Raw genomic sequence first — 144,179 nt, 5'->3', positions numbered from 1 at the left:
TAGCCTTATGTGATACTCATAGACCTAGGTTTCTGGATGTTATCTGTCCTCAGTGTGAGACAATCACCAGCTAGTGACGAAACTCCCTTGCAAATGCTATATATGGACACAGCCTGTGTGTCATTAGCCAGCTGGAAAAGATGTTTTCCTGAGGCTAAAACAACAGTAACATCGTCCTTTACAGGACTGCCATGTTATGTTGGCATATAAACATTACTATCTAGTACTGTTACTGTATTCCTCTCGCTCAGAGATTTAAAAAATATTAATTGTATTTTGTATTTTATCCTTTATTTATAATTATTTTTATTTCATGCTTTAGTTATAATTATGTCAATTTATTTTTTAAAATATTTTTCAGTATATCCCAGAACATTGTGTTTTTGCAACCAATACATCTGCTCTCCCTATTGCACAGATTGCAAAAGCAAGCAAAAGGCCTGAAATGGTATGTGGTGCTTTATTTTCTTTGAATAGAGGAAGGGGAAAAGTACATGAAAAGTAAGATTTAATTCATTGAAAGAACTGTAAATTGTTACAAAGCTGTTCTTTAGGAAAAGACATTAAATCTTAATCAAATATTTGGTTGTTAATTTTCTGTTCAGAGTTTGGTAAAAATTATTAGATCACATAAATATGGAGCTGCTTGTTGTGAACAAAAAAAAAATACTACAAATATCAGGAGTTGAGATTCTGGTGAGGTAGACTATTATATGAAATTCTTTTTTTTGCTAGATTATGTTGGCAATATAGAGTAGACTCTTTCATAAGTATTGTTTTCAGAATGACATACGATGATAGATACAACATTGTTTTGCACATTAAAAGCTATGTTTATTATCTTGTGTTATGAGCAGGGGGACATACTTCATTCATATTCAAATATGTTTATCATTTTTACATGCATAGCATTTAATTATGTATTTTACTTTAAAATAATGTAACTTTTTATCTCATGGTGTATAATAGAATTATACTAATTTTGAATTCAGTATAATCCTCAAAGGAGACTAAGAATGTTCACAATAGATAATATAATATGCTGTGTAGAGGGATGAATAATTACTCTCTGTAATTATATTTTATTTAAAAGGTAATTGGAATGCACTACTTCTCACCTGTTGATAAGATGCAGCTTTTGGAGATCATTACACATGAAGGAACCTGTAATGAAGCAATAGGTAAATGAGGTTTGTTTCTAATAGTAAGAGAGTTACATATATATATATATATATATATATATATATATATATATATATATATATATATATATATATATACTCTCCCCAGACACAACAGAATATGCTTCAACACACGAATCACAAAGAATCTTGCAAACCAAATCCAAAACCGAAATTATATATATATATATATATATAATTTCGGTTTGGGATTTGGTTTGCAAGATTCTTTGTGATTCGTGTGTATATATATATATATATAATTTCGGTTTTGGATTCGTGTGTATATATATATATATATATATATATATTTCGGTTTTGGATTTGGTTTGCAAGATTTTGTGATTCGTGTGTTGAAGCATATTCTGTTGTGTCTGGGGAGAGTCATTCTCCTTTGGTACCTCATAATTTAACACACTCACCTTAAAATTTCCACTTATTTCTTTTTTATTTGTCTAAAATTTTCGTTGCATCTTGCAACCTTTTCATTAGTTTTGTCTCTGTCCATTATTTACACTGCGTTCCTTTTTGTTTGTTTGTGCGCATGTGTGTGGATCAGTGTGTGTGCCTATACATGCATGCATTTATATATGTATGCATGTGTGTGTGTGTGTGCATATGTATATATTTATTTATGTATGTACATTTGTATGTATGTATTCTGCATATTCATGTTTTGCATGTCTGTGTTTGTGTTTTTATGTATGTGTGTGTGTGTGTGTGTGTGTGTGTGTGTGTGTATATGGTCATATGTTTCAGTCTTCATTTGCATATGTGTGCTTGTCTGTTCATATAACCTAAGTACCTAACCGTCTGTATGTTGATCTATTTACTTTCATATCCATATGCTTACATACATGTGCATATGCATATATATATATATACACCCTCATACATACATACATCTATCTACTACATAACAGCCCACTAACTATTCTACTCTACCTGTGTAAACTGTGGGTTTAGGGGTATGATATCTACTATGTATATTTCCTATTTAGTATTGGGGAAGTTTCATTTATAAGGACGTACTCCCGTCTTTGTCTGAGTGTTGGGTCCTTTGGGTGCTTGATAAGATGCGAATGTCAAGTTGACCCAGGGTGCTTTCATGTTGGTAGAGTATGGAGGACTGTTTTTTTGCTATCATATTGTCTCAAATGTTCATTTAGTTGTTCCGCAATGCTCCTAGATGTCTCCCTTATGTGTGTCATGTTCATGTCTTTACAAGCACCTTCTATGCATCTTATGCTGTAAACTACATTTCTAGTTATACAGTTAATGCCAGGGCTAACCCTACATGCCATGCAGTTATCATTGATGCATTTTAGTATTCTCAAAGGGGTATGTCCTACATAGTTGTGTCTGACGGAGTTCCCTGGCCCCTATTGCATGTGCAATCATTTCTTTCACCTGATTGTTGTTCTCAGGATTTTGGGTGGGTGCAGTCCAGCCACTCCAGTGCTCTGTGGTGCTTTTTTTCACTGCTGAGGTGATGGTGAGTAGTCTTCCCCTCTGTGACCTGGTGGGGCAGAATCTACTGAGATCACGGTCATCTAATTAGTCACTGTCGTAGCTTAGTCTGAGGAGGAGGCCCAGTTCCCTTGTGTTGACCTTACGGAACTCCACTTCACTCTCACAGATTACCTGAATGCATTTCTCTACAACAATAACAACAATAGGTACAACACAAGCATTACCACCACCACCAGCAACAACAACAACAAAGCCAGTAACTATAACAACAACCACAACGATAATAATACTCTACACTCTGTCTTCTATAACCTTAACTACAAATCTTATGACATGACAAGGATCTACCCCACAAACTTCCCCTTTAACAAAAGGGTATGTATCCCACCCCAAATTGACAGTGAAACAGAAGCAAAGATCTCCTTAGCTAGAAATAAACACCAACATATCTTAGACCGATACAACAAATCCACTAAAAAACATAGTGAGGAGGGGACCCATCAACTCAGTCCATCTGTTGACAAAGGCCTACAAAAACTGAAATAGCGAATTAGGAACAGAGAATTAGTGCGCCTCCCTACGGACAAGTCTGGCAGACTGTCAATAGATAGCTCACAGAACTATGTCCAAACCATGCAACAACACAAGAGTAGCATGAGAGAAGTTGCACCACAGGAACATGAAAGAGTGGAAAAAACCCTCAATGCACACATGGGAATGTGGTGCAACATACTCCAATCTATGAAAAGGACAGCATACAATTTCCAGGCATCCAACGATGATGTTCCTACACTATACAGGTTACGCAAAGACCACAAACCCTACATAAACCCTATCATGGGACCCCCAGCCAGACCAGTTTGTGGAGCGAACATCTCCAGCAACTATAGACTGGTTTACTTCCTCTCACAGGTATTACGACCTCTCATAGAGACGTCTCCAGATGTCTGTGTGACATGGGATCTCCTCAGTAAAATCAGTACTTGCAACCACTCCAACGACCTCACAGGTTGTGTAGTGGGTAGTATGGATGTGGTTTCACTCTACCCATCTATAGACATAGATTTTGCTGTGGAGAAATGCATTCAGGTAATCTGTGAGAGTGAAGTAGAGGGAACTGGGCCTCCTCCTCAGACTAAGCTACGACAGTGACTATTTAGATGACCATGATCTCAGTAAATTCTTCCCCACCAGGTCACAGAGGAGAAGACCACCAACTTCAGCAGTGAGAAAAAGCACTACAGAGCCCTGGAGTGGCTGGACCACACCCATCCAAAACCCTGAGAACAACAATCAGGTGAAAGAAATGATTGCACATGCAATAGGGGCTAGTGTAAAAACCGCCTTGAAGAACCACATGGTAAAGTTTAAAAAAAAAACTATACATGCAGGTTCAAGGTGCAGCCATCAGTGTCGGTGTAGCTGGAGATGTGGCCAGCCTCTTCAAGACCTGGTGGGACAGAAAACCTTTTACACTTTCGATCAGCTGTCAGAAGATGTGGCACTCACTGAGCCAAGTTCATTGTGCAGAATATTCTCGACTCTTTCATGGGATATGCTAATAGCAGTGGCTATTTGATTTATAGTCAATTGCGTGTCATCCATCACCATGTGGTGAACTTGATCAATGCTTTCCTCAGTGGTAGCAGTTGCAGGATGTCCTAAATTCAGCTGCCCACTTTTGCACTGTTAGTAATGTTGCAGCATCATCCCCTAATGTAACAATCATATCAGCACGAATGTCATTAGGGACAAAAACCTTTTTCTTCAGGTACTTGATAACACTACAATGCCAAATTTTGTCCATTTTCAAGAGAAGTCTCACTACTGGTTTCTTTTGAAGTCTTCTTTGAACAGTCAGATGTCAGTTTACTTGGAAAGAAACAATACATAGTCAGCATATGAACTTTTCAGCCCACTCTCATTCATATATATATATACATGTGTGTGTGTGTGTGTGAACAGTCACATATACTCTGCTTATCCCCTAGTTAGGTTTGCTTACTTTCAGTTCCCTCTTGATTTTATGTGGAAAGAACATAACTTCTATCTTTGTAATTTTTAGTTTCACCACTACAGCCACACATTAAATAATGTTATCTATTTCTGAGATATTGCTTATAAATAGGATTCCTCTGCTCATCTATCAATCCTTAAATATAAAGTATACATTGAAATTGTGTCGATCATCTCATTCTCTATCTGGTATTATTATTCTTAAAGGTAAGAAATATTAGCTAATTTGTACTATGTAATTAATTCTTTAAAATATCTCGGTTGCATAATGGTAATTTATGCCTTTATAAAAAAAGAACTTAAAAAGCATTATTATGTATTTTAGCACGTGCTGTCAGTGTGGGATTGAAACAAGGCAAACTTGTGATTACAGTAAAAGATGGACCTGGTTTTTATACAACCCGTATCCTAGCACCAATGCTTGCTGAGTGTGTACGTCTCTTACAGGTAATTTCTTCATTTTAGATTGACCATTAACTGTCATTGTTTTAAACTAGTAGCATAGTAATACATGAAATTATTATTATTACATATAACCTTAAGAGCCCTCCAGTTCCTCTATTAGATATAGGAAATATATGAATAATAAGCCAAGAAAATACTTACCTACATTGCCTTATGAGTAAATATCATGTGCAACACACACACACATTCACACCAAACATTCTTATATATGACGAGTAACAACATCTAGGCTGTATGTCCTAGCAAACCAACTCTGTGAACAAAGTACAGTTTCTGGTTGTTATAATCTTCATCAATCCTTCTCTGCAATCAATAGAGACTAATCACTTAGTAATGTATAACTAATTATTAAATGTCAAGCAAACATCTTTATTTTTTGCATGTTGTTCCCTTACTTGTATACAATTTTGAACCATATATGAAGTGACATCAAAATGTTCCCAAACTAGTTCTGTAGCACACCAACAGATGGCAGCATACAGTTGCATGCACAGTGAGAGCTAGCAGTGACCTTCATCACGCAGTGTGCTGAGTGACATTGCTGTGTTTACTTCTCAAGTTGTGGAATTTGTGCTTTTATGATCACATCTATGCTGTAGTCTGCTAATTTTGTCATGGTCAGAAACAAAGAGCCAATGTGAAATTTTGTGCTGAAATTTGGAAGTCTGCTACAGAGACATTGAGCATGTTTTGGTAAGCTTGCAGTGATGAGGCAATAGGTTGTACGCAATGTTTCAAGTGGTGTGAGTGCTTCAAAAGCCGAAGAACGTCTCTGGAACACCTGCCATAAGCGTTGTACCTGGTAATGTGGTATTGTGCATCAAGAATTTGTCCCCCAGGGCCAGGCCATCAATTGAGAGTTCTATTGCAATGTTTGGAAGCATTTGAGAGAGGACATTCAGTGAAAGCGACTGGATCTGTGGAGTGTGAAGAATTGGATTCTTTACAACAATGCACCCTGTCACTGAGCTCTCCTCACTCGTAAGTTTCTCACCAAAAACAACATGGTACAGCTTCTGTGTCCGCCTTATTCACCAGATTTAGCACTTGTGGACTTCCATCACCTCCTCAAGCTGAAAATGCAACTCAGAGGTTGCTGTTTTAACACCATTTCCAAGATCCAGAGAGAATCACAGGAGCTCCTTGACTCATTTACAGAAAACTACTTCCAGGCTGGATTCCAAAAGAATGCTGGGACTGTGTATTGCTGCACAAGGTGACTGTTTTAAAAGAGTTGATGTTAAAACTTAGGTAAATAAGTTTTTTTTTTATTAAACATAACTAGCTGGCGAACTTTTTGATACCACCTCATATATATATATATATATATATATATATATATGTGTGTGTGTGTGTGTATGTATATATATGTGTGTGTGTGTGTGTGTGTATATATATGTATATATATACATACATGCATACACCTTGTTTAAGTCATTAAACTACTGCGATGCTGGGGCACCACCTTGAAGAATTTTAGTTAGATGAATCAACCCTAGAAGTTATATTTTAAAGTCTGGTACTTTTTCTATTGATTGCTTTTGCCAAACTGCCTAGTTATAGGGATGTAAATACAACATCAGTTGTCAAGCATAGGTGGGGAATAAACACAGACACAAAGACACACACACACACATGGCAGATTTCTTTCAGTTTCTGTCTTCCAAGTCCATTCATAACACTTTGGTCTGCCTATGGCTATTGTAGAAAACAACTTGCCCAAGATGTCATGCAGTGGGACACGTACATATTTATTTCTTACATTTTCTTAACCTCACTATCCATCCCTCTTTCAGGAAGGAGTAACACCCAAACAGCTGGACAAACTCACCAAAAAGTTTGGTTTTCCAGTTGGCCTTGCAACTCTAGTTGATGAAGTTGGCATTGATGTTGCTGCCCATGTTGCTGAGGATCTTGGTAAAGCTTTTGGGTCACGCTTTGGTGGTGGAAATGTTGAGTTACTCAAAGAAATGGTTTCTAGAGGAGCTTTAGGTAAATTTTTTATTTCTGCTGTCTCACTTTTTGTATTTCTCATTTTTTTTTAGACTTGACTTTTGTTTCTCCATGCTGCCATAGTTTTAGAATAATCTGCCAACTTGGAGTTTTATATGTATTCGCAGAATTATGTTTGACAGCCATGTCTCTTTCCTACAATCAATCTCTACTTGAGTCTGTTTAATGTTTTCCAACAAATTGGGAGGATTAGAGGAACTTTTCTTATTAGTACAAACATTGAAATTATACAGCATGATGTATAATGTTGATGAAATTATATAGTGTGGTGTGTAATGGGGCCACTTGACAGAATCATTATGCATTTCACTCTTTCAGAGTCAATAAATAAAATACTAGTCTTGCACTGAAATCAGTTCCTTTTTCTCACTTTGACTTTATTTTGGAAAAAGTTCATCATCATCGTTTAATGTCTGCCTTCCATGCTAGCATGCATTGGACGGTTTGACAGGATCTCCTATGTCTATTTTGGCATGGTTTTTATGGCTGGGTGCCCTTCCTGACACCAACCACCCTGTACAGTGGACTGAGTGCTTTTTATGTGTCACTAGCACAGGCGAGGTCAGTTTTGGCATGGTTTTTACAGCTTGATGCCCTTCCAAATGCCAACCACTTTACAGTGTGGACAGGATGCTTTTTACATAGGTTGTCTGTGATAAAACCTGGAGAGGCAAAGACTTCACCAGATGTAAAAATGCCCAAATCTTGCTATATGTTATGTTGGTGCTCCAGTGACTCCATGAAAGAGCTGAACACCTAAGGCAAGCATGTTGCATATGCCTCATCTGCCTAATATTGCATATATCTTTTTCCTCTTGTGATGTTAATGTCACAGTTCAGACATTCATCCATCATTTGGCATTAGTATCTCCAGTATCTTTAATGTTTCCTGAGAGATGAGATGGAGGAATTCTCAAGCATCTTATTGGTTGCTAACAACAAGCCAAATAGGGCAACATACATTAATCCCTATGCTAGAATCTATAACACTTTGGAATGTGATCCTAGTGGTTGAGAGCCATGGGAATTGTGATAAAAATTGTCTTTTAATTGAACACACTTCTTTAGCTCATATCTCTGTGAAGCTGGGTGGTTGGACTGAACCTGATCCAGACTTTGCTTTGATTTTATTTATTCATTCATTCATTTATTTAGTACTTCAAGACATAAAGTGGCAGCAGTAAGGTCAATCAGTAACTGTACAACAATAGTTGTATTATTAAATTATTAATAGTAGCAATAGTTGTAAAAGTTATAAAAACATTGGAACTTTGAACACTATAAACAGTGTCTTTGATAATGAGCAAAATCCAAGAAACAATTTGAAACCTGACCAATAATATAAATTATGTCAGAAAAATTAAAAAATGCTGAAGTTGAAACAAGGAAGCTCCTAAAGTTTAAAACAGACCAAGTCTCTTATCACAGTTGTTTACCTTCTGTATAAATGCAAGTTTATGTGGTTATGTATGTCTGTTTAGCCTCAAAAGACTCTAAAATGGTGCACCCTTGAGAAAAATGAATTTGATTTTTGAAATCTGCATCCCAAAGAGAATGTTGTCTGTAAATAATAATAAAAAAATATAACCTGCCATGAGAAATGACTCAACTTTTAGATTGATAAATCTGCTCTCTGTCACCATCAGGCTGTTTCTCTTTTATGCCTTTCCTTCTCTCTATTTATTTACCTCAATCTCTGTCTCTCTCTTTCTCTGTTTACTTTCATTTTATGATACACTGCTATTATGCACAAAATGTTAGCTGACAAATCATGTTTTCTTATTGGATAAAAATTATTATACTTTAAACCTGTGTAATATTTTACTAAAATATTTCTGGAATAAATGAATCTCATAATTGGATTCAGCATGAAAAAGTACATCAATATACCAAATTTGAAAATTTTCACTTAATTTTAAAATTTCTAAATCTGTGACAGTAACAGAAAAGATCTCTCTCTCTCTTTCATTTTTCACTTTTTTCATCTATATCTATATATATTTGCTACACTCTCTGCTGACTTTGTGTGTGAGTAAGTGAGTGACTGAGAGAGGAATTTTATTAGAGTAACAAAGTGATTTCAAAAAGGTATGTAAAAGATAATTTATTTTAATAGCATACTTTTCTGTTAGTAAAAGTGTTTTTCCTTATACACACAAGCAGAGACTCACTTGATATGGAGTGGATGTTAAAAATTTTAATTGCAGAATTATTTTTTGGTGCTGCTTAAATCCCAGCAATGGATCACCCTTGGGTTAAACAAAACTGTCACTTTTACATCATAATTCCATAAAATGTGTTTATGGAGATAAAAATATTGAAAAAAATTAATACATGTCAGAGTGGCAAAGAAACAAGGAAGGTACCAAATGGACATGGGATATACTAGAAACAAAAGCTAAATCTCCCTTAAATCACGCACCTTTGCATCTGAAAATTATTTTGAAATTATAAACAGAAACAAATTGCAGATTTAATTTTTTAAACCGAATCATCTTTAATATTTTGACAAATCAAAAGCAACCACAATGTGGATGTAACCCCTATTTATAAAAACAAAATGCGTTGGGCTAATAGATTACTCTTTATTACTATTGCAGGTCGGAAGACTGGTAAAGGTTGTTTCCTTTATGAAAAGAAATCAAAAGATAAAACAGAAAACCCTGAAGTGGCTGAGATAATCAGCAAATTTTCTCTTGAACCCAAAGTTGTGTAAGTTACAAGCTACACTGTTTTGTTTTCAATATTTATCATTCTTTCAAGGTAGTGGTAGTGAGCTGGCAGAATTGTTAGCACACTGGGTGAAATGCTTAGTCACATTTTGTCCATCTTTACTTTCTGAGTTCAAATTCCACTGAAGTCAACTTTGCCCTTCATCACTTTCAGGGTCAATAAAATAAGTACCTGTTGAGCACTGGAGTTGATGTAATTGATTTACCCCCTCCCCCAAAATTACTGGCTTTGTGCCAAAATTTGAAATCAATTTTTATTATTCTTTCACTGTGTCGGCCATTCTCGGGCTCTGCTTTCAAGAGTTTTAGCTGAACATATTGAACCTAGTACTTATTGTATTGTTACATTTTAGTTTTGATGAAGATACACAGCTTGACATCAGTTTACATAACATAAACTCTCTCTCTCTCTCTCTCTCTCTCTCTCTCACATACACACACACACACAGAGATTATTTCTTTCTGATTTAATGTTGCATATGGATGCAGGTTCATGGCTGAGTGATTAAGAATTCTGCTTCTTACCAGGTTCAGTGTCATTGCATGATATTTTAGGCAATTATCTTTAACCTTGTTTAAACCTTGGATTGACCAAAGAATAGTAAGTGAAACTGGGTTTCCCAGAAACTGTATGGTAGCCCATCAGATGGACTGTATCTGTAAATCAAAGATACATCTTTGTCACATTTGTGTCTAATCAATTATGCTTCAGCCATTTCATATGCAAATTCAATAAGTAGGTCATTCAATTTCTGTTTGCCATGGACTTCTTGTCAATGTTCACATCAGATTTGAAAACTGACAGGAGAGTCCATCACAAGCCATCATGTTGTTTTGTTACACCAGCATGTGGTGTCCATTGTATATCCATATATTTCTTTTCCTCTATCAATCAGGCAGACTATTTCAGACACCTTTCACACCCGAAATCCTGGTTCTCTTTCAATCTGCTACAGCTTAGCTTTTATATGCACTGACTACAAAATATTATTGACAGCTAAACTATTCCATTTCTATATGTTTGGCAGATTCATGTATTTTAGACTCTTCTGCCATATGTCTCTTGCTTCTGTTACTATCTGTATTGCTGTGTATCTAGCTCACTATTTAACTTTATTGCTACTTAGCCTTTCCCTATATTACCATCGCTTTCTACTCAGTAATACATTCTTACAAATAATTTCCACACAAGCCACTAGAAAAATTGTGTAAGTTATATCTATTTCTTATTTTATGTATGTATATTTTTTAACATTTGGGAAAATATGTCTTTATATTTACAAATCTTATCACTTTCTTTGTTGTATGCTTGTCTTTGATCTTATCTACATCGTTTTATATATATATATATATTTGTTATATGTTTGTCATTAATCTTATCTAGATGAAGATTTCTTTTCTAGATTTGCATATTAATTACTATTAAATGCAACATTGATAACATTTCCATTTTATTTTTCAGAAATACTGATGAGGTTATACAATATCGTCTATTTTCTCGATTTGTCAATGAAGCCATATTGTGTCTTCAAGAAGGCATCTTAGCTAATCCTGTAAGTAAATTTCTCGTTTAATCCTTTCTTAGTCATTCATGGATACCATCCCCGCCTTTATTATACGTATCTATTTTAATAAATCTTTCCTTTTATTTTATTCTTTTGTTTTTGCCTTTAATATTTTACTGCTACAGTTCTGATAGTTGGGCTGACATGAACAGCAGTATTTACCAATATACTGAAATAATTTTAGAAAAGTCAACTTTTTTGAAAGTGTTGCTAGTCTGTGTAGTTCTTAATTCATCAGGAAGATCTCGAAACACTTTTGGCGGTAAAAAGAGACAGATTTTATGATACATTTGTATAGAATTAATCTTGTGCATATTAATCTAGCATATTTGGTTAGGATGTCAGTTGAGATTGTTCTAAAGCTGCTGTTACAGTGTGGAAATAAACTTCACAGTAATTTGTGGAAGAAAGTAGCAACCACCAACAGAATCTTGGTTGCCACATATGTATCTGCCATCCACTTTCCAGATATCCAAAAGGCATTTGATATTATTATTATGAGTATGCAATAAATTTGATGTATGGCTGCACATGCTATTTGTTCATGTTACAAAAAATATATTCAAGAAGAAATAGTGTATATGTTTAAGAACATATACACTATTGTGTATATGTTACTTTTTTGGGGACTTCACCTCTGAACATATACACTATTGTGTATATGTTACTTTTTTGGGGACTTCACCTCTGAACATATACACTATTGTGTATATGTTACTTTTTTGGGGACTTCACCTCTGAACATATACACTATTGTGTATATGTTACTTTTTTGGGGACTTCACCTCTGAAAATTCTTACTCTTATGTTTTCTTCCAGTCATCAATATTGAACACTACTATTATTAGAGTCCCAACAATCATGATTTTCATTATCATTAGTGTCACTTCCATATTGCCATGAAGCTGCAGATTGGCCGTATCTAATTATAACTGCTGCCCTCTTAATATCTTAATACATGCAGCTCTAAAATGTCAGTGCTAGTTCCATTGATACGTTTGGTAGTGTTTCTCACTATACCAAGTAATTTTGGTTGGAAATTTTACAATTTAATTTGTTCTTTTCAATCAAAGAGCATTTATTGTGGCATCAGCACTAAAGAACTTCTGTCAAATGAAGTAGTTATTGTTTTTACTCAAACTTCAGTAGTCTACAAGACAACCCTTTCATGTTGAGTCTGTTAAATCGTTTGTGACAATATGATTTTTTTGGCAAAACTTTCAATGTTCCCAATGTTTTATATATTATCATTAAACAGCTAGAAGGAGATATCGGTGCTGTCTTTGGACTGGGCTTCCCACCATTTTTAGGCGGTGAGTTATATCTATGTATACACACACATTTTTTAATTCCCCATCATTTTTTCTCTTTTTGATACTATACTGTCTGAGACTGCTCCTGGTCCTATCATACAAACTTCCTGCTTAAAATGATTTAAATGATAACCTTCCATAATAACTTCATATTAGTTTATGTTCTAAACAACAGCTTAACCCTTTGGATCCTTTTGACAAGCCTTACAGAGGGCATGCACTTTTAAAAAAAAAAAAAATTAAAAACAATAAAGTAATTACTTTACATATATAAAACTATGTATATTCTTGTAGGAAATTGAATGAACTAATACAATTTTCTTTGTTATTCAACTTTTTGGCCAATAGATTAGACCTGGTGTCTCCTAAGGGTTAATAAGGACAAAGTTATTTTTATTAAATTCTTCATTATTTTCAAAATTAATTGAAACACAAGCAGTGCATTTCAATAGAAGTTTGATATCAAAAAGGTTTTTAAAAAATCTAACCATTTCTAAATGGAAGTGTATATTAACATGTTTTTTTTTAATGGAAAGTTTATTGTAATATTATTTGAATTGTATTATGTCTTATGTGTATGATGTATTCTATAATTATTCTAGATTTCTATAAGTTTATTCAATAAAATGTCCCTGAAATATTCTGTTATTCTGTTTAATGAAATCTTTAATGATAATTTAACAAAACATTTTCCTTAATAATTTTGTTAGACAATTCTTCTGCAATATTTTCTTTGATTAAACCATTCTCAGTAAAACAATTCAATATCTCCTAATATAATAATGAGCGTAGTGTTTTTATATATTTGTGTGTGTGTGTGTTTGTATATATATATATATATATATATATATATATATATATATATATATATATATCTGTAAAATGATATGTGACAGTTATTCGGTAGCCAAGATAAAACTCTGAGCTTCAGATGCCGAGGTGGAAATCCACAACACCATCTCTTCGGGTGCAGGAGGGAGTAGGAGAAAGAGTATATAAGTGAGGGGAGAGGAGAGAAAATAGTAATTCAGTGAAGGAGAAGTAGTGAGAGTAATAGTCCTGATTGAGAGGGAGTGAGAGAAAGTAATAGCAATGAGAGAGAAGAAGTGGCAAAGAGCACATCATGTATCTTATGTTTTTCTCCGTCACAACATATGAACGAGAAAGGAAGGAGTGATAGATGAATAATGAAAGAAGTGGGTGCTGGCAAACCCAGAGTGGGATGATGGAAGTTCTATAGTGAAAAAAAATCAAACAGCATTTCAACTCTGTGTGAGTATATATGTGTATGTGTACAAGAGAAGTATTTGAATGGTTGTATCTGTGATCATTATGTACCTTATTTTGGTACATAATAATTTTGGTATTTCCTTTAAAGATCTTAACTGGTGTAATATTTAGTTCTACATAATGATATTTTGTTTAATGTTTCTGTTCTTTGTAATATGATTGTAATACTCTTTCATAAAACACTCTTCCATATATATTGTTGATTTTGTAGGTCCTTTTCGGTATGTGGATCTTCATGGAGCAAAGCAGTTAGTGGACAGAATGTCTGTATTTGAAAGTCACTATGGAGAACACTTCGCTCCTTGTCAACTACTGAAGGATCATGCAAATGACAGCAGTAAATTATTTCATAAAAAGTGATTAAAAAGTAATGTGATTAAACAACTAATATCAGAGTAATAAAGAATGTTGAACATTTCTTTTATTTACACTAAATGCAATATTGGTTTCCAATTTTGTTTAAAAAGAATGTAGCATAAATTATTGCTAAAAATACAAGAATTTAAGAAAACTATATTTGTAAAATAAAAATTATAATTTACTACATATTGTAATCTTAATATTTTTGAAACCTACATTTTTTATGTTGCTTTATGTCCACTTTTACCATACAAGCAAAGGTAAATAGATTTCGTAATTGTCAGCTTTTGCTTATTGTTGCTAAATGCTTTACACATGAAGCAATGAAACCTATTGTGGTTTAGGTACGTCATGGCAAACCTAGTATTATGGATTATCTCCATTAGTGTGATTGTCATTACCATTGCAGTCATCATTTTTATTTCAGCATCCATTTTCTGTGATACTCATCTTGGGATGAGTGGGTCTAGAATACATACATCTTTGATACTCAGTAGTTTCATGTGTAATTAAATTAACTTCTCTCAAGTCTTCTAATGGTCTACCTTTATCATGATGAATTTTAACTACCTCAAAGAGTTCCCTTGATTATATTCAAGGAGGTACCCAAAAGTAACCAGAAACATTCCACCCATTCCTCTGCAAGAAGTATGTCCATGCCACCTACTCTGTCACTGTTACCTTTCTAGAGACATTAGAGCAAAGAAACAGGCCTGGAAGAGTGGGGGCAGCAAGGAACTGTATCAGATACCCAGAAGGGAAGCTAGGAGACAGGTATATCTAGCCAAGGGAGAAGTAGAAACGAAGAAGTTTGTCTATGTTCAGCGTCGTGAGGACCAAATAAATGAAGTATTTCGGATTGCTAGGCAGTGTGTGAGAGAAAATTGTGATGTCATAGGAGAAAAATATGTTTGCATGGATGATAGTGCACTTGCTTTTAATGATTCTGCAAAAAAAGAGGCTTGGAGATGCCATTATGAAAGACTGCTGAATGTGGAAAATGAATGGGAGGAGGGAAACCTGCCAAATGTTGACCCAATTGAGGAACCAGCTACCCAAATCGACAGTACCCTGGTAGATAAAGCAATTAAGGATATGAAGACAGGGAAAGCCCCTGACCCATGAGGAATCACCACTGAGATGCTTAAAATATCTTGCAGTGTGGGTTATGGTCCAGTTACTCGTATTGTAAATCAGGTGGTTCATGAAAGAATCATACCCAATGACTGGTGTAGCAGAACCAATAGTCAGCTGCTACAACTGCCTTAGATAGAAATAATTACAGAAGTATCAAATTGTTAGATCAGGTAATGAAGTTATGGAGAGTTAGAGTCAGAGAGAGGTTAGTCTAGACGAGATGCAGTTTATGCCAAGCAAAAGCACCACTGATGCTATATTTCTCGCAAGGCAACTGCAAGAGAAATATCTAGCCAAAGATAAACCTCTGTACTTGGTTTTTGTTGACTTGGAGAAAGCTTTTGACAAGGGAGAGAGAAGGTATGTTTTTTTTTTTGTTTTTGCTTATTTGCATATATGTTTATGTAACAGTCTGCTATGTAGAAAATGATGTATAATGACAGTGGTCGAAGTTATAGACCCAATTTTTTTTTATTCAACTGTTACATGTGCCTTCTCGACTGCTACTGTGCAGCCTTAGTTTCTACTTGGTCTATTTTCATCATTATGGCATCATGCAAGGGACTGATAGAGTAATGTCTGTTGATGTGATGATGATGAAATACTAAGAGAAAGACGGGAGAGTTATAAAGTGAGGAGTTATCCTCATGAGAAAAGAGTTGCATGCAAAGGAAAAAAAGTTAAGAGTCTATAGATGTGCACAGAAACTGGGTGCAAGCATGCATATAGTTCTCTTGGTTGGGTAGCTGTCCTAAATGTTGCATTTATGTATGGCAACTGTTTCCCTAGTGGATCTGTGCATCGGGTTGCAGTACATTGTCTGCCACGTGGAATGTAATTGGTGTGTGTCCATTGAGTCGGTGACTTCATTCTTTTCGTGTTGTGTGACAATGGAACTGAAAACTATGAGTCGTGAAAGTTTGTGTCCTGTAATTGTTTTCAAGAGGTCATGCGATGCTGAAGCAGTAAGTCTTTGAAGTCAGGCTCACCAAATGTAATGGATAAGGTAACGGAGACTGCAATTCTGTGGCTCGGGAGTCCGCAATTGTGGCAGGGTTATTGTGTTCGAATCATGTTGTGAGTAACCAGCTGTATCGTTGTGGTTGATGTATTCTAATAACGTCAGTCTGTCACCAAGTGTCGGAGCCGTCTAGCCGTGTACCATGTGGCGCTTAATAACAAAAACTTTGCTCGTTGATTGTAGTCGACAGCGAGATGTGTTCTCTCTTGTCATTCTGTCAGTAGAGTGAGAAAGAGTAGGTAATGCTCGATGCTGACAATAGAGAATGTGAAGGTGGCATTGTCACTTCTTCATTTTGGCCGACTAGAAAAAGAGGTATATCATCGTGATAGCTATTGTCTTCGTGTGGTGTCCTTGTAGACCCGGAAAAGTTTAAAGTCAAATGGAAAACACATCAGTTGACTTAGCAAAGCCATGTGATGAAAGTAACTCAAAGAACAATGCAGTTTATTCATTAGTGGAAATTTACCGATTTAGGTTCGAATTTAATCTATGTTCAAATGAAGTCACTACATATGTATAAATAGCTAGAGTTCGTTCTAACCATTTCTCTTATTTCTGTAAAATGCACATCTGTTTTGAAAATTGTGGAAGCAAATTTCAGAGAAGGAAATGGAAATATTAATTGTGCATGGTAACAATTTGTTTCTTGTTTGTTTTTTAATTTGGTTCAGACTCTCGATGTAATGGTTACAAATTCAAAAGCCATTGAAAAAATAAAAGACAAATAAAAACTTTAAACAGACCAAATTTGGCTTGCACGGGTTATTTCTGTGTGTATAAGACAATTTTGTAAAGGTATTTACAATTGCTGAGTCACTATCAGAACTGGAGGAGAAGTTTCAGGTGTGGAAACAAGGATTAGAATCGAAGGGCCTTAGAGTCAATCTAGCTAAAACCAAAGTCGTAATCAGTAGGAAGGTAGACAAATCACAAACGCCTTCAGGTAGATGGCCCTGCTCGATCTGTAGAAAAGGTGTAGGTAGAAACTCTATAAGATGCACCAAGTGTAAGCTATGGACACATAAGAGGTGCAGCAATGTCAAAGGACGGCTAACTAGGAAGAAGGTTTTTGTATGTGGCAGATGCTCAGGAACAATAAACACTGAAAATGCTCTGAGACCAACTTCCGTCACTTTCCAGGGAGAAAAACTAGAAATAGTTGATAGCTTCCGTTACCTAGGTAACCAAGTCAGCAGCAGGGGTGGGTGTGTTGAAAGTGTAACTGCTAGAGTAAGAATAGCTTGGGCAAAGTTCAGAGAGCTCTTACCTCTGCTGGTGACAAAAGGCCTCTCGCACAGAGTAAAAGGCAGACTATATGATGCGTGTGTACGAACAGCCATGCTATATGGCAGTGAAACATGGGCCGTGACTGCTGAGGATATGCGTAAGCTCGCAAGAAATGAAGCCAGTATGCTCCGATGGATGTGTAATGTCAGTACTCATACTCGACAGAGTGTAAGTACCTTGAGAGAAAAGCTGGACCTAAGAAGCATCAGTTGTGGTGTGCAAGAGAGACGTTTGCGCTGGTATGGGCATGTGGCAAGAATGGATGAAGATAGTTGTGTGAAAAAGTGCCACACCCTAGCGGTTGAGGGAACCTGTGGAAGAGGCAGACCCAGGAAAACCTGGGACGAGGTGGTGAAGCACGACCTTCGAACTTTAGGTCTCACTGAGGAAATGACTAGAGACCTCGACCTCTGGAAGTATGCTGTGCGCGAGAAGACCTGGCAGGACAAGTGAGACCATAACCCGTGGCCTTCTACACGGGATATAGCTAGTCCACTTATGCATACCTTCCCTTCTTGGGACACAAAACTCTACTTGTGAAGACCTGTTGAGGCAAGTGAGGATCAGAATCGAAATCGATCAATGGAAATTGCAGCTGAGTTACCAGTTCCGGTGGCACGTAAGAGAACCATCCGTTCGTGACCGTTGCCAGCGCCGCACCGACTGGCCTCGTGCCGGTGGAACGTAAAAAGCACCATCCGTTCGTGTCCGTTGCCAGCCTCGCCCGGCCCCCATGCCGGTGGCACGTAAAAACACCATCCGCTCGTGTCCGTTGCTAGCTTCGCCTGGCCCCCGTGCCGGTGGCACGTAAAAGCACCATCCATTCGTGGCCGTTTGCCAGCTCCGGGTGGCACGTAAAAAGCACCCACTACACTCCCGGAGTGGTTGGCGTTAGGAAGGGCATCCAGCCGTAGAAACACTGCCAGATCAGACTGGGCCTGATGCAGCCTTCTGGCTTCACAGACCCCAGTTGAACCGTCCAACCCATGCTAGCATGGAAAGCGGACGCTAAATGGTGATGATGATGATGATGATGATTTTAAAATTCCGAAAATCGTACAAGTTACAAGATCTGAAATGCGCATAGAGAAAAGAAAGAAATGCAAATAACTAAGATGCAAAAAAAGAAATTAATAATAAAAATAAAATCATACAGATTCCCATGAATTTGAGGCTAAATTAAACAACAGAACACACTTTATGAACTTCATAAAACACATTTTTGAAATCATACTTTCTAATACATTTTATGAAGGTCATAAAAGTATTACTGCTGTTGTAACGTCGCCAACAAAATTCATGCAAATATGTTGAAAACAAATTATCGGACGTTCCATGCATCATCCGATAATTTGATTTCACGTGACTCCACATCCCTTCCACAGTGTTTGTGTGGATTTAGGCATTGTTGGGATACTGTGACACTGTAGTTCACAGTCAAATGGTTGGGTAGGCTATTATATTCTCTCCGGGAATCTGTGATAATCTTAGTTCCTGGCAAAACATGGCGGGTAATAATAGGCAGCAATGTTGCTGACTTCTGTTTTCCACAGGAACTAAGACACATCCCAGACTTTCCCGTTCAACCATTCCAAAAACCCAATGACCTTCTTGATAACTACCACGATGATGTTTCCTGTGCATGAACATGGATTCGTCGATCTCTACAACATCTTCTCCAAGTTGCACAGGGTGGTCAAAACACCACATAGCACAAACATCGCTGAAGTAATTGTACCAGTTGACAATCGCCTCTGATCCAATTCCAACTTCACTCATCACAACACTCTGTTTACATTCAATTTTTGCCCAGTAATACATCGACTGAAGGAGACGAGTCAATGGCAGGTGTGAACCCGAGAAAAACGAGTCTTGCCTAATGCTACGAAATTGCCTGCCAACAGTACACCTCCACATTTTCCCATCGGATACTGTATTGCGTGATGCAAGGTACATCCACTCATTACAGCATTCCGACGAATTGTGGATCAATTTCACAGATGCCAGGAGTTGGTTTGTTGAATCTGCGTTACTCGTTATGACAATAATGTCTCGCAGATTGTGAGATCTTTGAGTTATGTCATCAACGGAAAGGACAGATTCAATAATCCTATATCGTCCAGCCCAGCCATAGGGGAATCTAATGGAAGAGTATATGATGTAATTGTCTTAACAGGAATTGAGAAAATGTACAGGAGAGTCTGTTGCCAGATATTTATGTGTGCTTGTGTGTCTGTGTATGTATGTGTGTGCTTGTGAATCTGTGTTTGTGTGTACAGGCGTGTGTGTGTGCAAAATTTTGTCTGTTTGTGTCTGTGTGTGTGGGTGTGAGTCTGTTTATGTGTACAGGCGTGTGTGCGCAAAACGAAGATAAAATGAAAGATTTTAAGTTCCAAATGTCTCTGCATCCAAGAATTACAGGCCTGTATTTATATAATACATTTCAAAACAAATAATATAAACGAAACAAAAAAATTAATAAAAACGTATCTATGAATCTGATCATAAAATCGCCAACAAACATAAAACAAATAAACCGAGAGAAAGAAAAAAGTTAGCAACAGGAACAAAATTGTATCACTCACACACACGGACGGAACACCAACTTCTAAAGAACTTCCCCGACCCAATCGCGCGCTCTCTGTCTCGCTTTTTGAAAAATACCCCCCCCCCCACATATATATTAAAAATTTTTTTACGGAAAGTGACGATCTTCTTCATATGTAAACAAAAGCACGTGCTCCAGTTTGACAGTAACGGTACTTATACCGTAATTTATCCTAAAAGAATATGTTACATAAATAAATAAATGATTTATTTCGATCTTGTTATATCATTGAAAAAAGTCAAACTAATTCTTCTCTAAACAAAGCGATATTGAAATTCAATCGGGGAAAAATCTTAGGAAAGACATTACAAGCCGGCATAAAAAAAAAAAATTTCGTCAGCTGCCAAACAAACAGATAATAAATTCGAAAAAGAAACGTGTTAATAAAATCCATCGAAAATGAACTCTCCCGAAGAACCTGAAGGCATGAAAAGGAGTTGATCCACACTGAACGCTAAAATGATTTTAAAATAGCGCTATCGTTTTTCAAAATTTCTCACAGTAGTCAAAAGGATAATCGCTAACAAAAAGCTAATTATATTCTTATCTGAATCCTTGAAGTTTTCTAACTATTCACCTTTAATATTTATAATATTAAGGGTTTTAGTACAATGGATCGGAATAAGCTTCAATCTCAGATTTCTTTTCTTCAAGATGTAACTTTATCCCTTCAGTTCTTACTTCCGTTCATCGGACTGAGTACTTTACGCGATTGGGAAATCTTGTCCCTTTTCGGATGCCGTAAATCCAATGTTCCGTTAATCCCAGACTCGGAAAATGTACGCCTCGCACAATTTCCTTTATTTCCGTGCCGAGAGATGTGCAAAAATATTGAATATGTGGATAATCTTTTAAAAGATATTCAGACTTGCTTAAAGCAAACGATTATTTGGGCAGCAATTTTTGTTCTTATGTGTTCTATATATTGCTATCTGAGCAAGATTTGTAAATTAGAAAAGCGAGTAAACTTATTGAACATCTGGTTAAAGACATCAACGACTGGCTTCTGCTTACAAGTATTTTATTATAGATATAGTTTTAAATCATTTCTAAAGTTTGTCAGTTTTGTATCTCGTTCTCTTTTGTTATTCGGCAAATGGACAAAATCAGTTATTGGTGGGCAACTGTACAACGATATTATTGATTACATCCCTATGATTATTGATAAAGTTATTGTCTTGATTGCAATATTAATAACCACAGCAACTTTAGTGTTATTAAAAAATGTATGGAAAAGAAGGCAAGTACGGTGGAAAAGATCAATTCGCAAAAATTCGATGAAAGCTGAAACCAAAAATATTTCCCTCTTCGATATTTCGGCTGCCTCGTTAGACTGTGATGTTTTAAATTTAAAGAATCAAATGATATTAGCAGGTCAGCGACAGAGTTCGGTAAATTCAAAAGGACAACCGAAATTATTGGCAAATATATTTGCGACAGTATTTATGGATTTCATTTACAGTCAAGTAATGTTATTGTGTAGAAGTGTGGCCCGAAAACATGATCTTAACGACAGTGAATCTATGCTTTTACGCTGGACGTGTTTCAGTATCACAAATACTTTGTATGAAGCTAAGGGAAATCTTTCTCAAAGTAGTCACAAGATCGATACTCTTTTGAAACTTGGATCAATGCTAAACTGCAATAGTAAAACGTTTAGATTGTTGGGAAATTCGAAGGGGATAAATTCGGTGGATGTTGGTGAACAGGACATCTTTTTTAATATTTTCTTTGAAGAAGACCACATCATATTGAGAAGCAAAGTATTTGATATTCCTTCAATCACTTGTTCTGACGACCGTCTAACACTGAATCATTCGCGTCATTTCCCACTTCCACAGCGATTACAAAGACGACTAACAGATTATAAAGTAATGTCATTTTATGGCTCTGCACAAAGAATTAATGAAGCAATAAAAGACTTTGAAAAGAAAGCAGTTCAGTTTCTCAAGGGTCCTTTTATAATCGAGGATAAACCAAACAAACGGTCTGAGCTACAAAAGATCACTATAACTAAATTCAGTGAAGTAGCTACTTTATTGAAACGTCCATTAGCACAGAACAACACTGAAAACATTTTGGAATGGAAACCTGTTCAAGCTGATGTAAAAGAAAGTTTTCTGCAAAATAGGAATAGCAAACACTTGTTAAACAACATTACCTACCTTCTTCAAGGTGAGCACGAAAGAGAAAGCAGAAAACAAGTTTCTCGAGTTAATCTGAAGAAAAAACCTGACTTTAGGGAGTCTTTCTCCGATTTAAGAGCAAAAATTGAGCACATGAGAAATAAGTAATTGAATATTTTTGTTGGATAGTAAATTAATTGTAACTACACGGATCATTTCTTATTCATTGTCTTTTTAGTAGCTGTTGTATAGGTCCAAATAATTAAGATTATTGTTTGAAATGAGGATGGAGTAAAGCAAAACGTTTTCGAGAAAGATTTTATTTTTGTTTTACTTTACATCACATTATGTTTGGGGTTATGGATATTGCAGCTATTTCTATGTGTAAGCTTTTGTCTTGGCTTGAGTCGAAGTATATGTGGTTTTGTAAATGTTTTCTGATGTTTTGGATGTGTAGTTGTAGAAACTAAGCCTGGGGTTGCTGCAGCCACAAATTGTACTTTTCACATACCCAGGTGGTTTTTGAGTTTTAGTATTATTTTGTTGTCTTAGGGAGGCTGTGTACAACTGTAATGATTCAAAGTGTGCTGTTGTGCGGTTTTTGTTTGTTGTCAAAAGATTTTGTATACCCCAAATTGACAACGCCAGTTCATGCCGAAATATGCAAATATGAATGTCCTGGGTCACAAAAATTACATTTTTTTGTGAATATTCTAGGTCCTTGTAGAACATAGTTATACAATTTGTTGTTTACATACATAGCTATAAAAATATATTAAATTTATCAAGATAAACATGTTGCAAAAATAAGTACTTTTGTGAACTGTGTTCCAAATAACCTTGCCTTTTAAATGGATTTAAAACTGTGTGAGCAAAGGAAAGAACCTCTACATCAGTAGTTCCCAAACTTTTTTCAGGCCATATTCCTAGCACACCACCCACACAACGTAAATATATAGACCACTTTCTGCAGCAAATTCAAAACAACTGTATTTCACAAATAAAACTTAAACCTAATTTACCTATTAATATTTTTTTACATTTATTACCCCATTATCATCCCACTTTTCTTCAACGCCCCACTGGATCTATCTACCACCCCCAAGGAGGCAGTACTGCTCTACATGATCGCTCAACCTACAAAAATTAACTACTAAATCTTCCAAATTTTAACTGACGATATCTTGAAAACGGATGAATATACTGCACAAAGTAATCATGTCCATAATATGCCATTAAAGTAAATAAGATTCTCAGAGCTTGAAGTTTGGTTTACAGAAATGTATGAAGTTGATGCACACGGTTTCGTCTGCCGTTACGTTGTGAGTTCAAATTCCGCCGAGGTTGACTTTACCTTTCATCCTTTCGGGGTCGATAAATTAAGTACCAGTTACACACTGGGGTCAATGTAATCAACTTAATACCTATGTCTGTCCTTGTTTGTCCCCTCTATGTTTAGCCCCTTGTGGGTAATAAAGAAATAGGTATTCATCTTGACCAAGGGTGAGGAAACTTTCTACACAAGAGAAAAAAAAGAGGTCTATGGGCGGATCACAAGTTCTAATTCTTATATCTGTGTAGATCTTGTATATATTAGGTTGTCCCAAAAGTTCGTAAACACTTGCGAAAATTGAATTTTTACTCGCCAAGTACTAACAAAAACAACAAAAATTATTCCTCAAAATAAAGACCATTATTTTCCAAGACTTTCTACGAACTTTTGGGACAACCTTATATCTATGTATAATTTGATATACATTAATATAACATGTAATCATCTTCATTAACACCGCCACTGAATTTAGGGCATTTATATTACTTAAGAGGTTTCTATATTTTTCAGCTAGAGTGTAGTTGGGTCTCAAGGGGGTGGTACAAACCCAGCAGTATGTGTTTTATAGTGATAGTGAGAACAAAATTTCTATTCAAATGGCAATTACCCAACAAGTTTCTGTTCAAGTCTAACCATTTTAAGTCGTGGAAATGCAACCTATGTCGCAACCAGGCAGACGAATATTGTATAGATTTTATAATTGAAAAATTTACTCCAAGTATATCAGCCTGTGGGCAAAATAAAATGGGCTTGCGTGCAGGGATTTCCCTACCCCTGACCAAGACCTTTTGTAGGAAATATGTAGCTGAGGAGGATTGAAATACAGCAGAGATGAAAACAGAATCATATCGAATAGTGTATGCTTGAGGTGTATAGTTAGAGTATTCATGGGAGCAGTTACTATTGTAGAAAGAGAGAATAAAGCTGATGTATTTTCATGTTTTCAAGAAAATTCCTAGAATTAGTGATGCAGTCATAGGATGGTTTTATAAGATTTTCATGGTGTTGGAGTATTTTCTTGATGTGGTGGTTGTGTTTTGTTACTGCTGAATATAATGTTACATTTAATTGTTCATTGTGTTTGATTCCTTTTTGCTTTTGTTTCCAGCGTTCAGCACATTTCTTCCTCGAGTTTGATATTTGAAAGGTACCCTAATTGCTAAAAAGCATTTCAGATATGATTATCCTGTCTTTTTGTTTTTAGGATTAGACTGGATTGCATTATCTAATGTTTCCTGTTCTTATATAAGATTTTGATTACCATTTCTAGCAAGTGAAATGGCTACTAAGGGCTTTAACTGATATACAGGACTTTGTCAGTTGCAAATGGAAATCGAAACCAGATATTGAGTGTTACAATCTTGTCTCTTTCAACAGCAAGAAAACACAAATGCTACTCATATCAAACATCAGACCCTTCCACTTTAATCATGAGCAGCATGCAACTATGACCATCACAATTGCTTCAAATGCTGGGCCTCACTATAACTGGAGATCTCTCTTGGCAAAAGTACATCCTTAACATAGCTGGAACCACCAGGGAAAACTTTCACATTTGGGATGGTGTCACTGTTGTATGATCCACTGGATGTGTAATGTCAGTGGGCATACATGACAGAATGTAAGTTTCCTGAGAGAAAAGTTGGGCATAAGGAACATCAAATGTGGTGTGCAAGAAATGACTGCGCTGGTATGGTCATGTGTTACATATGAATGAGGACAGCTGTGTGAAGAAGTGCCACTCCCTAACTGTGGAAAAAGTAGACTCAGGAAGACACAAGATGAGGTGGTGCAGCATGACCTTCGAACATTGGGTCTCACAGAGGCAATGACAGGAGACTGAGGCCTTTGGAGATAAGCTGTGATTGAGAAGACCCGGTAACTAAAGTGAGATCGAATGCCTGGCCAAGTTAAGAGTACCGCTGATGCGCCATGTGATATGATATGCTTGAGAAGACCTGTTGAGTCAAGTAAAACCAATATCGTAGCTGTGACCAGTGCCCCCTGACTGACTCCTGTGTCGGTGGCACGTAAAAAGCACCATCTGAACGTGGCCAATGCCAGTACCCCATGACTGGCTCTTGTGCCGGTGGCATGTAATAAGCTTCATCTGAACGTGGCTGAGGTCAGTACCCACTGACTGGCACGTAAAAAGCACCCACTACACTCTCAGAGTGGTTGGCGTTAGGAAGGGCATCCAGCTGTAGAAACCTTGCCAAATCAGATTGGAGCCTGGTGCAGCTGCTGGTTCTCCAGACCTCAGTCAAACCGTCCAACCCATGGAAAATGGACGTTAAACGATGACGATGATGATGAAGGTAAATGTGTTTAGGCATTTCTGAGACTTGGGAAGTATTATAATGATTGTTAAATGAATTTTATGAAAATATGAAGATCTGTTACTAATTAAAGAATGTTGCAAGCATGGGTTTATATTTTGATGTAGCTCTTAATGGTGAATTGGGTGAAATGTTAGGAAGGGAAATTATATTATACATGTATGTTTGTGAAAGTATGTGTATGTATAACTGTGTAATTAAGTATGTATATAACAGATTGTAATGATGTCAATAAAAACAGTAAAGGAGAAAGTACTAAAATATAGAAGAAAACAAAACAAAACAATAAACCATTACAGCAAATTATCAATTGTTTTTATTTCTGTTTTGGAAGTTGGATGTATTTAAACTTCTTTGGGTTGATGCCATAAGCTTTGAGACGGGCATTAGACAATGTTACATTTAATTGTTCATTGTGTTTGATTCCTTTTTGTTTTTGCTGCCAGCGTTCAGCACGTTTCTTCCTCTTAAGTTTGGTATTTGACAATTCAGAAATCTTTGCAGTACTTCCTTCTTTTTCAGCTTTATTTTTAGAACCTTTTGAACTTTTGGTTTTGGTTAAAGCCCCTGCTATTGATGAAGTGTTATCTTTAGATTGCAACTTCTTTTTGGATTTATTTACTGCATTTTCTTCGCTTTCAGCACTTGCCAAGTTTTGTTCTGGTGAGGCCTCATCAATTGGCATCTTTCGCTTCTTAGAGTTTTTCTGTTGCTTACTGTTTACTGAAGGAATCTCATCATTAGACTTGTGGTCAGATTTTATGTTGTGTGGCTTCTTTTCTACTTTCTCTTCCTTTTCTTCTTTATTATTTGATGTTTTATTTGAGGACTCACTGTAATTAGATATTGCAGTAAAGTAATTAATCTCAAATTAGATTTGACTAAATCATAAAAATCTAGTTACTTTTCTGTTATGAACAGACAAAAATTCTAAGAACTGGTTTAAAAAAGTGAAAAAACAAGAAATAAAGCTAGATGAATCACAATAGTTTAGAATAATTGTTTTATATATATATATACATATATATATATATATATATATATAACTTATAAAATAAGGGCAAAAGAAAAATTCTAATGCTAAATATGCCGAAAATAGACAAAATTGTCAAAAACCATTATAATTTATGCATCTCGAAATAAGCTCAAGGAAATTTCTAAATAAAATTTTTTCGAAAAAATTTTTTATCAATAGCCAGCATATTAAAAAATACCTTTAAAGGTTAAATTTATAAATTTAACCTTTAACCCTTTCATTACTATATTTCTGACCAAATTACACCCCTTATGTGTTTCAATTAATTTCTAACGTAATCATAAATTTAGTCTGGTTTCATTAAACAACTATAACTTTTTTATTTATCGATATATTAATCTGATTTTTGGAAGATAATTTAATGAAATATTCTCAACCAATTCTATACTATAATTTTTGTCACAAAGTGACTCTATTTGCAGGTAGATACAGGTAAATTCCACAAAATATAACATTATTAAAATTTTGTTCAAACATCGCTATAGAAAATGGGTTATTAGCTAATATTCAATTGGGTATACAACAAAATTTTACGATAGAATTTGTTATTCTGGGTAACTTTCTGATACCCATAATAATATTTACGGCAAAATAGTCTTAATTTCATTTAAGGTTATGGGAAACCACTAACTATCGTTTCTTTCGCTTTATTTATGTTTAGCGTAACGGTTCGTTTTCGCCGTAATGATTTCAAATAGGCTCATTCGAAAAAGTAAAAAGAAATAGTTTAAGGCTTTACTCCTCTGGGAAAGTCTGTGGCTTGGTGCAGTTTCTTCAGAAAAATCACCGAAAGAAACAGTTTTTAAATTTTCACTCCATTCAGGTGCCAATTCGTTTTCTTTATCGCTGTCGGAGATCTCAGATTCACTGTTTTCACTTTCGGAAAATGAAACATCAGATTCATTATCAAATACCATGTGTTTTTTTTTTCAGTCATAGAGTTAGATTTATGAAGGTCTTCAGTAGAAAATCCTTCGAATTCTGACTCGCTGCTTGATATAATGAAATTCGTATCCATTTTTTGTCAGAATTACAAATTTTGAAAACACAATAGGAACAAATTTCGGAAAAAAATCTCCCAAAATTCACGGAATTAAAATTACACTTCGATTATTGTACAAAACTGTAGTTGAACTGTTTACGAAGTATAATACGTGTTTTTACGAATGTACTGAAGAGATTTGCTCTGATATTCTCATTTAAATATGAATAGGTAAATTCGGGCGGCTTTGGGCGGTTTGGTTTCATAAACCAAAATTTTTTTCGGGCGGTTTGGTAACGAAAGGGTTAAAGGTATTTTTTAATATGCTGGCCATTGATAAAATTTTTTTTAGAAAAAATTTTTATCCTACATTAGATATATATATACATACACAAACACACACACACATTTTTAGCTAACATTATAAAACTCTCTTTTGAGGAATTACCTTTGAGTGTAAAAAGTCGTTAAGATATTCTTTTTGCGATTTTTTTGTCTACTCCGTTTTGAATACATTTTTCTGGTGACAAACTCTTCGTCCTCAGTCCTACAAAAAGTAGAAATATGAAGCTATTGATACTGATTTTCTATGAGAAAGAAGAGTTAAGACCTTTTGAATTTTTTTCTAAAAAGCATTAGAAATGAACAAGGAACTGAAACTGCATTGTGAACTTGATTTGCTGGGAACATACCTGTTATTACTAGGCTTTTATCTCCAAAGGTAGCAAAATACAATTTATGAGCATTCAGTCAAATTAAATACCAGTCATGATATTTAGTTTAGTAATCTTACAATGATGAGAACAAAATTGGTTCTGGCAAAGTTTTAATTTGAAATTTAATTTAGTAAACTAGAAAGAATTAAATATTCAGCTTTGCTTTACAAACAGCACTGCAATATCATTACTGCTCCATTAAGTGACACATAATCTTTGTAAATATGAAGAACATTTGATGCTCTCTCAACAGCAATAGAGAGCTATTTTCTTGCTTTTTATTTACCACTGTCATTGAAGCAAGAGAAGCAGCACTCATGGTATTTGCTGGATCTCCCAGACTTGTGAGATCAGTGCAGTTGATATTCAGTTTAAACTTCTGAAGTAAAAACGAGGACTGTGAAAAATATTTAGTACAGTGTTTGGTGGGGTGAGTCACAATATGAATGACAAAAGAAGTGTTCAGCCTAGCGGTGTTGTATGCAACAATTTTGTTCTGGAGAGCAGAAACTTGTCACAGAAGCAGTAGAAAAGTTAGGAAGAAGAAACAAGCTCAAGGATACAGTGTTGGTAAATATAACTTAGACAATTGGCCTTCTTTTGGATATGGTCTTGGATACCTGTGTGAGTAGCACTGCCCAGGTATCTGTGGGTTGTACCAGAGCTTCATAGTAGGTCAGTAATAGGTCAGTGCAGAAATATTTTTTGGTTCTGAAGGAGGAGCCTAGCCTTTGGAGTGCAGTTTTGTCAATACTATATACATGATGGTATCACTGTTTTTACAACTTTCCAGTAGAATAAAGAGTTTTGCATTTGGCTCAGAATAAAAACTGGAAAATTCCAGTTTGATTTGTACAAATGTTTTACATGTACTCAATGAAAATTATTAGTATGACTGCTTTTTGATCAAATATAATGGTTTTGTTTGCAATTGCTTATTTGTAACTACTGTATAATACTTTGTACAAAATTAACATCAGACAACACTATACATACATACAGAAAAAGTAACTGAAAGAGTACAGTAATGCTGCTGTATGAAGTGGAGTTTTCAATATTTAGGTTGGAAGTCCTTCAGGGTTGAGATGGGAAAAACAGAAACACCGAGGAGTTTAACATCCTCAATGTTTAAGCAACTGACAGTATACATTAGGAATGCAAAACAAGTGAAGGTGCATGCATAGACAGAAAATAGTAGGGGAGAGAAGAGGAAGATAAGCTGGAGGGAAAAGTAAGAAGAGAGTTAAAGGACAAAACTAGAATCACTAAATTAGGAAGAGGTGAAGGAATAGAAGGAGAAATGTTCATTTGAATTCATAGGTGCCAGATTCAAATTTGAATATGAAACATTGTTCCTTTTGTTTCTTTAAGCAGAGACACCAGACATGAATAAGAGTAATGGAATGGGCCCATTGGACAGAAGCAGGTGATGATGGGTTGGGTTAGACTGATTTATCAATGTAATGGCACCACAAAATTTGCAAATAATGCAATATATGAGGTTGGTAGACATGCAGCAGAAGTCTTTGTGTAATGCGGTACTATGATTTAGGGCTGATGATGGTTGTCGTTGATGTAAGGAAAGGTGCTGCATTAAAAAGTAACTGGTTCTAAGAGATTGCTAAGGTTCCTGTCTTTCTTGAAGGCAAAAAGTGGTGTAGGAAGACTGGAGAAGAATTGGGGCCAGAAGGTAGGATTTTGAAGTTGCAAATAAGAGTGCATTTCAATGAGAATGAATGAGTGGAAGTTGAGGGAGAGTGGAATACTGTCTGTAGGTTTCTTAAAAAAGGTAGGAGAGCAGTGACATAGTCACTGCCCTGGGCAGAGTGCAGGGTTCACAAATAATTGAGGAAATACTGCATTCTCTCATGTTGAGAGATGAAATCCAAATTGATGATGCAAAATCAATGAGGACTGGGAAAATGGTATTGAAAATTTAGTATGCTTAGGATGATAGTAGAAATAAGAGTGGGGGTTATTAGATTTGTAGTGGCTGAAGATGGACATTATTGATAGTAATGGAAATGTTAAGAAAGCTAACTACAGCATTACATGTGGTAGAAGTGGAACCCACCCTTCTATCTACTACTGAAACACACGTCCTGCAACTTCCAAATCCTACTTTCTGACTCCACAACAACTCCAATCTTACACCAGTTCTCTTTGCATTCAAGAAAGAGAAGAACCAGGGTAATCTCTTAGAAGCCAGCCATATACAACTAGGCACCTTTTAATTTACTCTCAGGAGATGAAATAATGGTCATCAACATCAACACTACTCTATCCAAAGTCACAGTATCACACTGCACAAAACTTCTGCTGCACACCAACCAACAGAATGACTGCAAACTATGTGGTGCCTTTTACATTGATGACACAAATTGTCACCTTGCCATTCACTTTTGTGAACACATTCGTAGTCATCTGCAATGTGTCCCAGAACCAGGCCAACCCATTGCTATCCACTTCAACATAACAAGATCACTCTATTACCCACTCATTGTTGTCTGGCTTCTCTGCACACCATATAAGGAAGTGGAAAGAACAATGCTTCATGTATACATTTGAAACCAGGGCACCAATGGGTTTAAACAAGTTTTTCCTTCTATTCTATCACCACTCCTAATACAGTAATCTTGATTATATCTTTTAGCTATCCTTCCACTTTAATTTTCCTCTTCACTTGCAGTCTATTTATTTCTCTTTCTTTCCTCCTCTTTTGTCTAGTTTCTCTCTCCTCCTACAACTTGTCTACACTTGTTTTATGTTTCCTGTTAGTTACTACAAATCACTTAAAACAGAACAGAAGATGCAAAACTCTTCTCCTTCTCCCACCGCCATCCCTTATCATTTTAATCATGAAGAAGGGCCTTGACTGAAATACCTTTGCTCCCTATAGCAATATTACTTTACTCTTTCTGTTACCTTTTCCAAACAATACAAGTCTTGCTGATGTAGACCACTACAAGTCTCCTTAGATAACACAGTTGATGACGGAAAAAGATATCATTCTTCTCTTATCAGCTGTTAATTGATGATCAAAGCAATTTTGGTACATTATCAACAGGGTTGTTCATTTCTAGTATCAGTATCTTTATAAGAAATACTACCAGAGAATTGTGCTATAAGGACAGGACATTATAAAAGAATGGAAAGATGAGACAGAATGACAAGAAATATTTGAAGGTATAGGTACAGCAAATATCACTGGTAAAGAAACTAAAGTTACTGGCTGAGATTTACAGAACATCTCAGTAGAAGATAAAAAAAAAAAGCTGTTGTAGTTCAATAAACAGAAACTGGCATAATTATTTACTTATATTGCACCACTTTGCTGAGCGGGCACCAGGAATTAAGTTCTTTATCCGTTGAATGCAGGATCTGTAAAGAGAGAAAGGTAAATGTATTTTTTCGTTTGCAGTCATGTTTAGTAGAGGGAGAGTAAAAGTATTATAATCAGTTGCTGGAGTATCAGTGATAACAGCAAATATTTGTTATAAGAGAGAGAGATTTGAAAACAATATGTTTATTTTAATTGCAAGTTCTCACACACGCTTACCAGTTTTGTTTTAGAAAAAATATTTTTAAACAAAAGAAATTAGCTAAATATTTAATTTCATGTATATATATCATCATCATTAAACGTCCGCTTTTCATGCTGGCATGGGTTGGACGGTTTGACTGAGGACTGGTGAGCCAGATGGCTGCATCAGGCTCCAATCTGATCTGGCTGAGTTTCTACAGCTGGATGCCCTTCCTAATGCTAGATGCCCATCCTAACGCTGGATGCCCTTCCTAAAAGCACCTACTACACTCCGAGAGTACATATATATATATAAATATCATCATCGTTTAATGTCCGTTTTCCATACTGGCATGGGTTGGACGGTTTCACTGGGGACTGGCAAGCCAGTAGGCTGTGCCAGGCTCCAATCTGATTTGGCAAGGTTTCTACAGCTGGATGCCAACCACTCAGAGTGTAGTGGGTGCTTTTTACATACCAACTGCACAGGAGCCAGTTGGGGGGGGGGGAGAACTGGCATCAACCACATTTGGATGGTGCTTTTTACATGCCACTGGCACAGGGAGCCAGTCAGGTGGCACTGGCGTCGACCTCACTCGAATGTTGTTTTTCATATACCACTGGCACAAGGCGATGCTGGTAACGATCACACACAAATGGTGCTTTTTACGTGCCAATGGCACAGGAGCCAGTTAGCAGCCTTGGCAACGATCACACTTGGATGGTGCTCTTAGCACCCCACTAGCACAGATACCAGTCATGCGGTGCTGTATTGAATTTGATTTTGATTTCACTTGCCTCAACAGGTCTTCACAAGCAGAGTTTAGTGTCCAATGAAGGAAAGGTATGCATAAGTGGGCCATGGTTATGGTATCACTTGGCTTGCTGGGTCTTCTCAAACACAGTATATTTCAAAGGTCTCGGTCACTAGTCATTGCCTTGGTGAGGCCTAATGTTCAAATGTCGTGCTTCATCACCTCATTCCAGGTCTTCCTCGGTCTACCTCTTCCACAGGTTCTCTCAACCGCTAAGGTGTGACAATTTTTCACACAGCTACCCTATTCCATTCTCACATGACCATGCCAGTGCAGCTGTCTCTCCTGCACACCACATCTCATGCATTTTAGGTTCAACTTTTCTCTCAAGGCACTTACACTCTGTCGAGCATGCACACTGACATTACACACTGTTCCTTGCAAGCTTACACATGTCCTCAGCAGTCACGACCCATGTTTCACTGCCATGTAGCATGGCTGTTCGTACACATGCATCATACAGTCTACCTTTTACTTTGAGCGAGAGACCCTTTGTCCCCAGCAGAGGTAGGAGCTCTCTGAACTTTGCCCAGGCTTTTCTTATTCTAGCAGCTTCATTTTCAGAGCACCCACCCCTGCTACTGACTTGGTCACCTAGGTAACGGAAGCTATTAACTACTTCTAGTTTTTCTCCCTGGAATGTGGCAGTTGTTCTCTGCACATTTTCAGTGTTTATTGCTTCTGAGCATCTACCACATACAAAAACTATCTTCCCAGTTAGCCTTCCTTTGATATTGCTGCACCTCTTACGTGTCCATAGCTTACACTTGGTGCATCTTATAGAGTTTCTACCTACGCCTTTTCTACAGATCGAGCAGGACCATCTACCTGAAGGCGTTTGTGATTTGTCTACCTTCCTACTTATTAGGACTTTGGTTTTAGCTAGGTTGACTCTAAGGCCCTTCGATTCTAATCCTTGCTTCCACACCTGAAACTTCTCCTCCAGTTCTGATAGTGACTCAGCAATTAGAGCAAGGTCATAAGCATAGAGGAGCTCCTTGGGGCATCCTGTCTTGAATTCCTCTGTTATTGCCTGGAAGACTATGATAAATAGGAGGGGGCTGAGGACTGAGTCTTGGTGAACCCCTACCTCTACCCAGAATTCTTCACTGTACTCGTCAACCCTCACCTTACTGACAGTGTCCCTGTACATGGCTCACACAGCTCTCACTAACCATTCTTCTATCCCTAGTTTCCTCATTGACCACCAGATAAGGGATCTCCATGTCAACAAAAGCCAGGTACAGAGGTTTATCTTTGGCTAGATATTTCTCCTGTAGCTGTCTTACTAGAAATATAGCATCAGTGGTGCTTTTCCCTGTTACGAACCCAAACTGCATCTTATCTAACTGACTCTCTCCCTAATTAGTTGGGCTATGACCCTCTCCATGACCTTCATTACCTGATCTAACAACTTGATACCTGTGTAATTACTTGTATCTAAGGCGTCACCTTTACCTTTGTAGCAGTTGACTATTATGCTGCTACACCAGTCATTGGGTATGACTCCTTCATGTATCACCTAGTTAAATATAAGGGTGACTAGGCTATAGCCGCCGCCGCCAGATACTTTGAGCATCTCTGCAGTAATTCCCGATGGGCTAGGAGCTTTCCCTGTCTTCATACTCTTAATTGCTTTATCTACCAAGGTACTGCAGATAGCTGATCCCTCTGTTCTCTTTCTCCCATTCATTCTCTTTATTGAGCAACCTTTCTGCACAGATCACCCTAACTCTGCCTCTCTCTCTCTCTTTCGATTTACCACTTGATTCGCCAACACTTCTCCCCTCTTCCACCACCACCCTATATAAACTAGCACACGCACTCGGATTCCCCTACTCGATTTTCAATATCTCCACCAAAAAAATACAAATTTCAGAAGATGCTCAGATACGAAATTTTGTCTTTTTAACCTTGTTCATCTACTCCTCTATTTCTGCATAGATCATAAACCCCTTATTAGTTCTTTTCATTATTTTATCTATTTCATTATCATGTAAACACACAAAAATGATTTCAAAGGGATATGTAATCCTGGCAGTTACCATTTTCCTCTTAAATTGGTTTCATATGCTGGCTAACTACAGTGAATGTTGGTGACACAAGAGTTAGCAATCAGCTGCTAGACTAGTGATTTTCCTCGCTTGGTAAATCTGATTGTCCTAGTGAAGACTGCACAGTTGCTGCAGAGTAAGTAATAATATTAATAATAATAATGGTCAAGTGACTGGAGATTAACGGCATGCAGTTGATCCAGTTGAAATATGCATAGATCCACAAAAGAATGCCGCAAAATAACTGCTAAATAAAAATGATATAGAAAATCCCTGTTCTTCTGATGCTGCTGATTGTTATTATTATTATTATTATTATTATTATATATATATATATACTTTGATACTTTGATAGGTTTCGGCCATTATTGGCCCAGGCCATGTCTAACTTAATAGCACCAATAATTTACAAGATAAGGGCAAAAGAAAAATTCTAATGCCAAATATGCCAAAAAAAAAGACAAAAATTGTCAAACACCATTATAATTTATGTAAGCACTGTAATTTGCTTGAAGCATTGCAATGTGTAAATACAATAAGAGCAATGCTAGGCAAAATATGTAAGGTTAATAAATAAAACAAAGACTAAATCTTGTAATACCTTACATATGATGTTTAATGCTTCTATTACATTTCAGAAAATTTCCCTTTATCAAATACAAGATAGAAGATAATCCAAGAGTTATTAGCTTTTATTTTACACCATCGCTTGGTAAAGTTATGGTGTTTCTGTAATCTGCATAATTATTTTTTAATTATGTAGTTACTTCTTTTCATCTCAAATGAAAATAAGTTTCCTCATATCCATTTTGTGTAGTAGTGTAAGGAAATGACTCTAGCTTTATACATATATTTCAACAAATCATAAAAGAATAATACAATTAATTGAAAGAACAAATGCAAAACCTCATCTGTATCAAGTCCAAAATCATTAGTTGCAACAGAACGGTACTGGAAGCGGCAGGGCAAGTCATCTATCAGATCTTCATAATCCAGTTTATAATATTCATCAAAATATTCTTCAAATGTCATTTCATCTGAAACAAAATTAAAGTGGGAGGAATTGATTAATTTCTCTAATAGTAATAGCAAATGTGAAGCACTGCTCATGGACATACAGTGGACGACTAGTCAAACCCATGCCAGCATGGACAATGAACATTAAATGATGATTATATATATATATATATATATATAAATATATATATATTCACATACTTCATTTTTGTATATGGTTTGCAAGATTCTTTATGTGAATTCGTGTGTTGAAGCATAATTTTTTTTGTGTGTGAGGAGAGTCATTATGTTTTAATGCCTTATTATTAACACACTCACTGGTTTGATTTCCACTCATTTACTTATTTATTTTTTCCTAAAATTTTCGTTGCTTCTTGCAACCTCTTCAATAGTTGTTAACAACTATTGAAGAGGTTGCAAGAAGCAATGAAAATTTCAGAGAGAAAAAAAAAGTACATGAGTGGAAGAAATCGAATTGGTATGTGTGTGTGTGTATATATATATATATATATATATATATATATTCACATACTTCATTTTTGTATATGGTTTGCAAGATTCTTTATGTGAATTCGTGTGTTGAAGCATAATTTTTTTTGTGTGTGAGGAGAGTCATTATGTTTTAATGCCTTATTATTAACACACTCACTGGTTTGATTTCCACTCATTTACTTATTTATTTTTTCCTAAAATTTTCGTTGCTTCTTGCAACCTCTTCAATAGTTGTTAACAACTATTGAAGAGGTTGCAAGAAGCAATGAAAATTTCAGAGAGAAAAAAAAAGTACATGAGTGGAAGAAATCGAATTGGTATGTGTGTGTGTGTATATATATATATATATATAGGGTGTGGTAAATAAACTGTCATCTAAATTAGGCAAAAATGAAGATAACACTGACATCTCATTTTAATAGATATATTTACCAAAATTACATAAAAATATCTTGAAGTACTAAAGAGTAAATTTATTCAATAAGATCCCCATTGGTTTCAACCACGGCCACCAGAAGATTTTGGAATCTTCTGGATGTTTTCCTTATTTAAGTTGGTGAATGCTGCCATAATCCTTGCCTTCAGTTCATCTTTGATGTTACAAGGAGTTTTGTTGGTGTCTAGCTCAACTGCATCCCACACATAATAATCAAGGGAGTTGCAGTCTGGGGAGTTAGGTGGCCAGATGTTAGGGGTGATGTAGTTTCAGAAATTGTCTGACAGCCATGGTGCAGTGTCCTTGACCCAGGGCAGCACTACATCCTCCAGGCACATGATGTAGGCCTCCGTGTTGAGTCTGAAGCTGTGTGGGAAGATAAATGGAGGCATAACATTGCCATCACTAGTGACCATTCCAAACACCATGATGTTGGCAGGCGGTTTAATTTTTATCACTCTTGGTACATGTCCTCGTATTGACACGAAAACACTCTGAAATGTTCATATTGGAGCTTCCAGCATGAATGCCAAGCAGTACAACATGTTGTTTCCAAATTTCTGGCCGAGTGAATTGTCATGGTGCTGTTTTTATCACAGACAGTGCCCAACTGACCCTACTATACTGCGTAGTTGACAAAATAAAAAACAATGGATTTAAGACATAAGTTGGGAAGGATTCCCAACAATTCAATTTCTCTAGTTGACTTCAGGACCACCCCCCCACCAACAGGGCCCTTAACTCCCACATTTTAGAGCTCCATGTGCTCCATTTTTCAGGAGCAAGAGCCTTTGAATGGAGTTTGGAGTCTGGGCGTGGGGATGAGTGTGTTATGATTGGAATTTTTGTTGGGCTATGTAAAGAGAAAGAGCCCTCATTGGGGTTCTTAATCTCCAATTTTGAGGAAATATGAGTTGTGGGTGTTCTAATTTATTGGAGAAAGTATAAAGGAGAGGTCTAGCTCTTCAACACTGGGTGTCTCTGCTAGCATTATATACATATTGAAAGTATTGTTTCACATTGCAGTACAGATGTTGTTTCACTTTTGACACGTAGTGCTGAGATAGTGTAGGAGGTGGGAGATTGCTCTGTGATCGCATTGGGCAGGAGGTTGAAAATTTATTTGGCCCATGACACTGCATGGACCTTTAAGTGAGGTGTGTGTGGGATTTGAATGAAATCAGTTGAGTGGTTCTCGAGAGTTGGTGATGCACAGACAGACAGACACATTCTCAATTTTATATGTAAAAAGCGGGTTTTTAACTGCATCTCGGTACGTGTTTATCTCTTATTATAAAAGGCAGATTTTATTTGCCTCCCTTTGGGAGTTATAGAAATCTACAATATAGGATTTCTTCAATTACAATTTACCTAGCATTTTTAAGAGTAGAATGCATCGGGTCATGCCAGGTCCAGTTTTTAAAATTTAAACTCCAATTAAGCAAAATTTACAGAAAACTCACATTCTGGTGTGTGTGTCAAATGCTTTTCTTAGTCTGGTTTACACCACACGCAAACGCACACACACAGTGTGCAACGAATAAAATGAAAGTAAATAGCGACAGAGTGATTTGAGGAAGACTAAACTGAAAGTATTTAAACCACTACTCAAAAAATTAAAAAACACAGCAAACAGAAACAAATAAATACATAACGATTTACTCCTCACACAATTTCTTCAATTAGAATTTACCTAAGATTTTTCAAAGTACTCCATTCGCTCATGCCATAATATATTTCTTTCAATTTCACCCCCAATTAAGACAAAATTCGAGAAAACTCAATATTTTAACATTTCACTCCGAAAGCATTGATGTACATGTGTGAGTGTGTGTGTGTGTTTGATGGGCTGTGCGACACAGAAAGTGTGGTGTGTAAGTGAAGTGCTTTTGTTAGTGTGTGTAAAGAGACAGACAGAGTGAAAGACAGAAATAACTGAAGTTTTCACTATGATATCATCACGTGCGAAAAAATTCGAAGGGTTTTGAACAATTGAGATACAGATGTCACGCCTGTATTGAAACCATTGCTAAGCTGCCGTAATTGCTTAATTAAGACTTTGTTTAAATTGAAAGGGGCAAATATGTGACGAGGTTGAAAAAAATACCCCAGAAAAAAAAATGTACTGCTGGTATTTATATAATTCACTACTATTTTGCTACAATGTCATGAAAAAGAAAAAATTTAGGTATGTAAATCGAATTCGCCACCCCCTTTTCCCCGTTCGCGTTTGTGTAAAAAAAATTATTATTTAAGTTTTAAAAATTATTTACTTTGTTCAAAAAATATTAATATTAATTAATTTTCAAGAATTATTTAATTTTATTCTGTAAAATAGTAATTAATTCATTTATCTGTAAATCCGCGAGGTTGTTACTCAGGCACCTTCAACTAACACTATCTCCTCCGAGACCCTGCGGCGCAAGTTGACCAAAATTGAGAGTATGGTAGAAGAAGGGTTGCTCTTCCTTCCGTAGAACATAAAATTCAAATCGGACCATGTTAACACCAAAAATTATTTACATCAAAAAGATGCTTTTTTCTATGAAAATCCCTATTTTTTACGATTTTTTCACTGCTGTGTCGCCACTTTTCGGTGTATTTCGACCAGAAAAATGTTCACAAAATTTTTACTTTTCAAAATTACAATTCCAGCGGGTCGAAACAAACCCGAGCAACGCCGGGCGATACTGCTAGTTCAGAATAAAAATTCAGTAAACATGTTGTACCAAGATGCAATTCAAAAAAGCCTGCCTTTTACATAGTGTATAAAGGTTGAACATTTCTATATGCTATGCTGGATACATTGGGTGTTCATCAGGTATGTTGATTTTTGTTCATTTGTTATAATCTTGAATTATGCTCGCACTGATGATTAAAAAGTGCATTTCTGCACTAATTATGAAATCATATGATTTGCAGCTGAATTCTGTTTTTAAAAGGCTTGCTTTGAGAGTTGCATTCCCTTGCATTCGATACGATGTGTTTATTTATTTTGGTAGTTTTGACTTTAAGACTCCCTTCTAGGGTGTGGCATTTATGTATAGCAATGCCCTCTATGTAATATAAATAAATATATTTAAGAGAAAATTTGAAGGTTTTTTTTCTCTTATGAGGTTTTTCACGCTAACTACTTGATAAATTCTTATAAAGATTTTATCCTATTTTAAAATTATATATATATATACTAGCACTATGACCTGGCGTTGCCGGGTCATAGTGCTAGTGCATGCATATACAGCTGCATGCGTGCGCACATACACGCGAGTACTATCCAAATCTCCGACCAATCACATACAGCTAGCTGGCATTCAATTGGCGTATCAAGTTTCAAGCATTTTGATTGGGCTTTGGATAGAAAATTCACAAAAAAGTCACTTCTATTGATTTTTTAATGGCTTTGCGGGGTGACTGGGGAAATGTAAAGATGTGCACGACCACCCTTGGATGGTTTTAAATGACCATATAAACTGCGAGCCCTCTAACTGAAAAATTGTGGATTTGTATAAAGGACACACACGCAGACATTTTGCCGTTTATATATATACTAGCAGAATTGCCCGGCGTTGCTCGGGGCTGAATTGCTTGAAAGTACTGTTAATGATTGCACTGAATTATGATGATTATTCAGGCAAATATTGATATAAGTTTACGGTGGGAGATAAGGACTTAACGATCAAACGTGTGCCATTGCATTGTTTTGGGGGAACCAAATTTCTGATGAGCATTATAGGGGCACCAACTTTAAGTTTGAGAATGTGTGGTGGTAGTCCGGGGTGCTCAAAGGAATTGAGTACCTCTATTGGATAGTTGATGATGTCGTCTGGGTCAGGAGTTGTATCGATAGACTGATATACATAGACTTCCCCAGGAATGAGTTTTAGCATTTCATCATTAATATGGTGAACAGTTTTATTCCTCGGGACCAGTATAGCCTTTTGGCCAATCCAATCCATATTCTGATAATTAGCTTGTAGATCTGGGAACACTGCATCTCTGAGATCAGAAGGCGTCTTAACAATGGTACAAATGGAATCGATGGCAATATTACCATTTTCATCCCCTGGTATTTTGCCTTCGCCAAGTGCAAGGAGGGTGTGAGGAAATGCTGCTGACGCATATTGGTGTGAAGTTTGAGAGTTACTTCCCTTTATTAAAAAAAATATGCATTAAAATGGAAAAAATGATGGTAAATTATTTGTAAAATCGTAGACTCATCGTAGACACGTGCTAATACCCAGAAGGACTCGATATGAATCACGACTACAAGATACCCGGTTTTGGTTAAACTGCATCGCAAAATGTGGGAGTAGTTAGGAATCGAAATTGGAGTAGAGAGACACACAACCTTTCTTTTATATATAAAGATTTTCGTCCTAAAAAACTTTGTATGGATTGAATGGTTACCTCTATGGAAATATATACACGCACATTATACATACGTGTGTATAGATGAATATATAAATACATTTAAATATCTATATACACTTTTGGGCGATCTTTCTGCTACTTGGAGATAACTTTAGATCTTATTTTCGTCCTAAAAAACTTTGTATGGAGTGAATGGTTACCTCTATGGAAATATATACACACACGTTATACATACATGTGTGCATAGATGAATATATAAATACATTTATATATCTATATACACTTTTGGGCGATCTTTCTGCTACTTGGAGATAACTTTAGATCTTATTTTCGTCCTAAAAAACTTTGTGCGGAGTGAATGGTTACGTCTATGGAAATATATACACATACATTATACATACATCTGTGTATAGATGAATATATAAATACATTTAAATATCTATATACACTTTTGGGTGATCTTTCTGCTACTTGGATATACTTTAGATCTTATATTCGTCCTAAAAAACTTTGTATGAATTGAAAAAGAAAATGAATTGAAATTTTTAAGAAAGGAATTTGTTTACATACATGTGTGAAATGGCAAATGTTTGTGCAGTTGTCCGAAATGGAACCAGGGTAAATGTGTGGAACTGATGTATTATAATGAATAGTCCTTGTGAATATTAATTTGATTAATATGAACTGAAAACCAGTGGTGTAGCATATAAGACCATAGGTGATCTTCTAGCCAAAAGGATGACCAGTCTGACTGGCTCATCCCTGTCACACACACACACACACACACACGCACACACACACACTCACACACACACACACTCACACACACACACACATTAGCTTAAAATTTTATTTATATATTTGCGTGTCTATGTGTGTAAAGAGGAAGTGGGAGTAATAGGCAGAGTAAAGGCTTTGAAGAGAAAGAGTGAAATGGTAAAATATTTAGTTTTCTCGAATTTTTTCTTAAATGGGGGTGAAATTGAAAGAAATTTTGTATGCCATGACCGAATGGAAGTACTTTGAAAATTCATAGGTAAACTCTAATTGAAGAAATTGTGTGAGGAGTAAATTGTTATGTATTTATTTGTTTCTGTTTGCTGTGTTTTTTTTTTGAGTAGTGGTTTAAGGTACACTTGCAAAGAGAAAGTTGGAGAAATTATGGTGATAGCATGAGTGAAGCAGTTCATCCGTTTTATATAAATACTTTCACTTTAATCGTTGCACACTTGCAAAGAGAAAGGAGGAGAAATTAGGGTGATAGCATGAGTGAAGCAGTTTGCTCCGTTTTTGTGTGTGTGTGTGTGTGTGTGTGTGTGTGTGTGTGCGTGTGCTGTAGCCCACACTAAGAAAAGCACTTCACTTACACACCACAATGTGAGTTTTCTCGAAATTTTGCTTAATTGGGGTGAAATTTGAAAAACTACACCTGGCACGACCCGATGTATTCTACTCTTAAAAATGCTAGGTAAATTGTAATTGAAGAAATCCTATATTGTAGATTTCTATAAGAGACAAAGGGAGGCAGATAAAATCTGCCTTTTATAATAAGAGATAAATATCATCATCATCATCGTTTAATGTCCGTTTTCCATGCTGGCATGGGTTGGATGGTTTGACTGAGGACTGGCAAGCCAGTAGGCTGTGCCAGGCTCCAATCTGATTTGGCAAGGTTTCTACAGCTGGATGCCGATCCTAATGCCAACCACTCTGAGAATGTAGTGGGTGCTTTTTACATGCCAACTGCACAGGAGCCAGATGGTGGTGGGGGGAAGAAAACTAGCATCGACTACATTCGGATGGTGCTTTTTACATGCCACTGGCATGGGGAGCCAGTCAGGTGGCACTAGCACCGACCCACGCTTGAATGGTGCTTATTATGTGCCACCTTATTATATATATATATATATTTAATTAGGGGATGTGTTAACCTCATGAAGGGATGGTTTCATCCAAGGAAATACTGGTTCAATACTTAATATTTTATAGGAATGTATTTCCTTAAAATAATTGGTGTATATAAAAACATATAGTTTATATCCATTTAAAAGAAAAGGAAATGGAGATTATGAGGTTAATAATTGTTAATATATAGTTTCATATATAGGTGCAGGCATGGCTGTGTAGTAAGAAGCTTGCTTCCAACTAAATGGTTCTGGGTTCAGTCCCACTGTGTGACACTTTGAGCAAGTGTCTTTTACAATAACCTTGGGCCAACCAAAGACTTGTTTGTGGATTTGGTAGATGGAAACAGAAAGAAGCTTGTTATGTATATGTGTGTGTTTGTGTTTGCCCCCTGCTACTGCATGACAATCAGTGTTGGTGTGTTTATGTCCCTGTAACTTAGTAGTTCAGCAAACGAGACCAACAGAATAAATACCAAGCTTATAAAAGATAATAAGATCAATGTTTAATTAGTAATTAACAGATTTTATATAGCAAGATGAAATTGAGGAAAACACTATTGAATTTAAGCTCCACAACAGGCATGGCTGTGTACTTAATAAGTTTGCTTCCCAACCATGTTTTTGTGTTCAGTCCTACTGCATTACATCTTGGGTAAGCGTCTTCATAGAAGACGCTTACGCAAGATGTAAAACCTGTCATACATGTGTATGTTTGAGTATCCCTGACTTGACAGCACATCATCATCATCATCATCGTTTAACGTCCGCTTTCTATGCTAGCAAGCATGGGTTGGATGAATGACTGAGGGCTGGCGAACCAGATGGCTGCGCCAGGCTTCATCATTTGTTTCCATCATTCTGAGCAAATATATCTTTGTAGGAGAAATACTGCCTTGCTTGGAAACAGGTAATGATTTTGTTACAAGAAGGACATAGAAAAATCTACCTCAGTTAACGGTTTGGCTGATGACAGCATGGGATCACGGACATTAAAAATAATGATGGTGATAATGTTTCTGAATGTTTTACTTTTCTATAAACAATCAAAAAGTTGCTTTATATGTTTAAAGGTGACTTTTAAGATTTCATAAAATTCAAGAGTTGAATCTAGCCACGTGAATATGTTGGAGATTGAATTTTCACTTTAATGAAGAGTTGTTACTGACTCTCTTCATAACTTAACATTTGATTAGGTACTTATTTTAATAATTTATTTATTATTTACATGAATGTATATTTTAAGGATTAAAGGAAAGATGTAGCAAAATGAATAGGTATAAGAATATTTGAGTAAATCCTTCAAGAAATCATATTTAATAACAAACATGATATAAACCAATGTAAGTACCTAATATAAGATTCTTGTAAATAACAAGTCACACCAATGCCAACCTATTTAGACCTGCATAGCTATCCTCACTAACAGCCAAGTGCTCTTAATAATCAACAACTTTAATGAAGAGATATAAATAAAACAAATTTAAACTTACCTGGATTAAATTTAGGTTTCTCTTGCTTCTGTTTCTTTTTCATCTCTCTCTTCCTCTTTTTAGATTTGTGTTGTGTAGGATCATAATCTGCATCCATCTGAAAAGTAGGCAATAGATTCTTTACACACACTGACTTTAATTATCTGGCAGATATTGATGATCTAAGATCACTGCTCCTCCTACACAATTATTGTTAATTTGATTACATAATACTGAATTTGTGATTAGTCTTTATCCAGAATGACACTCAGAATCTCAGAGTTGCTAGTGTGCAAATTTGTAGTTTTAAACATCAGTCTAATATTATAAAAGAGAAGCTGATCTCCATTTGTCTGTCCACAACAACATCTGTGTAGGGAGAGGGAAGAAGGTGAGAGGAGATAAATATGTTGTCACCTTAATAACTAAAACGTTTTGATTAAAAACACAGGAATTTTAAGAGCAAGTCTGTCAACAAAATACAACACAGACTTTATTACGATTGCAAGAACCAGCTTGAAAAGTCAAAAGTTTAAAATAAAGTTCCCTTGGACATTAAAACTAATCTCCAGACATGAGTATCCTCTTAAGAAGTAAGGTTTCACATCAATTTGGTTCACTGCTTTGATATACCCTCCATCTATTTTCTCTGCGACAATAACAATAGGATTTGATCCATGAACTTGCTAACTGCATGCCACCCCTATCAATTTGATGCTACTGCCTCTCCTTGATCATAAAGAAAATACTTTGCTTAATCCTTCACCAAAACTGCATGCTGCTTAAAAATTTGTTAATGGCAACAGAAGCAGTATTGGTTCAGAGTAGCATACTGTATATCTAACTTAACATAAATATAGAGTATAAAACTACGTCTTGAGAAAACATCTCATATAGATGTATAGAGCTAAAAAGCAAAGAAGTGATCAATATGTGTTGCCTTCTTTGTTTTCTCTTTAGTTTCAGCTCAGAGCTGTGGCCATGCTGATGCACCACTGTTTAAATTTCATCCATGCTCAAAAGCTAACAAGGAAGGATTCAAATTGATTAAATACATTAAACTTAATACAAGATAAGACTTCTCTCCAGGTTAATGAACAAATATACCAAAACTGAACGCATCATAACACACCTAACTATGTCATAATGAACTCTGAGACAACAAAGATAAACTATAATTAAGTGCTTAGTTCATCCTTGTTGTCATAATTGCCATCAGTATCATTATTTTACATCTGTTTTTCCTTGCTTTGGTTTGCCACTTTTTGTAGTCTTACGTCTGTCCTAGTTCATTCTTTTCTCTTGCACACTAAGATTAATTACACACCAAGAATTGAATGCTAAATGCATTTTTTAACCAGCATAACACACACCAGTTGCCATAAGGCATTTTTCTAGCACTAATTATCTGAGTGCAACAATATTTTAGCTGTTGTAAGGCAGCAAGCTGGCAGAAACATTAGTATGCTGGGTGAAATGCTTAACGATATTTCGTCTGTCTTTATGTTCTGAGTTCAAATTTCACCAAGGTTGACTTTGCCTTTCATTCTTTCGAGCTGTTGCAAAGGGATTTGAGTTTAAGAGTTCAATACTATCTGTGTAGAAGTGATTTTGTATATTCTATTAAAGTTACTCACAGCAAGTGAACAAAGTTGTAATTGAAACAAGGTCATCAAATATTAACTGTCAGGAAAATTATAAAGAAAGAAAATTAAAATAAGCATACATTAAAATCAGGGTCTTCAAAATGTAAATTGTCTGTCTGGTAGCTACATCCTGGTTCTTCATTTATGTCACCATTTTTGTCAACTGAAAAATAATATTAAAATCATCAAGTTAAAAGATGGTTTTAGAATGAATCAATAACAAAGTTCAAAGTTATGTTTTCTCTTTTATCTTTTACTTGTTTCAGCCACTTGACCACAACCATGCTGGGGGCACCACCTTGAAGGGTTTTACTTGAACAAATTGGCTCTAAGGCTTATCTTCTTAAGCCTAGTATTATTTTATCAGTCACTTCTGCTGAATATCATGGGAATGTAAACACACCAACACCAGATGTCAAGCGGTGGTAAGGGGACAAACACAGGCACAATGACATGCACGCACACACACACACACACACACACAGATATGACAGGCTTCTTTCAGTTGCTGTGTACCAAATCCACTCACAAGACTTTGGTCAGCCCAAGGCTATAGTTGAAGACATTTACCAAAGGTGCCACACAATGGGACTGAACCTGGAACCATGTAGTTGAGAAGCAAGCTTCTTACCACACACCCACACCTGTGCCAGGACTCTTATCAGCCTGCTCAACTTTGTAACCTAGCTACAGTTTTGGAATATTTGTGTCTAGTCTATAATGAGGTGGCTATATTACAATAAAGTAGCTTTAATAGGATTATAACATTTCAGCAAGATTCCTTCATTTCATTTTTTAGGAGTTAAGCTTTATTGCTTAATAGCCATTGATAGTAGCAGCAGAATTAGTTGCTGCTGTGTAGCCCTTGGCCAGCTCTGAGTTGCTTAGAGTATATAGGTAGTTAGCCAAAGATCCTACAGATCTACTGTTTCAGATATATGATGCCTTCACTACCTAGCTGAGTAATCCATTACAAGGCAGTGTTTAATATATAGTGCAACAATCTAAAATAATTGTACTGTCTCCACTGTCTAATCTATTTTTGTATGCCTGTTGTTGTTGTTTCGCCTCAGGTCAATGCTGACCAACAGGAGCTTTCAAGCCAGGGGACTGCACTAAGCTCCACTGTCAGTTTTGACATGGTTTTTACAGCTGGATACCCTTCCTACACCAACCATGTTAGGGATACATAGCACTTCATTAGCTCGTGTTCTTCTCTTTTTAAAGACAGTAGGGTGTGATTTGTGGGGGAGATTTGGTTCCTATTTCTTCTTTTTAGCAGGTCAAGTGACCACATGTAGTTGCCCTCGTTGGCTTGTCTTTAATAGATTGCTCTAGATTCTGGTGGGGGGCGGGGTGGGGGTGGAGACACAGCATAAGCCATAGTACAGGAATGCTGTTTGAACAAAGAATTTACATTACATGTTGACTAAGATGCAGTAGTTAACCACTGACCAATGGAGCAAATGAATGTTGAACTAGAAATAATACTGATGATCATGAAAACTAAATGAAGGCCCCCTACCCAACTCAACTTTCTGCTATCAGTAGAAATGAAATGGCTGAGTGAATACAGGAATTGGACTAATAACTTGCAGATTGTCAGTTCAAATTAGTTGCTGATATTTTGCTACATTTCAGACTAGAATATATTCTACACTGCTTCACTTTACATAATTTCAAAGAAGGACTATCAGATTATATGAAAAATTTTCAACACACCACTATATTCATCTTCCCAGTCATCATCAGAAAACTCAGGTTTTTCAGTATCTTCAATGCCTTTTGAATAATAGTTTTCACCAAATGCATCCTGTCAAATTAAATGCAGAAAATCAGATGTACTTGAATGATAACTTTAAGATAAAGCTAGAAAAATTTTAGATCTAAATTCAGTATCATTTCAACCTCATTTTGTCATTATTTATCTCTGCCAGATAATTAATTCCTCTTATTCTAAAACAAAACAGTTTATCTGTTAGTATCCAGATTATGCATCAGACTTTGTTTCTAGCCAATAGTGTATGATACATATTGAAACTGGATGTGTCAAACATTTTAAATTTATAGATGCAAAATCAACTTGAGCCAATCATTTTTAAGCAAATGGTATGATATTTTTAAAGTAAAGAAATGTGAATTAGACACAAAAAGTATTGAAGCATATTATTAACAACTCTAGATATACATATCATTAATGACATAAGAAAAGTCTTAATACAAACCTATTTCTCTAAGTTCTACAGGTTTTAAGGTTTATATATAAATGTAAAAAAAAAATAAAGAAATGGATGGTATTAACAGTACTGATTAACTTTTGTCAGAGCCAGGTACTGGCTCTAATATGGACCCATGAGATTCACAAGAGAATTTGTTTTTTCAATAACTGAATAAACCAAATGAGACAGCATTCTTCACAATTCTCTCAAAGCTTTCCTAATCCAATAGTGTATCAAACGTTATTCAATTTCATCATTAAATTACCTTCATTAGTTGGTCATGCTGCTCTGGATTAAAATCTTCATCCCAATCTACACCGTTAGCTCCTAAATTATCATTGCCAGACACTTCTTTCAGCTTGGCAATTTTTTCAAGAATTTCTTTCCTTTTTTGTTTCTTCAACCCCTTCAGCTTTTCTTGCTTTATTTCCTTCTCCTAAAATAAAAATTTAAGAAAATTAAACACAAACATACACATAGAAGGACTTCAAGATAAGTTCAAAGTTAATAATATTAATTGAAGCATTTTCTACATAAATAATAATATTTTGACAACAACAACAACAATTACAAATTTTTGGCACAAGGCCAGCAATTTTCAAGGGGAGGGGGTTAGTTGATTACACTGAATCTCCTATCTGACCAATGCTTTATTTTATTGACCTTGAAAGAATGAAAGGCATTTGAATTCTGAATGTAAAGTTGGAAGAAATACCACTAAGCACCGCATCTGAAAGCTAACAATTCTTTCTACTCTAGGCATAAGGCCTGAAATTTTGGGGGAGGGGTGGGGGCAGTCGATTAGATCGACCCCAGTACACAACTGGTACTTAATTTATCAATCCTGAAAGGATGAAAGGCAAAGTCGACCTTGGTGGAATTTGAACTCAGAACGTAAAGACAGACGAAATACTGCTAAGCATTTTGCTTGGCATGCTAACATTTCTGCCAGCTCGCTGCCTTCTGAAAGCTAACAATTCTGCCAGCTTATAACTGCTACTGTTGCACTCTACTGGTACTGCTGCTGTGACAACAACAACAACAACACTATTACTAGGAAAGTTTATGTCCCCAGTTTTGCAACAACTATTAATAATCAAAATAAAGCCTATCAATTTTTTTTATCTCTTTGTGATCTTTTCTCCACATGCTACAAGAGGAGAAATTGTAACCAGACAAGTTATCAAGGAATTGGTCTACTAACTGGTGGGTTATTGGTTCATATCTCTGCTGTTGTAGCTTCTGTACTGTGTCTCTGGCTCAGAGAGTTCATTCTGAGTTAATTTTGAATTGGTAGTGTAGATATATATCACGGAAGGTAGAATGAGGATGAAAATAGGTAGCAAAGGAGAGTACAATCATTTCTTCACAATAATAGAGAAGATAGGCTCAGTCCCTGAAGTTGTAAACAGGTATCGTGGGAGGATAATACGATCAATCCCAATCAGTAACCATCATAGTTAAAAAAGTTTTGCTTTGGTGTTGGAGATGGCAACAGTAAGATGTGCTTTATCTGCAGGATTGCCATGACTCAGTGTTGATATGAGGACAGCCATGTACTGGATAGTCTGTATATTCTAACACTGAAGTAATTTTTTTATTGTTGTTTAACATAAAATTAAAATATGGAAAATGAGTAGAAGTTAGATAGTAAAGAGAAAATTATATTTCACTGATAGGAAAAACAAAACTCATAAAAGGCACTTAATTTTTTCAATATTTAAAAAAAAAAATCTCAGCTCTATGATATTTTCTCCTATTTTGGTAAATAGATGTAAGATTTACATATCATATCAAGTAGTATTTTTATGGCTATTTGTAACTGACTATCATGTAATTATATCTACAAATACATCTGTCATATGTTAGCCAATATTAGCCACAATATTTATAGCTGGAAATTCATTGTTGGTCTATGTTTGGTTATGTGAATATATTTTACACCTTGCTAGAAGAAATGATTACAATAAAATGTGTTTTCAGACAAACTGAAATATTTACAATGAAATTTCAATTTATCTTTGCTGCATCATAAAGACAGTATCTTAATAACTCAGTTTCTGCAACATGACAACAATGACAGTTACATTAATAATAACGATAATGAAAGTTGCTATGAGAATGATAACATTGACAATAATTAATGATAGAAGCAATGCCACAGTTGATGATAATAACAACAGAATACCTTTTTCTTTCTCTCCAAAGTTGCTTTTCGTTTCTCAGCTCTTGCATTGTTTCCTATTCGCACAGAATCAAGTATCTTTCTTGGATGACATTTTATCTGATAGTGAAACAAAAAAATAGCATTATATCTCAAGCTGACATTACTAATGTTAATACTAGACATCTGCTAAATGAACTAAGTAAATCACCGATGAGAAAATGATAAATATTGATGTTAAGTTATTTAGAGGTGAGCCAGTGTTTATCTTACAGCAATTAACTTCTTTATTTCATTATGAAAAGCAGGAATTAGGACACTGATGTCTAAAGATTGAAGATTTAACTTGTTTTCTCTACAGTTTAAAAGAAGTTCTTCCAATTCCACAGGGAGTGTTTGGTTTGGAGCCATGTAATACTGTTAGAGGCTTTCTATCATCTTTGAAGAATTCTTCTACCAACCTTTCTTTAACCTGTGTGACTGTAAATAGGAATCCTACAAATAAAGCCACATTTGATGTTTTTGCTTTGCTTGTAAACTATATAGGAAACTCCTCTCATACACACTCTGGTTGAAGTTATCAGAGTTAAAATTCAGTTTAAATTATTGAAGATATGGATAGGGGAGGTAGTTGCAGCTGTTGTGAGGAAGTAGTACAGGAACTTAAGTACATGATTCTATAAAATGAGACAATTTAGAATTGTAATGGGTGAAGAACCCAAAACTTCCAGAAACCAGTTTTAGTGAGGCGGGTGAGTCTTTTTGAGAACCTCATATTGCCAGAGATCCCAGTTTTTTGTTAACTCATCCATCATTATCAGAATCCTGAGATCAGTTTTCACTACTTCACTGCATGTCTTCCTCTTCTGTAACTTCTGTAACTACTATTTGTTACAGTTGTGGTTCCTGTGTAAGAATGGAGATCTTTCCAAGAAATATAAAAACTGGTTTGTGGGCATGGCACAGTAAAATGCTGCTAAGAAATATATATAAAATAAAGTAACAGCAAAAGAAAATTAAGAAGTTGTGTTTAAATATATTAATAGTAAAAAAGACCTATAGTAACTTACAAACTTTCTGTCTGGCTCTTCATACCGAAAATTATATTCTCTTTCAAAATTATCTTGTTTGGTGAGTAGTTCTTCATCTTCTGAAAACTCCTCGTCTTTGATAATATCTTTATATGAAGGAATCCTATAAAACAAAGAGAAATCCCTACATAAATCAACATGCCATTGGCTGCTTTTCTTTCAAACTTCATACTGTACACATGCAAAGCTCACATCTTGCTCATTATTTATTCTAATACCTCAAGACAATATCTTAGCATTGATATATAAAATAATATCTTACTAATTGACTAACTCATGTGTGTAGACCTTTATGAATTTCTTTTAAATGAACAGAGAGAAAATCTGGATGCTCTTCTTGTTGACAATCTTTTCCTGTTTTACAAGAGAACTTTTATTCCACTACTTTGAGAGAGCAGACCTGCAATTCCTAAAGACAACAATGTTGTCTTTAGGAATGTAAACACGGTGATATTGTTTCTTGTTCAGACAAGCTCACGAAAGAAGTAGAAACAACAACTTTAACTCAAACACAAGTATATATATAAATATGCTTGTGTGTGTGTATGTAGGCATGTGTATGCTCACATGCATGCATGTATGAAGCATTACTAAGTAGTAAAACAGACAGGACCCAGCTATCATGCTCAATACCATCCATACTCGATTTAAGACAAGGCTGGATCTCATCAAGGACAATACTGGAGGAGATGTAATATCAAAGATACAGAAAATAGTTCATGTTTCCCAAGATTGTTTTGTCAAGCTGAATTAATAACTCTAGTCAGTTTGGTAGATGATCTGAGCCTTCCTGGAGTTAATGGTTAGTCTAGGTCTTCTGTATGGTTGAAAGTGATCAAATGGTTATCAGTGAAGTATTTACAGATGTCCTGTTTTTGAATTTAACATGAACAAAATTGAAAGGTCCATCTTTTCTGTAGCAAATTTTGATTCTTGTACACACACACACAAAACTTATTTGACTGATTGAGCATTTTAGTTTATAAAAACAAAAAAATGCCAGAACTTAGCAATTCGACAAAAGACACTAATAGAATAAGTATCTGGCTTACAAAGAATAAGTCCTGCAGCTGATGTGTTCAACTAAAGGCAGTGCTTCAGCATGGCTGCAGATAAATGACTGAAACAAATAAAATAAAAAAATGAGTTGGTATACTCACGAATTATTTGCTTTGTAACCTTTGTTAAGGATGTAATCACGAAGAAAGACTTCTCCTTCATCAAGATCAGTTTTTGACCAAAAGTCTTTCAGGACAGACTGAAAAATGAAACAAAATATGATAGACTCATTTTCAATGCCATCAAGCTGAAAGTCATCCCCAAATCTCATCCTTATTTTCATCAAGAATATGATAAAGACTATCATTGTTCTAATGTTGGGATGTTCTATGTTAGAAAAGAGTGGATTATTCTGCTCAGACATATTTTAAAAAAAATAAAGGCCAGACAGTTCTTAACAATGGTATGAGCTTGTATCAGAGTAATAAATCTGTAGCCTGTGATTAATCCTCCTCATTCTGATGTGTGAAGGGTGCTGGTGCCTGAGGTGGCTGTTCAGGCCAAGGGTGGTATAGAAGAGCTGGGGACATTTACTGTAGGGGAGAAGTGGTGGGGGATGAGGAAGTGCAAGTCATTATGATAAAGAAGTTTGCTCCCCAACTGTACAATTTCAGGCTCAGTTCCACTGCATGGCACCTCATTTAGCTCAACAGTAATGTCCCGCAAAGTGTAAGCACCTTTCTCCTATAATGTTGGAAACAGGTAGGAAATCTCCATACAGCTGTTTCTTGCTAGGATGAGTTCTCCAAGATATATTTAAGACTGTTCTCAACATTTGGGTGTATGTTCCAATACGGCTTGGATTCCAGTTTTCTAGTAAACATCCAGGCTGTTGCTTCATATAAAAGGACCAACTTTGCTGTTGTACAGAAAAAATACCTCTTAAGGTTGTCTGACAGAACTGATTTCTAGACAACATCCAGTTTGTTTAGGGCCAATCATATTTTGGTTGTCCAAGTTTTCCCATCCTTTTCAGTTGAGGCTATCTCAGAAATGAGGTACGTGAAATCATAACTTGACTGATAGAATCTCAGCTGATGTTGGTGATGGATCCTTGTTTATTGTGAGCAATGAATTTAGTTTTACTAGGATTAACAAGCAGTCCAACATCATGTGCAACTAATTCTATAATATGAAGAAATTGGGTGGGGTTTGATAATGTGTCAGAGAGCAAAGGCTTAATGATCAGCATAGCCTACACCAGTTATTTCGAGCTGGATGTGGAACTGAGGCTGTTTAGATTGTCAAGTGATGTTCTGAGGACATAATTGAGAGTAATCACAAAGAGAAAAGGTGCCAATGTGCTTCACTGGAGTACTCTGGCTCTGATATCAAAGAAATTTATATCTTCATCTGAGGATCTCACCACTGATTTGGTGTTGTTAAAGAGCATCATAACTGCTGCTTTTGTTTCCTCAAGGATACCATAGGCCAAGAGTATTTTTTCCATTTTACCGTGGTGGATAGAGGCAAAAACTTTTGAGAAGTCAACAAAAAGTAATACCACTTCAAGATTTCAATTGAAAGCCATTCCAAGGAGGAATGAAGAATTTATAATTCTAGTGTTATAAATTTTGTGAACAAAATGAAGAAATAAAACTCTTCCCCAAACTCCCACTTATCTCAGTCAACATAATCCATGCAGATAACTTACCAGTTCATGACTAATCTTCTTACTTTTCTTTAGCTTATTTGTTTTTCCTTTCAAAAATGATCGATAGTCTTCTTCCTTTTCCTGTAACAAAATAAAGATCATTAGAATGTTAAGTATGAACATACCACATACACACTGTATATCACTGTTGTAGAACTTTCTAACTCATGCTAGCATTACAAAGAATATATAAATGGACATGGAAATTTTGAAGTTAACTCACAGATTCTGTATTTTCACCTGATTTTTTTACAAGAATATCTTCTTCATCCGGTAAGGAGGAAGCTGCTTCTTGGAATCTATGAACAAGGAATTAAAGAATGTAAACAACTATTTTACCTTTATAATGTACTGGATAACAAAATGAAGCTGATGGTTTTTAAAACTAATAATAACTATGAGTAAACCTGTGCTGTTAAATATTATGCCATTTTAAAAGAAATAACATACATTCTCTATATTTAATATGGACTTGTAAGAATGAGTAAATTTTTATTGAAAATACTTTAAGAAAGTGGATCCAAAGAGACTGTACATTTTAATCACTATTAATCGCTATAAGTAGTTGAACTTGTGGATGTCTTTGTTATTTCTACCACTAAACATGATATAAAATTTCTGTAAACAATAAATATAATTTAGATGGAAGAGAAGAAATGTGTGTGTGTGAGTGTATATATATATGTAATTTAGTTAGAGGATATGTTAATCTTGTGAAAGGATGGTTGCAGCCAAAGAAATACTGGTTCAATACTTAGTATTTTGGGGGAATGAAATTCCCTTAAAACAATAGGTATATATTTAGCATAAAGTTTATATCCATTTAAAAGAAGAAAAGAAAATGGAGATAAGTAAGTTAATAATTGTTTATTATTAACAAATTGGTCATCTTCGCTTCTTATAGCCGTTTCAATTAATACTCCTTAATTTAATTACAAATTTGTACATTAAATTTACATTTATGTGACAGGTTCATCAGAGAAAAAAAAAAGACATACCTCTGGATGTTATATGTGGACCTATTAATTCAGCAGACTAAATGTTATGGTTTATCAAAGTATAATATATATATATATATATATATATATATATATATATATATAAAGCCATTATCATAAAATATCTGTTCTCCATGCTAGCATGGATTGGACAGTTTGACAGGTTTCATGTCATGCTCCAATCTCTGTTTTGACATGCTTTCTATAGCTGAATGTCCTTCCCAACTCTAATAACTTTATAAAGTATACTGGTATCATATAGCTGGACCAAGTGATGAAAGTTACAGAGAGGGTCATAGCTCAAATAATTAGGAAGAGAGTTAGTCTAGATAAGATGCAAATTGGTTTTATGCTAAGCAGATTCATTACTGATACTATATTCTTGGTAAGGCAACTGCAAGAGAAGTATTTAGCTAAAAATAAACCTCTGTACTTGGTTTTTGTCGACATGGAGAAAGTTTTTGACAGGGTCTCCTGCACCCTTATCTGGTGGTCAATGTGGAAGTTAGGGATAGTTGTGTGGTTGGTAAGAGCTGTACAAGCCATGTACAGGGATGCTGTCAGTAAAGTGAAAGTTGACAACGGGTATACAGCAATGAATTTAGTGTACAGGCAGGAGTTCATCAAGGATCAGTTCTCAACTCCCTCTTGTTCATCACAGGAATTTAAAACTGGCTGCCCCCTGGGGGCTCTTCTACGCTGATGACCTTATTCTTATAACTGAATCACTACCAGAAGAAATTTCAGGTGTAGAAGCAAGGTTGGGAATCAAAGGGCTTTAGAGTTAATTTAAAAAAGATCAAAGTCCTAGTGAGTAGGAAGATAGACAAATGACAACTCCCTTCAGGACGATGGTCCTGCACAATATGTGGAAAAGATGTTGGTAGAAACTCCATATGACATATGCAGTGCAAGCTATAGATACATAAGAGGTGTAGCAGTAACAGAAGGTTAACAGAGAAATTCTTTGAGTGTATCAGACTAGGAATGTACAGAAAATAGACTTCCTCAAATGCCAGGGGGTAGGGTGGGGGACTTAGAAGTAGTAGATAGCTTCTGTTACCTAGGTGACCAAGTTAGTAGTGGAAGAGGATGCTCTGAAAGTGTAGCTGCTAGAATGAGAACAGGTAGCAGAGTGAAAGGCAGATTGTATGATACCTGTGTACAAACAGCCATGCTACATGGCAGTAGAACATGGGCCGTGACTGCAGAGGACTTGCAAAGGCTTCAAAGAAATGAAGCCAGCGTGTTCCACTGGAAGTGCAAATGTCAGTGTGCATGTATGACAGTGTGTTTTAAGAGAAAAATTGGGTATAAGAGGTATCAAATGTAGTGTGCAAGAGAGAAGACTGTGCTGGTGTGGTTATGTGGTGCATATAGATGAGGACAACTGTGTAAAGAAGAGCCTATCGCTAATTAAGGAGGGAACCTGAGGAAGGGGCAGACCCAGGAAGATGTGGGTGAAATATGATCTTCATGGAGGTGATGACAAATGACTGAGACTTCTGGAAATTTGCTGTTGAGAAGACACGTCAAGCTTAGTGAAATCATGGTCAGTGTTGGGGACGTGTAAAAGGTACCTGTGCTGGTGACATACAAAAGGCATCCAGTACATTCTGTCAAATAATTGGTGTTAGGATGGGTATCCAGCTGTAGAAACCAAGCCAAAACAGACGACTGGAGCCTGAAGTAGCTCTCTGGTTTACCAGCTCCAGCCATATCATCTAACCCATGCCAGTATGGAAAATGGACCTTAAATGATGATGATGATGACTGGGTACTTTTTGCACATCACTGTCAATAGCAAGGTTGCCTCACAACTTGCAAGATTAAAGGGGTCTAAAGGAAGTCCTATAACTGAAGAATTCCAGTTTCAGAGAAGGTGATGCGAGAGGGTAAAAGTATGATGAAACGAACAGAATTATACCTGTTATGTGGTGGTGGAAGAGAGTGTAACAGAGTATGGAAGGGAGAGGAGAAAGAGAAGGAATTAAAGTTGAGGTTAGGTAAGAGTGAAGTGGTTATATATGAGGAAAGGGCATGAAAGGGCTATCCTACATTATAATGCAATTATGGGTGGAATGAGTAAAGGGAAGGGAAGATATGCACAAATACATATGTTTCTACCATCCAAATCCACTCACAAAGCTTTGGTCAGCCCAGGGATATAATAGAAGACATTTGCTCAAGGTACTTACAAACTTCTACCACAGAGTCACACTTGTATCTTAGAGAGGGAGAGAGAGAGAGAAGACATACACATTTCTTTCTTTGCTTTTACATCTATTTTTCTATGCTGGTATGGGTTAGACAAATGTATATCAAGGCATTTACAATGGGATGACCTTCCTGTCACCAACTCATACCTGTTTTTTCAAGCAATAGATCTTTATTTTACACATTCCCAAATGAAGTGAGCAGATGCAAACATCTAAATATGTATACACACATCCATGTGTATACGTATGTATATAAAACATACATGCACACACACATACACACAAATTGCTAAGTGAGGGCTTATGTTCAGAGTGCTTTGGGTAACATCATATGGGAAAATATACACACTCTCCTTCACTTGTTGAGAAATGATACTGACACATAACTAGTTGCAGGTTTGAGTACACACATCTGCATATCTACGTAACTTGAGTGGACACTTTTGCATATCAGTGTGTGTGTGTAACTTGACCTCTTTTTTTTGTTTTTACTAGATTCAATCTGTGGCCTTACAAAGGAAAGGCATAGCTGAGTTGTAAGAAGCTTGCTTCCCAACCACATGGTTCCGGGTTCAGTCCCACTGCACAGCACCTTGGACAAATGTCTTCTACTATAGCCCCAAATCTTGAGTGGATTTGGTAGATAGAAACACTGAAAGAAGCCTGTTGTGTATATATATTTATGTGCGTGTCTTTGCGTCTGTGTTTGTCCCCCACCATTACTTGACAACCAATGTTAGTGTGTTTACATCCCCATAACTTAGCAGTTCAGCAAAAGATACTGATAGAATAAGCACTAGGCTTACAAGAAATAAATCCTAGGGTCAACTTGTTTGACTAAAGCCCTTTAAGGTGGTGCTCCAGCATGGCTGCAGTCAAAAGATAGAAATATGTAAAAGAATGTGTATATGGCGCATACATATAGCTGATTGCATGGATTCAATTATTTTCAAATAGTTATTTTAAATGAACTTGGAAGGGTAGAAGGCAAAGTGAACCAGGACTTCAGAACTCAAAGTATTTTGTTTGGTACTTTATCAATTTCTGCACCTTCCATTCGTGAAGGTATGTGGTTTAGGTATTCAGTATGCAATTGTAAGAGAATGAGTTTGATTCCTGGCAGTGCATTGTGTCCTTGAGCAAGACACTTTATTTCACATTGCTTCAGTCCACTCCATAGCAAAAATGAGATGTACCTCCCTGAGAACGACTTTAAGTGAATGCATGTCCATAGAGTTCTCAGCTGCTTGCATGTTGATTTCCTGAGCAGACTGTTCCATTGATTGGATCAACTGAAACACTTTCCATCATAACCAACAGAGTGCCAGTTATTTGTTATAGAATGACATGATGAGTGTGTGTGCTCTGATATATTGGCTCTATTATATTGTAGACTTCGTCATATGCAGAGTTAACATGTATCCAAGATAAAAAAATTTATGTTGGCCATAAAAAAGAAACAGTCTAAGCTACTTAATTTTTTTTATCAACATATTTTTAATGAAATACACTTTTCAATTAATGCTGGAAATAATTGAGAACCTAAAGAGATTTATTGAAACTAATTTTTTCCATTTATTAATATATTAAGCTGTTGTTTAAAATAACTTAGCAAAAGGTTCATACATAAAAATTATGTTATGCAGTTTTACTTCTTGGCTGTGTGGCAAAGAAGTTTGCTTCCTAACTACAAGGTTTTGAGTTCAGTCTCTGGGTCAACCAAAACGGATTTGATAGATGGAGAATGAAACAAGTCTATTGCAAATGCATGCAAGTGTGTGTGTGTGTGTGTGTGTGTTAACAAGAAATTTAAGTACTGGCATCGATTCATTTGACTAAAAATTCAAGGCAGTACCCCAGCATGGCTACCGTCTAATGACCGAAACAAGTAAAAGATAAAAGTAAGGGCATCCAGCTATAGAAAACATGCATTAACAAATTCTGCCTGAATCAATCAGGCATGGAAAAGTGGACCTTAAGATGCTGATGCCAATGAATACTCTAAAATGAGAGATTATGAATTATAAAACCAGAAAGAGTCACAAATAGGTTAGTGTTAAAAAAGTTTACATGATCACATTAAAAGTTTGTCACAGATTTTAAAGCTTTTGTAGAGTATGATAGTTTTGGCTGTGAATTGTCCATAGTTAAGGAACCAAGATAACTGCTGATATTGTTCTGATACTTACTGTTTTTTTAATTGTTCCTGCTCTTCATAATAACTTGGTACTACTGGCTCATCAATATCTTCTTCATATCTGATTTTTTCATCCGCTGGTGGAGCACTAAAATGAAAACAATTTAATTTACATACACTTTCCATCACTTTAAATCATGGGTTAAGTGTCACATCCAACAATTTCTATCTCTGTCTTATTTGAAATATATTATTAGTTCTTCTAAACAATTTCTTATTTTTACCATTTTGCACTAATTTTTGCTGGCAAAAAAGGGTTGCTTTTTGTTAAAGCAAATGCTTTTCCAGTTGGATGGCCTTCTTATTGGGAGAAGCAGAATTCGTTTTCTAACAGGCAAACTTCAGAAAACAGGGACAGTTGCTTTAATTATGAGCATAACACATTGGCACTGTTGCTATTGTTGCTGTCACTGTCACTACCTTCTACTCCTCCTACACGCTTCTATTCAAAATCAGCTCCTTCTGTACTACAAGAATGCCGGATTAGGCCTAAGCCTACCTAGCAACAACAATTACCAACATAACTTTTTTCCTGCTTTAGATCTATTTTTTTATACAATAGTAAAAACTGCTTTTGTTGGAGCAACTGTTTTTACTGCTGAGTCTTATTCTACTCATTAACCCTTTCGTTACTATATTTCTGACCAAAATATGTGTTTCAATTAATTTCTAACGTAATCATAAATTTAGTCTGGTTTCATTAAACAACTATAACTTTTTTATTTATCAATATATTAATCTGATTTTTGGAAGATAATTTAATGAAATATTCTCAACCAATTCTATACTATAATTTTTGTCACAAAGTGACTCTAATTGCAGGTAGATACAGGTAAATTCAACAAAATATAAAATTAAAATTTTGTTCAAACATCGCTATAGAAAATGGGTTATTAGCTAATATTCAATTGGGTATACAACAAAATTTTACGATAGAATTTGTTATTCTGGGTAACTTTCTGATACCCATAATAATATTTACGGCAAAATAGTCTTAATTTCATTTAAGGTTATGGGAAACCACTAACTATCGTTTCTTTCGCTTTATTTATGTTTAGCGTAATGGTTCGTTTTCGCCGTAATGATTTCAAATAGGCTCATTCGAAAAAGTAAAAAGAAATAGTCTAAGGCTTTACTCCTCTGGGAAAGTCTGTGGCTTGGTCCAGTTTCTTCAGAAAAATCACCGAAAGAAACAGTTTTTAAATTTTCACTCCATTCAGGTGCCAATTCGTTTTCTTTATCGCTGTCGGAGCTCTCGAATTCACTGTTTTCACTTTCGGAAAATGAAACATCAGATTCATTATCAAATACCATGTGCTTTTTTCTTTCAGTCATAGAGTTAGATTTATGAAGGTCTTCAGTAGAAAATCCTTCGAATTCTGACTCGCTGCTTGATATAATGAAATTTGTATCCATTTTTTGTCAGAATTACAAATTTTGAAAACACAATAGGAACAAATTTCGGAAAAAAATCTCTCAAAATTCACGGAATTAAAATTACACTTCGATTATTGTACAAAACTGTAGTTGAACTGTTTACGAAGTATAATACGTGTTTTCACAAATGTACTAAAGAGATTTGCTCTGATATTCTCATTTAAATATGAATGGGCGGCTTTGGGCGGTTTGGTCACATTAACCAAAATTTTTTTCGGGCGGCTTTGGGCGGTTTGGTAACGAAAGGGTTAACAACTCAACCATGGAAATTTTCAGGATAAAACTTACCCATCAGTTGTAATTAGTGTCTTCCTTTGCACATCTTGTAAAGAGATAGTTTTCTTTTTCGATTTCTTCTGTGCAGAGCCTTTATCTGAAACAGTCAAAAAGTTTCTAAATATAACTAAAATACAAAATCACAATTCAATAATTGTGTAAAAAAAGCATATATTTTGCAGTTATTTCACTTTAAATAAAAGTTTTTTACTCTCAGAATATAACTTCCCAAGAAAAACTATAATATTTGATAGAGTCAACTGAAAAGAGAGCTTTATAATATACTATATAAAACTGATATAGTAGGATTATAAATAGTGCAGATTACATGAAATAAGATAGAACAGCTGAATACTCTACTAATTTGTAGCTTAACCCTTTAGTATTCAGATTATTCTGTCAAATGTAATGTTAATTTATTCACATTGTTTTGAATTAATCATTTAATATCTCACAGCTTCAAGATTTCAATGATCTGATTGTTTATTTTTAGAATGACATTGTAAGCTAGGTGTGAGAGATTGGATCTGGCCATTTTGAACATAAAACTGGTAGAATATTTTGACTGGATGTGGCCAGTTTAAATGCTGAAGAGTTATATACTGTGTAAGCATCAAGAAATAGATTTAATGAAATTATTAGTAAAATAAATACAGCAGGTCAATTTGTTTGACTACATTCAGTACTAGACCATGTAACTAGGAGTTCTTGATCAATAAATATTTAAAAAGTAATTCCATTATAGATCAAAAACAAATTTTTTAAATTATGAGTTAACCTTTCTTTTACTCAACTTTTAAATAGATTTTGTTGAAAAATCACAGCTTTGAAACCTCATTATAATATCTAAGTAAACTAAAGGTAAATATGAGATGATACATACCTCAACATGCTTAATACATCAAATATAATTGAATAAAAGTGTATGATTAATAATGGTTTCGAATTTTGGCATAAAGCCAGCATTTTAGGGGAGGTAAAGGTAAAGTTACCTTTTTGTGTCATACCAACTCATAAAGGCTGCTTTCCCAGTTTCATGACATATATATTCTCCACCTGGATAGGACACCAGTCCATCACAGGATTATTCATTTTTGCCAGCTGAGTGGACTGGAGCAATATGAAATAGAGTGTTTTGCTCAAGAACACAACACGTCGCCTGGTCCATGAATTAAAACCACGATCTTACAATCACGATTCCAACACCCTAACCACTAAGCCATATGCCTCCACATCAACCCCAGTGCTCAACTATACTTATTTTATCAACCCCAGTGAATTTGAACTGGAAACGTAAAGCTAGGAGAAATGGTCCTGCATGCTAACGATTCTGCCAGCTTGCTGATATAATACTTTCTACTGTGAGCTCAAGGCCTGGAATTTGGGGGGAGGAGGAGACAGTCGATTGCCATGACCCCAGAACTCACCTGGTACTTATATCATCAACTGCGAAAGGATGAAAGACAAAGTCAACCTTGGTGGAATTTTAATTCTGAATGTAAAGCTAGGAGAAATGCCATTAAGCATTATGTTTGATGCTCTAATAATTCTGCCAGTTCACAACCAATTAATTTGAACACAAGACCAGCAAGTTTTGAAGGAAGGAATTATCCAATTCCATTGACTGGTACTTTATTTTACTGACCCCAAGGGATGAAAGGCAAAGTTAATATCAGCAGGATTTGAACTAAGAACATAAAGAGCCAAAAGAAATACTACAAAACATTTTCTCTGAAGCTTTAATGATTTTGCCAATCCACCAACAAATCAGAAATTTTTTTATTATTATTATTATTATAAGGCAGCGAGCTGGCAGAATTGTTAGCATGCTGGGCAAAAAGATTAATGGCACTTATGTTCTGAGTTCAAATTCCAATGAGGTTGACTTTACTTTTCATCCTTTCAGGGTTGATAAATTAAGCACCAATGAAACATTGGGATCGATTAAATCAACTAGTCCTCTCCCCCAAAATTTCAGGCCTTGTGCCTATATTAGTAGAAAGGATTATTATTATTATTGTTGTTGCTGTTGTTATCATCATTATTATTTCTATTTGTACGAGGCAGAACTTTCCTTACAAACAGAAGGAAGAATAGAACACAATGGGTTGGATATTATAGATGAAGACAAGAAACTATGTATTGTTACTGATGTAGTATGCACATCAGTTACAATGGAGGAAAAAAAAACAGGAAAAGAAACTCAAGTATTTTACTGACTTGAAGTATGAAGTTTTCAAGTACTGGAACAAAGAAGTTAACAAGGTCATGACACTGCTGATTACTAGAATGTCCTTAGAAACAGTGACAAATGACTTGAGAGTAAATTTTGAAAAATAATCTTAATTTGGGAGACAGTGAAGTCCAGAAATATATATTTACGAAGTTCAGTAAGAATTATCTACGGAATCCTTAATAAGAATAGATATGACAGCTGAAAAATCTTTTATGTATACAAAGTACAAAATGCTCCTCATTCTAGAGTATGAGCTGTGGTTCAATAGAAAGCATAATTAAACTGGGAACAGCATCAGTCCCATGAAACAACAGAACAGAGCAACAATAATAAAGATGGTTATGATGATGACAACAATGACGATAATAATAAAAATAATCCTTTCTACTATAGGTACAAGGCCTGAAATTTGGGGAAGGAGGATAGTCAATTACATCGACCCAGTACTTATTCTATCAACCCCGGAAGGATGAAATGCAAAGTCAACTGTAGTGGAATTTGAATTCAGAACATGAAGATGGATGAAATAAATAATAATAATAATTCTTTCTACCTTAGGCACAGTCATGGGTGTATGGCAAGAAGATCACTTCCCAACCATATGATTCTGGGTTCAGTTCACTGGGTGGCACCTTGGGCAAGTGTCTTCTACTATGGCCTCAGGCTGACCTGAGCCTTGTGAGTGGATTTGGTAGATGGAAAGTAAAAGAAGCCCGTTGTATATATGGTGTGTGTGTGTGTCAGTTTGTCCCCCACTACTCCCTGACAACCGGTGCTGGCGTGCTTATGTCCCCGTAACTTAACAGTTTGGCAAAAGAGACCAATAGAATAAGTACAAGGTTTAAAAAAAAAGGTACTGAGGTTGATTCATTCAACTAAAAATTCTTCAAGGCGGTGCCCCAGCATGGCCGCAGTCTCACAACTAAAACAAAATACAGGCAAAAGGCCTGAATTTTTGCAAGGAAGGGGCAAAGTTGATTACAGCAACTTCTGTGCTTAACATACATATTTTATCAATCCCGAAAGGATGGAAGGTAAAGCCAACCTCGGTAGAATTTTAACTCAGAATGTAAAGACAGACAAAATGTCACTAAACATTTTGTCTGGCATGCTAATGTTTCTGCCAACTTGCGACAATAGACGCAAGGCCTGAAATTTTGGAGGAGGAAAGTTCATTACATTGCCCCCCGCCCCCCAATACTGAACTGGTAATTATTTTATCAATCTCAAAAGCATTAAAAGGCTAACTATATCTTATTGGAATGTGAACTCAGAATGTAAAGATGGACAATATGCCACTAAGCATTGTCTAGTGCACTAATGATTTTGCCAGCTCACAGTCGCCACTCCCACCTCAACAACAACTCAGAGCATAAAGATGGATGAAATATCACTAAGCATTTTGTCTGGTGTGATAGTGATTTTGCCAGCTTGCCACCTTACAACAAGAACAACAACATCAGCTGCAGCAGAGGCAATGACGATGACAATGACAGTGCAAACAACAATAATAATACAGCGACTCTTTTGTTACACAGATGCTTGGTTCTGCATGTCACTGTGTAAGCCGGAAACCTTTTAGTGTTGTCCATCCTACATCTTACTAGTAAAATGAGGCAAAAATGAAATGAAAGGAAATTGAAAAAAAATGAAACAGTAATAGCAAATTAGCAATTCTGTATATGTAATCATCATCATCCTTTAACATCCGTTTTCCATGCTAGCATGGGTTGGATGGTCTGTCCAGAGGTGGCAAGCCAGAGAGCTGCACCAGGTTCCAGTCTCATTTGGCTTGGTTTCTATGGCTGGACGTTCTTCCTAACACCAACTGCTTTACTGAATGTGCTGGGTGCTTTTTATGTGGCACCAGCATGTAAAGTAAAAGCAAAAAAAAAACCTGAAACCATGAAAACTGAGTGGCAATGGAAATAATGATCATGATGATTTCTTGTTTGCATGGCCAGTAGCTGAAAATACTGACTCCAGTATTTAACTGGTACTTTATCAACCCTAACTTTGGGGGTGATTTGAATTGCCAATATTTTACCACAAAGTTTTTTGTCTGATGTTCTAATGATTCTGCCAAACAATACCATGTCAGCTTTTGGGTTCAGAAACCATAAGAATTCATTCTCGAAACATATACAAAAAATTATAACCAAAAACAGATTACTTCCTCACCATTTTCTTGAAAGAATTTAACATTCTTATCGTATATTTTAGGATCTTTAGTTTTTAATGCAGCTAAAGTACACATCCAATCTTTTTCAAACTCTTCTGTTATTTCCTGCAAATATTAATAAACCAGCAATTATTAAAACAAAATAACTGTTTTCTAGTAAAACTAAAATAACTTAGTACAAATAAATTTATATTGCAAACCTGGTTTACGACTATCTATATTCTATCATTTATTCATGTTGCAGTATTTCATTTTATAAAAATATCTCTTTCAGAACATATACTTCCTGATAACATTTCCTTCTTATGAAGTAAATTATTTAGTAATAGCTCTGGTAATATTTTCCATTAGATAATAAGAGCAAGCAAAGTAAAGCAATTTTTTAAATTATAAAGGGTTTTCCTTTTTCTAATTTATTTCATGCGCTATGCCTACAGGCGTTGGTGATCCCCATGTTCCCTGTCCCACACGTAACTTCATTGGGCTGGTCTTCCTGAAAGCCAGTTGGTAAAGTCATTGAGTATCTTCTGTCTTCTTTACAGTTTCCTGGTTGTTATCAAATGCTTAAGGATTTTTCTTCTCATATGATGCCCAATGAACCGAGCCTATTGTCTCTTTATGTCATTGAGAAGCCCTTTGATAGTCTTTGCTGTTTTAAGGCCATCAATCTTTGTCACTATTTGTATAGGACGCCTTCAGCATTCTGCAAAGGAACCATATCTCTGGAGCATTGATAAACTTTTGCATTTACCATATGCAAGAATGGGTTCTATGTCTTTCAGACTCTTTTCCTCAATTTTATTGATAGCTTTTTATCTGAACAGCTGTTTGAAAATAGCATGTCTGGTCCTTGGCTTAATTTCTTTGATGTTTTTCCATCTAATGTAACGATGGTTCTCAAATATTTGACAAAATTGATGTATTTTCTTTTGAGATTGTTTTGTCACTGTCTTTTGCTGTTAAGACCTAGGCCCATCTTTTCACTCCCATCATTGCAAATACTAATACGTGTAGATCTTTCTGTTGTTGCAATGTGGGTTGTATCATCTGCATAATAGATATTGTTAAAGTTTTGTTCTCCTATCTGTATACCTGATAGATGTTCAATAGATTACATAATTATTTCAGTGTAGAGTAAATACAGGTTTGGTGACAACACACACCTACCATTCACCTCTCTTAATCTTCTCATATTGCAATACTGAATTTCTAATTCTTATTGCTTTTGTTTGTTGCCAATATATATTCCATAACTACAAGAAAGTGAGCGAACAGAATTACTGAATTCAAATTCTGGGGTTGATAAAATAAGTACCAGCTGAGCACTGGGATCATTGTAATCAACTAACTCCCTCCCCAGAAATTGCTGGGCTTGTGCCAAAATTTGAAAGCTATATATGTTCTACAACCACCACTATTTTCCCTGTTAACCACTATGCAGATGACAGTCATAGCAACAAAAGAGAAATATATACAAACAACTACAACTAGCAATAATAGTGAAAAGATGGTCCAAGTTCATAACAGCAAAAAACAGAGACAATGATAATTCCAAAGAGTATGCTACTAATTTGCAACATGAGAATGAAACAACCAAGTTGTTTAGCAGTAACAATTAAGAACTTGAAAGATACATACTTCTAAGGATGTACATCTCTGGGATATTGATAAGCATCTGTGAAAAACGTCAGGGCATCTCTCTATATATAAAAGGCAGTTTGTCTCTCTGTGTGTCTGTCAGGTTGTACCCTCACCCTGACCTCGGGTTTCAACCAGTTCTGATGAAACTTGACACACACATAGCCCAATGTCATAATTCAAAACTAACGCAGCGAAAATTTTGAAAAGTTCACCCAGTTCTGAAAAAAATCGATAAATTCGACATGGGGTCGAGAATCTAAGCTTATCATATGCAACACATTTTCCGTTGTAGTTTTCGCAACTTGCAATCGATTTTCACCAAACTCATGGTGAAGCTTAATGTTACCCTAAGGAACTTAATTCTGACGTTAGTTTTCCATGCAATACCTTACCATCAGAAAAAAATCCATAAAATCATGCCATTTTGGGAAATCATATTCAAATTCAAGATGACATATTTTCAACAATATCTTTAACAAATTGGCAGGAATTTTTTTTTTAATTCACAGCGAGCATTATGTCTGCTCCAATGAGCTACATGGCCCTTTTGATTCCAATAGGATACGTTATTACTGGAAAAAATCGGTTAATTACATCATATGTGGCACACATAGCAAACCGATTTTTCTGCGATAATTTTTGAAAGTTCACATAGATTTTCCTTACACCGATGTTGGACATCAAGTTTGCATTAAATGTCAAACTAACGACCTTTTGTCAATGCAGTTAACAAGTATTGGGAGAAATCGACAAAACCATATCACTTTGAGACCGACCATGCGAACCCTACAAAACTGACTTTTGTTAAATAGTTCGCGGATTTCAGGCGATTTAGTCGATTTTTTGCCGCTTCAGCTAAGAACGTTGTATACACAGAAGTATTGGAGTGAAGAGAAGACGTTACAACCTACACATGCGCCTTCGTTCCCTAAAGGGAAAGGACTAGATCGGGATTAGTCGTTGCCTTCTAGAGGCTCCCGAGCCCCCTTTCGCTAGACTTAAGTTAGGATTAGGTAGGGCTTAGCTGTGGTCCGAACCCAACTTGGGTTCGGGGAGAGGGGTGGTGTCAAAAGGGCCGGCATGTGCAACCTTATCACCTCTGCCTGTCAAACTCCCAACCCATGCGTGGAGAAATATAATGTGGCTTGGAAACAGGGGAGGGTTGCAATAGGAAGAGCATCCCGGCATAGAAAAACTGCCTCAACAAATTCCATCTAACCCAAGCGAGCATGATCTCTCACTCACTCTCTTTCTCTCTTACACACACACACAGAGGCATCCCTTGTGTGACAACTACGTCAGGTAACAGGGTTTTGCACTTCTGGAAGAAATTCAATATAATGGATGCTTGTGGATAAAAGGATCATGGAATGAAGTGCAACTCTCAAATTTGGTGCTTGGAAAAGTATACAACCAGGCAGTATCCATGACTTTATACATTAAATTTGGAAAAATATTGGGATACTTGCAAATAATGAAGGGTTTGAAGAAATCACAGAGAATGATGTGGTTGAGTTGCTAGTATCCCATAGAGAAAGTATATCTAACAAGTGGAGGAGGTGGGATGAGGTGATGAAATATGATCTTCGGTTGTCAAGGCTCGTGGAGACAATGACAAGTGCCCAAGACTTCTGGTGATTTGCTGTGTTAGAAGAGAAGAGATGTCAAACTAAGTGAAATTATGGTTGTGGCCAGTGCTGATGACAGGTAAAAAAAACACTCTGTACACTCGTGGTTGGCATTAGGAAGGGCATCCAGCTGCAGAAACCGTACCAAAACAAAGGAGCCTGGTGCAGCTCTCCAGTTTACCAGCTCCGGTCAAACCATCTAACCCATGCCAACATGGAAAATTAACATTAAATGATGATGATGACAGTGATGAGCTTGTGCTGCTAGAATAAGAGCCCGATGAGAATACAGAAATTCTACCAACTTCATTTAAATTGGCTCTTTACTCTTTTACTTGTTTCAGTCATTTGACTGTGGCCATGCTTGAGCACTGCCTTTAGTCGAGCAAATTGACCCCAGGACTTATTCTTTGTAAGCCTAGTACTTATTCTATCAGTCGCTTTTACTGAACTGCTAAGTTATGGGGACATAAATACACCAGCATTGGTTGTCAAGCGATGTTGGGGAGACAAACACAGACACAGAAACATATACATATATACGATGAGCTTCTTTCAGTTTCTATCTACCAAATCCACTGACATGGCTTTGGTCGGCCCAAGGCTATAGTAGAAGACACTTGCCCAAGGTGCCACGCAGTGGGACTGAACCCGGAACCATGTGGTTGGTAAGCAAGCTACTTACCACACAGCCACTCCTGTGCCTACAAAACTAATGGGCTCGTGTAATGCAAACAATACTGCTAAAGGATTGGCACTTATTGATGAAGGACTGCAAGTCTTTGCTGGTAGCAATTCTGATTGTGAATGTAACATAAAAAATAACAAGAGGAGTTTACAATGAGCCCAGTTCCTACACTGAACAGTGTAAAGAGGTAGAGTGGTGTAAATATCAAACATCTTTGGATAAGTTCTTTACCCATCATGGAGATATTGATGATGACAGAAGACAGTGTTCTTCATCATCTCAGTAACTTATTTCATCAACCTCATCTCTCACACTGTGATCAGCATCTTTTGTGACAAGAATATAAACTTTTACAACATTACAATTCTTTAAGGTGGCAGGCTAGCAGAATCGTTAGCATGCCAGACATAATGCTTAGGGGCATTTCATCCGTCTTTATGTTTTGAGTTGAAATTCTGCCAAGGTCTACTTTGCTTTCATCCTTTTGAGATCAATAAAAAGTACCAGTCAATGTAATTGACCCACCCCTCCTCCAAAATTGCTGGTCTTGTGCTAAAATTTGAAACCAATATTACAATTTTTATTTTTCCCCTTATGTATTTCTCTTTAAATACTTTTCTGTAGACATATTGTATTACACATGTTTACAAATTGCTAGTTTTATGCATAAAAGTGGTTATGTTGCTTTTTGTTGTTTTTAAAAAGAGCTACAGGATCAGTTATCACACACCTCTGCCTTACTCCATTTTAACATCTTACATATCTATCTTTCTCTGCCATCCTCATGTACCCTACATCTCCTTTACATTCATATCATTTCCCAACCTCCGGATCTATCCTTCCCGTCTTACACCTTATATATCTCCATATTTTCCATCAACTGCAACATCTTCAAGAATGAATTACTTTTGTAATGCTAGGAGTTCCTGTTTTATATAAATGTATCTGCATTTATTATTATCATCATTGTTTTAATGTCTGCTTTTCCATGCTTGCAAGAGGCAGTTTGAGTTTATTGTGACAGATTTTCTATTGTTGGATGCCCTTCCTGTCACCAACCCTCACTTGTTTCCAAGTAAGGTAATATTTCCTCATGACCAGAGATGTTCTTGCAGAATATTGGAAATGAACGATACTGCTTGTATGACATCATCACCATCATTTAATGTCCATTTTTTATGCTGGCATGTGTCTGGCAGGTTGACAGGATCCACAAAGCTGCAGGGTTGTTCCAAGTTCCAGTGTCATCTTTGGCATGGCTTCTATAACTGAATGCCAACCACTTTATACTGTATACTGGATGCTATTGGTACTAGTGAAGTTGCTGAGTAACTAGCAAAACAGAGAAAGGACAGGGAAAAAGGAAAAAAAACTTCCACTCCCAAAAGGGTCAAGCACAGATGTCTTACTATAGATTATGAGCCCAACACCCTAAACACTAAGCCACATGCCTAGAGCAGTGGATTGGCAGAATTGTTTGGACATTGGACAGTATACCTTGTAGTATCTGTTCTGTTCTAGGTTTTAATCTTACCCTGTCACCAAAAGAATAGTAATATCAAGAGTTGCAACTCATAAATATCAATATTACGAAACACAAATGGAAACATATTTTCCTTGGTTTGACTGGAAGATTGACCACCATCACTTTTCCTATTGCTAACTCCTTAACTGTGAAATAGGAGTGGAATACTCAGAACGGACTTGTGTACTTTGAATTAGGTAGTCATCTGGACGTTGCAGCCAATACAGTGGTTTATGATAGCTTTCTCTGTCATAGAGTCTCTTCTTCTACTTGAATGTCATCACTTAATTACTCTAATTGTTGAAAAATATGAAAGAATTGACAATTCACAAAACTATCTCATTTCTTAACTAAGCACTTCACCTTCTTATAATAACTAAACAGTACCATAATTGAAATTACTTACTTCCCCATCTTCATCCTCAGATGAAGAAGACTCCGAGGAGAAATCATTATCAGATCGCATATCCTGTTCTTTCACTGAAAGAAAAATAAAAGGAATATTAAAATAAAGTTCCTAAAAGGACAGAATATCAAAGATTGCTTTTAAAATTATACTGATATTACAATAAAAGTGAGAAATATTACAAAAGGAAGTTATTTAACTTTCAGCACAACTCAATAAACAAAAAGGGTAAATTATGAAGTTGACCCTGATAACTGATGGAATGAATATTAGTATTTTTCAGTATGTTATTGATAGTAAACGTGATTTATTTGAGGTAAATAATTGTCTGAGATCCACATGTAATAAGTAACTATAGGGAATTCTACAGTTCACTGATGATATCCAGCATAACATGACTAGTTATATTAAAAAAAATTTTTCAATGTGTGCTATTTAACATGGTAAGTTCAGAAATTGGTTTAGTGCGCTTGTAAGAGCAAGAATTAAGAATGAACACTGGAAATGTTGTCAGGTGGCAGATAGCAGCAACAGTTAAATAAGTTTAAAATCTAGAAAAAAATTATACAGTCTAATAAAGCAGAGTTAGAATTGGCTGAAGAAATTAATAGTAATAGCAACCAGAGAAATGGTAGATCAGTCAAACCAATGGTGAACGATATTAAAAATTTTGGCATAGTGTGGTGCCCCAGCATGGCCACAGCTCATGAGCTGAAACTAGAATCAATCAATCAATCAATGCTAGCAATTTTAAAGGAAGTTGGGTAAATCATTTATATTGATCCCCAGTGCTCTACTGGTGATTCTTTTATTGACCCTGAAAGGATGACAAGCCAAGATAACTTCAATTTGAACTCAGAATATAAAGAGTCAAAAGAAATTCCACTAAGCATTTTGTGTAGCACACTAACAATTCTGCTTTAATGGTGAACAATATTACCATGAAAACAAGGTGAGCTGGCAGAATCGTTAGCACACTGGGCAAAATACTTAGTGGCATTTCATCTGCTTTTATGTTCTGAGTTCAAATTCTGCCAAGGTCGACTTTGCCTTTCATCCTTTCAGGTTCAATAAGTACCAGTTGCACACTGGGGTTGATGTAATTGACCCACCCCTCCCACTAAATTGCTGGCTTTGTGCCAAAATTTGGAATCAATATCATCATGAAAACATTGTCAATGATGAAGTATTCAAATATATACTTTACACATGAGAAAAATGTGTTTGCTTCAAAAACCTGTGGTAGTGGTGGTGTGGAGGTCGTATTGTAGAAGAGCACTTAATTTGTAATTTCACTGATTAATATTTGACAATCTACATGAATCATCATCATCATCATCATCATTTAACGTCCGCTTTCCATGCTAGCATGGTGACAGCTATTGACAGATGGCAATAATGGTAGTGATTTGAGGCAGGTGACTTATGGCATATATAGTTACACAGTCGTGAATCCAAATAAAATATGAACCTGTTATATTTAGACTGAGCTCAATTTAAAATGTTTCTCTGTTATATCCAGGCTTTTTGTTTTGTTATTGGAACAACTGTTTTAACAGATGCTAGTTTTTCTTATTGCTAATAACTCTTGTCGTAAAGTAGTATTGGAAACTGCTCTTATCAGTTAGAAAAGCAGGGGCAAGCAGATTGTCAGCTATTCCATATTACTTTTGCAGGCTTTCTCAGGTTGGACAGACTGATGCAGTTCATTTGTTTGATTTTTGTTGAAAAATAGAGGTGGTGATTCCGGAGGACTAAAATTCTGAGAAGAATGGACAGGGCAAGGAGTTGAGAGAGAGAGAGAGAGAGAGAGAGAGAGAGAGGAGAGAGAGAGAGAGAGAGAGAGGGAGAGAGAGAGAGAGAGAGAGAGAGAGAGGGAGAGAGAGAGAGAATGTGAATCTGGATGGATAAGGTATGAAGCTAGTTGGTTCAAAGAAAAAGTCAGTTTAGAACAAGGAAGAAACCAGAAAGTGTCTCTCAGCTAGCAAAGCCTCGGTGAATAAATCTTTACTAATCAGTTGACTGGCTTTCTTTTAGCTGGCTATAACAGGTATTTGTGTAGTAATAACAACACTATCCTGAATATGATAGCAGAAGTATTACTAGATCCTAAAGAGGAATCTTAGTCATTGTGACACAGCATTCATGGTAACTTTAATGGTCTTAGTTGAGTATTATTTATGACTGGAGAGGGTGAGGTACAAAACTATTGAAGAGTGTAGGAGATATCACTGAAGTTTGGGTGTATGAGATAATGAAATGAGGGAGGCCCTGAAGTGAGGTTGGACTACTCACAACTAAATTGTTGTATGTTGATATCTCCACTGCCTATTTGAGTTTGAATCCTGAAACTTCCCCAATTCTTATGTTCTTGACTCAAGCATTACTGCTTTCAATAGTTGTTGTTTAGCCCCGGTTGAGTTGATCTGTCATCAAATGTTCTAACCATGACCATCCCATCCTTTTTAGATTTAGATATAGTGTGTCCTTATGGTAGTGTAGGTGATTTGAGGGAGATTGGTTGCTATTTCTTATAGACTAAGAAAATGCAAAGACGCTCCTTCATTGACCGGAAGTAAAAACAAAGTAGAATCGTCCTGTGTTCAGACAAATGTTGTCATTATTGTTGAACTCCAAGTCAGTTCTGATGAAGGAAACCTATGATCAAAAGAGGACCTGGTACGACCATCAAGCATTTTTTAAGGCATACTTCATAATACAATATTCTTTTTTAAAGATGGTTGTGTATGTGAATTGAAACCAAAAGTAAATAAATAAATAAAAATTCACAGAAACTAACGAATGAAATTTACAGTTCTAAGACCAAAAGCGATTGATTGCCTTTTTTTTTAAATTTCAAATTTAAATGTGGCGTTGTTAAAGAATACGCACACCACCCGTTTTCTGTGTAACAAAAGCCCTAACCCTAAAGACCTAGTGTGCGTATTATTCTTTACCTTCGCCTTAAATGTTTCAAACATCAGTATTATGTAATCTACACTCTCGAAAATATGCACTTTAAAGAGAGTTATGAGGAAACAAAGTCCAGAGGCGCTGAGAATGATTCGAAATATGGTTAATGTTTACTTTCAGAAAATTAAGTTGTAACAAAAAATAGAGTGGGAGAAGTCCTTTTTGGGTGTTCCATTCATATACTTGTATCAGCCAAACGTAAACACATATAGGAGACAGTCTTCTCGAATATGGCTTCCTAAATCAAGAGAAAACTAGGGTGCTTCATTTGAGGTTATATACTTGATGTATGTTTGCTTAACCGATAAAATGGAAGGATTTTAAGATGATAATTAACATTTTAGTACTGAAGTTTTAATTATTATTCGTCTAGCGCTGTGTTGATATTAATTACAACCTATATTTAAATTTGACTTGATGAATGTATGATAATAATTAGATCAATAGGCATATTAACATGAACGATGAATTAAATACATTTCAGCCAACACGAACTCAAATTAACAGAGATATTAGCGACTACAATCACTAAATCATTACAAAATATTAAAGTTAACCACGTGTCACCAAATGAAGGATAGAGTAAAAACAGTAAATATATACATATACATAAAGAAAATAACTGGATTCCGATTAGGGGTTAAAAGTTCTGCATAGTTTTAAACCCATATGTAAGTGTCTATCTACTTGGGTATTAGCAACGATAACATGATTAAAGTCCCTACTTACCAACAACTACGTTATCACAATCAGTTGCCATCTTTGTTTACAGATTTACATTGGGTTTATTGATTATCTCCCTTCCTTTGTAATTCTCTGAAATACAAGACATTAAGCAGTAAAGCAAGAAGAGGATCTTTGAGTTTAGCGTACCACTTTCACTTTATATCAAACTTTTGCTACTTTTAGTTTGTGTGGAGGTCACGGAAAAGTTTTTTTGCGTGTTACTTGCAGCCAACTTATTTGTAACTGAGGATATTTTTGGTGCAATTTATTGTTTTAGCTGTCCATTTTTGTATTCGTGTTGCTGTCCATTTTGGTATATCTGTGCATTTTTTGTGTTGTGGTAGTTCAATTTTGGGATCTTTTCCTTTTGAACGGCATATGTCAACACAATTTCTAGTTAACTAAACACTTTTAAACTTCGTATATTGGTAGAATGTGTTTATAAAACATCGTTTTTTTCTTGGTTTTATTGAGAAAATTCTATAGTTTGTTAGATATTTCCACTTTAAAATCGAGCATTTCGGCAATTTTAACCGATCGCTGGAGTCCATTTGGGGTGAAAACATTCCGTGCTGTATGAATATGTCCCTCGTTTAAGAAACAGAATGGGTTTATTTACATTTGCGAATAAAAAAAGATACCCTTCCCCCACACCTAACCCTAAAACATTGAAATGCAATAGATCGATACTAGAGTTATAATTATGGGTGACATTTTCATTTGACACCGCTAGAAAAAAATCCATTTTCCGTAGCAGTGTTGTATGAAATTGTCACCCATAATTATAACCCTAGTATCGATCTATTGCATTTCAATCTGTTTTAGGGTTAGGGGTGGGGGAAGGGTATCTTTTTTTCTTCGCAAATGTAAATAAACCCATTCTGTTTCTTAAACGAGGGACATATTCATACAGCACGGAATGTTTTCACCCCAAATGGGCTCCAGCGATTGGTTAAAATTGCCGAAATGCTCGATTTTAAAGTGGAAATATCTTACAAACTATAGAGTTTTCTCAATAAAGCCAAGAAAAAAATGATGTTTTATAAACACATTCTACCAGTATACGAAGTTTAAAAGTGTTTAGTTAACTAGAAATTGTGTTGAAAACTGTCGTTCAAAAGGAAAAGATCCCAATTTTGCTCATTTTTGGGTTATCGTTGATTATTGTTATGATCTTGAATTATTTTATATTACTGTTTAATATGTGATTATATCAGATTATTTAGAATTTGGCGATCTTTTGATTTGAGAATAGTTTATATCACTTCTCAAACCACGTGCATATGTCTATGTTTCTGATGGTCGCTTTCCGAAAAAAAAAAAATTTTTTTACATATGTGCGGAGAGGGGATCTTTTGAAGTCGGCATAAAAGCGAGAGAGAGAGAGAGAGAGAGAGAGAGAGAGAGAGAGAGAGCAATTGGATCAGGGAAGTTATCTTTTGAAGTCGGTTGTGAAGGGAAAGAATCGATGAGTGTGCGAGACAGAAAGTATGGTGTGTATGTGAAGTTGTTTTGTTAGTGTGTGTGAAGAGACAGAGAGAGCAATGGTGCTGGTGTGTGGGTATGTGTGTGTGTGTGAGAGAGAGAGAAAGATAATTTTTATATTCACTTTTTGTAGTGAGTAAATGTGTGAGTGATTGACAGAGAAAGAGAGGGGTTATGTATGTGTGAATGGCTTCAGTGACACACACACACATATATAGATGCGACCGTCCTTGTTTTCTTTGTATCGTCTATCTGGATGTTTTGTTGTTCCTTTTTGTATCAACTAACTGTCTGGATGTTTTGTGTTCTTGTCCCATTTTGTATTTTTTATATATAAAACATATAGCGGCGTACGTACACTTTGGTCTCTTATATGTAAGTATATATTTATCTAAATCTTGTACGACTATACTTTCTGTTCTTTCCTTCTTTCTTTCAGCCCTTTCACACTTCACTCATTCCACTCTTCGTTCTTTCGTTCCCCCTCTCTCACATTTCCTTGCCTTCTCTTCATGCTCACTTTCCCTCCTCTTTTCACTTCACTGTGTCTCTGCTTTTTTTTTTCTCGCCCCTCCTTATTTCTTCTGTCCCTCTGCCTCTACCTCTCTCTCTTCTCTCTGCACATGACCGGTGTTCAGCCAAGCCTGACCTTTTTTCTTGATTCGGCCACCATCCATGCAACATTTATATCCCTCCCTGTGCCTGTGAAATCTTGTATCCCTGCCATAAGGCTTTACTTCTACACACGCCAGCTTAATTTAATTTGTCCTTAGTTGAAAGACACCTGTTGTTATGTCCTATTAATTGTATTTGTGTAACATTCTCTGTTTTTTTTTCCGACCTTGTTTTCGTATACATTCGCTGCTTTCTTCCAAGGAATCTAATGCTCTTAGCTTAGTTTTTCCTTGGGGCTGGCCAGATTGGAGCAATCTAGAGTATAACCAGCCGAAATTGCAAAGATAATCTGGAACTCGACTGGGGAGATGTTGAGATGACAGGGATGCCTGGAGAAGATCAACTGCTGAGAACTGGCCAGGAGCAGGTGTCCACTGGGATGGTCGGCTGCCCAGGTCAGTGAAGCAATCCTCCTCGTTAGATGTGGGTGGAGTGTCGCGGAAAAGTGCACACAACCTAACATGGCGCACAAAGCTGTGGATATCAGCATGAGTCTGAAATTCATTACAGGATGGAGTGCGGGGGATGAAATGCACGATGGAGCACTCCGCTTCAGAGAGGGGAAGATCTGGGGGAATGGTAACAACTGACTGAAGTGGAGAGGGGTGGATGGAATAGAAGTAGGAGGGGTGGTGGAAGGCTGGGAGGGAGGGAGTGGGGATGTGTGAGGGGGGTTAGAGGGACAGGGGGTTGGGTGTAGGTGGGGAGAGCATATCAGGGAGGGAGAAGGGTAGTGGCATCGGGTGTGATGAAATGGAGGAGTGAGTGGAGTTTACAAACTTTGGTGTTGTCAAGAAATTGATGAATTATATAACGCAAAGTGTTTTGAGCATGGAAGGGCGACAGAGAGGAGAAAAAGATGGAAAAAGCCAGAGGGAGAAGGCGGTCAATGATATGTATTTTTGAGAGATTGGAGCGAATAGTGGCATGCATAAGGTGGTAGGATGTGGTACGGAGTATGGGTAGGATGGATGAAGCAGAGTGGAGAGTGGGGTGGAAATGGAGGCAGAAACCTTTAGGGATGAGGCAGTGATGTAAGCAGCGACTGAGAAATGATACGTGACTAGGGAAGCAAGTTTTTTTGAAAATGAATAAAAGATGGTACATCCATGTATACATGTATGCATGTATGTATATATGTATATGTAGATCTTGTATGTATGTATTTATATATCATTCAACCATGGTAGTGGTTGGTTGAATATATTCTTAAGTCCACCATTTCGGCAGTCGCAGCAACTTCCAAGCTTCACCAATTATATAGTTCTCGGCTAAATTGCAAACTGTTAATAGTTTTAAAGACACCTCCGCAGCTACACTTTGGCATAAATAGTTTGAGATTTAGTTCAGTAGAAAAAAGCATTACATCAAAATATCTGCAACCTCAAGGGGGGGGGGGAGTAAGGCAGATATTCATCTTCAATTAACATAGATTTTTAAAATTTTAAATTAAAAGTATACCTTTCTTAGGCTTAAATGATAGAAAAATGCATGAGGAATTCAGAATTGCTAGTCACATTGAACAAAAATTTAGTAGAAAAATAGTTATGAGGTAAAATGTTACGAAATTTCATGTCAGGAAGTAAGGGAGTAATGCTTAAGCAATAAGAATAAAGAATATATTTCTAAAATGAATGTTCACTTTCTAAGGCAGCGAGCTGGCAGAAACGTTAGCACGCTGGAGGAAATGCTTAGCGGTATTTCGTCTGTCTTTACATTCTGAGACCAAATTCTGCCAAGGTCGATTTTGCCTTTCATACTTTTGGGGTCGATAAATTAAGTACCAGTTACACACTGAGATCAATGTAATCGACTTAATCCTTGTTTATCCCCTCTATGTTTAGCCCCTTGTCGGCAGTAAAGAAATAAGAAATGCCGCACTGACATCATTATAAAACCGGCTGACAAGGGTGGAGCAGTGGTGGTATGGCGTGTAGACCTCTATAAGGCCGAAGCTCTCCGCCAACTTAATGACACCTCCTTTTACTGCTTTCTGCCCTCTGACCCCACGTCCAGCTACCAACAGACAGTCTCCTCTACCATCCATGACCTCATCTCGTCCTCCCGTCTCCCCCACACCGCCTCCAACCTCACTGTCCGAAACCCCCTGCACCCCCACTATTTACTTCCTTACCGAAATCCACAAACCTAACAATCCTAGCTGCCCCATCATCTCTGCCTGCAACTGCCCCACTGAGCTTATCTCCAAATATCTCGACCATGTCCTTGCCCCCCTAGTGGCTTCTCTCCCTTCTCACATCCATGACACCAACCATGCTCTTCGTCTATTCAATTCTTTCTCCTCCTTTCCTGGCCCCTCTAAACTTCTCTTCACTCTGGACATCCAGAGCCTTTACACTGTGATCCCTCACCATGCGGGGCTGCGTGCACTGAAACACTTCCTGGACCTCCGACCCAATCCCCAACCTGACACCTCCACACTCGTTCGTCTGGCCAAATGTGCCAGGGCATGTTCTGTGGTCTGTGCATCTGCTCTCTCCCCCTGAACTCGCCCTGCAGTCTCCAGCCTCCCTTTTCCCCTCACCTACCACCCCTCCACCCTACCTCTCCAATGCACCATCTCCGAGCTTTCCGGCATCTCCAGTCCAACCCATCCACTTCACACATCTTCCCTAACTGACCGCTTCCCTCCTTCAAATGAGCCCACAACCTACGAGACCTCTTGGTCCACAGCTTCTTCCCCAACCCTACCTCCCAACCTGGCTTGTTCCTGCCCATGCTGCCGCACTTGCCCTTACCTCTCCAACACCACCCTTTTCACCGGCACCCATCATTGACCCTATCGCATCACTGACTCTTTCACCTGCACCTCTACCAATATCATCTATTGCATCTCCTGCTCTCTCTGCCATTCTCTGTACATCGGACAAACAGGACACCACTTGGCTGACTGGTTCGCGGAACACTTCTGAGACATCCACTTCGGCAATGACACTCTGGTCTCACACTATTTCTGCTCTACCAGTCACTCTTTGCAACACCTGTCTGTGTTCGGATTATCCTTGCACAGAAGCCATCATGACTCCCGTTTGCACCATGAACAGGGATTAATCTTCTCTCTTCGCTCCTTTATGCCATTTGGGCTCAACTCTCTTCTCTTCTTCATCTAACCTCCCCCCCTTGCCTCTCTCCCCCTCCCCTACTTCTTCCCACTCACCTCTCCTCTCTTGCTCCGACTCCTACTTCTCTTCACTCCTACTTCTCTACACCCCTACTCTCTTTCTCTCTTCTCTCTTACTCTTTCACTCTCTCTTTCTCTCTTCTCTCTTATTCTCTTTCTCTCCTCTCTCTTACTCTCTCTCTCTCTTCTCACATACCCACATTCCCCTTCTTCCCCCATTCCTGCTCCAATTTCCCTATCCTTCCCATCCCCCCATCCCATCCCTTACACCCTCACCCACATACCCACCTCTACCCCCACCCTCTACCTACCCACCATACCCCAACTCAACCACAACCCTCAGCCTAACCCACACCCCACCTGTGCTTTCCTCATTCTCGCCTCCCCCACCTCTCAACAACATCACAACACATCACCCACACACCAGCACTGACCAATTCCCATCCCCACATTTTCACACCTACACATACACACACGCACACATCAAGACCACCAGCCCTCTTTCACACGCGCATACATACTCTCTTTCACACACACGCACCTTCATGTTGGGGGGTCATCTTTACTTTGTTTTCTCCCCTACTCCTTCACTCTCCTGTGTGACCCTTCGGTCCGGCAGTCGCCATGATAAATCGGTAGCCACTACACACATTTTTTTCTCTCCTTGCTTTTTTTTCTGTGTCCCTTTCTGTAGAAGAGCATAGGCTCGAAATGTAAAAGACTTTTTCAATTCCTGGGCGTTATACTAATACATCTGTTTGTTTTATACACCACCTGTCTTCGTCTTTTGTTTTTTTCGTGAACTCTCCCGATAGATAGATGTATGTATATATATAATACATATATAGATGTGTGGATATATGTATGTATATATATATACATATATATGCATACATATACATATATACACACTCTCACACACACATATATATAAACATATAGATGGATATATATATACATAGATGTGTGTGTATATATATATGTATGTATATAATACATATATAGATGTGTATATATATATATATATATATTGATGTGTATATAATGCATATATGGATGTGTGTGTATATATATATATATATATATATATATATATGCATACATCTACGTTTATATACATCTATCTATCTATTGATATAATCAAAATAAGCAACAAAGATATCCAAAGGTAATGCAGTACGATCGTTTCAAGCAACTCCATTTAATTGAACAATGCGATCATTACATCAATTTAAATACAGAGCAATCCTCAGCTACATAAAGAATTAGATTAAATTAAAAACAGATGGACACATTAGTATCATTTTACCTAAAATCTCCCAGGAAGTAAGGAGATAGACAAAGAACATGCTGTCTTCACTTCAGCTTAGAAGCTACTAAGGTATCAGGAAGAAAGACTTGTTACAGGTCTAGTTTGTCACTGTTTTATGGGGTCAGTTTTAATTTATAGTCTAGTTTATCAAATCTTTGTATATCTAAGGCTAAAAGAACAAGGAGTAGTGCCTGCTAGGAAGTGGGCTGAGGGAGTCAACAGAAATTATAGTGGGTATAGTCATAAAAACTATCAAGATTAATTTGAAGCAATATAACGAGATTTGGTAAAGGAAATCTTAAATCAAGATGATAGCTGACAATTAAAGGGGCAAGCAACTAGTAGACCATTGATAATGAAACAGCAGAAATTTTATTATGGGGTACTATAGTTAAATATTTTAAACAATATTGCCATATTGTATAAAGTTAAGATTTAAGGTTATTCAGAAGATTATTAAGAAGAATATTATAACAAATGGATAAAAAGTTTTTTGAATATATACCAAACTTTTTACCACAATAGAGGGAGGAAAAGAAATTATCTAGAAATAGTTTAATATTTATACATATTATATACTTAAATACTAACTTATCAGATGGTATCTATGAAGATTGATCAATTGGTATTTACTGGTATTTAATAAAGGAGTACTGAGGTAAAAGAACATGCTAACTATGTATTAATTAAATTATAACATCCAGGATAATATAGTGTAGGATTACATAAAAAAGTATATAAACAAGAAAATGGAATAAGACAAAATTCAAACAAAGAATAATTCTCCAAAGGGATAAAACCCCTGAGAACTTCTCATGGAAACCCCTTAAAACCACAGTCATCTCGACCACTAAAGAAGTGCCTTCTCCTAGTTGTTCTCTTTCAATTTATAGATGCATACTCAGAGTAAACCCATCCACTTGGGCCAAGTTTTCTACTCTCATCCACCTTTCAAGAAATTTGATGGGAGGCAGCACTTCCCTCTTCATCCTCACTTTCCTCTTCAAATGAAATTTTAAAATGCTTCTGAGGACTTTATTATGGTCAAAGAGGAAGGTGTCTGTCTTTCAGCTGGTTGCTAGTTCAGGAGAGCTGAAGCTGCTGTAATCGTGGTAGAAGAGTTAAATATTAAAAATGTATATACATTGCAAGTAGTTGTTATGTATTGGTGAAGGAACCTTTGCTAATGGGTTGAATGGATTTTTAAAATATGGTTCAGCTAGTTTGTGTGAATATAGCAGTAGCACTGTCCCAGATAATTGGGTAATAATTTAATATAAATTAGATATTGGTAGAAGGTCAGTAGTTGATCAGCTTGAAGTGTTTATTGTGAGTTAGATGTACTGTTTAGGATTTTGATCTATTTTGAGTGTGAAAGAAGCAGAATCTTGTGACCATAACAGGAAATGCATAAACAATATCATGCCACTGGTGAATAGGGTAGGGTTCAATTCATGTGATATTACTATTAAATTGTTTTTGTGACGTTGGATTCTAACACTAATAGTGTATAGTGGTGCATGTCATAATCAAAATACAAAACTGGGTTTCTCTCAGACATCCAGAACATCTAGTCAGCTATCTCTGTGATCTTTGTCAGAGAGAGTAATGCTCAAGGCCATCTTAAAAGCATTTTAAAAAATAAAGTAATTTTTTAAACTACAACTATGAAAAAACTAGTTGATGTTCTAAAAGGACTAAAACCTAAGAATATAAAAAAGTTGTAATCTTACTGAAGCTCATCATACACCCAGTGTAGTGAAGGTGTGTGGCCTAGTGGTTAGGGTATTCTGGTCACAATCATGAGTTTGATTTCCAGTGGTGCATTGTGTCTCTTGAGCAAGACACTTTCATGTTGCTCCAATCCACTCAGCTGGCAATAATGAGTAGTACCTGTTTTTTTTAAGGGCCAGCCTTGTCACATTTTGTGTCACACTGAATCTCCCTGAGAACCAGAGTAAGAATATGTGTGTCTGTGAAATGCTCAACCACTTGCACATTAATTTCATGAGCAGGCTGTTCTGTTGATTGGATCAACTGGAACCCTTGTTGTTGTAACCAACAGATTGCCTATTTTTTTTCTTGGGGTGGGGATATGCGAGGCATATCTCTGGGACTATTTTATTAATGATAAGTTAAATGTGTATAAGTATTTTTTTAAAATCTACAATAGAATTCTTCAGCTAGTGTCATTTTTATTAGTCTTCCTGATTTGAAATTTTCTATTTGTCAGCTGCCAGCATAGATAGGCACAGGCTGTGTAGTTCAGAAGTTCACCTTGTAACCATGTGATTTTGGGTTCAGTCCCACTGTGCAGCAGCTTCTTCTATTGTCCTTTATACCAATACTTCTGTGAGGAATAATGTTTCTTTATGCTGAATCAAATATCTCACCATGCACTTGTGATGTTACTTTGGATGGTCTCTCCATTTTCTTCTCTGCAAGTCTTTCCTCATATGTGCTCCACTTAAAACATTACACTTCATTCTTGTCAAAGCAAATATATATGTAAACTATTCTGTCTTCAAGATCTTTTTATTTGGATTTATTAGTCCACCTGAAAGAAGTTATTTCATTATAATAATGGCTTGGTCAGGATTTTGAAGCTAGAATGTATACAACAGGGATGGCTATTATAAAGTATCTTGTCCAAAGCTCTAACAATTTTATCAGTCCACTGCCCTGGGTTAGTAATTTATTTATGAAAGGATCAAAAGAAAAGTTGACCGTGGCAGGATTTGAATCTAGAGTTCAAGGAGTCAAAATAAATTTTTATAAATCAAACATTTTAATGTCTCTACTAATTTGTTGCCCTACTCCATCTCTACTGTGTCTTTATTCTCCACCTCTATGTGTTTCAACTTATTTCTCTATTGCATCTCACTTATCAAGCCGTCATTATTCCATAATCAGGAAGGCTTGCAATTGGTAAGTTCCTTTGACTAACAAACAAAGAAACAACAAATCTAGTAAAAGTTTACGCAAATAACTCAATTTATTAGAAAATACTGATCTTTATGACAACTGAGAAATGTGGATGTAAAATAGCTATCAAACAGAAGAAAATAATATTCAATGTTAGAATAGAAAGATTGGCAGCTGTATTATAATAAATATCACAGTCATCTGATAAATTCAACTAACTTTAAATGTCTAATTCTTTAGCTTTAGAATCTTTAATTAGTTAGCAAAAATGAGTTAATGCTGTTACTGTTGTTGTTATTCTTGCAGTTGTTAATTAGATCCACCCAGTTCTGTATAACAAAATCCTTACCTTGAACTTAACTGATTAAATTGTTACAATGGCAGAGAGGTCATATTTCTATGTGATTCACAACCATGTTGCTGTCTTTATCATAAATTAGCTAATTGTGAAAGGATATGGCAGTCTGGACATGTTCTGTCCTGTTTGACACCTAATTTTGTTATATACATTGTTTAGGTGGTAAGAATGATGATTATAGTGGTAGTTGTGCTAATAGTAATACAACAAGTTGGTACTGGTGATGCTGATACAGCTTGCAGTAGTGATGGTAATATATATGATGATAGCAGTGTCAGTAGGGCAAAAGTAATAATAATGGTAATGGCAAGTAGTGATGATGATGGTGGTGGTGGTGGTGGTAGTAGTAATTGTGATAATAAGAGCTGTGACAGCAGTAATGATGGGGTTGAAGGTGATGGAAAAGATAATCCTAATGGTGATGATCAAATGACTGCTACATCTAGAATAATTTGGCTTAGGCAGGGGATTAGGCAGATCATTTCCACGTGTCAATGCAGGAGAGTGAAAACATATACAATATAGTTTAATGCTGGTTACTATGTAACTAGCATTACTGATTACTGGAGGAAGGTTGTGGTAATATATGAGGTCTGATCAATAAGTATCCGGACTGTTGACATAGTAATGAAGCTAAAGCACACAGAGTAAAGCTGCTGGCAAAGATTGGCTTTGAACTCTGCTGTTCATGTGCACTAAGTTTTAACGCTCTAGCCCACTTCCACTTTTTACTGCAGTGCTTGGAAGGAAGGTGTGTAGTGTGTGATCATCACATTGACCATGGCAGAGAAAGTTGTCATGACGATACCTACTCAAAGTCCTTTGACAAGTAGCAGAAAGTGTATGGAGTGGAGTGTAAGAACCACACACAAGTGTATGAGTGGTTCAGATGATTGAAAGATAGCAAAAAAAATGACAATATTGATGAACATTCTAGGAAATCCACAACTAGCAGAACTGAGAAAACACTGCAGATATGCATGCAGCTGTGAGAAGAAGTTGTTGAATCACCATCCATGAGTTATCAGAGGATGTGCAGATTAGTTATAGCTCAGTTCAGTCCGTTATCACTGAAGATTGGGTATGAGATGCTTGTCTGCCAACTTTGTGCCAAAACTACTTTCAGCTGACCAAAAAGACACTCGGGTTTCAGTTGCACAACGTCTCCTTGGTTGTGTCGAGAATGGTGAAAACTTTTTGAAAACTTTGTGTAGGTCTCTGAGCAGGTATTGCCAAGCTTTTAGCAAATTGTGATGCAGATTCTCTGCTCAACTTCCTCTGTCATGGTCAATATGATGATCACATGCTACACACCTTCCTTCCAAGTGCTGCTGTAAGCAGCGGAAGTGAGCTAGGATGTTAAAACTTAGTGCACATGCACAGCAGAGTACAAGATCAATCTGTGCCAAGCAGATTCACTCTGTATGCTTTAGCGTTGTTTCTATGGCAACAGTTCAGATACTTATTGATCAGGCCACATATGGTTGAAAGACAACATAATGAAACTTAGTGTGTGGATATAGGTATTCATTTAGTGAAAGCAAACATCTGAATCAGGAAGTCTTGGATTTGACTCCACATGGACAAGCAACTTCTAGGACCTTGAGCAAGTGTTTTCTACCATCATCTCAGGTCATCATAGGTCTTCTAAGTGATACTTGGTTGCTGGAAACTGTGCCTGTTGGATGATGTACACCTGTAATTAAAGTGACCTGCCTTGTCACACAATTTCATGCCAAATCTGTTTGACAATACTCTTAAAGGTACTCATGTCTGTGGAATATTTGGTTCCTTATATTACAATTCAAGAAATAGGTAGCTCTCTGTTGATCAAACAACTAGAATATTCGTTGAAATTGGTGATGAATTTCCATTTGTTTTTGTTTTTTTTCATCAACTACGTATAGTGAGAGAAAAGAGAATGAGGAAAAAGGGAGAAAGAAATGACAAAATTATAAAAAGTTTTTCCTTTCCTGAAATAAAGAGTTATTTCTAAAATATCAGCTTCCTCTTTTTCCTTGTCCCACAAACTTATTTGAATTTGTGAATATCACAATACAATTTTTCCTAATCATTAGTTTCCTGAAACTCTTTACTTTTTTTTTCACACTTGAAAATATAACAACTGCAGTATGTACACTGATTAGAAAGACTTATATTTGATGCAGCTTTGGTCTTTTCCCTATTGCTTAATCTGATAAGTGAGTGACAGCAGTACAACTAAACTTAATAATACTTCAGCTGTCAACAGGCAAGCTACAGGTAAGTTGCTTTAATTGGGGACTTTATAATAACAACAGTGTCATGTATCACTTAGAATATCATTAGACACCTTAGCTGATGTTATGGTTAACTATTTAACATTGAATGTAAAAAAAGTAATTTCACATTTGAAATATCTAGCACCAAATGCAGTTTCAACACAAGGAAGACTATACCACATAAGATTTAATGACATAGAATTTTGGGAATAAATGATGTTCACTTGAAATATGAAAAAAAAAGTAAAATATTAAACATTGTTTACACAAACTCGTTTGTGTAAATCTTCAAAGTTTGTAAGCCATGAGAGGATTCTCTACATGGTTGTTTGATTTACTAAAAGTAGCAACCAAATCTTTCAAATTTCACAATAAAATGGAAGGACATTGAATAATGTAGTCCACTTGCTCAATCAGGGCTGATTTGTAGTTTTCTAAGACTTGAAAGTTGGTAAAAAAACAAAAAACAAAACAAAGTAAAATAGTTAAAGTCAAAGAACAATCTTGTTTTCAATGTCCAGTGAATTATATGCAATGCTGCCAATTTATAGCTATGTACATGTGTGTGTGTGCAGAGCCAATGTATGTCAATTGTAGTTTTACTGCCCTCTGAACTAACTGATGCTTAAATTTTTTTTTAAATTGTCCAAAACAATTAATGGAAGATATTTGATCATTTTTTCCTGAATGTGATGACTCATGCCAAATTAACAATTTAAAAAAATTTCTCAGTTAGGAGGAAATGTCACTGCTCATGAAAGGACTATGAGATTGTTGGGAGAGAGGGAGGTAGGTTATCATCAAACTGAAGAACATTTGCAACATAGTGGACTCTGCCAAAATCAATCAATAGTAGTGTTAAACTGGGTGATAGATTAAGTTTACTCTTCAAGTATGCAATGGTAGGATTTGAACTCAGAACATAAAGAGCCAAAACAAATACTGCAAGACGTCTGACACTAACATTTTTACCAACCCACTACCCTAGACTAGTAAGTATTTCATTTATTAACCATTAACCCATTTGTTACCATATTTATTTTGAGATGCTCTGTGTTTGTTTCAATTACTTTAAATATAACAAAGACTTTAGTAAAATAAATTAGTTATCATTAAGCTAGTGTTAGGAACATAAATTGTGACTAAGGTTTGGTGGAAGATTTTAACTCAAAACTTATGAAAACAAGACATTTGTACTACAAAGCCAGAGGCGGCTTCAGCCGGGTTGGTATCAAAAGGGTTAAAGGATGAAAGGCAAAGTTGACCACAACTAGATTTAAAATCAGGATGCAAGATACTGGGAAAATATTACAAGTTATTTCATCCAATGTGCTGATGATTCTGATAATTTACCACTATTTTAGACGTCTCAATTCATCACCAAAAGTTACAAATTCTTCTAAAAGTTTAATCATTATCTCCATATAACTATTGTATTTCACCACTTTTTCAATATTATGAAATAAATCATTAAAACATGAACAATAGACCAGGAATATATTTATCATTATAAAGAGCTGGAGCTAAGTTGTCACAGAAATACTTTAGTACTTATTAGCTCCCAGATTCACTGAGAAGAAAATGTAATCTGGTTTAACCTATTGTAGCCTAACATAAAATACAGCATCACAGTTGTAAATGATCAGAGTGAATATGAATTATAACAGTATAACTATCATTACGAAAAGTCTCTCTGTAAGCATAATTAGAGTAGATAAACTGTCAGAGAATGCAAGATTTATTTATGTTCAAAGGTATTCAATTTTTTAAAAAATCCCTTCAGAAGCCATATCATTCATTAGAAAAAAATGCATTGTTTATATCAAGATTATTGAATATACAAGTTATATCAGATCAGATGATAAGTAACAGAATATATTTCTCATGTGTATATGGAAAGTTTAAAGAATTAAAGCAGAAGGATTAGGTCAGTTATTGTGTATACAGAAATGAAAGATATGGTTCCATAGAAGATGATATTTATCCTCTCATAAAAAAGTTTAAAGTGAAAAGGGAAATGAAATTTTATCACGAATTCTACTTGAAAAGATCCTGACTAGTTTGCTGGCTGAAATCTGATGCCTCTGGAGGTCAAGAGAGTCAGAGAAATATGATCACGATTAGGAAATGCCTGAAGTGTGCATGACAAACAATAGATGAGTGTGAGGAATGAATACATTTTGACTATAAATTGCTATTAGCTACCAAGCATGCACACACTCACACACACACACCAACACATAGATACTGAATAAATATTTTACACATACAGGCACATATGTGTGCATACATACATATTTACTTATATATATATACATCAACATTTTATGTCTGCTTTCCATGATGGAGTGGATTAGACAGGTTATCATGTACCAAGTCATTTCTTTTTCAGAGCTGCTACCCTCCTAGATGGGTCACAGAATTACATCCTACTTGTATATGTCATTTTTGGAATAGTTTCTATAGACAGGTGCCTTTCTCAACACCAAGATCTTTCTAGGGAATATTGGAAACATTTTATCAGGGCACCAGCACTAGTGAAATAGCTTTCTAACCAACAAAGCTAGAGAGCCTTCATTTTATTCCTTGTTGTTTTCACTCATTCAGGACAATGACAGAAATGAACAAGAATGAGAAAGTGAAAGAAATGAAAGTGTTGATAAAGGTGGCAGTGTGGCAGAGGAGGGAGAAATAGAAGAGAAAGAGAGAGAGTAAGGAGTACTGGAGTAGTGATAGTAATGGGAGGAAGTAATGGTAGAGATATAGTAAGGTTAATGAGAAAGAGAGTCATAGCAGTTGTGTACTTGCTGGCAAGGGAAGGAGAGTGAGAGATAAAAGAGAGAGAGACAAATGTCAATAAGTGGTGGTTCACAGCCCTGAAGGGTGATGGTCTGGTGCATTGGATATTAACAGATCTGACTTAACCCCACATTACATAGAAATTGTGAAAAGAGAGAGAGAGGGAGAACCCTCTATCACTACCACCATTTAACTACCTTTCCCCATACCTGTAAAGGCAGTAGTATCTTCTAAAGCATCATATATTGTCAATCATCATAGTTCTTTGTCATCTCCATTGTGAGGTGCAGCTACATGAGATCAGTCCCATGTCTTCCTTGGTTTTTCTTTTCTTCCATAGGTTCCATCCAATTTGGAGCACAATGCTTCATTGTACAACTGTCATCCTTCACATGCATCACATGCTAGTATTAGTATACCCACCTCTCTTGGCATATTATATCTGATTCTTCTTCTATCCAGAATTTTTCTTAGCTCATTTGTATTTCTTTATTCATGCTCATAAATATCACGCTTCCATCTGTGCATGATTGCTTCATTTCTTTGTAGTCTTTGCAAATCTTTTGCATTCCATATCTTTGTCTTGCTAGGTAGGTAACAAATGCTATCAACCACAAACAATGTTTCTGAGCATTGAAATGCGGCTATTTCATATATATTTTTCATATTAACTATTCTTGTGCATCTTCCACAACAAAGTCTGCCTTCTCTGTTAGTCTGTGATCCCAAGTATTTGTTAGTTTGCCTGTCTGTCTAACAGGCAAATGACAGATAGACATGGCCCCTACTATGAACTATCTTTCCTCTACCTGGTATAGGCTGTAATATCAGTACTATTAAAAATAAATTGAAATAAAGAAAACTGGACACTCTATTCATCATCATACATAGAATAGTCCTTCCAAAGAAAACGAGTCAGTGGCACAAAAAAAAAAAAGAAGAAACTCGGTCTGACAGACAAAGCAATAAAATTATGTGAGTTAGAAATAAGTGAAAGCTCACAAAATTATCTCCAAGATAGAGGGAGCAGAGCATCTCTTTCTCATTAAAGAATGTCACTATAAGTAAAAGAAGAAAGGTATTGAGATGCACTATTACAAAAATTCTGAAATATATCATTGGTATTGTTTTGTGTTCCAAGTTATTATGAGAAAAGGAAAACCCCAATAATATTGCTAACAGAAAACAATCTTTTGAAATGTGCCAATGAAATTTGCACATCTGTCTATGTTAGAAATATAGAGGTTTCATGTGACATTCATATGTATGTTATACTAGTATCTGTTTATGATACCATAGCTGTTCCACTCTGTAATTGGTATACTAGAGTATGATATCAGTTCAATGACATGCTCATCATAATCCTTCAGGCAATAAAGGAACAATTTAAGATAGGCTGTCCCTGGGAGTTTTTCTACACTGATGACCTTGCTCTTATAGCTGAACTAGAGAAGTTCCAGGTATGGAAGCAAGGTCTAGAATCAAAGGGCCTTAGAGTTAACCTAGCAAAAACCAAAGTCTTAGTAAGTAGAAAAGCAGACAAATCACAAATCCCTTCAGGTAGATGACCCTGCTCAATCTGTAGACAAGTTGTAGGTAGAATCTTTGTAAGATGCACCTAGTGTAAGCTTTGGACACATAAAAGGTGCAGCAACACCAGGAAGGTTAACGGGGAAACTAACTTTAGTATGTGGAAGATGCATAGGTACAATAAACACTGAAAATGGGCAGAAAATAGACTCCATCAATTACAATGGGAGCAAGCTAGAGATAGTAAATAGCTTCCGTTATCTAGTTGACCAAGTTAGTAGTGGAGGTTGATGTTCCGAGGGTGTAGCTGTGAGAATAAGATTAGGCTGGGCAAAGTTCAGAGAGCTTCTACCCCTGCTTGTAACAAAAGGCTTCTCTCTCAGAGTGAAAGGCAGATTGTTTGATGCCTGTGTATGAACAGTTGTGCTGCATGGCAGTGAAACATGGGCTGTGACAGTCGGGGACATGCATAGACTTGAAAGAAATGAAGTCAGTATGCTTTGTTGGATGTGCAATGTCAATGTACATGTTCAACAGAGTGTAAGCATCTTGAGAGAAAAGTTAGGCATAAGAGGCATCAGATGTGGTGTAGATGACTGTGCTGGTATGGTCATGTGATGCATATGGACAAGGACAGCTGTGTAAAGAAGTTCTGATATGTAACTGTGGAGGGAACTTGTGGTAGAAGTAGACACAGGAAGACACGAAATGAGGTGGTGAAGCATGATTTTCAAACTTCGAGCCTCACAGAGGCAATAACTAGTAAGCAAGACCTTTGGCAACATGTTGTACTTGAGAGGACCCATCAAGCAAAGTGCACTCATGCTGGTAACATGTAAAGAACACATTTCAACTGTTGGGCCTCATTGAGGCAAAGTGGTTGAGTTCCTTTTGAGCATTGACCCTCACAAAGGCAAAGTGGTTGAATTCCTTTCAGGCATTGGGCCTCATGGAGGCAAAGTGGCTGAGTTCTTTTCAAGTGTTGGGCCTCATGAAGGCAATGACCAAGACCTTTGGCATTATGACGTGCTTGAGAAGAAGACCCATGAAGCCAAGCAAAATTGCAGTTGTGGCAGATATTGGTGTCACAGAAATGGCACCCATGCAGGTGACATGTAAAAACACCCATTACACTCTCAGAGTGGTTGGCGTTAGGAAGGGCATCCAGCCATAGAAAACATGACAAATCAGACTGGAGTCTGGGGCAGCCTTCCAGCATGGACAATGGACACTAAATGATGATGATGACACTGGCAGCCATAACAGCTGCAATGCTTAAATCATTATCATTAACTAACTTTCCCCTAAACTTAATCAGCCTTTTCTAAATTATATTCTAACTCTAACTCATTATTGTGCTAGGATATGAGTTCAGTTAATGATCATGAGGGCATGGATCAACTATTATTGCATTAATAGCATTCATTTCACCTTTTAGAACCATATTAGAAGGCTGGCAGTTGGGAAAACATTTCACTCTAAATCTTGGTTCACGAAATCTGTGAATAAAATAACATTCTTGTGAAAATATTGTGACCTTGCAGATAAGCTGGATCACTCAATCACTCACTCATGCTCTTGCTTGATGGGGCTGGGATCATCCCAGTTAGTGGTCTCAGAGGTGTCATTATGCATAGAGGTGACCAGGTCCACCAGAGCTCACCACTGCTGGCTATCCTGTGCCAGACCCTCTGCATCCTCCAATATAATGTTGAGCCCCTGGAATTCTTTATCATGCATATTCAGTCATCTGGTGCCATGCCTGCCATGGGGCTTCTTTCAGCCTGTAGCAGGAGACAGAGGAAAATATAAAAATTAGTAATTATAATTTCACATTGTTTTTTCTTATTTGTTTGTTCAAGAAGTTGAGTAAATACTCATGATCTTTTGATACTCTCACATGGAGGGACTGGGCTAATTGAATGAGGTTAGTAGGGTTAACACTTAATTCAAGAGTGGAGTGAAACAAGGGCTGGAAAGGAACTTTTAAAAGATGTAATCATAATAGAAACTAAATAATAATAACATTGAACTACAGATTCATGTTAGAAAATACTGAGTGTCACTGAAGTAGGTAACAAGGGCTTCTGATTACTGTTGCTAAATTTATCCTCATTTTGGCATTAACAGTTTGGGCTGTTAGAGGCAGGATATCTAGATTTACAGCATTGTAGATAAATGGAATATATATCTGAACAAATGAAGAAATGTTAAGTAATAGTCTGTTACTTATGAGCAGACAAGAAAATTATGAACATTTAGAAATTATATAGATATGTATGTTACCAATAGTGTCTGAAATACTTATCAAAGTTTTCTAGCAAGTAATACTCCAATCTTAACAGCTAAGACCCATTTGCCATTAATCAAAATAAGCTCCCCTGGTAGCAAAAAGTGATTTTTTCCTAGTTCACTGAAAGTCTCATTTTTAACTGCTCCAAACTAAATTTGTTACCTTCATTTCCTGTCAAACAGATGATGATAACCATGATGCCTAGCCATCTTAGACAATCATTGTGAACTCTGTTGGTAACTAAATTCTTCCCTCTACATTTTAGAAAGACATGGCATAGATTATCAGCCATAGTGAGGAAGCTGATGCCCAGCCCTATTAAATGTAGAGGGAAGAATTTAGTTACCAACAGAGTTCACAATGATTGTCTAAGATGGCTAGGCATCATGGTTATCATCATCTGTTTGACAGGAAATGAAGGTAATAAATTTAGTTTGGAGCAGTTAAAACCTAATCATAAGTAAGTGAAATCATGCATAATTTCACTTACTTATGATTAGGTTTTATTAAATTTTCATTAAATAAAAATGATTTCGGATCAACAGGTATCACATTGGAAACTATTAAATTACAAAGTGTTTGTGTTGTTTATAATAAACTTTATTTTACATTTTTTGCCCACAAGAGATTATGTCCAATCTTTAGCATACTGCTGTATGTCTTCTCAAATCACAATCACAGGAAAAGTTGTTTGATAAGAATTACCAACAAAAACAAAGCTGATAAATATGCACAGGTGTTGCAAATTAAATTTAATTACCAGAGGAAGGTGACTGATCAAACTGATTATGTAAACAGAATTCTTTTCTGCCTATTCTTGTCAGAACCTTTGATATGGAATATCAAAATTTTAATCTCATTCACATTTATCAAATGTCAAAGAAACTTAAAATTTTGTCATTACCATTATTGTCAGTATGGGCAGAACTTATGAACTGTTTACTGTGAAGGAGAAATTAAATATGTTGAAGATGCATTTGAACATGGCAATAGGCATTTTAATGTTCGAAATTAGTGTAAACAGTATGACAAACTTAAAACTGTGCCAGACAAAAATAAACACATACAATCAAGATTATCCATATCATTACATTTTTTCTGTCAGGAATATCCATATCCCTATGCATGTCAATGGTGCTCCATTGCGATAGGTAGAAACTCCAGGCAATGTAAAATAAGCCTGGACTGTGTTTACCAGCATGAATGTCTGGCTTCAAAAATAGTTAACCATTTAATGGTTTTACTAATTCTATACAGAAAAAGTAAGCATTATACTGTCGAGCATAAATAAAAGCCCTTATTTTTTTTCTGTAAAAACAATGAAGCAAATTTAAAAAAAAATTCTGGAAACAATCTACTCATATAATTTACGCACCCATTAAAGTTCATTTTTATTTTATGTGAAAAAAGTTCGTAAATTACATGGACTTTTATGGTAATACATTTATGTCTGGTCTCAGTATGGCATCGCGAGGTTAACAACAGTTGCAGCCTATTGTGCATGTGTGTTGACTTCCCTTCTTTCCTCAGAGGGGACAAGGGTTCTTCACAAGCATCATGCAAATGTCTTCAAGTGATAACATCAGAAATATTTTAAACGTTCTGAATGATTTTGAAGGGAGCTGAGGTCTTTCATATTGAAGCAAGGATATACAGGCACTGTTTATGCTGGACCAAACACTTTATATGAATGAATGATCAAAGAATTGCAAAACAAATGCTATATATTGAACTTGTATCTTGATAATACCTTCAAACTAAGGCTGTAGTTTTTAAGTCTATTTAGAGTCTCCTATGAAAACATTTCAGTTAAGTGAAGTCAGCTGGGAATAACATCATTTGGCTGCTAGAAATGGACAAGAAAATGGTTAAAAGTTGTGGATGTATTTAAAACAACATGCATTTCCCCTAAAGAATTTAGGTAAGCTGCACCAAAACTATACAGTTTATGAACTGGATGTGGTAAGCTTGGTTTGTGTCTCCACAGCATAATTTAAAAATGTGTAAAAACACATGTATATTATATATTTGAGACAAATATTTATCTATGTATTAGTGCAATAGAGTAAATTACTTGACTTTCATAACTAGAAGTATCTATCAACAAGTGATTCATTCTGGTTGTATTGATATCAGTGATCAATACTTCAACATCCAGACAATATAAATAAGAATGACAGAACTGATATAAGATAGAATATTGACATATTTTGCCTTTATTTTTTTATAGGATGTTTCCAGATTTTAAATTTCTAAATCAGATTTGAGAATATATTTTAAAAAAGGAACAAATAAAATACAAACAATAAAACAAGTAGATTCAATTTTTAAAACTCCACCACTAATTTTGTTACTCTTGCATGAATTATTGAAATGATTGACAAATATCTATGCTGAAAAAAAGGACAAATTTATTCCCAGAATGCATATTTGTACGTACCTATATACATATGTACATATGGGTGCAAGTATGTATGTTTGTGTGTGCTTGTGTGTGTGTGTGTTTGTGTGTGGGTGGTTGGGGTTGGAGGGCATCTTTGCATTTGTGTTTCTTCTCTCACCATTTGGAAAGTAATGTTGGGTTGTTTGTGTCTCTGTAACTTGAACAAAAAGAAACCAATAAAATAAGAACCAAATTAGAAATGTTTGGTGATCAATTTGACTCCAGTCAAAGTGTAAGGTGGTACACTGCCCTTCAAGGTAGTGCCTCAGTATGGCTGCAATCCAATGAACAAACCAAGTAAGATATTCTTTTTTAAAAACCTCATCAATTCTAGCATGGAGAAATAAACAACACACACACACACACACACACACACACACACACACACACACACACACACACACACACACACACACACACACACACACACACATACACACACACACACAAGCACACAAACACTTATATACATACACAAGTTATTACGGTAGCAGACAAACCCATATATTCATAGAATTAAATGTTTTGGTAATTAATGAAATTTTTGTTATTTGCACACTAATCTTTAATCAAAAACTAATTAGTTGCTTTTACCTTGTAAAATGAAAATATCTCAAGGGTATTGGTGTTAAGTTAGATCATCTAAATCCTAATCTTCATCCAATATAAACATGGTGCATTTAACAGTGTGGATTTGAATATTATATAATGAGTCCTTTATCTGCTGAAGTGTTGATAGCTGAGATACTGACTGTAAGTGTGTGTGAACAGGGTTAGAGTAAAAAGAAAATGAAATCAAAAATGAGCTTAAAACTTTCTTGTCACAGCAAGAAACAGATTATGGTGAACTTGTTATATAAGAAAGGGCACTGAAGCTGATATGTGTTAGTAGCAATTTCAGAATTTATAGCTCACGGTTTCAAATCCTACCTAAATTAATATTATTTTTCAATCTTTTGTGTGGATAACTAAACAGTAAGAATCATCATCATCATCATCATCATCATTTAAGATCCGTTGTCCATGCTGGTATGGGTTGGACAGTTTGACTAGGGCTGGTAAGCTGGTAAGCACCAGACTCCAGTCTGATTTGGCAAGGTTTTCTATGGCTGGATGCTGTTCCTAATGCCAACCACTCTGAGAGTGTAATGGGTGTTTTTTACGTGTCACTGGCATGGGTGCCATTTCTGTGACACCAATATCTGCCACAACTGCAATTTTGCTTGGCTTCATGGGTCTTCTTCTTAAGCACGTCATAATGCCAAAGGTCTTGGTCATTGTCTCTGTGAAGCCCAATGCTTGAAAGGCAAAAGTTCCTGCTGTTTTCATGGTTATACTGCAATCGAAACACCACCCTCCTGTCTGCATAATTCGATACACATTTGACACTTTCAAAAACAAAAGAAAAAGCCCATTTACATATGTTGTTGCATTTCAAAATAAGCCATGCACTTTGTGCTCAACTTGATGGAAACTGTTGTCAGTGGGCAGCAACCATTATTAAAAGTATTTTCTACCATTGGATTCAGGAAGACAAAGTAAGAGTTTCTGATCAGGAAGTTATATTAACAATGTAGAGAGAGTTCTATCAAGCAAAGAACTAGCAGTGAGCTATATTTATATCTCAGAATAGATTTCTAGTCATAGGAATTAATATCACTGAAAATTGAAAATAGCATGTCTGTCACCAACTTACAGTTCCTTTCCCATGTAAAAAACATAACAAATGTCTATGAAAGTATCATCATCATCATTGTTTAACGTCTGTTTTCCATGCTGGATGGTTCGACCGGGGTCTGGGAAGCCAGGAGGCCGCACCAGGCTCCAATCATATCTAGCAATGTTTCTACAGCTAGATGCCCTTCCTAATGCCAACCACTCTGAGAGTGTAGTGGGTACATTTTACATGCCACCAGCACAGGAGCCAGTAGGGGTGAGGGGGCTGGCATCGACCATGTTCGGATGGCACTTTTTATGTTCCACCGGCACAGGGTGCCAGTCAGGTAGTACTGGCAATGACACACGTATGAATGGTGCTTGTTGCATGCCACCAGTATGGAGCCAGTCAGGTGGCACTGGCGATGGCCCATGCATAAATGGTGCTTATTGCATGCCACCAGAATGGCAGCCTGTCAGGCAGCACTGGCATTAGTCACAACAACAATTTCCATTTGACTGTGGTTTGATTTGATTTTGATTTTGATGTACTTGACTCAGAAGCTCTCCTGAAGCATGGCATGTCACCTGATGAGCCAAAGGTACTTTTTATAAGTGGGCTGGTTATGCAACACTGGTTGTAGACTACAGCTGTAATCTCGTTTTACTTGCCGGGTCTTCTCAGTCACAGTATATCTCCAGAGGTCTCGGTCTTTTGTCATTGTCTCTGTGAGTCTCAACATTTGAAGGTCATGCTTCATCACCTCATCCCATGTCTTCCTGGGTCCCCCTCTACCACTGTTTAGGAGTGATATTTCTTCACACAGCTCTCCTCATCCATCCGTAGTACATGACCATACCAGTGCAGTCCTTGCAAGCCACATCTGATGCTTCTTATGTCCAACATTTCTCTCAGGGTGCTTACACTCTGTCATGTGTGCACACTAACATTACACATCCATCAGATCATGCTAGCTTCATTTCTTTCGAGCTTATGCATGTTTTCAGCAGTCAAGGCCCATGTTTCACTGTCGTGAAGTATGGCAATTCACACACATGCACTGTACAATCTACCTTTCACTCTGAGCCCTTTGTTCCCAGTAGAGGTAGGAGATTTCTGAACTTTGCCCAGGCTATTCTTATTCTAGTGGTGATGCTCCCTGAGCATCCACCCCCACTACAGACTTGGTCACTTAGGTAGCGGAAGCTATCAGCTACTTCTAGTTTCTCCCCGTGGCATGTGGTGGAATCTGTTTTCTGAGTATCTGTGGTGTTTATTGCCCTTGTGCATCTGCCGCACATGAAAGCTACCTTCCCGATTAATCTTCCTTTGATGTTGTTGCACCTCTTATGTGTCCATAGCTTACACTGGGTACATTGTATGAAGTTTCTACCTACACCTTTTCTACAGATCGAGCAGGGCCATCTACCTGAAAGGGTTTGTGATGTTTTCGCCTTCCTACTTATTCGGACTTTGGATTTTGCGACATTAACTCTAAGGCCCTTCGATTCTAAACCTTGCTTCCACACCTGAAATTTCTTCTCTAGTTCCAGTAGTGATTCTGCAATGGGAATCAGGTCATCAGCATAGAGGAGCTCCCAAGTCTAAAGTCACTAATGACTAGTCTATGCTAGGAGGTACATTCTTCACACAGGAGGGTCTTTGTATTTAAGAACAACCCTGCATCCCGCTGTCTGGTGAGGATGAAATCAATCTGGTTAGCAGAATCACCTGATCGATAGGTTATCAGGTAGCTGTCTGGCTTCCTGAAGTTAGTGTTGCAGATTAAAAGGTTGCATGCATCACAGAATTCCAGTAGCCTAGTTCCCTCTTCGTTTTGGTAACCAATTCCATGGCCCCCATATACACCAGTGAAGATACCGGATTGCCGTCCAACATGCCCACTAAAATCTCTAGCCACAAAGATGAGGTCATTGCTATTCATCTTTGAGGTAGCTTGTAGGAGGATATCATAAAAGTGGTCCTTCTGATAATTTTGTAGGCCCACTTGTGGGGTGTAGGCAGAGATAATTGTGCCTATACTATTCTGCAGGACTAGCCTGAGCTTAAGCACTCTATTGCATACCTTGACAACCTCTATGACCTTATCCACCCATTTCTCCACAAGGAGTATACCTACACCCCCTACTCCCAATATGGAAAAACTGATACAAAAGCAGAGTCACTAAATTGTTGTTATTGCTTGGAAGTCTCATCAAGTTTGGGTAAATCCAAAGCATTGTATAGAAGTAGATGACAGAATACTTCAGGGTAATCAATACTGAATGTAATAACTATACCACAACTGAGAATACTGTGTTTATTTCCTAATTTTGTGGTTGATTAACTAGAATGTTCTTTTGTTAGCCAGGACAAGTTTCACCCCTATTGATATCAAGAATGGATGCGTATGAAGTTTTCATCTTGTATCATTTTATATTTCTATTTTCTATATCTCACTTTTATCATTATATTCTCTAATTCTCTTCAGGTGTTCTTGTACACATCTTTTCACTAAGACTGAATACAAAAACATAATTTCTAGTAAAGTTTCAATTCTATTTGCCATTTAGCCACAATTCTGTAACTTCTTCCAGTATATTACCTGTGCAGATTATAAAACAAAGTATGATAGATAGCTTTAATAATATGAATTTCTCAAAATGTTCCAGCTTTTTTTAAATTAATTTTTGCTCTTACACTTCTGAAACAATCTGTAGCGAGGCACAAAGAAGCCAGCATCATTTTGAAACAGTGAGATCTTGTCTGCAACCATTATTTAAGGAAAAGACAACAACATTTTCCCTCACATTCTATGCATGCTGATGCCGAGCAAGACTTCGAAACCAGGAGCTCACAACGGGTTTTTGTCCTGCTGTGATACCACATGCATTGTCTCCAGAGGTTATTGAACCTCACGTGTATGGGAGAGAAGGCTAACTATGCACTGCTGTGAAGATGGTTACTGAAAGCAAACCCCTTGAACGAAGCATCTGTGAATAAACGGTTATTGAATTTACTCTGACTGAGAACATCATTCTTCATATTTCCAGCTCCTTTAATCAACAAAATAATTATAATGGAAGAAGATACCCCAAAAGTATCATAAAAACCTTCCTTCCGTTATAAATCTATTGTAAAAGAAAATGATCTAGTTGCTGTTTAGCCCCGATCAAACGGATTTATGATCAAAGGCAATACAGTCATGACCATGGCATCCTTTTTGAAGCACTCTCTCTCTCTAATGTATTCCTCCTTCTAATTCAAAGCGAGACATTACTCATCTACTTACATTCTATAAAATCCAGTCCTTAAAAGGTTCTTTTAATTGTAGGAGGCAGTTACAGGTGTCATGGAATTCTTGTATGAGATACCAAATACTTTGATGCATTGAATAGGTAATATTTGTCACAAAGACATTATTTGTTCATTGTTGGCAATTTTGTTTCAAAGAGGTAGAGAGAGCAATGGATGTATTGATTTAAAATGAGTTGAGAAATTATAGCAACCGTTGATTCTGAAAGGTGTTTCATGTAGTTTATAAGATGCACTGAATCAAGCTCCCCTCTTTCATGGTGTTAAGCAGTTGGTAAACATATCTATTTCACTGTAATTGAGCCTCAGACTGTTATCGGTTTCACTTTTGTTTGTACATACAAACATACATACATACATACATACATACATACATACATACATAAACACATATGTAACTACTATATTTTCTTGTGATATAGTACAGGGATATTGACAGGATCCTTCAGGCTAACATCCCAGTAACAGAGCCATATGTAATTTCCAAAGCAATGTTGAAGTTCTGTTTGTGATAAGTATCTTAGAAATATTATGTATGAGAAATATAATGTTTATTGCTAGGTTGTTTCAGTTCTGCTTAAATAGCCACATGATACAAGGCTGATTAACCTAAAGCTGGTAATTTCAGCATTGATGATTCAATGTTTATGCATGCATGCTACAATAAAAAAGTTGGAGCTGAAATATATCAGATTTATGACACTAGATCTCAGCACAGAGGAACATTTACTGATGTATATAGGAGTGTTATTTTAAGAGGCCTAAGTGTTGTTAACATAAGTACTATATTGTCATGTTGTTGAGCCAAGATTGATACTTGTGGAAGTTCCCATAAAGTGAACTGTTTGGTTTTGATTTACAATTGGAATAATTTCACAAATCACGCAATCAAATACCAGGATATGTAGGCAAGTGTAATCATAGAGCCTTTTGTTGTTAGAACATCACTTAGGCCACTCAATGAGCTATAAGATCTCAATTGTTTATTAAATGGAATTAATTAATTCAAATAATCTATGATGTGACAGCCAACTTTTTAATAGAATAATTGTTGTCTAATTCCTGCTCTTATTTGTTTCCTTCATTTCTACTCCCCTACATCTTGTTTCTTCAAATACATTATCACTTTACATATCAAACGTAGTAGTAAATGCAATTATATTAATACAAAATTAAAGTATGACAATATAAATAAATAAAAATAACAGTGTGGTATGTATGTATGCATGTACATATGTATGTACATAGGTACATATGTATGTATATATGTACATAGGTATGTATGTAGTATATATGTATGCATATATTTATGTATGTATGTATGTATGCATGTATGCATGCATCTTTTATCTTGTTTCAGTCATTTGATTTGTGGCCATGCTGGGCCAATCCGGAATTGCTATGGGTACAAGGGCAGCACCAGTCATTGCGAACCTAACAATGGGCTACCTGGAAATAATTATATACCATGAATCTTTATCAACCTTTGGAAACCCCCTTTCTCAATACATAAAAGAGAATTGGAAAAGATTCCTGGACGATTGTTTTATACTCTGGAATGAAAACACAGATAAACTCCTAAAATTCAAAAACCTATTGAACAGCATCAACCCAAATATACAGTTCACAATGGATACAACCAAAAGGAGCTTCCATTCTTAGATATACTGATTAAAAAAATTAACCTTAAAATAGAAACAGACATTTTTTACAAAGCCACAGACGCCAAACAATACCTACTTTTTGATTCATGCCACCCAAGACACACTAAACAAACATCCCTTTCAACCTTGCAAGACGGATATGCACAATAGTGTCAGAGCAAAATGCCAGGAACTTTAGACTACAAGAACTCAAAAACACCCTAATTGACAGACACTACCCAGTTCAACTCATAGAAGATGGCATCAGACATGCAACAGAAATCGACATAGAAACTTTGAGAAAAGTTCAACACAACAACACACCTTCCCCGAAAATACTGCCTTACATATCCACATACAACCCCAGAAACAAAGACGCCTTCACCATCATCACCCAGAATTTACCAATACTTCATAAGGACCCCAAATTAAAGGAAATTCTAAACATACATAAAATCATTAAAAGCTACAAACAACCTAAATCACTTAAAAAAATTCTCACAAAGGCAAAATTGTTTTCTAAAATTACGGATGCAAAAGTAAAAAAATGTGGTAGACCAAACTGTGCAACATGCCCAAACCTTCTAGAAGGATCAGAATTCCTTTTCAAAGAGGGACAAAAATTCAAGATCAGATCTAATTTTACTTGTGCTTCTGAAAACATAATTTATGTCATAAGGTGCTCGGGCTGCCACCAAAACTATGTGGGGTCCACGGGATTATCACTCAGACACAGATGCACTCTGCATCGACAACAGATTGCATTCCCAGAATACAGAATGATACCCTTTAGTGAGCATATTGAGAAATGCGCAAAGCAACTACTATCACAATTTTTAATCTTTCCATTCTATCAGTGTGCTATTGGAACACCAACACAAATTAGATTAAACAAGGAAACATTCTTCATTGAAATATATAAGCCTGAACTTAACCATCCTAACATTCTTATACATAGAAACTCATCTCATTAAAAAAGGGGAAAAGAAATATAAAGCGATTACCTCCCTTATACTGGAAGAAATCGCTTATTACCTCCCCCTGCCTGGAACTCTTCTTTGCACTGCATTACAAAGACATGACACGATCTAGGTAAACACATTTGAGAAATTTGAAAAGTTAACACGAAACGGTAATTTCTCCAAAAACTATGTTACTATATGCAAAATTTTATAACATTTTTCTAACATAACGACTTAAATATATTCTTTAACCTTATAAAACAAGCCTTCTGTAGTTTTTTCACTCTTTTCTATTTTCTATATATCCAACAACGTGCTTTCACACACCAACTTTCTCACCTATATATATATATATATATATATATATATATATATAGGCAGATGTAAGGGATGGGAAAAGGGAGCCCAGGGGTGGGGGACACAACAGTTCAATTTGTGACTTTATAGTTTTTTGTTTGTTTGTTTGTTTTTCGCTGCATACTAATTTGAGACAGAAAAGAGCAACAGGCCTTACTGTCAGGATTTGAAACTCCATAACTTTTAGTTGCTAGACAAGTGCCTTATTACTGATCACACAACGCATCATCATCACCATCACCATCATCTTCATCATATTCATCCTCAGTTAATGCACAGAGCATTGGAGAGCGGGTAAATGAACATTGGAGAGAACTTAAGGAAGGAAAGAGCTCATCGGTTCTGTACCAACACGCCGAGCAGGAACACGGGGGCTCAATCAACAACATAGAAGTTAAAATCTTGTCCACACATAGAACAGATGCAACAATCAGACAAATTACGGAAGCTACACACATAATAGAAGATAAACCTAAGCCTGAACCTGGAATGGAACACTAGCACACACCACAACATATGACAGAAGAGGATCCCCATAAACTGGTTACAATATAAACAAAACTGAAAACGTAATAAAATAAAATACACAGATAAATAAACAAATGGAAGTAAATAACTATATACATTTTTTTAATTATATTTTTTAATATATTTTTTAATTTTTTAATTTTTATTATTTAATTTTTTATATTTTTTATTTTTATTTTTATTATTGTTATTACTACTACTATTATTTTTATACATACATATATAATAATAATAATAATAGTGATAATGATAATAATGGTGGTGATGATAATAATAATAATAATAATAAGTGGGTATAAACACATGAACAAAATAAGAATAAACAAAAACAAGAACAAAAATAAATTACATGAACATATATAAACAAGAGATACAAATATTACAGGCATTCCCCCCCCCACACACTAACTAAACATAGACGCACATAGAGATATACGCATGTGCAAATGAAGACACATACAATAGAAGTACAAAATGGCAGACGGTTAGTAAGGAGAGACACACAAATAAGAAAGACGAAAGCAAAGGACCACTGATGCGGTCACAGGAGTGTGATGAAAGAACTCTGGCCGAAATAAGATTAAGATTAATGTAAAAAATAAATAACGCTGAAGCAAAGTAACACCAAATATAGTGCGTGTGTTTTTATTGGCTAAACTGGCAAAATGACTATTCCTAAATACAACAATATATATATATGTATGTATATACATATATATATATATAGTACCATCCGAGCATGATCGTTGCCAGAGCAGCCAACTGGCTTCTGTACCTGTGGCACGTAAAAGGGCACCATTCGAGCATGATTGTTACCAACGTCGCTTCCCTGGTACCTGTGCCAGTGGCACGTAAAAAGCACCCACTACACTCTCGGAGTGGTTGGCGTTAGGAAGGGCATCCAGCTGTAGAAACTCTGCCAGATCAAGTTTGGAGCCTGGTGCTGCCATCTGGTTCGCCAGCCCTCAGTCAAAATCATCCAACCCATGCTAGCATGGAAAGCGGATGTTAAATGATGATGATGATGATGATATATATATTTATATATATATATATATATATATATCATTTGTAAAAATACATAAATCTGGAGAAGCTCACTCTAAGATGTAGAGCAGTTAATACTGTAGTGGAGTAGGCTGGTTTATAGGGTTACCCTGGATAACCCCACTTCTATATATATACTAGCAGTAATATCCGCCTTTGATCAGGTAATTACTTTTACTCTTTCTTGGGAGCCACGTTCAAAGTATTATTATATATATAGATTTACACCTCCTGTATGTGTGTATCTTATAAGAGGAAAGCATGTAATAATTGAAGTAGATCAATTTCATACACGAACTTCTGTTTGTTTATTATATGACTATAATAAGTGAGTTGTATGTGTTATTTTATATATCAATACAGTAATGGCAATTATAAAATACACAAAGCTTTGGTCAGCATGGAGCTGTAATGAAAGAGAATTGCTCAACATACCGCACAGTGGGATTGAACCTAAGGCAACATGGCTGGAAAGCAAGCTTCTCAACTACACAGCCACACCTAAAAAAGGAGAAATACATTTTGGATAATACACTCCTTGATACAATATGCTTAACTAGAAGATGAGATGTTTACAGTGAGAAGACCTTTGATTTTAATATTTACTCAAGCAATGCAACAACTAACAATGCTACACCATACAGGGTGTTCCAGAATTAACTGTTTCAATGAAATTGAGCAAATTAAAAAAAAAACTGACAGTATTTTATGTTTATTAACGAAACAAATAGATTTATAAATCTTACATCACACTTTTATTGGAAATTTTCAACAATGGCGGTACCCCAGCATGGTCACAGCTCGTGTGCTGAAACTAGATCAAAAAAAAAAAAAAGAATGTCTGTATTCCTGCATACTTCAAATTTCTCCTTGGTGTTGTGAAATACATTTTGAAGCATTTCAGAAGTTAGTTCCTTCACTGCTAACTGAATGTGTTGTTTAAGCTCAGCTAAACGATTGCTCCATCTTGGGGGTGGAGGTAGAGAAAATAATTACTGCCGAAATGAAAAAAGCTGTCATGGACAAATAAGAGCAGTCCAACAGGAACGAAAATAAAATTATAAACAAAATTTAAAATTTATACACTTTTAACACATATTAAACATGATAAACATAAATGAAAGTGAGTTTTAAAAAAAATGCATCCGATTTCACTCAAATCATGATTAATTCTGGGAGACCCCGTATTTACTTGTATGACTAAATGGGGGAGGGAACATAGCAGGTGGTGAGAATAGCTTCCAGAATTTTGATTAAATCAACCCAAGTGATCAATTGGTACTTCTTTTATCAACTCTGAAAGGATGAAGGGCAAAATCAACCATGGCAGAATATGAACTCAGAGCATTAAAAAATAACACTAAGCATTTTGCTCAACATACTAATGATTCTGCCAGCTCACTGCCCTCTTAATAATAATAGTAATAATAATGATGATGATGATAATGATAATGATAATAATAATGATAATAATAACAACAACAACAACAACAACAACAAAAACAACAACAAAAACAACAACAACAACAACAACAACAACCACCACCCTTTCTAGTAAAGCCACAAAGCCTAAAATTTGGGGTTAGGGGACTAGAGGATTACAATGACCCCAGTGTTTCACTGGTACTTAATTTATCAAATGGAAAATGGTCACGGCAAGAGCAATACTGGAAAATGAAACCACTGTATGGGCAATACCTCAAAGAAATTGAAGGAAAAGACAAGATCAACATTTGGAGATGGCTGAAAAAAAGTGATCTGAAAGGATGCACTGAGGCATTGATATGTAGTGCCCAGGAACATGCTCTGAGAACTAATTACACCAAGTTCCAGATAGATAAGAATATCGCATTGCCCCTTTGTAGGATATGTGGCAGCAGAAACAAAACAATCTCACATATTGTGAGCCAGTGTAGCAAGCTGGCCCAAAAGCACTACAAAAGGAGGTACAAAAACGTGGCTAAGTTCATCCACTGGAGGCTATGTGAAAAGTACAGCCTGATAAGAGCATGGAAATGGTACGAATATGAACCAGAAGGAGTCACCGAGAACAAGGAACATAAAATACCGTGGGATTTTACAATCCAATGTGACTCCCTAATCAAGACTCAGAGACCAAATATTGTTGTGGTAGATAAAGGCAAAAAGGAAACCAAGATCAAAGATGTAGCAATACCTGGAGATGCATGCATAAGTGATAAAGAGCCAGAAAAGATTGAAAAGTACAGACTACTAAAAGATGAAATTGCAAGAATGTGGACTATGAGGAGAATGTCCAGTAGTTGTAGGGGTACTTGGAGCACTAACAATCAAGTTCGAGAAATATGTCGAAGAAATCAGAATGACATGAGAGCAGAGTAAGCCCCCAAAACTGCTCTGCTGGGGACAGCTAGGATTTTGAGATTGGTACTTGGATGTTTAATATCTCCCATGATAATTAACAACCAAGTATCAAAGCTTATAATGACAGCAGGATGCTGTCTGCTCTCACAGAATCTACCTGAACAAACAAAACTGAAAGTTCTGAGAAGTAAAACAATAATAACAACAATAACAACAACAACAATGATAATAATATTTAATAATATTGTTGTATTTCAGGATGGTCATTTTTTTCTTTTGCCAGATAAACACACGCACTAGATTGGTAAAAGATAGATCCTGCACTATAACCTCAATGACCAAGAAGACCCCTGAAGAGAGATGGAATGGGTGGACCAGAGCTATGTGGACCCCCAAAACAATGATCAGGTTAAAAAGATGGTTGCACATGTAGTGGGTGCGAGTACCAAAATCACACCCAAGGGTCACATATTTAAGTTTAATAACAAGATATACACCCAAGAGGAAGGTGCAGCCATCAACATTGGTAACTTATTTCTGGTATGGTGGGATAGGAGACTCAAAGAGAAATTAGCAGAGAACTACATAACTATGTACTACTGCTATGTGGATGATATCAACATAGTAGCCAAAGCACCCCAACAAGACAGTGTTGATGATCTAAGAAAGAGAAAATAGTGCGTATGTTTATTTGGCAAAAACAAAAAAAGACCGTCCTGAAGTACAACAATATCTGTTTCAACACATGGTTTCACATCAGGAATCTTGCAACACAAATTCATAAACATGATAATAATGATAATAAGCTTGAAATTCTTGTACATACTATCTGCATTTTCTCAAATGATGTAGATATGGAATTTTGGAGACAAAAGTGTGCTATATTGAAAATGAAGTGAGGGAGATTTGAAAGAAGCCAGGGAATTGAAATGTCAAATGGGCCCACAATGAGAGCAGTTGAGAAAGGACAGTGATATAAGTACTTTGGAATACTGGAAGCAGATGAGATAAAAAAGGAAGAAATGAAACAAATAACCAGTAGGAAGAACACAAGGTGGGTAAGAAAATTATTTCAGTCAAAGCTGAATTCCTAAAAAAGTCTAGTCGAGTATTTACAGAGCAGCACAGAAAAAACTGCATGGCCAATTTTGGAGAGCCACTGAAGATGTATATGGAACAAAATCCTGGGCTTGGTTAAAAAAAGAGCAATTCAAAAAAGAGACAGAGAGCCTAATTGTAGCAGTCCAAGATCAAGCAATAGAAAGAAACAATTTGAAAAAAAATATATATGGAAAGAATGTGTCAGTAAAATATGGAACTTGGAATGAGACAGTGGCACATGTGACAGAATGCTTGAAGTTGGCACAGGAAGAATATAGGAAATGGAGGCACAACTATGTTATAAAAGTTTTACACTGGAAACTGTGCCAGAAATGGGGATTTTAAGCTAGAAAAAAAAAAAGAACCATCCGAATATGGCCGTTGCCAGCGCCGCCTTGGCTGGCTTCCATGCCGGTGGCACATTAAAAGCTCCAACCGATCGTGGCCAATGCCGGACCCCCCTGGCACCTGTGCAGGTGGCACGTAAAAAGCACTCACTACACTCGCAGAGTGGTTGGCGTTAGGAAGGGCATCCAGCTGTAGAAACTCTGCCAGATCAGACTGGAGCCTGGTGCAGCCCCTGGCTTCCCAGACCCCAGTCGAACCGTCCAACCCGGGATAGCGAAGAAAACGGACGTTAAACGATGATGATGATGATGATGATGAAACACATGGTACAATTATTAAGTTGAAAGAGTACTGGAGTCAGAGAAATGCAAGATTTCTGTGGGGATTTCCTATTCAAACAGACAAGAAGTTAGAAAATAATAGACCAGGTATTACAATCATCGATAAGGAAAAGTAAAATTGCTTACTTATCAACCCATCATGCCTATTTGATTCCAGGATGATAGAGAAAGAGGAAGAAAAACAAAGAAAATACAATCCCTTGAATTTTGAAATAGGAAGAATTTAGAGCATGTGAACAAGTAAAGGTTGTGCCTATAATAATTGGTGCATCAGGAACACTAAACAAAAATATAGATAAATGGCTGAAGGAGAATGAAATAGAATGCCTGGTAGAGCTCCTACAGAAAGTTTGTTTCTTAGGGATAGCAAGGATTATCAGGAGGGTTCTAAGCACTTGAAAGACTGCTGAAAACTCGTGGATACCTAAGGTTACAGGTCGTAACCCACTATCCACATAAATCCTGCCAGGAATAAGACCAAACCTGAGCCAAACCAAAAATAATAATAGTAATAATAATGGTTTCAAGTTTTGGTATAAGGCCAGCAATTTTGGGAGAGGGTTAATTTGATTAGATCGATCCCAGTGCTCAATTGGTACTAATTTAATCAATTCCAATAGGATGAAAGGCAGTCAATGTTGGCAGAATTTGAACTCAGAATATTAAGACAGACAAAATGCCAACAACAACAACAATGTGTCAGTATGGCTGCTGTCCAATGGCTGAAACCAATAAAAGAACAAAAGAATATAATATATGTTTTTCTTCTTAAAATATGACTAAAACTTGATCAAATCTTCAATTGCAGAATTGAAATTTGTTCTAAAATCAAGCTAGGTTTTTGCAAGAGCATCATCAAAGCTGACATCTAGTTAAAAGTTTTGACAAAGTCATTATACTGTCAAGTACTAAATGACTTCTCAGTACAATATTTGTATCAATTTCCAAGTATTTAGATGTAAATCAACAATGTTAAATATGTTTTATTTCTTCTGACATATAAAGTAATTTTCCTGTTAGACATACAGTGGTTAAAAACAAAATCGAAAGATATTTCATTAAAGCAATTTAAAACTATTGCAATACTAGGAAAGGAAAGAAGAAAGAAAGAAAGATACAAAGAAAAAAGAGATATTTTAAAAATGAAAAAATTCAAAAAAAATTTTTTTAAATGAGTAAGAGTAAATAGCATAAGAGAAAAAAATGAGAAAGTAGAAAAACAGGAAGGAAATGGAAGTAGTGGAAATGTAAAGACAATAGCAGTGCAATGGGGAAGGAAGGAGTAAATTATAAGGAGGGTGGGGGAAATGAAACAGAAGTTTGTGGGTTTAGAAAACATATATGGGAGAGAGAATAGGTAAGAACAGAGGAAAACTCTTTTGCTGGTTAATTGTGTGAAGGTCATCTGTAAAAGTAATCTACAAATGGAATTGCTGATAGTATAATAGATAGACTTGATAGAATTGGAATAAATGTTTATAGGGTTGTAATGAAAGTTAGAACCAGAAAGTTCTGTTTTTTCAAGGGAGCAGTAGATAACTAGAGTAAAATATATTTGATTTTGAACTTTGGTTGATGAAGTTCTGGAAATGGAGGTTGTATTGAAAATTTTAATGTAAATGGAACCAATTTGATTTTATTTGGCTGGAATATTATTTAACTAGCTCAAGTTGTATTCCCAGTTAACAGAATTCTTAGAAGCAGATGAAAAGCATCAAGTAAAGGAATTGTTAGATCCAGGATTTCTGCATATTTTCATAAAAAAAAAGAGATTAACAAGTAACTTATATTGCAAAATGATGGGCTTCTGGTACTATACATTCATATGAGATGCTTTCTCAAGATGAATACCACAGCATTGTGGCTTTCGTACAATGTCTTCATTAAGTAAGATACAACTCTCCGCCCGTCTCTCTCACTCTCTCTCTCTCTCTATATATATATATGTAGTAAGAAGTTTGCTTCACAACTACATGGTTTCAGTTTAGTCCCACTGCATGGAACCGTGTGTAAATATTTTCTACTATAGCCTCAGGCCAACCAAAGCCTTATGAGTGGATTTGATAGATGGAAACTGAAAGAAGCCTATTATATATATATATATATCATTGTGTGTGTGTGTGTCCCCACCACCACTTCACAACTGGTGTTGGTGTATTTATATCCCTGTAACCAAGCAGTTCAGCAAAACAGACTGATATAATAAATAGCAGGGTTAAGAAAAATTCTGGGGTTGATTCATTCAACTAAACTTCTTCAAGTATTGTCCGAGCATGGTTACAATCTAATAACTGAAACAAATAAAAGATAAAAGATAAATATATATATACATATATACATATATATATATATTTATATATATATATATATATATATATATATATATATATATATATATATATATTATATATATATATATATATATATATATATATATATATATATATATATATATATATATATATATATATATATATATATATACTGAGTGTTAAATAAGTCTGTGTGGAAAGAGGTTGTTCTTTAACTAGGGATATTTATCCAAGCAGACACTGGTTTAGCTCCATATCAATTAATGATACTAGAAATTCCATATGTGCATATGTACTAATGCTTATCGCTGGTTCTTCTCTGATATTAGCACCTTATTCTTACCTTCATCAGGGCAAAAATTGATTGTTATCAAGGTAAAAATTGACTGTTATTTTTTTATACATCCTAACAGATGGACAGTTCATTCCAAATGAATTGTAGCCTGTGTGTCTTGGATTCTGCTCTAAAAATAGCTAGAGGTTGATTTTGATCTCACTGGACAAGGGATAAGCATAGTTCACCACTTCTTAGTGGTGTAAACCAGCTTTTTACAAGCTGATCATTTATCCTTATCTCTATTCAGTATGTCTGTAAGCATATTCCTCATTAACTATATTGGTTTATAGACCTCCCCATTACCATTTGTACTATCTATCATGTTAACAATCTTTATTTATATGTTTTTATTTATTGGTAAAAAATATAAATGTAGGTGCATACTTATTTGCTACCTACTTATTTATTTCCTTGTTTATTCGTTTTGTATATTAGTTGTCCTTAATATAAATTATTTATTTAGATATATTAGTTGATAGTTTGGGTTCTAACTTATACTTGTCTCTTTAATTAATGGTATAGAAGTATGATTCTTATTTAGCATATACACAGTGTTTATTTTTACCTAAAATTATTTAAATACAAAGAAAGTATATTTAACTTTAGGAACTTAGGTATTATTGTATTATTCATACAGTTGTAGCAATATTGTTTTCTTCATTTCTATCTTCACTGTTTGAGAAAAATATTAAGAATGATCTCGTTTGAGATTACAAACATCTTTGGCTAGTTTAACATTGTTGTGTCCACTATTTTGATTGGTTGGCATCTAAGCGCAGTCTGTCTCTCTACTTATTTCGCGCTACTGGCCAAAGCCAACTAATCACAGCCTTTGGTTAAGGTCCCATTTCCTAGGCTCTGTTGAGCCACCTTACTTGTATATAAGGGAGTGTTTTCAGTATACTTGCGTCTTTGGTTCTAGTCCTTATAAGGGCTAACCTCTGACCACAGAGCTACTCAACATGTTCCAGTCACAGCGACAGACGATCAGCCACGATGACGCCAATGTACACCCGCAACAGAAAACCAATTTCTATCTCCGCCGCCGTCGTCACCATCATTGTACCAACATCGTCTCCATCTACGAAGATTCAACTTGTACACGACAAGATAAATACAGATTCAACTCATGCTGTTAGTGTGAAAATCTCACCACGGAAAAACAGTTGCAGTATATATATCTGAAAGAATATCTATATCAAGAGAAAAATAACCAAGCAAAACAAGATATGAAGATGCTATAGTAAACCAAGCGACAGACATAACATCATCGCCTACATCGTCTCTATCTACGAAGATTTAACTTGTACACAAGATAACTACAGATTCAACTCATGCTGTTAGGTGAAAATCTCACCATGGAAAAACAGTTGCAGTATATATATCTGAAAGAATATCTATATCAAGAGAAAGATAAGCACAACAAGTGATTCAACTAATCTCAGCTCCGAGACACAACATCTTGATATTGAACTCTTACACTTCGTGTACCTCATGAACAGTAAATCAATTCCCATCATTAATTCTATGCTCTGTACCCACTATGTCACACGCTTTCACCTTTATTGTATCTGTCACACACATGCACACACACACTTGCTAGCACTCACAACCTTCTAACATTAACACCATTGTAAATAAAATCTTATCTTCTCTCAAGTGGTGGAACGGCTTTGTCATCAATTCACCTATGTTCTTTTGGTATTGCATTGTATTTATGGCTTATAATAATTCGTTAAGAATATGACCACGTGTGATCGCATTCCCTACACAATGCGACCACGTGAGTTCATATTTCTTACACAGTATTTATTTAGATTAAATTTATTTAAATTCAATAAATATATATTTTAAAAACTTTATGAGCAGACAAAAAGTCCCTTTGTCCTCTTATTATTAGTATAGTTTATTTATATATATTAGTTGATAGCTTGGGTTCCTACATTATTTGTTAATTTAATTAATAGTGTAGAAGCACAATTCTTAGGTAGCATATACATGGTGTTTAATTTTTAACTAAAATTATTTAAATTCAACAAAAGTATATTTAACTTAAAGAATTATTCTTATGTGTAATTGCATTATTCACACAGTTTCTATTTAATTCTTTTCATTTCAATTTATTTGAATTTATTAAATGTATATTTAACCCTATGAACACAACAAAAACCTCTTACTCTTTTGTTTAATAATTTGTGTTTTGAGAGAGAGAGAAAGAGAGAGAGAGAGATACATACATACATAAAAAAATGCATACATGCATATATAACCATTATCATCATATGATCATCATTACTATGACCATGGCAATGATGATGACCATCACCATTGTCATCATCAGCATTGCCATTATTTTAAGTCTACTTTCCATGCTGGCATGGGTTTGAGGAGTCATTTCTGTTCTCATGGATGGTGAGGTGTCTCAAACTAGGGGATTCTTAGTTAGCTAATATAGTGATAATGCAATATTAGTGTTAGATTCCCAGATTGCCAATTCCACATGATATCATCAATTTTTAGATATTTCTATGGAATAGTTTTCAGTTAATGGCTTTTAATTTGATATGCATGTATTTTAATGCACTCTAGGTGTAGAGATTAGGTATAAACACTGTTTATTCTCCCTATGCTAGGGCTGACAGGATGAAGAGAATTAAACAAAGGATTTTTGTACTTTTGTCTGTGGTTGAGATAAATAACATAGATGTTATGTGAGAATCAATGAGATTGATGGAGACTGAAACAAATCTGTGAAATTTATATGTATCAAAATTATTTAATATGTATACACAATTTCTAGGATTAATGCAGAGACACTTTTTCAGATTCTACTCCATAAATTTGTTACCTGTTACTAATTTTATATGCTTACCTGAAAATTAAAGGCTAAATATGACTTCTGATCTATGTCCAACAAATTTCTTATTTTAAGAAGAGTATTGTAATTTGCTTGAAGCATTATGATACAGAAGTAAAATAAAAAGTAATGAAGATGGAGAGTTTCTAAGAATGCAAAAAGGATAAGTTGAGTAACTTTTATATATTTCAGGCCCTCTCTGTTGGCAATCAAAATGGCCGTACCAACAAAATCTTACATTTCTAAACCATTCACTTTTTATGATGGGCCTTTGCATCTCTCCCTTTTTGCATTGTTAGAAGTTTTCTGTCTTCATTATTTGCTATTTTACTCCTTAAGTTGAACCCAGATCAAATTGATAACATCAGTTTACAATGATATTCCAAACTTAAATCGTTATAAATGTGAATATTCATCATGTTGTGAGAAGGCACAAACCCTTATTGTATACTTTATCAGCCATTGGCCATTTACTAATCAGTCTTTTTTGATGCTCACACATACATGCAAACACACACACATAGAACCACAGTTTCTTGCATAGGTTTGAAAACTTATATATAGGAGGTGGAATGGGAAATAGTGACATAAATGTTTTTTTCCCAAAAGGCTTATGCTATTAGTGAAGCAGATCAAACTGAGAGACAAAATCATCATCGTCATTTAACGTTGTTGTCCATGCGGGCATGGTTTGGATGGTTTGGCTGGGCTGGCACACTGGAAGGTTGCACCAGGCTCCAGTCTGATTTGGCATGGTTTTCTATGGTTGGATGCCCTTCCTAACACCAATCACCCTGAGATTGTAATGGGTACTTTTACATGCCACTGGCACAGGTGCCATTTGCATGACACTGTTATCTGTCACAACTGCGATTTTGCTCAGCTTGATGGGTCTTCTTCTTAAGCACAACATTATACCAAAGGTCTTGGTCATTGCCACCATGAGGCCCAACACTCAAAAGGAGCTTGGCTACTTTGCCTCCATGAGGCCCAACGCTTGAAAGGAACTCAGCTACCTCACCTCTGTGAGGCCCGCTAAAAAGGAATTCAGCCACCTTGCCTCCGTGAGGCCCAACACTTGAAAGGAACTCAGCCACTATGTCTCCATGAGGTCTAACGCTCAAAAGGAACTCAGCCACCTCGCCTCCATGAGGCCCAACACTTGAAAGGTACTCAGCAATTTTGCCTCCATGAGGCCCAACATTTAACGGTTGACTTTTTTTTACATGCCACCAGCATCGGTGCACTTGGCTCGATGGATCCTCTTAAGCAGAGCACATCACCAAAGGTCTTGGTCACTAGTCATTGCCTCTGTGAGGTTCAAGGTTTGAAGGTCATGCTTCACCACCTTGTCCCATGTCTTCCTGGGGTCTGCCTCTGCCACAGGTTCCCTCCAACAGCTAGAGATTGGCACTTCTTTATACAATTCATCCATACGCATCACATGCTCATAGCAGCACAGTTGTCTGTCTTGCACCATACTTAATTGTATATTTGATCCCCACAAAACTTAGTAATCCTTACATCCACTTTAACAGTGAAAACATTTTAAGGGATGTTCAGTCACTGAGGCACCATGAAAGATTACATCAGCAATGATTTGAAAGATGAGGCTCAGAGTAGTTTCTAGATGTCTCCAGGATTTTTATTGGAAGTTAAAGAAATTGTATCAATTAAACAGTAAAACCTTGGCTTACATCAATGAACTGTGTCTCGTCAAGTTTACTGTTAAGTTAATCAAATCACTGAGAAATAATATTTTTACCAGAGGCAGAGCAAAGTGATAGGATATGAACTGCCAACCCCTTGACTGATAGGTTGGTGACCATTCTTGATCTCTTATATTACATTTTATAAATTTCCCCATGCAGACATTCAGTTATTTATTCCCACATATATACCCAATGTATTTTTCCACTAACTTATTTAAAGCCCCTGGCAAACTGCCTTCTCATTTTTCATGTATCTGCAGTTAATGATAGGTAATAGCAGAGTATTTTTGACATGATCCATTCCACTGTGAGTTCATCATATAATTATCTCACAGACGGTATCTAAATTGATTGTCGCTGAAGTGACTCCAGCTAAACTGGTGAACAAACAATTTTAAGTACATTACAAAGATATGACTTAATGACAGTCAGACAGTTTAAATAACTGAAGGTTGAATATACCCGGTTCACAAGCAAAGTGTGATGAAAACTAATGAACTAAATAGTAAGAAGTGAAAGGAGCTACCTAAGAAATGTGAAGAGAGATGCCTCTTCAACACTTGACATAATAACTGTTATTATTATTCTTAAACAGAAAATGTAGTTTGTTGACCAAGGGATGTGTAATGACATGATAGCATGAAGTAACAAAACTGACATTAATATTCTTTTAGCCTTTACTGATTTAGTTTTTACTGATTTCAGTCAGTGGACTGCTGCTATGCTGGGGCATTGCTTTGAAGGGTTTTGACTTGATCATATTGACTCCAGTATATATTTCAAATATTTCTATTTGTTTAACTGTTAAAAAATAGGACATAAAGGGCCACAAAATAAAACTAGTTTTTAGTAGATTGGTGTATACACATAGCCCCACCATGTAAATATATCATCATCATTCTAATGTTCATTTAATGTCTGTTGTCCATACTGGCATGGGCTGGACGGTTTGACTAGGGCTGGTAAGCTGGAAGGCTTTTCTATGGCTGGATGCCCTTCCTAATGCCTACCATTCCAAGAGTGTAATGGGTGCTTTTATGTGCTGCCAGCATGGGTGCCATTTGTATGACACTGGTATCTACCATGACTGCGATTTTGCTCGGCTTGATGGGTCTTCTTCTCAAGCACGACATAATGCCAAAGGTCTTGGTCACTGTCTCTGTGAGGCCCAACACTCAAAATGAACTCAGTCACTTTGCCTCTGTTAGACCCTGCTCAAAAGGAACTCAGCCACTTTGCCTCCATGAGGACCAATACTCGAAAGGAACTCAGCTGCTTTTGCCCCTGTGAGGCCCAATGCTCTAACAGTGCTCTTTACATACCACCAGCATGGGTGCCAGTTATGTGACACCAACATCAGCCATGACTACAGTTTCACTTAGTTTGATGTGTCTTCTCAAGTACAACATGTCGCCAAAGGTCTTGGTCACTAGTCATTGCCTCTGTGTGATTCAAAGTTCGAAGATCATACTTCACTACTTCATCCCATGAATATATATATCATCATCATCATCATTTAGCGTCCACTTTCCATGCTAGCATGGGTTGGATGGTTCAACTGGGGTCTGGGAAGCCAGAAGGCTGCACCAGGCCCAGTCTGATCTTGCAATGTTTCTATGGCTGGATGCCCTTCCTAACGCCAACCACTCCGTGAGTGTAATATATATCATCATCATCATCATCGTTTAATGTCCGCTTTCCATGCTAGCATGGGTTGGACGGTTCAACTGGGGTCTGGCAAGCCCGAAGGCTGCACCAGGCCAGTCAGATCTGGCAGTGGTTCTACAGCTGGATGCCCTTCCTAACGCCAACCACTCCGAGAGTGTAGTGGGTGATTTTATGTGCCACTGACACAGGTGCCAGACGAGGCTGGCAGACGGCCACGCTCGGATGGTGTTTGTTACGTGCCCTCAGTACGGAGGCCAGTCGATGCGGTACTGGCTACGGTCACATTCGGATGGTTTTCTTATGTGCCACCAGCACTGGTACCACAAGGATACAAATTCCTTTGATGTTCATCTATTTTGATTTGGTTTGATTTGATTTGATTTGATTTTCACTTGCCTCAACAGGTCTTCACAAGTGTCACAAGAAGGAAGGTATGCACAGGTGGACTGACTACGTCCCAGGTAGGGGCCACGGGTTATGGCTTCACTAGTCTTGCCGGGTCTTCTCACGCACAGCATACTTCCATAGGTCTCGGTCTCTAGTCATTTCCATGGTGAGACCTAACGTTCGAAGGTCGTCCCAGGTTTTCCTGGGTCTACCTCGTCCCAGGTTTTCCTGGGTCTACCTCTTCCACGGGTTCCCTCAACTGCTAGGGATTGGCACTTTCTCACACACCTATCTTCATCCATTCTCGCCACATGACCATACCAGCGCAATTGTCTCTCTTGCACACCACAACTGATGCTTCTTAGGTACAACATTTCTCTCAAGGTACTAACGCTCTGTCGAGTAAGTACACTGACATTACACATCCATCGGAGCATACTGGCTTCATTCCTCACGAGCTTACGCATGTCCTTAGCATTGGCTGCAGTCTAATGATTGAAACAAGTAAAAGATATATATATCATCATCATCATCATCATCATCGTTTAACGTCTGTTTTCCATGCTAGCATGGGTTGGATGGTTCAACCGGGGTCTGGGAAGCTAGGAGGCTGCATCAGCTCCAGTCTGATATGGCAGTGTTTCTACAGCTAGATGCCCTTCCTGATGCCAACCACTCCATGAGTGTAGTGGGTGCATTTTATGTGCCACCAGCACAGGTGCCAGGGGAGGCTGGCATCGGCCATGTTTGGATGGTGCTTTTTACGTGCCACCGGCAGAGGTATCACAACTACAGTTTGATTTTTTGAAGTTGATGTACTTGACTCACTAGGTCTCCTCAAGCATCCAAGGTAAGCACAGCAGGCCGTCCTGCAATCCAAGGCACTTTGGATGGGCTGGGGCTTCTATGTGAAGCTGGTGCAGGAAACAGCCATAAACTCACATTCTTTGTCAGGTCTTTGCAATCACAGCATATCTCCAGAGGTCTCAGTCTTCTGTCATTGCCTCTGTGAGACCCAATGTTCGAAGGTCATGTTTGACCACCTCATCCCATGTTTTCCTGGGTCTACCTCTACCCTGGATTCCTTCAACTGTTTGGGAGTGGTACTTCTTCACACATCTCTCCTCATCCATCCGTAGTACATGACCATACCAGCACAGACGTCTCCCATCCAATGCCACATCCAATGCTTCTTATGTCCAGCATTTCTCTCAGGACACTTACACTATGTCGTGTATGCACACTGACATTACACATCCAGCGGATCATGCTAGCTTCATTTCTTTCAAGCCTACGCATGTCTTCTGCAGTCACAGCCCATGTTTCACTACCGTGAAGCATGGCAGTTCGCACATATGCGTCGTACAATCTACCTTTCACTCTGAGTGAGAGACCCTTTGTCACCAGTAGGGGTAGGAGCTTTCTAAACTTTGCCCAGGCTATTCTTATTCTAGTGGTAACACTCTCTGAGCATCCACCCCCACTACTAACTTCGTCACCTGGGTAGCAGAAACTATCAACTACTTCTAGTTTCTCCCCCAGGAGTGTAATGGAATCTGTTTTCTGAGTATCAATGGTGTCTATTGCCCCTGTGCATTTGCCGCACACGAAAGCTATCTTCTCAGTTAATTTTCCTTTGATGTTGCTGCACCTCTTATGTGTCCATAGCTAACACTGGGTACATCTTATGGAGTTTCTACCTACACCTTTTCTACAGATCGAGCAGAGTCACCTACTTAAAGGGGTTTGTGGTATGTTTGCCTTCCTACTTACTAGAACTTTGGTCTTTGCTACATTGACTCTAAAGCCTTTTGATTCTAAAAGCCCAAAATTTCTTTTCTAGTTCTGGTAGTGATTCGGCTATGAGAATTAGGTCATCAGCATAGAGGAGCTCCCAGGGGCAACCCGTCTTGAATTCCTCTGTTATTGCCTGGAGGACTATGATGAATAGAAGGGGACTGAGGGCTGAGCATTGGTGGATGCCAATATCTACCAGGAATTCTTCACTGTACTCTCTGTAAAGGGTCTGAACAGCTCTTATTAACCATTCGTCAATCTCCAGATAAGGGATCGGGGGACCCTGTCAAAAGCTTTCTCCAAGTCAACGAAAGCTATGTAGAGGGGTTTATCTTTAGCTAGGTATTTCTCCTGCAGTTGTCGAACCAGGAATATGATATCAGTGGTGCTTCTACTCGGCACAAAACCGAACTGCATCTCATCTAAGCAGACTCTCTCCCTAATGAGATGGGCTATGACTCTCTCTGTGACCTTCATCACCTGATCTAACAGTTTAATACCCCTGTAGTTATTTCTATCTAGAGCATCACCTTTACCCTTGTAGCAGTTGACTATGGTGCTGCTACACCATAGTCAACTATGTTACTGGGTATGACTCCATTATGAACTACCTGGTTTACAATGTGGGTAAACCCACATTACCAGATGTTTTAAGCATCTCAGCAGTGATTCCTGATGGGCTGGGGGCTTTTCCTAGCTACATACCCTTAATTGCTTTATCTACTAAGGAGTTGTCTATTGGGATAGCTGGTCCCTCTACTGGGTCAACATTTGGCAGGCTCTCCTCCTCCCATTCATTCTTCACATTCAGCAGTCTTTCATTATGGCTTCTCCAAGCCTCTTTCTTTTCAGAAACATTGAAAGCAAGTTCACCATCATCCATGCGGACACATTTCTTTCCTGTAACATTACAATTTTCTCTCACACACTGTCTAGCAATCCGAAATACTTCAGTTCTTTTGGCCCTCACGCTGCTGGACATTGACAAACTTCTTTTCTGCTTCACCCTTGGCTATGTATACCTGCCACCCAGCCTCCCTTTTGGCTACCTTGTACAGTTCCCTGCTACCCCCATCCCTCCAGGCCTTCCAGGCCTATTTCTTTGCTCTAATGGCTTTGTCTACCGTACTATTCCACCACCACATAACTCTAGGTCTAGAAGGAACATATATATATATATACATACACACACATATGCATACATGCACACACATGCATACATGCATACATACATACATACATACATGCATGCATGCTTGCATACATACATACATACATACATACATACATACATACATACATACATACATACATACATAAATACTGTTCTAGATATGGAAGCAGAAGTGCATTGTGAAGAGAAGGGTCACTTTTTGGAATGCTGTCTTGAATATGCTAAGGATATACTTTCACCAGTAGAGATACTGCATTTGGTATGAGGCCAAGCATTTAGAGTAAACCAAAGGACTCTAGCTAAGTGCCTCTCATGATTAGGAGGGGATGTAGTGCAGTCGTGCAATGGTTGTTTTCATGATATGAGTAGTGTTTAATTTTAAAGAGAGATATTTGGTATGGCTCCACTGAAGAATACTTTCAAGGTTTCTGTTCATGGAATCTAAGCTGGTTTAGCATGTAATATCTAGGCTACAGAAGATACATGGTTAAGAAAAGCTAGAGAGGTGTGAAGAGTTTTGTCATCTGCATAAGAATTGGTACTGTTGGATGTGGCAACAAGCTGTCAATTATTCTTTTGAAAGAAATGAGTGAGAAACAAAATAAAACCAAAGTTGATAGAGAGTGGGTCAGAATGACTTCTATGAACATATACCCTGATATTATACCAGACACAGACAAAAGCTTCACTGATAGTAACACATTACTTACATGAAATTTCTCTAAAGTGAAAACCCATTGGCATGTGATGTAATAAGTCTCTAATGGTCAAGTAGGTCAAGTAAGTAGGTCTGTAGTAGATCTAGTTCTGCATAAGCCATACTGGTGGTCACTGAGAGAGGGAGAGAGAGAGAGAGAGAGAGAGAGAGAGAGAGAGAGAGAGAGAGAGAGAGAGAGAGGAGAGATTGGGGCACATCTCTTAATAGAGAATAAACAGATGGGGCTGTCAGAAACTTATTATAGGTGAACTCTCTTTTGGAGTCTTTGTATTACATTGGGGAACACAATTTTCATTGAGTTAGATCTGACATTTGTTTTTGACTAAGTTTTGGCCTCTAAATCCAAAAGTGACCCTAGTTTCTCTGTATCATGTCAACTTTTTGATCTATGGGGTGCTCTCACTTCGTCTCAAAAACCATAAAAATACTGCATCTAACAGATTTGTGCCTATTATATTGGCAGTTTTAAAAATGTACATACAATGGAAAATAATAAAACATTGCTTTACTGTAATGCTTATATAAATTTATTTTGTTCACACAAAGGATATTATTACTGTGAGTCAAATTGCGTGCAAATAGTGAAGGTAAAAATTTATCCTTATAGCTTTTCCTGGGGTGTTCAGTCTGTGGACAATTTCACTTCATGCTCCAACAATAGTCAGTCATCATATTTACAACCCATCTACCCTGATACTGTTCCTCCATGACCTCCAGATCTTACACATTGTTAACGTTACCAAGGTTTTCCAGGAAGTTAGCAAAATGGCTTTGTAGAAAATGCAACTTAATAAGTCATGCAGCAATTAAGCAGTTTGTAGCTTCCCAATAGTTTTTGGATAATTTTGGTGTAATTCTTTGCTCATATATTTTCAAGAAAGTTAATGTCAAGGTCTTTGAATGATAACCAACCATTCTTTTCAAGTTCTGAGATTGTCTCAGTGAAATGTTCATCTTTGATGAGCTGCTGGATCTGTAGACCATCAATCACATTGGCCTTGGTATTTTTCAGTTGACAGGCCAGGAAATGCCAAAATGAGGTACTTGAAATAGTTGCATTCAGCTGGCAATGCTTTAATGAATTATTTCATGAGACTCATGTGCAGAGTTGAGAATATAATTTTCTTTATGTCAACAAGTGGCTCATGTAGAATGTGGGGATCATCAGGTTTGAGGTCAGATCTTGGAGGCCAATGCTTTTTAGCACCCATTGATTTTCTTAAGCTTTGCTGTCCTACATGCACAGAAAGCAGGGATCTTGTATCCACATTACTGATCAAGAAGGAAGCATATCAGTTTAAGGTAATCACAGATGATCCAATTGTGTCTATGATATTGTAACAACTCAATGACTCTATGTCTGTGTATTCCTCACAAATATGGAGAGATAATGACATAAAGTATTGGACTCTACAACAGAATTCCTTCACACTTCAAACCACCAGTTCACTCTCTTCAAAGCCTTGCCTTATATTCTCCACTGAACAAATCTGTTTTCTGGCCTCCAAACTTCAAATCCTTTGTACTGCTGTGTTTGTCACTTTCATATCTTGGCCACATTCATGTAATTTCATGCATCTTAGCACCAAATTAGCTTTCAGCCTCTAGGGACAAAAAGTTAAGTCTTAAGTGCTGAAGACCAGCTGAGGATTGGTCAATGATTGTGACATTGGAGGAAGACTTGAAGCTGACTATAAGCTGCCACACATTTCAAAACTCAACCTGAAGTCACCACTTCTGAAAAGTTCTCACTCCTTTTCAATAAAATAATAAAAGCAATCAGCTGATCAGATTTATTACTTATGGACAAACAATACAATTGTGCTTATTCAGAGAGTAAGCTATAGGAAAAATAAAAAATTGAAAAAGAAGAAAACTGACTATAATTTTGGAATCAGTTTGCTAATTTTAGTCTAAGTCAAGTGAAAAAATGAACTCAACAGAAATTATGTCCAAAATTGTTTCCCAACATCATTTATATATTAATACAGTAAAACCAAATGTGTGATACTATCATGTGGTTAGGTGAAAAGAGAGAGAGAGAAAGAGAAGGATATTAGGAGCGAGAGCTAGGAGAAAGTGGTGGTTATTATGTTATGTGGTTTAATAGTTAGTTGAAGTGACAGAAAGAAGAGTAGATATGATTGATTGATTAATTGATTGATGGACAGATGGATGGACAGACAAACAGACAGTCTGACAGATAGGTAGATTGTTAAACTGAACTGAAATGAAAAGAAGCTTGATTGGCAAATAACTTCAATTGAGCCTTGTTACTGATAAGTTATGGAGGTGTCAGTGGGGATATTGGTTAACGGAGGCACCAGTGGTAGCTAGACCATAGAAAGTGTTGTTCTTTTATGGTTTTTTTCTATAATTTTTATATCACTCATTATTTAATAATGCATTTTAATGTAATTAATTACTGTTTTCTCAAATGCTGCCTATATTTGTTTATAAAATATGGACAACAATAAACAATGTTTGCTAACAAGAGAAAGAATGTGTTAGGGTACAGCAGTTTCATAGTTTTTTTTTTTCAAGTTACCACATTTCTTAAAACTTTACCAGCATACAATAACAACATTATATATTATATATTATAGATAGTGTCTTTGATTTTGTTTCTTAGTTAAGATCATTTACTTCTTGAAATAAAGTGAAAAATTATAAATAACAACTGAGAAAGTAGAAGACAAAAGAATATAGCTTTCAGTTATGTTGTTTTTTAAGATTGCATCTACAATACTACTGAGGTGAACTTTTACACCATTTCAAGTATCAAATGCTTCAGAAACATACACAATTCCACCATACAATTTCAGAAATAGCAGTGGAATTTTCGCAGGTGCTACTAGTCAAATTAAACATTCTTACAAATAATCTATGAATGTTTAATGTAATAAATTTGAAGAATTATGTAGGAGACTAAAATGAAAGAGAAAGAAATTTTGAGGAAGTCAAAGAGTTATGTTGAAGTGATGGTAACACGTGTCAACATTTATCAAGCAAAAATATCAGGAGAGGTTGTAGTATGTCAATATAGATAAACTAAAGTAACATGGAAAGGTTTGGAAGTGTCACAGCAATTCGTTTTCAATGAAAAATAAATGAATTAAAGCAGCTTAATAATAGGAAAATATTACAAATAGGTGGAATGCTTGTATTTCAAAATTGATTTAATTTGTTAAAAACAATTAGGTTGATCTCAATAGTCCAAACTAAAATACAGTACAGGATAAAATAACAGCAAGAAGCATAGTGTATTATAATAATTGAGGTAAATATACTGAAATATACTGACAATAATATGAAGACATTATATTCATCCTACCAGAATCCTAATCAAAAGAGAATATGTCAGAGATAAGCTAGAAATTATAGTATGCAGCATAGTGCAATATAAAATCAGAGTACATCTGAAAGCACAAATCAGGCATAAAAATGTATCAGTTGATGATGCATGGTAAAGTCAACCAAAAGTTAGATAAGTACATATCAACAAAATAATATTCCAGTTATATGGAAGAATTCCTATTACACTGGGGAACAGGGTTTTTGTTGTCCGATGTTGGAGACATGTTTCCTACTAATTCAGGAGTGCTGATTTCAAAAATGAAATCTATTTTACTCTATCACGTTGAGATTCTTCACAAACTGAGATGACCATTTTTCAACATTTCTGGTATTGTCACCATTTCTAAGGATAGATTTGACTTCATCAAATGCAAACCTATGTATGGAGCTTGACATAACTTTGAAAACAGTTTTTTCTATGTCATTTATGACTTAAGTATCTTTAGTAGATAAAATGTATCAAACTTCAGCAACTTTCAGTATTTTCAACCAAACCGATTCCAAATGTCATGATGATGACAGAAATGTCCTTTATATGATCAGATGTTAAGAAACAACCTATTTTTGTGGCCCTTGACACCATACAACTCATATTCACCGAATTTATCCGCAGATATACCCATGCTTTGCTTAATTTAGTGTAACTATCATTGCAAACTAGATGAAGCATGTTTTGTTGAACTTTTAACTATCTCTTATGAAAATTGATATTTTGAATGTGCCCTTACTGTTTTGATTGTGAGGTCACATGGGTCAAGGTCACTTTTTGTTAAGCATGGTCAATGAACTGTAAAAAGAACTACATGGTATTATGAAACTTTGCCATCACAAATCTGCATTTGCTTACTTTATAACTGTTGACTATTCTGAAAATGCTTTCTCAGCTGACATCTGGCTTGAACAAGTCTTTTATTTCAGAAATATGGTCAGTTGTGGAAGAAGAGAATGTAAAAGCAGTCCCGATGTCTTGTGCTTACTTCTGGATTAGGCAGTGAAACAAAATCACAGATTTTATGAAGAAAGGTTACCTTACTTCCTTACTTACTTTAGCATGAAACAGGGTGACAAGACAAAGCTTGGGTATCCCATATAGTGTGCAAAACATGTGTTGAAACACTGAGACAGTGACTGCTTCAAATACTTAAGCAGAAAGTTTCCAACTTTGTCTTGTGAGAAAAATAAGGTTGGAGTGTTTGAGTAATAGGTGACTATTACTGGATGAGCTATTTTTGGAAACCATGTCTGGCATTGAAAAAGAAGCATGGAATGCTTTTGTTGCAGTTGTATCTGATTTCCTGAGAAATGGGAAGCCATCAAATTATGAAGAACTTGTGTAGACCTTGTTAACCAGTTTTTGAGCACTGAGATGCAACATGAGTGTAAATGTTCATTTCCTGCACAATCATCTGGACTATTTCCTTGAAAATCCAAAGGCAATAGTGATGAGAAAGGAAAAAGATTCCACCAATACATCGAAAACATGGGGACAAGGTATCAAAGTAGGTGGAACACCAACATGGTGTTGTCTACTGCTGATCACTGCAAAGAGACTGTCATGATGCAATTTATTCTCATTAAGCGACAAAAAGAAAGTTCATTCTTTGAGTAGCTCAGACTCCAGTTTGACAGAAATATCTATTCTAAGACGTATAATTCAATATTTTGTGTAATATATCTGTTAAACAATAAGAAGTACTATTTGGTTTGTGTTAGTTTCTTATTTCAGTATTGCATTTAATGGCAAAATTGATATTTTTTGGTAAAGAAAAAATGAATTCCTGTTTAACAAAAAACTTGACATGATAGAAAATTTCTGGGGTATTTCTTAACCCAACACCATCAAATTAGGTAGGACTAATTGTAAAAAGCAAGACAACTAAAAGCTTTTTTTGAAATGTTCCCCTGTGTTATCAAAAAAATATGGTAGCATTCATAATGTCACTAAACTGTTTATGAAGAAATTCACGTATTTCAAATAACAATATAAAATGATTTGTTTTGTCATAATCCTTTCTACTCTAGGCATAAGGCCTGAAATTTGTGGGGAGTGGTTAAGTCGATTACATCAACCCCAGTACTTGACTGGTACTTAATTTATCTATCCTGAAAGGATGAAAGGCAATGTCAACCTTGGCGGAATTTGAACTTAGAATGATTTGTCTTGTCGTAATAAATACATGTATGTCAATATGAATATGTTTGTGTAAGAACATTCTTTTTATATTACATGTATGTTAATATAACAATGTGCAATAGTAGTCTTCTATTAAAATGTATGCTTGTGTGAGAATCTTCTCATAATGTGTATGTCAATATAAATATGTCTGTGCATTGAGCTTTTGAAAATCATGTTAAATATGACTCTATTGAACTAGTTAAAAATTGTTCATTTTATAGAAGGAAGTTAGTTCAATGTAAGCTTTCTGAAACAAACATACGTTGCCAAAACTAGCAATTTTGACAAAATATAATCAAATAAAACAGATACATTTTCCTACAAGTTTTATGTAACAGGTTTCATGTGACCAATGAAATTAAATATTCCAATCTGTGCCAAAAAGGCTAACAAAATCCTCTTAATTTTTTGGGAAGGTCTTGTCAAAAAGTCATCAAATTTTATCCATTCCTGATTGGATGAAATTGGAGTAAGAGGTGTGTCTGCACATGATCCAGGGTATTAATGTAATGGAATCTTGATTATGGTGAGCAGTGAAGGGCAAGAAATGTAGCAACATTTATTTATAAAACAGAACGGAATTGGAAGGAAACCTCATGGGATAGTAACATTTTTGGGGTGTTTTGCTATGTTCTGCAAGTTTTTGAAAATTGAAGCAATGCTAGTGTGCAAACATGCAAACCAATAGCACTTTCATACTGTTCGCACTAACAGTATATAGTAGGGTGTCATATATATAGTCCAGTGAACTGAAAAACTTCACTTAATTAAGATTATCTATAGAATTAGTATCTAAAAAGCAAGAAGTTTAGGAGATAATTCCAAATAATATCCCCATTGAAATTTTTGGAAAATAATAAAAATGGTGCAGTGGGAGTAAATCTTGTCATTAAGCAATAGGCATATTTCACTCTTTTTAAAAACCACATTTGAGAAGTATATTCTTGTCAGTTGGCAAGACTAAAAGTTATATATATATATATGTAAATATATATATATATTATATATATATATATATATATATATATATATATATATATATATATATATATATATATATATAGATGTAGATATATAATAATATAGATATAATTATAATTAAGGGTACTGAGAAACAGCACATACATGCTAGAAATAGATGTGAAATGACTCTAAATCCACATAATTTTTTTTTACACTCCATTAGCACAGGTTGAAAGTGAGGTAAATGAATAAAAAAAATTTGGCACCTGTGCTAATGGAGTGTAAAAAAATGAAGTGGTTTTAGAGTCATTTGACATCTATTTCTAGCGTATAGGTGCTGTTTCTCGGTACTCTTAATCATAATTACATCTATATAATTATATATCTATATTAATTCTTACCTATATTGTTTTTATTACATACTGGCCACTGATAAGATCGTTATTTTTATAATGATTTTATCCTTAGTTGTGTACACATACACACACACACACACACACACACACATATATATTTGATAATTCCAATTAAATAATTGGAAGTTTAGGAAAATATAGAAAATACAGTAGTGGGAGTGTAATTTGTATTTAGTATGCAGACACTTCATTGAAATATTTTCTTCCCTCAGCCATATTGTTGATGTTTACTCTATCACTTGCTGATGATGAAGAGACGGGTCCACATGATTTTATAAACATGGTTCCAAGGATATATATAGAATATTTATTTTAATGTACATGCCTTGATTTATTGGCTTCTATTTTAGCCTCAGGCTGACCAAAAACCTTGTGAGTGGATTTGGTAGATGGAAACTGAAAGAAGCCCATCGTATATATATCTGTGTGAGTGTCTTTGAGTCTATGTTTGTCCCACACCACCACTTGTCAACTGGTGTCCATGTGTTTACATTCCTGTAACTTAGCAGATCAGCAAATCATCTGATAGAAGAATTAAAAAAAGTACTGGAATTGATTCATTCGACTAAAAATTCTTCAAAGCAGTGCCCCAGCATGGCCACTGTTTAATGACTGAAACAAGTAAAAGATAGAAGATAAAAGATGCATACATACATACACATATACATACATACTTACGTACAAGCATAATAGACTGTGAACCAGGAAAATGGCCAGCCGTGGAGTGTACCTGGATCCACCGGGGTTCGATTGGTAATTTGATGTCGAAATCCACTCGGATATTCCCCTCGTTATTTTGAGATATATTGTATTGAAGTTCGTTTTGGGATTCTTGTGTTGTTTTTATGTATGTACGAACACAAACAAATGAATATATACATGTGCATGCAGTATGTGCATGTAACAATCATAGACTAATGCACATATATATGCATATAATGTATTTGTGCATAAAGCATGCTAATTAATTAGTGAAAGAAAGTAAGGCAGTGCCCATAGCCTACACAATGCCTCAAAACCTGAGAAAGAGAATTAGATGAGATAAACAGGAACAGTATATTATTGCTACTTAATATTTTCAACAAGTGGTGGGATAGTGTGAAAAGTTAATCCAAAGAGTATGTCATGGGTGGAGTGTCTTTGATTCTAGGTTTGAAGGACCTGGGCTGAATTGTGACTAAACAGCTACAACTACTCCAAAACTGACCTTTCCTTGCAAAAAGGACCACCACTATCACCATGACCCCAACCACCATCACTTCTGCAACCTATACCATCATCACCACCACCACCACTACTTGCATCATCAACACTACCACTACCACAACCACAACCACAACCAACCTACACATTTCTGCTCAGACCAACTCTGTGATTTATTCAAATGCCTTGTGTTGGGCCCTTAATGGGGTCAGTGCAATTCCCAGGTGAGGTAGCTATATCTAGTAGTTTATCTATTGACTCTGAAAGAATTTGACTTCAGCTGGATTTGATCTCAGAACATAGAGAACCACAACAATTACTGCAAAGCTGTCAATTGGCTATCGTCAAGACCCGATAGAAAAAGCAGCTAAACCTCACTCAGCTCACGCCTTACTGTTATAAGAAAGAAAGGCTATTGTAGATAATATAATTTCAACATTACTCATAGCCAAAAGACAGGATGGTCATGGCTAGAACGTCTTTAAGCAAATGATTTCTAGATTAGAGATGATCTGGGAGCTGGACAACAACATCTAAAATTAGAACTCACTAGAATTAGATGTTCACTAGAGATAGCACAAGAGGTAGACGTGGCCGCATTTCCCACGACACACATCGAACCCGTGCCCTATGGTGTCAGCTTGATGCAGTCATATGTATATCAGGAACAATATATGTGTGGCTGCAATTCAGCCATTTGATCAGATAACTGGAAGAGAGGGCAACAACAATAACAATGCCAACAATATCAAATACACACACACACAAAACACCACCACCGCTAGCAACAAGATAATCATCATTAATTTTAGAGAGGATCACTTTCCTTAAATTAACGAGATTAATGGACACACCTGACGTATATTCATATCGTCAACCAATACTGCCACACCTGAGATGTTAGTCACATTATGATTGAGAAATTGGTCAACATAAATATTACTTTACACACTCTGCTATCATATTTTCTTATGCAACAATCAATTTCTATCCTGTTTCTTTATTTTAAGTTCGTTTCAAATATTTTAAGAATTTTCATCCTGATTTCAAATGTCGGACAAAACACTGAATCGGAAAACTAATACGTCTAAATCTGGTGGTGCATATCTATGTGTATATATGTGTATGTATGTGTGTTTGCATGCATGTATGAATCTGTATGTATGTGCAGATGTATTTATGCATGCATGTATATATGTATGTGTGTGTGTATGTTTGTATGTATGTGTGTAGGTATGTGTTTGTAAGAATGCAAATATATATGTATGTATGTCTGTATCTTTGTGTGCATGCATGCATGTATGCATGTATGCATGCATGTATGCATGTATGCATGCATATATGCATGTATGCATGCATGTAAATATGTATGTATGTATGTATGTATGAATGTGCATATGTATGTATGCATGTATGTGTGTATGCATGTATGTGTGTATGCATGTATGTATGTATGTATGCATGTATATATGTATGTATGTCTGTATGTATGCATGTATGTATGTCTATATGTATGTATTTGTAAGTATGCAAATATATATGTGGCGAGAATGGATGAAGATAGGTGTGTGAGAAAGTGCCAATCCCTAGCAGTTGAGGGAACCCGTGGAAGAGGTAGACCCAGGAAAACCTGGGACGAGGTGGTGAAGCACGACCTTTGAACTTTAGGCCTCACTGAGGAAATGACCAGCGACCAAGACCTTTGGAAATATGCTGTATGTGAGAAGACCAGGCAGGACAAGTGAGCCCGGCCCACTTATGAATGCCTTTCCTCCCTTGGACACAAAGACCTGTTGAGGCAAGCGAAGTCGATATAGAACCTCATCCAACGACAGGCACCCATGCCAACCCCCTTTGCTTGCGAAGACATGTTGGGGCAAGCGAAATCGAATTGAACCAGCCAGGATCCCTGGTCAGGTGGTACGTAAAAAGCACTATCCGACTCGTGGCCGATGCCAGCGCCACCTCGACTGGCTTCCGTGCCGGTGGCACGTAAAATACACCAATCCGACTGTGGCCATTGCCAGCCTCGCCTGGCACCTGTGCAGGTGGCACATAAAAAGTACCCACTACACTCACGGAGTGGTTGGCGTTAGGAAGGGCATCCAGCTGTAGAAACATTGCCAGATAAGACTGGAGCCTGGTGCAGCCTTCTGGCTTCCCAGATCCCTGGTCGAACCGTGCAACCCATGCTAGCATGGAGAACGGACGTTAAACGATGATGATGATGAACGATGATGATGAATGATGATGATATGTATGTATGTGTGTGTGTGTGTGTGTGTGTCTGTGTATATATATATATATATATACACAAACACACACATACATATTTATGTCTATATATGTGCATATATTGATATGTATATGTGTGTGTGTGTGTGTGTGTACACTGCAGATCTTTGTGGATTTAATCAAACCTATAACAATACCTGAATGAAGCTACTTTTAGATTTATTGCTTTTGTGGAAAATGAATAATTTTAAACATTCACCACAAATTGATTGCTGTGGGAAGCGTTAAATATGATTAGAAACATATACCATTAGTTAAAATGGGGGAAAAAAAAAAAAGATGTTCTCTCGGTTCAGAGGGTTTCATTGTGTCTCCCAATAAAGATTAAATTCTACTGGAAATAGCTACCAGCTTTCTGAGTCAACTGAAAATAGTCCCATCCAAAGAGGGATCAATATATTTTCAGATTAAAACTACTGAATCTAGTTCTAAATACAGATTTTATAAGTCCCTGTAACAAGAGATATTTTTAATTCTCTGCATCTCAGTAGTTCACTTGGTAGTACATGAATCTCCAGTTCTCTTTAAAATGAACATAAATCCTTTACAACTATATTTAAGTTGTAAAATTATAATCAAAGATTTGTTTAGTCCTGTTTGTGTCTGATGACAACGCTGGTTGTACTCGTAATAGCCATGCTTTGTTACATGAGGGTGGGCTGAAGATTTCATAGGCTAATTATGAAGGATTGATACTAGAGCTGCGAAATCTTGAATGCATTAATTTCAACCCTTTTTATTAATAACTGGATTGCTTCTTTCTCGGTAAACTGACACCTGGCTGTTCAAAGAAGACTTCAAACATAACCAGTAGCAACTTCTCTTGAAAATAGATAAAAATTTGGCATTGTAGTGTTATCAAGTACATGCAGAAAATGGGTTTAGGACATTTATGTTGACATGGTTGCTGCATTAGATGATGAAGCTCCCACAATAGTGCAAAAGTGGGCTGCTGAATTTAGGAGAGGAAGGGAGAGTCTTGAAGATGACTCGTGGTCTGGACATCCTGCAACTGCCACTATTGAAGCAAACATTGATCATATTCACCACATGGTGATGGATGACAGGTGACTGACTATAATTGAAATAGCCAATAGCTATTAGAATATTCTGTGGGAGAGTTGAGAATATTCTGTACAATGAACTTGGCATAATGAAAATTTCTACTTGGTGGATGTCATGTCTTCCGACACCTGATCAAAATATGCACCAGGCTGATCACATCAAGGGATGGGAAAATCTGACATTGTGTGAGGCAGATCCAGTTGATTTCTTGAAGCATTTCCTAACTCAGGATGAGTGTTGGCTTCATAACTTCGAGCCAGAGACAAAGAGACAATCCATGTAGTGGAAACATCCCTCCTTAACAAAGTTGGCCAAGGTCATTTCATCTGCAGGGAAGGTGATGGCCTCAGTTTTTTTGGATACAAAAGGCATTGTGTTTATTGATACCTTCACAAGGGCCACACCATCAATGGAGAGTACTATGCAAACTTGCTGAGGCAGTTATGAAAGGCTATCTCGACTAAATGCCTAAGAAACTGGACAATGCCTAAGAAACTTGCAGCACACAAGTCCATGGTTTTAATGGCTGCTGTGAATGACTGTGGCTTTCAACTGGTTGATCAGTCTCATCTACTCTCCTGATTTAGTCTCATATGACTATCATCTTTTACTCTATATGAAAAAACACTTGGCTGAGAATCAGTATCACAATGATGATGACATCATATCTGCTGATGATAACTTTTTTGAGCAACAAGATGAAAGTTTCTAAGTTTCTTCACCAATGGAATCGAAGCACTGCAACACTGACGGAAGAAGTATGTAGACCACAAGGGCGACTATGGTGAAAATTAAACCTCACTTGTTCACATTCCATGAGAGTATCTTGGTCAGCCTATGAACTTTTCAGTCAACCCAAGTAAATATTAACATTTGATTTTAAAATATGAGAATGATAAGGAGATCAAGTAAACTAGGAATGTTCTACCCCAACAAGAATGAATAACCAAAAGTTGTGTTTTTGGCATGTAATGATTTCCTTACAGAATCAAGTCACAATGTTAATTACATTTTTACAAGTCTAGTTCAGCAGCAAGGTGAAAGTGAATCAAGCAAAAAGAAAATTGCATAAGAATTTATGTTTTGCTAATTAGGTAAGATTTTCTATTCCTTGAAACAAATATATAATGCTGATAAAACCAGTCTATCTTGGAAGAAAAGGCCAAAGAGAAAAGAAACATTGGTTAGTGGATATCAAGAAAAGAAACAGTGGTTAGTGGATTCAAAACATCTGAAGTTCGAATTATTATTATTATTAAAATTTTCATTTGCATCTTCTTTCAATTCTGTTTCCATTTCTTGCTGAATGTCTTCCTGACACCTAGAGCAGAGAAACATACTGTATACATTGGTAGCCCATTAAAACAAGCACACCAGAATGTTCATTTACAGAGTCATGTGATAGAGAAAAAGGGGAAGACAAGAGAAAAAATAAAAAATAAAAGATAGAAAAGTAAACAAATAAAATAGGGGGGGGGGAGGAAAGAAAATTTACAGCAACAATGCTCTTCTCACTACATGTGACATACCAGTTAAGACAATCTTTTGCACTTCCTGCATTGATGGTAAGCCAGGGATCATTCTTAAATAATTTTCAGTTCCTTTTTTGATCATTCCAAGTGCTCCTACAGTCACTGATATTGTAATCATCTTGAGATACCACATCTTTTCGATTTCGATTAGAAGATATTTATCTTTTCTGAGCTTATCAAATTCTTTTGCCGAGATATTATGGTCACAGGGTATGCTCATGTCAATCAATAAACAGACCTTATTGCTTTTGTCTTTCACAACAATATCTGATTTATTTGCCTTGATTGTCCGATCTGTACATACTGGGAAGTCCCAAAGGATAGTTACATTTTCTCCCTCAGTTACAGCCTCAGGGTGGTGCTTGTATCATTTGTCAGCAGTTTGGATTTTATAATGCCAACACATTATCCAATGTAGATATTGGCCAGCTCTGTCATGCTCTGATTTGTACACTATAGGTGGTAAAACCTTACATCCAGAGATTATGTGGTCCACTGTTTCTATCCCATCACTGCAGTATTGGCACTTTGGGTTTATACCATTTTTCATCACACTGGCTTGATAGTTCCGGGTCAACAAGCTCTGATCTTGGGCAGCCAAGATAAAGCCTTCTCACACTGCCTTTAGATCTGAGCTTCATAGCCACTGATGGGTGTGCTTCTGGTCTGCATCAGCTTGTTTGTTACGGGCCACATATTTACCATGCAGAGGTTTTTGTTCCCACCTATCAGCCAATTGCTTGAGCGCATTTTGCTTTGCTATTGATTTCACCTTCTTTGCAACTACAGTTGCTGCACTTTCCTCATGCTGTTCAACCTGGGTATTATACATAAACTCACCTGAAAAATTTTTGCTCTCCTTCATAACAGAATGAACCTTCTTACGTCTTTCATGGTTTTCAATGAGCTTTAGCATCCAGTTGTTAGATGTTTCAAGATATTTTGCCAGTCCAATTGTGGTGGTTTTGTAGAGGATGTCAAATTGGATCAAGCCTTGACCTCTTTGAGCTCTGGGTAGGTAAAGATCTGCGTTTGCCTTTGGGTGGTGTATCTTATTGCAGGTCAGCAGCATACAGATTTTCCTGTCAATCTTCTTATTTCACTCAATGAGATAGTTGAAAATAAAAAAGAGTTCTTCTGAAGCATAGGAGTGGCTGTGTGGTAAGTAGCTTGCTTACCAACCACATGGTTCCAGGTTCAGTCCTACTGCATGACTCCTTGGGCAAGTGTCTTTTACTATAGCCTCGGGCCAACCAAACCCTTGTGAGTGGATTTAGTAGACAGAAACTGAAAGATGTCTGTCGTATATATACACAGACATGCAGGAAGTAAATTGACACCTTTAATTTTCAAAATTTCTGATCTAAGTATCTTAATATGTTTTCAGTGGTGTAGAATTTACAATGTAATTATTCTTTTTCATTCTAGGTGCCATTATATTAAACATTTGTGAAGAGTAACCATGCCGCGCACAAAAAATTTAGTAGAACCGTCAGATTTTCAAAGAGGTTGTATTTTTGGGCAATTTGAGGCTGGTCTTAGCCAGCATAAAATTGCTGAAAATCTTCAAATTCTTCTTGCTACTGTAAATTGAATTATAGTGCAATTCAAAAGCCAAGGAAAAGAATCAACAGATATTCGTCCCGACTGACCTGGGCCCTCGGAAAGGAAGCTTCGCTGTTTGCAGAGAAATGTGGAAAGCGAACCCCATTCGAAGGCTTCTGACATTGCAAAACAGCTAGAAGTTAGTCCATGAACATGTGTTACATATCTGCATAAGCTTGGGGATTATGGAAGAGCAGCTAGAAGAAAACCTCTCTTTCAACCAATTAATATCATGAAAAGAAAGAAATGGGCTAAGGAGATGTCAGAAAAATTCAGTTCATTTTGGGATAGAGGGATTTTCTCAGATGAATCCAGATTTGATTTATTTTCAGACAGTTGATGTATTTGAGTCTGGAGGCTTCCCAATCAAGAATTTGATTTGAAATGACTCCAACCAACTGTGAAATATGGCAGAATCTCTGTAATGGTATGGGAAGCTATCACCAGCAATGGTTGTTCTGAGCTTATCGAATGTGTTGGAAACATAAACTCTGAAAAATACATCAAAATACTTAAGCAGTGACTACTTCCAATGTATTTCACAATAACATTAAAAAAAATGAGTTTTTATTCATGGAAGATGGGGCTCCATGTCACACAGCGAAAAGAAGTCAACAATGGCTGACTGAAAATGGGATTGAAAAGCTTCCTTTGCTGAGCCAATCTCCTGACATGAACCCAATTGAAAATCTTTGGAGCATACTCGATAGAGCTATACAAAAAACTTGACAGAAACCTAAATCTAAAGATGAATTGTTTTGACTGTTGTGTGAAAAGTGGGCAGAAATTCCACAAGAGACAATCACAAAGCTCATCAGTTCAATGCCCAAAAGAGTTTCTGAATTAAAAACTGCAAAGGGAATGTCAACTAAATACTGAAGTATGTAGTCCTACTTATCGATTACATTTCAATTGTTCGCTTTGCGTATTAAATAAAAGGTTTTGAAAATTAAAGGTGTCTTCCTGTATGTCTGTGTGTTTATATATATATATATATATATATATATATATATAAACACACAGACATACAGGAAGACACCTTTAATTTTCAAAACCTTTTATATATAAGTGTATGTGTGTGTGTATGTGTGTGCGTGTGTGTGTGTGTTTGTGTCTGTGTTTGTCCCCCCACCATTGCTTGATGACCGATGTTGGTGTGTTTATGTCCCTGTAACTCAGTGGTTCAGCAAAAGAGACCAATAGGATAAATACTAGGCTTACAAAGAATAAGTCCTGGGGTTGATTTGTTTGATTAAAGGTGGTGCTCCAGCATGGCCACAGTCAAATGACTGAAACAAATACAAGAACATAGAAGAACACACTTCACTGACATGCATATCAAAAGTTCCTAGATGACTGCTGCAATATTCAAAAACTGGATATATCAAAACGTCATTCTTGATGCCAAAAAGAAAGTTTTGACTTCAAAATTTCTATTACTAATTGATAACATATCATCACATCCCTAACATTAAAAATTTGATAGTCACTAAGCATTTTGCCCAATGTGCTAAGGATTCTGCTAGCTTGCCATATTAATGATAACAATAAAGATTCCAAACTTTGGCTGAAGGCCAGCAATTTCGGGGTAGGGAAATGAGTTGAATACATCGACCCCAGTACTCAACTAGTACTTATTTTATTGACCCGGAAAACATGAAAGGCAAAGTTGACCCTGGTGGAATTTGAACTCAGAATGTAAAGACAGACAAAATGCTGCTAAGCACTTTGTCTGGCACGTTAATGATTCTACCATTTCGCCTTATTATTAATGATAATAATAATGTTTTCAAATTTTTGCACAAGGCCAGCAATTTCGGGGAGAGGGTATATCGTTTACGTCAACCCCAGTGTTTGACTAGTACTTATTTTATTGACCCCCAGAAAGATGAAAGGCAAAGTCGGCCTCAGCGGAATTTGAACTTAGAACGTGGAGATGGGTGAAATGCCGCTAAGCACTTTGCTTGATGTGCTAACGATTCTGCCAGCTCACCTTATTATTAACAACAACAATAACAACAACAGGTTTTCCTTTGTACCTTGGCATCACCCAGTGCCACCTTATTAGTAAGAAGTAGATTGATTGTTCCTCAGGACTTCAGCATACATTCATTCTATTCGCTCATAATTACATTGTTGTATTTGTAAATGCTTAATTATACTTGTAGCGAGGCACAAAGAAGCCAGCGCCATTTTGAAACAGCGAGAATTCGCCTGCAACCATTGCCATATGCGAAACAAAAATGAGATCTTGTCTGCAACCATTATTTAAAGAAAAGACAACATTTTTCCCTCTCATTTTTCACATGCTGAACACCGAGCAAGACTTTGAAGCAGTAGCGACAAAAAATGATGGGCTGAAAACAGCATTAGTAGTAACCCGAGTAGGCATAAACAAAGACATAGAATTGTCCAGGAGTCTCTGTCACCTGACATCTACTAACAAGTGGAAATGGTTTAAGAAGTCCGCGCCCAGAATGGGGTATGGTAGATCTGCTATAGCAAAAACCCACCTAAAATCCTTTCGAAGGTTGAGATCTAGGTTTAATGAGACCTAACCCTAAGTTTTTATTGAGGATAGATTCACTGTGTACAGATTAATAGCAGATTGATTTGGTTTGTCTGAAGTAAGACACAAAGGCCAAATAGAACAGCTGGATCCAGTGTCAACCATGAATGATTCGTTAGACACACGATCCTTAACAAAGAATGCATGATGAGATGAAAAATTGCAGGAAGAAATTGACATGCCCAAATCTTCCGCAACTAGTTTCCCAACAGCTTGAACGAACAGAGCTGGATGCATCAACGGACTTTGTCCTTAAATCTGGCATGGTACCAGCAGAGATTGGAAACCGTTGGGATCTTTTCGGTTTGAACGGCAGTTTTTTAAAATAATTTCCATGTAGCTAAACACTTTTAAACTTCGTATACTGGTAGAATGTGTTTATAAAACATCTTTTTCTCTTGGCTTTATTGAGAAAATTCTATAGTTTGTAAGATATTTGTTGTTTTTTTCCTTCAATTTCTGCAATTTCAACCAATCAGTGACGTCTATTGAGGTGAAAACATTCTGTGCTGTATGAATATGTCCCTCATTTAAGAAACAGATTGGGTTTATTTACATTTCTGAAGAAAAAGATACCCTTCCCCCCACCCCTAACCCTAACCCTAAAACAGGTTGAAATGCAATAGATCGATACTAGGGTCATAGTTATAGGTGACAATTTCATATGACACCGCTAGAAAAAACTGCCGTTCAAACCGAAAAGATCCAACTGTTGGAGCAGAACTAGACGACCGTGGCTTAGAACAGCTTCTGCTGCAAGGATGACGAGAGCTGGTGTGTTCTCGCCACAGTGTGTCCATGCGACATGTTAATGCATCGACTCTCTCCAAAATGTCGTCATGTGACGAGGCAGGAGACTCTGTAGTAGTAGAGGAAGCTACTACGGGGTCCGAACACGTATGGTGAGGTGCAAGCTGCATGGTAGACTCTATGAACTTGTCTGCCATGGTGGCTATTTGATTGAGTGAATTGGAGTCGACCAAAGAACCAACAAAAGTGTTGTTGGAATAATAAACGTGTGTGCAGAAAAAAATTTTCTTTACAAAACTTTTGATTTTTTTTTTGTACAGTGTGCAGAAAGGAAAAAAATTTTTCACCAAACGTGTGTTACAGTCTGCTGAAAAAAAAATTTTTTTCTGTTTTTTTTTTTCAAGATGGTGTCAGAAATTGGTGAGTGAATTGGTGATTGTCTGTTTCTGACATGTGAGGCGTCAGAACATGCCGATAGACGGGAACGATGTGACAGTGAATGCAAAGCATCAAAATCGGAACGCTGACAATCTCTTTTGTTTCCTGTGACGGACAATTACTTTCTTGTAATTGATTCCAATACTCTGGCATTGGACATTTAGTCAAATTTTGTGCATGCCACTTTATATTTCTTGCAATTAATTTTCTTTTTGACTTGTCACATTTTTATACCATATCTTGTTGTTTGCGATCGGTTACCATCTTTGCTCTTTTCTTGTGCCTGCTCCAGTTATTCTCTACTTTCGCACTGGCATTCTCAAGCGGAGCCCCTGTAGCGAGGCACAAAGAAGCCAGTGCCATTTTGAAATAGTGAGATCTCGCCTGCAGCCATTGCCATACGCAAGACAAAAACGAGGATCTCGTCTGCAACCATTATTTAAGGAAAAGACAACAACATTTTCCCTCACATTCTATGCATGCTGATGCCGAGCAAGACTTCGAAGCCAGGAGCTCACAACGGGCTTTTGTCCTGCTGTGATACCACATGCATTGTCTCCAGAGGTTATTGAACCTCATGTGTATGGGAGAGAAGGCTAACTACGCACTGCTGTGAAGATGGTTACTGAAAGCAAACCCCTTGAATGAAGCATCTGTGAATAAACGGTTATTGAATTTACTCCTGCTGAGAACATCATTCTTCATATTTTCAGTCCTTATTTTATCAAACCTGAAAAGATGAAAGGCAAAGTCGACCTCGGCGGAATTTGAACTTAGAACATAAAGATGGACAAAATGCCACCAAGTACTTTGCCCAGCGCGCTGACGATTCTGTCAGCTTACCGACATTATTATTATTATTGACAACACTTCGATCATTTTGTCTGCATACAACTCCATCAAATAAATTACAACTTTCACTCTTGGAAGCACTGAATTTTAACTTCCTCAACCAATATCCTCTGTTGCTGTGTATTTTAATATTGTATGCGACGTAGAGGCGACGAGCTGCCACAATCGCTGGCAGGCCGTCCCCAGACTCCATAAAAACACATTGCCTACAGCAGACCCAAAAGCGTCGCCCGGGGCTGACCCCCACCCCCAGCTACGCTAGTGCCGTCCGTGCTCCAATCGGGAACAAGACAGCTGGATTTCTTTAGATGTTTAGAAACTTCATTGGGAAGTATAAACGTTTCACTACTTGTGGGTGGTGATGGCTGGAATTGTATTTTAGACATACGATTGAATTGTGTAGGGTTAACTTACACAATTCGATCTGCAAAAGTCTCAGAAAGCTGTTCAGATAGTTCCAAGTGTCCGACAGGCATCGACTAGACTTCCTGAATGCGCCAGTGAGAACATAAAGCAACAACAATAGGATATTCAGATCGTACATAGAGTGTTCATTAGGTTAGCAGACAGAAATAGTGTTGGGTATCAATAATTTATACAGGACAGTTACACCAACCTCAAATTTGAGATCTAGACAGTCGACTTTGATAGAACTTGCAGGCAGGGACCCGATTACTGGAAGTTGAGCGCAAAGACTACCGAGATTGTATTAGTGAGCTAGTCAAGCGGCAGTTGACGGAGAAAATTGTCAACAATCTGTAGTGGAGTGCCCAGAAGACGCCAGATAGATGTGAATTGATAGCCTTTAGTAAAGGAGCAAGTGATACAGAGAAGTGCATTAGAGAAGAAGCTAGTTAGCAAGCTAGAAGTGATTAGCAAAGGCATGACGACCGATGTGCTAGCGGCAGAGAGGGCTCTCGAAGATTTCTATAATGCGAAACATAAAGGCTCATGCGTTAAAACGGTTAAAGCGGTAACGGAAGTCATTCGGTGGACACGGGCAACGGAAGCGCGACATAGTGCAGTGGATTCTCTCTCTCTCTCTCTCTCTGTTATATATACATGAATACGGACGTAGTAGATAAC

General features: G+C 36.5%; 2 protein-coding genes across 2 annotated transcripts in view; one reads left to right on the top strand and one right to left on the bottom strand.

Moving 5' to 3' along the window:
- The window catches only part of LOC115222336 (ATPase family AAA domain-containing protein 2B), a 142,061-nt gene extending 127,469 nt beyond the window's left edge, over positions 1–14,592 (top strand). The window contains exons 34-41 of the mRNA XM_029792524.2: positions 362–448; positions 1,094–1,181; positions 4,996–5,117; positions 6,932–7,127; positions 9,749–9,860; positions 11,343–11,433; positions 12,704–12,758; positions 14,260–14,592. Coding sequence (XP_029648384.1) covers positions 362–448; positions 1,094–1,181; positions 4,996–5,117; positions 6,932–7,127; positions 9,749–9,860; positions 11,343–11,433; positions 12,704–12,758; positions 14,260–14,408 — 900 coding nt within the window. The 3' untranslated portion in view covers positions 14,409–14,592. The remainder of the gene's footprint in view (positions 1–361; positions 449–1,093; positions 1,182–4,995; positions 5,118–6,931; positions 7,128–9,748; positions 9,861–11,342; positions 11,434–12,703; positions 12,759–14,259) is intronic.
- Positions 14,593–26,550: 11,958 nt separating this feature from the next.
- On the bottom strand, positions 26,551–76,342 carry LOC115222220 (protein KRI1 homolog). The gene is made up of 18 exons (XM_029792380.2): positions 76,049–76,342; positions 72,347–72,420; positions 66,458–66,563; positions 62,053–62,137; positions 60,320–60,415; positions 55,137–55,212; positions 54,914–54,994; positions 53,361–53,458; positions 52,180–52,303; positions 51,134–51,229; positions 49,211–49,381; positions 48,449–48,539; positions 46,807–46,889; positions 45,102–45,198; positions 36,295–36,425; positions 32,313–32,377; positions 28,729–28,827; positions 26,551–27,095 (listed from the first exon to the last, which is right to left on the bottom strand). The coding sequence occupies exons 1-18, from the start codon at positions 76,077–76,079 to the stop codon at positions 26,579–26,581; spliced, it is 2,121 nt and encodes a 706-aa protein (XP_029648240.1). The 5' UTR covers positions 76,080–76,342; the 3' UTR covers positions 26,551–26,578.
- Between the last annotated feature and the right edge of the window lie 67,837 nt (positions 76,343–144,179).

The sequence above is a fragment of the Octopus sinensis genome, linkage group LG19 (genome assembly GCF_006345805.1).
Source record: "Octopus sinensis linkage group LG19, ASM634580v1, whole genome shotgun sequence".
Classification (NCBI taxonomy): domain Eukaryota; kingdom Metazoa; phylum Mollusca; class Cephalopoda; order Octopoda; family Octopodidae; genus Octopus; species Octopus sinensis.
Note: the sequence above shows the minus strand (reverse complement) of the source record. Positions and strands in the feature narration are given on the sequence as shown.

Excerpts from the sequence above, each read along its gene's own strand:
- LOC115222220 (XM_029792380.2), bottom strand. The coding sequence starts at position 76,079 with ATGGCAACTGATTGTGATAACGTAGTTGTTG. Across the intron at positions 54,995-55,136 it reads CAGGTGAAAATACAGAATCT|GAAAAGGAAGAAGACTATCG; the intron begins GTGAGTTAACTT and ends ATTTTGTTACAG. Across the intron at positions 27,096-28,728 it reads ACGACTTTTTACACTCAAAG|TGAGTCCTCAAATAAAACAT; the intron begins GTAATTCCTCAA and ends ATCTAATTACAG.